The 141,530-nt window shown below is 50.8% G+C and overlaps 1 protein-coding gene, 1 long non-coding RNA gene and 1 other non-coding gene across 8 annotated transcripts; 1 reads left to right on the top strand and 2 right to left on the bottom strand.

The window, feature by feature from the left end:
• Positions 1-32,652: 32,652 nt before the first annotated feature.
• Positions 32,653-32,725, bottom strand: TRNAK-CUU. Its single transcript has one exon. It is a non-coding gene; the product is annotated as a tRNA-Lys (tRNA).
• A 12,490-nt stretch (positions 32,726-45,215) lies between these two features.
• Positions 45,216-140,039, top strand: ACTN1 (actinin alpha 1). 6 transcript variants are annotated; one of them, XM_015543300.2, is made up of 22 exons: positions 45,217-45,622; positions 94,622-94,736; positions 99,413-99,532; positions 106,593-106,679; positions 109,043-109,130; positions 109,645-109,723; positions 113,672-113,753; positions 115,619-115,704; positions 122,818-122,910; positions 124,230-124,460; positions 126,972-127,119; positions 130,365-130,515; positions 130,999-131,107; positions 131,588-131,728; positions 132,529-132,711; positions 133,014-133,148; positions 134,300-134,479; positions 135,224-135,370; positions 136,277-136,357; positions 136,797-136,862; positions 138,065-138,223; positions 139,627-140,039. In XM_015543300.2, exons 1-22 carry the CDS (start codon positions 45,518-45,520, stop codon positions 139,783-139,785), a joined length of 2,745 nt encoding a protein of 914 aa, XP_015398786.2. In that variant the 5' UTR covers positions 45,217-45,517; the 3' UTR covers positions 139,786-140,039. The 6 variants fall into 6 exon arrangements, with proteins under 6 accessions (XP_042845905.1, XP_015398786.2, XP_042845904.1 ...); XM_042989971.1 differs by lacking the exon at positions 136,277-136,357 and having other exon boundaries at positions 45,216-45,622; XM_042989970.1 differs by lacking the exon at positions 136,797-136,862 and having other exon boundaries at positions 45,223-45,622.
• Positions 118,800-122,811, bottom strand: LOC122239643. Its single transcript, XR_006218948.1, has 2 exons — positions 122,044-122,811; positions 118,800-118,986 (listed from the first exon to the last, which is right to left on the bottom strand). It is a non-coding gene; the product is annotated as an uncharacterized LOC122239643 (long non-coding RNA).
• Positions 140,040-141,530: the final 1,491 nt, after the last annotated feature.

The raw sequence follows: 141,530 nt of genomic DNA, 5'->3' as shown, positions 1-141,530 counted from the left end.
ATTTTTTTGTTTTGACTTGTGGGTTATTTAAAAGTGTTTTTAAAATTTCCAAATATTTGAAAAATTTCCCAGAAATCTTTCTCATTGGTTTTTAGTTGAAATCTCTTGTGGTCAGAGAATATATTCTGAATGACTTCAGTCACTTTACCTTTATTCAAATATGCTCTATTTTGTTGACTGTTTCATGTGCACTGTAAAGGAACTTATATAATGCTGCTCTCAAGTGGAGTGTATTATAAATATCAATTAGATCAAGTTATTCTATATTCTAATTTTTTTGTTTATTCTATTACTGATAAAAATATTGAAATTTTTAACTATAATTATGGATTTTCTGATTTCTCCTTTAATTTCTTTTATCTTTTGATATGTTTTAAAGCTCTAGTTTTAGGTATATATGTTTAGGATTGTTATATCTTCTTGATGAACTGATACTTTATCATTTTGAAATGTCCTGCTTTATCCCTGGTAATGTTATTCTAAAGTCTACTTTGTCTGATATTAAAATAATTGCTTCAGGGTGCCTGGCTGGCTCAGTCAGTCAGCGACTCTTGATCTTGAAGGTTCATGAGTTCAAGCCCCATGCTGGGCATAGAGCTTACTTTTTAAAAAATGCTGCAGTATTCATTCTTTTTGAAGTCTTACTTTAATTTAATGCTTTGTTGAGGTATAAATGACATATAGTAAATTGCAAATATTTAGAATATGCAATTTGGTTATAAGTTTTGACATATGTTTATACCCATAAAACCGTCTTCATAATCCAGCTGTATTTTGATTGGTGTTTGCATGGTATGTCTTTTCCCACTTTTCACTTTTTCTTAAAATTTTTTTTTAATGTTTATTTATTTTTGAGAAAGAGAGACAGAGCACAAGCAGGGAAGGGCTGAAAGGGAGGGAGACACAGAATCTGAAGCAGACTCCAGGCTCTGAGCTGTCAGCACAGAGCTCAACACGGGGCTTGAACCCACGAACCGTGAGATCATGACCTGAGCAAAGTTGGATGCTTAACCGACTGAGCCTCTCAAGTGCCCCCACTTTTTCATTTTTAATGTATGTATATCTTTATCTTTAAAGTAGATTTCTAGGGGTGCCTGGCTGGTTTAGCATCCAACTCTTGATCTTAGGGTTATATGTTCAAGCCCCACATTGGGTATAGAGATTACTAAAAAAAAAAAATAAGCTTAAAAAAAAATAAAGTTGAGGGCTACCGGGGTGGCTCAGTTGGTTAAGTGTCCAACTCTTGGTTTTAGCTCAGGTCATGATCTTGTGGTTTGTAAGTTCAAGCTTCATGTTAGGCTCTGCACTAGTGGTGTGGAGCCTGCTTGGGATTCTCTCTCCCTTTCTCTCTCTCTCTCTGCCTTTCCCCTGCTCTCTCTCTCTCTAAAAATAAATAAACTAAAAATATAAAAATAAAAATAAAAAAATAATAAAGTTGATTTCTTCCTCTTTTTCAGTAAAATGATAATCTCTGCATTTTAAGTGGAATATTTAGACTACTTACACTTAATGTAAATATCAATATGTTTAGGGTTAAGTGTACCATCTTATTACATGTTTTCTACTTTTCCTTTCTCTTTTTTTTTCTTTTAAAGATTTTATTTTTATGTAATCTCTACACTGAATATGGGGCTCAAACTTACAACTCTAAGATCAAGAGTTACATGCTCTACTGACTGAACCAGTCAGGCACCCTTGTTTTCTACCTTGTTTTGTTCATTTTCCTGCTTTATTTCTGACTAAATATTATTATGATTCAATGCTATCTCCTCTATTGCCTCATTAGCTATATGTTTTTGCTTCATTTTGGGAGTCCCCACAGCTCTTAGCTTATCCATATGGTAGAAGTACAAAAAAAATTCAGTAAGTTGAATTACAGTTTATAAGCGAATCTTTGCCAAGGTGTCGATGACTGAAGATAGGTTGATGATGAGCTATCCAGGTGACATATAGTTACCTCTTCCTGAAGGAATCAGTAGGGAAAAGTTTTGAATCTGACAAACCAAGTTCTTTGGGAATATTCAGCAAGTACATAGCCACTTAACCATGGGTTATGAGAGGTGACAGGATCTCCCTCTCCTGGTTGTTGTGAACAGTAAATGAGATGATTCATTGATTTAACATACATTATTGAGCACACACACACTATATAGCAGTCACTGTTTTAGATAATTAAGGTACATCAAAGACAAGAACAGATAAAAAGCTCCATTTTCATAGATCTTATGTGATAGTAAAGGAAGACTTAGAATGAATATACAACAGAAGTCAAACATATGGTATGTTTCATGATTCTCTGTGCTTCATTAAGAAAATAAAGCAAGTAAGGAGATTTAGAATGTTGGGAGGTTCAATTTTCAAACAGGGTAGTTCTAGAAAGCCTCACTGAAAAGATGATGCTTTAGTAAATATTAAGGAGATGAGAGAGTGAGTTACACAGATCTCTAAGAGGTGTCCAGCCAGAGGGACCAGCAAGTGTAAAGACCCTGAGGCAGGAGTACGGCCAGTGTTCAAAGAGTAAGGAGGCCCATGTGGCCGTTGTTGAGTGTTGGAGGGGTGGTAGGAGATGAAGTCAGAGGAGTCAAACTAATTGTTCGGGGTCTTACAGGCTATAAGAAGGGTTTTGGCCTTTGCTCTGAGTGAGATGGAACCACTAGAGCATTTTGTGCAGAGGGATGACATGATCTGACTGACATTTTAGCAACAACCCCTGTGTGTGCTGCTGCATGGAGAATGAAGGAAGGGGCAAGGCCTGTAATAGGAAGACCAGCTGGGAGCCTGTGGCAATAATCCCAGCCAGAGAAGCATATCAAGTGTGAGAGCCAAGTGAATGACCCAGCAGGTGCCTAATGCAGGGACTCAGTCAGGACTGGGGTAGTTTCCAGGAGCAGAAACCCATTCACTCTGTCACAAGTTAAAATAGTAGGGTCCAGCGGGGGGGGGGGGGGGGTTCTGGCTGGCTCAGTTGATGCAGCATACAGCTCTTGATCTCGGGGTTGTGAGTTTAGGCCCCACGCTGGGTGTAGACATTACTTAAGCAAATAAATCTTAGAAAAAAAAAAAAAGTCAGGTCCAGAGGGTGGTTAATTTAAGGACAGAAGGGAATCTGGATTCAGAGACCAACTAGTCAGTTGGTGAACTGCACCCTCGCCATAGATCTCAGTGGTCAGTTGTCTCTCACCCTCTCTTTCTGTGAGCTGGCTTTCTTTGTTTGGTCAGGACTGGGCTGAAGAGGAGCTGTCCTTTCCTGGTGTTCAAGGATGGTGTCCCCTCCCCTTTTAACTGGCCTGACTTCCCATCATTGATTAGACAACAGAAGCTCCTGACAGGCCCGAGTCTCAGCCTCTAACAAAGCCCTCTAACCAGTGCTAGTATTAATAATAATTAAAATGTTTTCCATTTATGTCTGTGTTTCATAGTTTTTAGATCTGGAAAAATAGCATATTCCAGGAGGGCAGAAAGCATTATGGTTAAGATGTGGTTCTGGAACCCAACATTTGGAGCTGGAATCCTGGTTCTACCACTTATTAACCCTGTAACCTTGGAAAAAATATTTGACCTCATTTAACAAAGCCAGTTAATGTGTTTGCCATGCACAGTATACAACTGAAAAGGCACAAAAGGATATACAGTAAAAATAATTTTTCTCCCACCCCCTGCGCCCCCTGTCTCATTAGTCACCAGTCTCCACGCTGGAGTTTACAGACCACAATGATCGATTTCTTACTTAAACTTTTGAAGCCTCCATTTCCTCTTCTGTAAAATGGGAACAGTGACACTGGCCCAGTCTCCCCCCCAAAAGCTTTTATAGAGATCAGATGAAATAATACGTGCAGAAGTGCTTCATCAGGAAGCTGCAGAGACTATACAAATGGAAGGACCCAATTCATGTCAGCCCGGTGCATGACTCTTGAACTCAGACTGGCTGGAACATGTCACACCTTTAAAGAGCCAGAGTCCATCAGGTTGTCCTCATTGATCCCAAGTCTGGGTTTTGTTGAGATGAAGCAAACTGATTCATGGAGTCTCTCATAATTTTTGAATTGTCAAAATCCCATTAATAGGTGTCACCTGTTCTGAGTGGCTTTCCCTGGTTCCTTGTGTGGACCCCTCACCCCAATTCAGATGTGCTTGCTGTCTCTTTGGGCCCAAGAATCTCCCTCCAGATCTTTCTCTGCTGTGGGAGCCTTTCCCTTTTTTTGCTGACATATCACGAAGCCTCCCTCTGTGGTGGGTGAGCAAAGCTTAAATTCTGGTGTCACTTTCCATGAGCTGTGTGTCCTCTAAATCTCAGTTCCCTCATCTGTAGATTTTGGTTAATAACTACCTCTAAGGCAGCAGTTAGATGTTTTGGTCTCAGGGCCCACAAAGAACTTTTATTTATTCAGGTTATAGCTGAGTGTTTATTTATCTGAAAATGTACTGTATTATTTATAGCTATATTTTTATTTATCTATCTATCTATCTATCTATCTATCTATCTATCTATATATATACATATATATACCATATTAAAATTAAAACTGAGAAGATAAAACATATTTATTAATTCCTTTAAAAATAACAATAGCCAACCTATTGCATGTTAATTGCTTATTTTTAATTTTAAAAGTTCTGTATACTTTCCAAAACAAAAATATTTATGAGAAGAATAATATTCTTTTACATTTTTGCAAATCTTTCTAATAGAAGATAGCTAGATTCTCATTATTTATTCTATATTCAATCTGCTGAGATATGTGCTTTTGGTTGAAGTATGTAAAGACAATCCAACCTCATGCAAATAAGCAGTTGGAAAAAGCAGGAGTATTTTAGTGGCCTTTTTAAGTTATTGTGGATATTCTTCTTTGACATTATACCAGAAATCAGTAAGCAAGAATTTCTTAACATCAACTGCAACGTGAAACCTGAAACTATTCAAAAATCTTTTCATATTCTGTCATATTGAAATCCATGGGTCTACCTTGTACTTTAAGTGGAACATTTACCCATGCATGATTTTGTAACTTTGTGCATTAGTCATTTAGAAAGTATAGTTTTATTGAATATGCAAATCTCCTAAAAGTTGACACATTTGTCATCAATACACAAAAAATCGTTTGGCTAGTATCACCACCAATTTCATCAGAGAAGTCTTTAAACATCAGGAAGCTGTCAAGTTCACAGTGGCAGATACAAGTTTTCCAAAATTCTTTCATACTGGTTTTTTCTTTGAAGTGGCAGGCTCATTTTGTTTATTTTTGAGAAAATGTCTGCCAAATATCCAAACATGAATACCGTGATTGTCTGTCAGGCTTTCTTTCAAGTAAAAATGATGTTCCATGAAAAAGGTGGCTAATTTAGCTTGTAACTCAAAAATACAAGTACTTTTCCTTGAGACAGCCATTGCACTTTGGAAGGCAATTGAAGTGCTTTCTGTGTACTTCCCATTTTGTCACACAGAATAGTCAAAAGACAGTACTTAGGGGAAGATTTAATAAGATAATAATTCTTGCTGCTTCATCAAGTGAAACTTCATCCTTCAGTGAAACTGGAATCTGCAAATGTATGGTGGTGAGGAAAACAATGAGCATTAGTATAGTTTGGTGCCGCTGTCTTGATTCATGCTAACACATCAACATCTTGGCCCACCCTTGCTTTTGTGCATTGATGCAAATGTCAACATAGTGAAGAGGGCAAATAACATCTTAGTATTATGAAAATAGTTCTAACCTTGAGGGATCCGCTGCAAGGGTCTTGGGGATCCCCAGGGGCCAGCAAACTACACTCTGCTGTACCACTGCTATAGGGTTGTTGTAAGGATTAGACAAAATAATATACGTCAAGCAGTTGGCATGGTGCCTGGCACATTCTAAGTGCTTAATAAATGCAAGCAATTCTATTTATTATTCAAAATGATTTCACATATTTTATCTCACAATGACCTCTCTGTCCCCCAACCCGTATCTAGCCCAGACTGCTTCATAGTATGAGTTCACGGGATTATACTTATCTATGAGCTTCCCAAGGGCATGTATCTGTAAGCCAGAGGTTTGCCTAGTGTCCAGCTTCTTTAAATGAATAAATTGGTTTGTTAAGGTCTATGTGCCAGTTTGCATTTTATAGATGAAAAGTGCTGAGTGTCTGAGATAGAGTGAGTTTTCAGCTAGTCACTGTACCGATAAGGTGAATGCTGAGGAGCAGGGGAGAGTGTCAGGCAGCAAACGCACTGGAATCCACTGGGAGTCAGCAGTGGAGAAAGGGCAAGGAAAACCCTGCCTAGCATAAAGATTATAAACAGACTGCCCAAAGGCCAAGTTTGCCCACTGATCCCTGCATGGTGCTTTACATCTTAAATAGATCTCCAGGAAAATGATGAAAGAGTATAAATGAGGAATTTGCAAAAGAGGAAGTCCAAAGGCTAAAAAGCATCTGAAGAGATGTTCAAACTCATGAGTAATCAGAGAAATGCAAATGAGAACAATGATATCTCCCTTCACACCTAATAAACTGGCAATACTAAAAAGCTAGGTGGTGCCCAGCTTTGGTGTGGATGTGGGTAAACATCCCAGGAATTCCCATGAACATCTGGTGAACAGGTCAGCTGCTATTCTGAAGCATATTCAGACAGTGCCTAGGCAAATGAGGCATAGCCTTTATAGGACATAGTTCTGGGCAAGTATCCTAAATAAATTCTCAAACTAGTGCATAAGTTTATATAAAGCTGCATGAAACTGCTGAGTGTAGTAGTGTTTAAGGGTGGTGGAGAACCAGAGGCATCTGAGGGTCCATCTCAATGGAGTGAATAGGTAAAATGTGGTGGATGTACACCATGAATTATTGTACCAGTTGGGTCCCCGAAGGAAACAGATGCAGGCTCAAAAGGAGTGAATGAGGATAGTTTAAAGAAAAGACTGTTTACAAGGTATGGGCATGGTTCAGAGAAACCAATAAGGAATGGTAAAGCACCAAGATCTAACAAGAGGGACAAGTGGAGAAAGCCACCTGAACCAACCAGACCTGTAGCTTTTTTGTCACCTGACAAAAGCTGTGACCTTAGGTAGAAGAACGCAGTTACTGACAAACTACTAGCAAGGTGGGAGCCAAGAGACTAATCCAACATCTCTCTTCCCACCCTCTGACCTCTTGATCGTGCCCCCTGTTGGCCAATCCAATGGGAAGTCAGAGGGCAAGGGAGCCCAAGGCGTGGAGCAGGAAGGAGGAAGGTGGAGAGTAACTCTGAAGAGGCAAACGCAGAATTTCGGTCAGAAATGTAATGCAGTGGTTGCAAATAATGAGCTACCTGTAGACAGAGCAACATGGCTGGATCTTAAAATATAGGACTGAGAGTAAAATTAAGAAGCAGAATGAAATCCACAACACGATGCCATTTAATGTCATTTTAAAAATGCATACAGTCTGGGGCACCTAGCTGGCTCAGTCCATAGAGCATGTGACTCAAGATTTCAGGGTTGTGAATTCGAGCCCCACGTTGGGCACAGAGATTACTTAAAAAATGCATCCATGTAATATATAGAATTATATATATTGTATGTTAATACAATTGTATATAATAGCATAGAATACCTGGGAATAATTTAAATGAAAGACGTGCATGACCCGTACACTAGAAATGACAGCACATTTGCTGAGAGAAATTAAAGAACAAAATAAATAGAGTGATATGCCCCGTTCATGGGTTGAAAGAATCAATATTGTAAAGACATCAGTGTTCCTCAAATTCAACGCCATAGATACAATGCAATCCTAAGCAAAGTCCCCTCAGGACAAGCTGATTCTAAAATTTTTCTAGAAATGCAACGGACCTATGATAGCCAAAATAATCTTGAAAAAGAAGAAAATAATTGTAGAACTCCACACTACCTGATGTGAAGACTTGGGATGAGAACGATGATGATCAAGACAGTGTGGTACTGGCAAAAGCAAAACAAATACGTCAGTGGAACGGAAGGGTCCAGAAACAGATCCATACAAAATACAGTTCATTGAGTTTGAAAAAGACATCAAGGCAATTCGGTGGGTGAAATGAAGTTATATCAGCAAACTGCTCTGGAACAACAAGTCATTCATATAGAGAAAAATGAACCTTGACCCCTATCTCATACCAAACACAAAAGTTAGTGCCATATGTATCACAGACCTAAACTTAAAAGCCAAAACTCTAAAGCTTCTGGATGAAAACATAGGAGACTGTCTTCACAAGCTTGGAGTAGGCAACTATTTTTTTTTTAGAATGGGCACAGAAAGCAGTAACCATAAAAGAGAAAAACTGATAAGTTTCCTTTTCCTTCTAGAAGAATCCCTGAGTCTCCCTCCATACCTGCCGTGCCTCTTCTGCCCCTTGAGGGGCTAACACTCCCCACATGCTCTGTGCAGCGCCCCCGGCCCTCCACGACCACTGCTACCATGTTTTTCTAACTTTGCCCCAGTTTACTCAACATTTTCCTTTAAAGCAACTCATTCCCTTTTACTGAAATCTTGCCCTACCTTCTTCAGCTTTGTCATAAAGTCATTGCTGTGAAATCCCTAGGTTGATAGTCTTGTCATTTTTTTCTATTACATATTAAAATAAATCTCTATTAAAATTTTTTGAAAATGTGTGAACAACCTCAAGTTATTTATTTCATGTGCTGCATTTTTTACATGTTCTTGGGAGTACGTGAGTGAGTATGTATGTGTGCATCCAAAGGTGTGTGTGGGGGGGGGTGTACGTGTGAGTGCGTGTGAACATGCAAGTGTGTGTCTGAGTGTGTTGATGGGTTCCCGAGTGTGCCTGAAGGTGTGGTGTCTGTGAGTGTTAGATGGGATGGGCTGGAGAAGGACTAGACAGTCTACGTGATGATGAGTCTTTGTGGGGGTGACCACCCCCCCCCCCCAGCAATGAGCCCCCTCACCAGGAACCATGCAGGGCAGAGAAAAGGCATGTGGCCAGTGCCCCTCCAGTCACTTCCCTGCTTATAATCCACAGGCCCTCTGAGGAGGAGGGAAGTCCCTCCTCGGCCAAGGGAGCACCTGGTTACACCCAGCATCCTGGTAACCATCACCAGGGACTGAGAGTACTTCTGGGAACAGCAGGAGCCAGCAGGCGGGGGCAGATCCTCTGTTGCTATATTTATAGGTCTGGATTTAGCACAGGACCTTGAGACAAGGGACTGAGTTCCCAAGTTTTTCAATGTGCTCAGCCCCCTGGCAACCTTGTGCAAGGGATTATTTTTTGGGAGTTCAGAGAGGTGAGGTAAATTGCCTACGATCGCACAGTGAGGATATTCAGAACCAGAGCAGGACCCAAGTCTTCTGGCTCGAAGGTCAAGGATTTTTCCACAACAGCACAGGCAGCGTGACATACCCAAAAGCCCCGTGCAGCCACTCCCCGGATGGGAGAACCCCGGGCCAGAATGCCAAATGTCACCTGATGTCACTCTGCCTGTGAAATCAGATAGGTCAGCCCCTGTGGTCTTAGCTAAATGGTCCCATTCAGGTACAGAAGTGTCACGAGTGAGGGGGGGATACTCCACATAGCAGCTGGCACACAAGGGCAGTGACCAAACAGAACTAACTTCAGCTTGAGGGGCTGAGGCAGGGTCGAGGGTGAAGGTCTCCAGGGAAGGGCAGTGGCAGCCGGAGCATTGGGGACACTGAAGGCGGGGGGAGACTCGAGGCTGTGACTAATAACCAACCAGAATGGAAGCGTGTCAGTGTTTAAATAATTCTGGCACATTCTGGCTGCATGTCAGCCTTGTGCAAAAGGATTTCTGTATTTTCACTGTTCTCGGAGGTAGAAGATGAGGATGTTCCTCTCTCTTTCCCTTCCTCCGTGCTCCAGTCCCCTGCATCGTGGACTGAGCCCTTTAGTGCTAGGCGCTGTGCTAGAAACTAAAGATATTAAAATTTGCATCTCTGCTTGCACCCCAGGAGCTCCACTTTTCTAAGAGACACTCTCTCAGAAATCCAGCCCCAATCCTAGACTGTAGAGGTGCCAGGTTGGTATTGGGTGTCATGTGTCACCACCACATGGGTTCCAGGACAGATGTGTTATATACACAGGGCAGTCTGGCTGGCTCTAGAACTCAGTCCCCCATGGTCTACTTTAGACCTCATAGCAGCAAACATACCCATGAACTCTTCGGGCTAAGGTGGAGAGGCTTCATATTAAAAGGAGTGGAATGGGGAGCCTGGGTGGCTCAGATGGTTAAGCAACCGACTCTAGATTTCAGCTCAGGTCATGATCTCACAGTTCATGAGATTGAGCCCCATGTTGGGCTCTGTGCTGACAGTGTCGAACCTGCTTGGATTCTCTCTCTCTCCCTCTCTCTGTCCCTCCCCCTGAGGGCAGGTGCACTCCCTCTCTCTCTCTCTCTCTCAAAATAAATAAACATTTTTTTAAAAGGGAGAGAGTGGAATAAATGCTGCAGCAAACAAGATCATGGCCAACTCAGGGTGGATGGCCCAGACTCCTGCATGGGCACCTGCCATACTCTCGCTTCGTGGTTCTCAGACTTGAGCGAACACAGAATCGCTCTAGGGGGTTAATAGTTAGGGATTTATGTTAATATGAAATGGAGAGAAATGACACATTTATCGATCCAGAGATCTTTACAGTGGAAATTCAGGTAGGAGTTATGTTGCAGTCCTGAGTCCAAAATCCACGGGGTAGCAGGTTGGGTTTCTGTGTTGTAGATTTGAGGCAGAATTCCTTCTTCTGAGACCTCAGCCTTTGCTCCTAAGGCCTTTGACTGACTGGATGAGACCCACCCACCTTGTGGAAGGTTGTCTGCTCTACTTAAAATCCGCTGATTGTAAATGTTAATCACATCTAAAATAAATACCTTCAGGAGCGCCTGTCAGCTCAGTCAGTTAAGCGTCTGACTTCGGCTCGGGTCATGATGTCATGGCTCGTGAGTTCGAGCACCGTGTGGGGCTCTGTGCTGACAGCTCAGAGCCTGGAGCCTGCTCTGGATTTTGTGTCTCCATCTCTCTCTGCCCCTCCCCCACTTGCACTCTGTCTCTCTCTCTCTCAAAAATAAATAACATTAAAAATAACTTAAAACATAAAATAAAATAAATAAATAAATACCTGCAGAGGCGGCTGCCTGGGTGGCTCAGTCGAGTAAGCGTCCGACTTTGGCTTAGATGATGATCTCACGATTCATGGGTTCGAGCCCCAAGTCAGGCTCTGTGCTGACAGCTCAGAGCCTGGAGCCTGCTTCGGATTCTGTGTCTCCGTCTCTCTCTCTGCCCCTCTCTCACTTGTGTGCTATCTCAAAAATAAATAAACAAAACAAAATTTTTTAATAATAAATTAAAAATTAAAAATGACCTTCACAGCAATATAACTGGGTACCACAGCCTAGCCAAGGTGACATGTAAAATTAATCATCACATTTTCCTTGACCTCTAGAGAAGATGAGCACCCCCTTTCTCCCCCACTCTGTACTTACATGTTATTCTCAAACTGTGTACTTCTCCTTCATAGAACTACAACACTTTTGGATACTACCTGCTTGGCTTTGCTGTTCTCCAGATTTTCCACCCTGTGCCTAAGGTATGAATATGTGTTGTTTATTTTCTCCGGACTCTTGGGTGGTTTTCAATCTGAAGATTGAGATTTTTCTTCAATTTTGATCAATTTCTAGCCATTTTCTCCATTCTTCTGTCTATGTTCACTAAGGTATGCTAGATCTTGTCATTTCTTTCTCTGTATCTCTTAGCCACGGTTGCTCCCATATTTTTCTTCTCTTCATTTTCTCGCTGTGTACCAGCAGAGTGATTTGTTTTCTAGAGGTACTTACTAACTTGCTAAATGTCCTATTCTGTTGTTCAAACTATCAGTTTTAATCAATAATTTATTAAAACTATTTTTTCATTTCTACAACTTCTATTTGGCTTGTCTCCCATCAAGTTTTTCATATTATTCTATTCTTTATTACTGTGTCTTCTCTTTCTTTCTTTTTTAAGATTTTATTTTTAAGCAATCTCTATACCCAACGTGGGGCTTGAACCCACAGCCCCAAGATCAAGAGTTGCACACTCCACCAACTGAGCTAGCCAGGCATCCTTTCTTTTAAAATGGCTGATGCCTGAGTGGCTCATTCAGTTAAGCATCCAACTTTGGCTCAGGTCATGATCTCCCAGTTCCTGAGTTCGAGCCCTGCGTTGGGCTCTGTGCTGACAGCTTGGAGCCTGGAGCCTGCTTCAGATTCTGTGTCTCCCTCTCTCTCTGCCCCTCCCCCACTCGTGCTCCGTCTCTGTCTCTCTGTCTCTCAAAAAATGAATAAACATTAATTTTTTTTTTAAATTCTTTATAATGGGGGCGCCTAGGTCGCTCAGTTGGTTAAGCATCCAGCTGTTGATTTTGGCTCACATCATGATCTCATGGTCTGTGAGTTTGAGCCCTGCATCTGGCTCTATGCTGACAGTACAGAACCTGCTTGGGATTCACTCTCTCTCCCTCTCTCTCTCTCTGCCCTTCCCGCTCTCTCTCTCTCTCTCCCAAAATAAATAAATTAAAAAAAAATTCTTTATAAGCACATAAAATGTTTATTTTATTTTCAGATTTTTCTATAATTTCTACTTCTGCGAGGGTGAATTCTTCTGTATTTTGTCTTGTTGTGTTTTTGTGTTTACTGATGATCTCATATGATAGTTTTTTTCCCTGTGTGGTTTGTAATTTTGATTGGGAACTCATCTTCATCAGGAGTTCTTTTCGCTCTGGGATGTTTGTGAGCCCTACGTTGCAAAATGTTCTTACGTAGGACTTCGGGGTTTGCTTCTGTCGGGGCCCTAAGTTCTGAACTAATTTTTATGTTAACTTTTTGGCACAAGAGTCCTGGGACCAGTGGCACAACAAGAGATAGGGATACAGCAGTCCACCTCTTTCTTCCATATGGTTCAGGCCTGGACCTTCCATTTTTCACGGAAACTTTTCTCCCATCCTGGCTCAGGATGGTGAGAAAGTTTTGCTGCGCCTTCTGCAGGCCTGGTTGGTAGAGTTTGCCCAGCCTTCTTTTTCCCTGACTAGGGCTCCTTTTAAGGCTTCAAGCCTTAAAAGGATAGGTTTGGAGGAATTCGTTCCAGCTCTCCTGCCTCAGACAGCCTGGGGCTACCTCCTGTCTTTGAAAGGGCCTTAGACTCCAGGCTCCAGGTCTTAGGGCCTTTGTCTAGTCAAAACTCCATGAATCATCGGCTGAGCTCCCCTTCTTTATCCTGGCTTTGAGTTCTTGCACTATCTCTGGAATCTGAGGATTTCTTTTCTTTCTTTTGAGCTCAACTGTGTATTTTCAAGCGTTTTCTTATGCCTTATGCAACATTTCTATATGGTAGCAAGAGAAAGGCTACCTGAAATAGCTCAATCTGACACGTTGCCAAAAGTATTCTGATACATCGATCTGTGTGTTAGTTATATAAGTAGTGTTCATCTCCCTCACTAGACTGTGAACGCCATGGGGCAGGGACTGCCATGGTGTTTGCTCCCCAAAAAGGCTGAGCATATGGTGAGAGCCCCATAAATATTTTTGAATGAATGAAGGAAGGAAGAAACTCCCTCTGGGGCCATTAGTATCTAATTCATGGGGTTGTTGGTAGAACTTAGCAAGAGAAGGTCAGATGTTTGATATGTAGTGGGAGCACAGAGATGTCATCTATTACACGAATCATGTCTATTAAGGCAAAGCCTCTACCATGATGGGTGCCCTGTAATTCAGCTCCCACCGCTCATCTCAGACATTAGATCTGGTCTACGATGGCAGTTCTGTGGGTGTGGCCTCCTCACTCTTCCTCAGAATTCAAAGATGAGCCCTTCCTGCCAGAACAGCATCTTGTTTTAACCTGAGCCCCAAGGCAGGACTATGAAATGGCTAGAGTTGTCCCACCACTACATCCTGATTGCTCCTGTCCTGTCCAAGGGTCCCTGACCATGCCATTACCAATGATCCCTCCTTTGGCCAGGATTTTTTTCTAGAAATCTTCATATTTGAGAAGTTTGTGGAGGAAATATGCATTTAATGGGTAATCATTGATCTATTTTTATATTTTCCTTATTTTTTTTAAGTTTATTTATTTATTTTGAAAGAGAGGACATGGGGCAGAGAGAGAGAGAGAGAGGGAGAGAGAGAGAATCCCAAGCAGGCTCCACACCATCAGTACAGAGCCCAACACAGGACTCCAACCCATGAACAGGTGATGTCCTGATCCAAAACCCAGAGTCAGAAGCTCAATGAACTGAGCCACTAGGTGCCCCTATTTATTGCATTTTAATTAATCAAGGGCATCTAACTGCCAGAACTTCCAATTGGTATGAGGTAAGATACTTTTAGCCCAAAGCAAGGAAACAACATTTCAGTCAGGCTCTGCAGCTTTTCCTGGGTGAATGACTGCATGGGGGACCCTCTCCCCATTCCTAACTCAGGTATTTGAAGACTCCAAATGATTAAGTCCTGTCCCATGGAGACCCACTAGTAACAGCAGTGCCTTGCAAATCAGACCCAAGGAAGACACAAAGAAGCTTCTAAGATGGGACCCAGGAGCAACCTTATAAGCATTACAATAATCCCAAGAAATTAGTTGGCAATGGTGTGAGGCAAGAGTGGAACAGACAAGGCTTACAAGTGGATTCATGCGGCCTCAGGAGAAAGAATTTAAAATTTTTGGCGGGGGGGGGCAGGCTGCGGTTGGTGTGAGAAGTGAAATGATTCATTTTCAGAAATACCAAATAAAAGCTGTGCTGTCTAGTTAACAATAGGTTTACAACCTATTGGAAATATGTGCAACCCTTCCCCCCCACACACCCAACAGTGGAATCCCAAATCCTTAGATACTTCACTTCCTGGTTCTTCTTCTCCTTTCCATTTCATGGGCTTAGTTTTTTGCAGGCTTATTTTTCTCACAGGCTTTGCAATGAGCATGCACCAAAGAACTCAAGTCTCTGCATCACCTCAAGGAATGGACATTTGTTCCAGTCAGACTACTTTTTGCCCCACGTGGGCATAGGCACTTCCGGGTAAGGCTGTGACCTCTGTAGTACTCAGCCAATGAGGAACCGGGGGAGGGGCTTGAATGCTAGGAGATAAATTGTCTGCTGTAACTGCCGGGAGTGTGCCTGTCCATCATACGCCCACTCGTGCAAGAACATTGATTAAAGCCTCACTTCACTGTGCTCAGGGTCTCCACGACCCTCCTTTGATTGGGTCGCTGGGCTTATTCCTCACAAGTGGATAATATCTTCTTGAGCATGTTAGAAGGTATACCCAACCATTGAGGGGAGCTTTGAGTTATGGACTATAAATAATAACACATATTAAATTCCTGGGACACATGCATGGTTCAGTTGGGTAAGCGTCAGACTCTTGATTTGGGCTCAGGTCATGATCTCACAGTTTGTGAATCTGAGCCCCACACTGGGCTCTGCGTTGACAGCACGGAGCCTGCTTGGGGATTTTCTGTCTCCCTCTCTCTTTGCCCCTTCCCTGCTTGCTCTCTAACTCTCTCTGAAAATAAATAAAAATAAACTTTAAAAAATACATGTTAAATTCCTATTATGTATCAGGCACCTTTTTAACTTCAGGCTATGCCTCAAAACCCAACCGTGAGGTTGATACGGCCTCCATTTTATCAATGAGGAAATTGAGTCAGAGGATTCTTAAGTAACTTGCCCAAGGTCATGTGGCTAGTAGGTCAAGAGCCACTTGTCTGACTCTCCAGCCAGTCTCTGGCCACCAGAGTACTGCCTCTCCCGTGCATGAGAAATGAGCATTAAGCACTAGACCTCAATGTTGGCTGCTGATTGGAATCTCCTGGAGAGCTTTAAAAAAATATTGATGCCTGGGTCTTACCACGAGAGATTTTTATTTTAATGGGGCATCAGGATTTTTAAAAGTTCCCCAGGTGATTCTAACATGCAGCCACAGCTGAGTGCCACTGGTCTTGTCGATACCAAGTCCACCAAGGTCATTGGCTCTAAATGTGACCTGGTCTGACCAGCCCCAGGATTAAGAAAAAGGCCAGAGAAGCCCATGGCAGTGGCCCAAGCTCAGAGTCCAAAATCTGTAACTGGGGCTGGCCCAGAGCCAAACCGGGAAATAGGCATCAACAATAATAATATGGTATCAATAATAGCGACAGTTGGAACAATAATTTATTGTGCTGTACAGGTGCTCTCCATGCTTTTTCTCATACCAGCATTCCTCACAGCAATGCTGTGAATGTCTTCATTTTATAACTGAGGACACTGAGGTTAAGTCCACCGTCACTCAGCTGGGATGGTTTGGTTCTTGACCCCTGGCTTCTCTATGCCACCTCTCCAATCCAAGGCCCGCTGGGCCCACTCAGAACTCTTGTGCCCCTGATAGGTGCCCGGTACCTGATTTGCTGGGTGTCTGCTCTGCACTGGAGAGGTGGGGGTGGGCAATAAGGGTGGGTAATGGGGAATCCTGTCCTCCACCCCTGGTGGGTCCCACAGTCCGGTAGGGGAGGTAAAACCAGAGTACCCAGGCTCTTAGAGCAAGCAGAGTGAGCCAGGGCCTTGGGTGGATGGGGTCATGTGGACACAGAGGACCTGAGGGGGTTGGGGCTCTTCTTGACCCCCCAGCTGATGCAGGGATCCTAACCTCCGGGTGGCAAGCATCTAAGTACCCCTCCAACCCTCAGGGGCAAATGTCAGAGGCTGTCTCTCTGGGCTGTCTTTGTGCCCGCACATAGCATCTGGACAGAGACAGAAGCTGGGTTCTGGGCCAGTCCTTCAACTCTGTGGCCCTTGCTTCCTCTCCCATAACATGCCCTCCCTGCAGGTTTGCAGGGGAGGAATGAGCCAGCTGGCAGATAGCCGGCACCAGAGCCAGCCTGGCACTGGTCACTGCCCCCTCCCCAGCAGCCATTTCCTCCCCTTACCCTGCACTTCATCGCCAGAGCCCAGCGTGGCTGTGGAGCCACTTCCTGAGCTCTGACTTTCCATGCTGAATGGAAACTCTGAGAGGGACCACATCTCTTAGCATTTCCCCAGCAACAGGCAGGGCCTGGCACCAGGCTTCTTCAGAAACGCTCGCCAGGCTGAATTGTTCACGGCTGGCGGTGCGGCTGAGTGACTCAGCCCATCCAGAGAGATGCCCACGTATCCAGGGCCTTCATTCCAGTCAACGCCTATTAGCCAGCCCGGAAAGTCAGCAGCCCTCGGCCCTGACTGCACAGGAGAGTCCGTGGTGGGTGGCAGGGGGCGGGGGACAGAGAGCATTCAAGTCCTGAGACCCAGGATGCCCCAAACGAGGCAGATCAGGGTCCCCGGGGTCAGAGGCCCAGGCAGCAGCCTCTCTTACAGTGTCACCTGAGGGTCTCTGTGTAAGGAGACCAGAGTGTTTGCTTAGACTACATCCTCCAAGCATAGGCTCCAAACCAGATGAATCTACACCTTTAATCCATTCCTGAGGGATTGCTTTTTCTAATGATTGTATTTGCACAGTAAGGTATGGAAACTTCTGGAAGACGTGTGAGGAATAAGCAGCCTGGGTCCCTGGGCCTACCTGGCCACCATGAAGAGGCCCAGGTGGTGAGGCCTGGGAGAGAGAGGAGGCACTTTTGCTGAGGGAGGGCTGGGGGGCGGGGCGGGGGACAGCAGGGGGGTGGGCTGGGAGACTTCTTGCTGCATTCCTCTCATTTCTTAAGAATTTCTTTCTTGGGGCACCTGGGTGGCTCAGTTGGTTGAGCGTCTGACTCTGGCTCAGGTCATGATCTCGCAGTTTGTGAGTTCGAGCCTTGTGTTGGGCTCTGTACTGACAGCTCAGAGCCTGAAGCCTGCTTCAGATTCTGTGTCTCCCTCTCTCTCTGCCCCTTCCCCTCTCATGCTCTGTCTCTGTCTCTCAAAAATGAATAAACATTAAAAAAAAAAAAAGAATTTCTTTCTTTCTTTCTTTCTTTCTTTCTTTCTTTCTTTCTTTCTTTCTTCCTTCTTTTTTGGAACTAAAAGAGGAAGTTGTTTACTGAGGGAAGGAGGGTGCAGGCAGTATAAAAATCAAAAGTTTGTTTGGCTTTCACTGACTTTTCTTCGTCTGCTTCTCAAATGGGGGTTGGATTTTATTGTACATTTTCCGAGGGCCCTGATCTGCTCACAGAATCCTTTATCCAGTGGGAAGCAGTGGGGCGGATTCCTTAGGCGACCCTCCGAGAGAGCTCTCACTGTGCACAGGGTTGCTCGGTGTTGCCTCCTGTTCCCCTTCTGCTTCGTGGGTACTACAAAGTAGTCATTCACTGCAGGAGATGGTGAGCCCAGTAGTTAGTGAACAGAAGTTCTGGAAGCCCGCTTTGCCATCTTGGCACGGGTCCACGTCCTTCACTATTTTGTCCACAGCCAGAGGGTCTTTTTCTTTCCTTTCCTTTTCTTTTTCTTTCTTTCTTTCTTTCTTTCTTTCTTTCTTTCTTTCTTTCTTTCTTTCTTTCTTCTTTTAATGTTTAGTTATTTATTTGAGAGAGAGAGAGAGAAAGCATACTTGTGTATGCATGCAAGCCAGGGAAGGGCAAAAAGAGAGAGGGAGGGAAAATCCCAAGCAGGTTCTGTGCTGACAGCACAGAGCCTGATTCGGGACTCGAACTCATGAGCTGTGAGATCATGACCTGAGCCAAAGTCGGATGCTTAACTGACTGAGCCACCCTAAGAATGAGTTTCTAAGGGTAGAATTTCAAGGATAGTAAATAGAGAGGCAAGAGGAGCTGTTATTTACCCATCCATCCATCCATCCATCCATCCATTTATCTGTTTATTTCCTCTGAAGCACTTCTGGGACAGGGGCACCTGGTGGCTCAGTGGGTTGAGCGTCCGACGTCAGCTCAGGTCATGATCTCGAGGTTTGTGAGTTCGAGCCCCACATCGGGCTCTGTGCTGACAGCTCAAAGCCTGGAGCCTGCTTCACATGCTATGTCTCTCTTTCTCTCTCTCTGCACCTTCCCCACTTGTGCTCTCTCTCTCTCTCAAAAATAAATGAAATAGGGGCGCCTGGGTGGCACAGTCGGTTAAGCGTCCGGCTTCAGCCAGGTCACGATCTCGCGGTCCGTGAGTTCGAGCCCCGCGTCAGGCTCTGGGCTGATGGCTCGGAGCCTGGAGCCTGTTTCCGATTCTGTGTCTCCTTCTCTCTCTGCCCCTCCCCCGTTCATGCTCTGTCTCTCTCTGTCCCAAAAATAAATAAAAAACGTTGAAAAAAAAAATTTTAAAAAAAAATAAATAAATGAAATATATATATATATAATTCCTGGGGCTAATCAGTTCACCCTAGGGCAGCCTCCAAGGTAGTCTTCTCTAACCTGTCCGCCTGGGCTGAAAGGACTCACACCATCCTCCAGGGAAGCTAGATGCAGGACAGAGAGGGTGTGGGGGTGGCTTTCAGTTCCAGAAGAGCTCCTGCTCCTAGTCCACAGCTCTGATCTAGGCCTGTGGAGACCCAGGACTGGCAATGAAAGAAACCAGGGTCCAAATGGCCCCCAGGGCTGGCTGAGCGACCCCTGGGAGGCAGACACAGGGGTGGCGGCCATGGCTCTGGGGACCACAGGACATGGGAACAGTCCCGGCATCTTTTCTAGAAGCAGCTCTGAGGCAGACATGTGGTCTCTTAGGTGGATTAGCCTGAGCCAAGTCACCTTCCTCACAGCATGTGTAAAGTGCCTGAGGCAACACAGGCCCATTCATTCATTCATTCATTCATTCATTCCACACTTGCTATGTGCCAGGCACGGAGCTTGGCTCTGCAAGTTAGCTGTGAAGGAAGCAAACAACGCCCTGCTCTCATGGAGTTTACATACCAGAAGGGGAACAGACAACAGAACAATAAACCAATATGGAACCTAGTCCAGTCGAATGGTGTCAGGAAGAAAGATGAATCGGGATAACGGGAGAGAGAGTGAGTGGAGTGGAAACGTGAGCTATTTCTACTTGTGGGCTGGGGAGGCCTCTGAAGAGAAGACCCTGACCTGAGCAGAGGCCTGAGGGAAGGGAGTGGGACAAGGAGATTTGGGGGAAGGAACAGAGGTCCGGCTGTGAGAAGGAACTTGAGGCATGATGAGGAGGTCAACGCGGCTGCAGCTTTGGAAAGGAGAGCGTGGTGGCACCTGGGGGTGCAGAGGTAGGCAGGGCCGCAGCTCTGGGCCCGTGGAACCCAGCTTTCTCTATGTGACCGACAGGAGGCCAGGGACTGGCTTCGGAGGCACCCAGAGCAAGGGATTCGAAAGCTGCTGACATACTATGGAAGTTGAGCTGACGGGATTTGATGATGGAATGGAGGCAGGTGTGAGGAATGAGGAGGCAAGGCGGATTCCTAGGTTTGCCTCATGAGCTTCCAGGTCAACGGTGCCGGTGAGGGGACGTTGAGAATTCCGCTCGGGACACGTGACGTTTGAGGTGCCCGTGGGCCACCCCCGTGGAGATATTAGTATGCAGCTGAAGCCGTGAGGCTCGTGTCTGGGGTTGGGCATGGCTTGCGGGTGGGGCTGACAGTTACAGGCGAGATGGGATCCCTGGAGAAACTTAGAAGGGAAGGGGAGGGAAGTGAGCACTGAACCCTGGGCCTCTACCAGGGAGAGGAGGTGGAACCAGCCAGGGAGACTGAAAGAGAGGAGGCAGAGAGGAAAGATGAGCTGTACTGACCAAAGGAAGGCACACCGGCAGGACAGGGGAGGCTTGACTGTGCCAAAAACCGCTGGCAGTCTGGACTGGCACATTGGAGGTCATGGGTGAGCTGGACAAGAGAGCTTCAGTGGGGCGGTGGGGACCGAGGCCTCAGAAGAGTGAGCACAGGTTGAATAGGATGGCAGGGGACCGAGATGCTAGGGCAGACGAATCTCCTCGAGGGACGTTGCTACACAAGGGAACAGGGAAATGGAACCGTAGACGAGCCGTTTGGACCTGCGAGCAGAAGACGGAGAAGCCGGGTGGTCACTGATGACCTTGCCGAGGGACTTCAGAGCCGCAGAGGTGGACAGGGGACCACGGTGTTAGTTGGGAGGCTGGCACGTCCTCCCTGAGACTGGAAGGAAAGAGGGAAGGAAGGATAAATACTCAGGCAACCCTGAAGGGGTCGGAGGGCCTCAGCTGGTGCTCTTCCTCTCTGGCCTGAAATTTCACCTTGACTGTTTCTGGAAGCCTGACTGTTAGCAACCAAAGAGAAAGATGCTACCTTAAGCGCCACCCACTTACTATCAGCCAAGAGCAGAGCCGAGATGGAGGCTGGTGGAGGAAGGCCCCAAAATGAAGGGTGAGCTCCAGTTAGAGCCCTTTTGGCCAAGACTGCTTATGCCTGGGTGGGTCTGGTCGGAAAAGCTGGCTTGGCAGGGGATGGGACATCAGCAGTCTACAGCCTTGCAGCCCAGGAGTTCGCTTGCTACTGGATGAGCACTCACTTAGGAGCCCATCAGCTCCGGCTGGGGGCCTGGTGACACAGAGGGGCTAACAGGCCTCTGGCAGGGTGAAGGCCCTCCTGCTGTCTCCCCCTTCCCAAAGGGCCGCCTCCTCCCACACCAGTGAAATGAGGATGACTTCGACATCTAGAAAAAGGATGTACCAGTTAGGATGCCTTAGGCCAATGGGACAGTGATGCCTGCTACTCAAAAGTATGGTCCCTGAACCAGCAACATCAACATCAACTAGGATCTTGCTAAGGCTATAGAAGCTAAGACCTACCAAATCAGTCTTAGTTTAGTGAAATTCCCGGATGATTCATAAGCACATTAAAGTCTGAGAAGCACTGGCTTATGCTACAGGTTCTCAAATTTGCTACACCTTGGAATCAGCAGATTTTTAAAAGTTCTGATGCCTGAGTACCACCTACCTTCCCCACTCCTCCGAGGGATGCTGACTTTACTGGTATGAGCTATGGCTTGGGTATCAGGAATTGTAAACCTTCCCAGGTGATCCTAACATGCTAACTTAGCCACAAACTTTGAGAACCCTAACTTAAACTGTAAAGATATTCATTTTGGGAGTTAGATTCCAGGGTAGGCTCAGCAACCCCCTGATGTAATTGAAGACAAATGATTATTAGAGTTTTTTGTTTTTTGTTTTTATCCTTAGGCTTGTCGCCTCATGGTTATAAGATGGCTGCCACAGCTCCTGGAATCATTCACCCACATGACAGCGTTCAGAGGTTGGGAATGAGGTGCAGGGCCAATGCACTAAGAGTTTGCTTTTTGACTTCTTTTGTCAAGCGGGGAAAAACCTTTCTTAGATCCTTGCAACAGATGTCCCCTTGGTTCTCACGGGGCAAAGATGGGTCACCCTTAGCTGCTGGGGAGACTCGGAAAGTGAGTTTTGGGGTTTTTCATTGTCCATGGGGGGAAGCAGAAAGTGGAGAAGAGGACTGAAAAGGATTACTGAGCAGGTAGTCAGCGGTGTCTGCCCTAAAAGACACATCTGAAGTACAAATGCACATGTGGAAACTTAACACATAAAATAACTAAGTAATTAGTTAACTAATTATTTAACACAAGCAAACAGGAAAGGTCCGGGTCTTCTATTAGCTTTCTGTTTTTAATGTACTTGACCAATTAGGTAATCATTCTTTCTGTTTAATTGATTTGCTTTAGGTTTGCCCGGATCAGAAATCAAAAAGGTTTTCTTTAAAACACAAGCTCCTTGGAAGGCAGAAATTCCCAACTGAATGTAAACTGTGCGTTGTTCCTCACTCGGTGTCACTACACTCGGTAAAAGTGTAGGTGGAGAAAACAAGTATTACGGTAGCAGACCACACCGATCAATGCTCCTCAAACTAACAAATGTGCTGTCCACAGCAGGTGCATAGAAAAACCCTTAGAATTTTATGTACACAGAAATTCCACTTCTGGGAATTAGTCCTAGGGAAATAATCATGTATGCATTTCAGAAATAGTCATTGATAAATTGCTTATAAAAGGAACAACTGGGGTGCCTGGGTGGCTCAGTTGATTAAGCATCTGGCTTCGGCTCAGGGCATGATCTCCTGGTTTGTGGGTTCAAGCCCCACATCAGGCTCTCTGCTGTCAGCGCGGAGCCCGCTTCGGGTCCTCTGTCTCCCTCTCTCTCTCTGCCTTTCCCGCACTCTCTGTCTCTCAAAAATAAGTAAACATTAAAAAAAAATCAGGAACTTACATTTTCAATGAGAGGGCATTGCTTATATGACACAGCCATACAATGTGATACTATACAGCCATTAAAAAAAAATGACAATGTTAGGTGGTATTTAATGGCATGGGAAAATGTTCACAATATGTTATTAAGTAAAAAAAAGCACTTTATAGAGCAGTGTATAGTATAATCACATTAAAAAATTTAAAGGGAGTGCCTGGCTGACTTAGAGTGTGTGACACTTGATCTCAGGCTCTTGAGTTCAAGCCCTACATTGGGCCAAGAGCTTACTTAACAAAACAAAATTAAAATAAAATAAATAAATAAAATTATTTTTTTTTAATTTAAAGTATATGTGTGCTAAGAAAATAACCACTGTAAGAAGACATTACATAAATATTGCCTTTCTGAGTGGTAGGATTATGTGAGGTTTTGATTTTTCTTTTGACTCCTCTGTAGTAAACATATTTTATTTTGCTATAAGGAGAAAAGTTAGAGTTCTTCAGCCCAAACAACTTAGCATGTGTTTGTGGAACTCTGATCCAGGCTTCCCTTTCTCCCATCTTCTCCCTAACCCCCACTCCCCATCCTCCTCCACCCCAAACCCCCCACCATCCCCCCCCCATCCCTAAGCAAGAAACCTCTCCCCCACTCCCCCAACTGGGAATTTTCATGGAAACTTCTGGAGACCCCGCCCACTTGGCCCAGTTTATGTTTTGGTGGAAACTCTTAATGTTTCCATTGTCTGCCTTGAGAGTGTTGAAATTATTCATCTTAATTAAGTGTTGCCTAGGTGTTATTTTGACAGACTCTCACCCATTGAATTTTCTTTACCTCTTCTTTGTTTTAGAAGCCAAGAAGGAAAATGCTTTAGTGGGAGGGTAACTCTCCTGTTTGCAGTCACTGCATCTGAAAGATTGCTGGAAGAAAGGACAGTCAGGTTGGCCCCAGGCTGGCCTGACTTCCCACTCAGCCGGTTTTTTGGAGTCTTGAAAGCCAGCAAGAACTCTTTCTTTGCAGAAGTACCTGCCAGGGTTCCAAGGTGAGTCAAATAACATCCCTTACCTAAGTAACTCAGGTGCTGTTTTCACGAGTAGATGTTTATCCTCTGAACTAAATGTGCATTCCTACGGCGTGCCACAAGGTTCCATGGGGAGAGGGAGCAGGTCTAGACAGGTGACCATGGGCAGCCTCTCAGAGGTGGTGGCATTTGAGCTGAGACTTAAGTGGACATCCAACCATAAGCAAATCTGGGGAAACAGAGTTCCAGAGGTAAACAACAAGGGCAAAGACTCGTTTGGGAATGAGCTTGGCCATTTCTAGGAAAAGACAGAAGCCTGTGGGGTCTTTTCCTGGGATAAATTCCCACACTAGGGTGACAGGACCAAAAGTTAGAGACATTGTTATGACTTTTGATTACCACCCCCCACATATATGACTGGCTTGTTTTCCAAAATGAACATATACAGGATCATGTGTCCAATTGTCAATGGCTGTTATTCCAGGGGCGTGGGATTCAGAGGTGGACACGATGAGGAAAGGGACTTTAAAGTTCCCATCGTCTGCATGATTTAACTTTTGGCTATATATATATTGGTATACATAATTTTATTTTAGATTTAAATTGGTTTTAATGTTTATTTTTGAGAGGGAGAGAGAGCGTGCAAGGGGGAGAGGGGCAGAAGAAGAGGGAGACACAGAATCTGAAGCAGGCTCCAGGGTGCGAGCTGTCAGCACAGAGTCCCACGCGTGAATTGAACTCACCAGCCACGAGACCATGACCTGAGCCGAAGTCAGACGCTCAACTGACTGAACCACCCAGGTTCCCCAGTATATATCATTTCTTTTTTAAGTTTATTCATTTGTTCTGAGAGAGAGAGAAAGTGCAAGTCGGGGAAGGGCAGAGAGAGAGAGGGAAAGAGAGAGAATCCCAAGCAGGCTCTGGGCTGACAGCACAGAGCTTGATGAGTGGCTGGAACCCAGGAACCATGAGAGATCATGACTTGAGCTGAAGTCAAACACTTAACCATCTGAGCCACCCAAGTGCCCTGGTGTATATTATTTTTAAAATTTAAAGTGACCTAATGTTTTAGAACACTAGTAATAAGAGGGTGGTAGATAACAGTGTTTTATTATTCTAAATATCATACATGCATTATATGAATTCCATTGTATCTCTGAAATATTTCATATCAAGCACTTGATTTTTGTAACATGTATTAATCGAGGGGTCCCTGGGTGGCTCAGTTGGTTAGGTGGCTGACTCTGATTTTGGGTCAGGTTAGGATCTCATTTGTGAGTTCGAGCCCCATGTTGGGCTCTCCTCTGACAATGCAGAGCCTGCTTGGGATTGTGTCTCCCTCTCTCTGCCCCTCCTCTGCTCTCTGTCTCTCCTTCCATGTAGATCCTGGGGCAGTAATTTGGGGTTGTTGAGAGATGTGGTACTGACGGCTTCTGGCATCCACCTTCCATTTGCCACAAGCTGTGGCAGCCACACTTTCTCCTCACCACTGCCACCAGCTGCCTCCATCTTGTGGTGGGGGGTGGGGGTGGGGAGGGTGCCTTCCTCATTTACCACGAATTGTCCCCCTTGGTGCCATGCGACAGGAAAGAAACATTTGGGAATATCGGCATCTGGTAGGGCCCCTCCCTTAGTCTACGCCTTGACTCTAATACAAAATAATAAAAGTAAATAAGTAACGTGAAAACAAACCTCTGGGCTGTAAGTGCCTTTTTTTTGGAAAGAGGCAAGTTTAGTGAGGTGGTGGTGGTACAAGGAGGAGGACGCGAATATGGGAGTTCAATGGGGAGAAACAACCCCCCCAGGGAAAGCACCTGGCCCTTGTTAAAGATGGCTGCCTCCACTCTGGAAAACAGTGTGGAGGTTCCTCAAAAAATTAAAAATAGACCTACCCTATGACCCAGCAGTAGCACTGCTAGGAATTTACCCAAGGGATACAGGAGTACTGATGCATAGGGGCACTTGTACCCCAATGTTTATAGCAGCACTCTCAACAATAGCCAAATTATGGAAAGAGCCTAAATGTCCATCAACTGATGAATGGATAAAGAAACTGTGGTTTATATACACAATGGAGTACTACGTGGCAATGAGAAAGAATGAAATATGGCCCTTCGTAGCAACATGGATGGAACTGGAGAGTGTGATGCTAAGTGAAATAAGCCATACAGAGAAAGACAGATACCATATGTTTTCACTCTTATGTGGATCCTGAGAAACTTAACAGAAACCCATGGGGGAGGGGAAGGGAAAAAAAAAAAAAAGGAGGTTAGAGTGGGAGAGAGCCAAAGCATAAGAGACTCTTAAAAACTGAGAACTAACCGAGGGTTGATGGGGGGGTGGGAGGGAGGGAAGAGTAGGTGATGGGCATTGAAGAGGGCATCTTTTGGGATGAGCACTGGGTGTTGTATGGAAACCAATTTGACAATAAATTTCATATATTAAAAAAAAGAAAAAAAGATGGCTGCCTCTGTCTGAGGCATGGCTCTACACAGCACTTTCTGCAGCCAGGCTGATGCTTTCCGCAGCCCCAGGAGAGCAATTTCTTGAATCCCACAGTGAGGGACCGGAGAGGTTAAAGCCTTCTTAGGAATTTAAATCAGTGCTATGGCAGGATCTTCCAGGACCAGTGACTCAGGACTGCTCACCTGGATACCTTCCCCACCGACACCCCCCCACCCCCAATCTAGCTACGGAGGAGAGGATGCGAGCCATTTGCAACTGCTTTTAGCAAAAACTTTAAAGACTCAAAAGAAATTCAAGTCCATTTGCAAAGTATAGGCCTGGCTGTGGTGGGGCCTGGTCCTACTTCAGCCACTCTCCTGGCCCACAGGAGCTGTGGCCAGACTAGTAATGAGCTATCCTAGAGAGTTCAGAAAAATGGATTCTGCTGCCTGCACTCCATCTTATGAGAAACAGATGACTCCTTGCTCTGAAATGGCGAACGCCTCCAGAAATCCATCCTTGTCCCTTCTTTGTTCCAAAGCAAACACTTGCCTTGGCTTCTGTTCTCACGCCCAGGCGCGCTCTACGGGAGCGGAGCTCCTGAGCCAAGGACCTGAGACTTGATTTTGAATGGAAGTCAACAAACGTATCCATGAGCTGTAACCACAGAGTAGTGGGATGGCTTTCATAATGAACATTCCAGACTTACACATCCAAGTAAGCGTTGTCCCCTTCAACACGGTCACCTGGGCGGGCTTCAGATCGACATCCAAGGTGATAATAATAGTAAGGTGTCAACATTTATGGAGCATTTACAAATGTTAGGCTCTGTGCTAAGAGCCTTATGGGTATTTCTCATTTGACCCTCACAGTCCCATTAACAGATGAGAAAACTGAGGTTTAGAGAGATGAAGTCATGTGACTACTAGGTGATAAAGCTGGGATTCAAACCCTGGCCCAAAGCTCCCCACTCCAGAGTTAGAATGATGTTCAGAAGTTGGAATAAATGCTGTCCTTTCAGGTCCTCACTGATGGTATGAGGAGTCGCTGTCATTCAGGTTCAGCCACAGGAATCAGAAACTTTCACATGCCTTCGTGATGCTCTTGAAATCTCCCCACAGCGAGGTGTGTGGACAACCATCCCAACTGTCCTTAGGAGGAAGGCAGGGACACTCAAAGAGAGGTTAAGGAACTTGTAGTAAGTGGCCCTGCAATAACTCTTCGGAATGAACTTGATTTCTTGAAACAGCCAAAAGCTATTTGGAGCAAAGTCTACTAATCTGGGCAATTCATCCAACTTGGCAAAATTAGGCATGTTCAGCATAAATTTGCACAAGACTGATCATCTTGTGGGGTTCATAGTCTGGTCATGAAGGCAATTTCAGAAGAGGTTAGAAATTTCTTTCTTGTCTGGACTAAAATTTGCCTCCTTGTAATTTGCTTCTGTGGCTCCAGTGTGAATGCTGGAACCACAAAGACTCAGCCTCATCACCACCATTCTCCACACCCCACTACATCCTAACATACTTGGTTATCTGGTTGTAACCCAGGCAGATTAGAAAAGATGGACACACACTTTAGAATCATCGGGGACATCTCTAACCTACAATGCCCAGAGAGTCTGGTTTTATCCATCAGTCCGATGGATAAAAGCATAGTTGGTTTTTTTTGAAGTTTCTCAAGTGACTTGTACACAGGGTTGAGAACCACTGTGAGAGGAGGAGGATTTAAACCCAGAGAAGCTCAGTAACTAGCCCAAGGTGTCACATGTCCCAGAGCTGGACTTCAAGCCACTGCCCAACTGCTTCTTCCTTCCTCTGGACACGGCCACTCTCCTTGACTCACAAGGGTTCCTTGAGCTTGGGGTCCCAGCAGGGACAACAAGGGAGCAGCAGTCTTTGCAGTATGCCCCGTTTGGAAGGTGTTACCTGTCGCCCCCAACAATGCTGAATTCGTTGTGTCAAAGGTATCTGTGTGGGATGTGCTGTCTGCAATGCTGGAAAGCTGGGTGTGGAAAATACTCAGGTACTCCCGGGTTCTGACTCTGCTTAGCCCCCATGTGAGGATATGGCCCTGGTGACACAGATTGATTCAGAACCAGGAGAGGCCCATATCTGTAAATATTCTCTCTTGATTGCCTTGGATTGTTAGGAGTGCATTCTTCTAGAACTGTGATGTAAGCTCTCTTGTAACAGGGTAAGAAATCCAACTTTCCAGTGAGATCTTACCTCCCAGGGGTTAAGGCAGGCATCCTCCTCACCTCTTCCAGAATTCTGCGGTGCCAAAGGAAGCTGGTGGAGCGATGCTGCCTCTGTTGCTACCTTTCTTCTTGTAAGATTTTGAATTCTTGTCTAATTTAATTTAACCTAGCCTTACAGGGATTGCATGTAGCCTCAGCGCCCATAGCCTTTAGCTGGGGACATGAGGAAGGGCTGGACTCCTGGCCCTGGCCCTGAGCCGGAGAGGAATAACAGCCTGAAAGGAACCAAAAGCAGGAATAAGCTGGGATTGCCTCGACCACAGCTCCTCAGGGAGAGTCTGCCCTCTAGGCAGGCCTTACCTACTTGATCCCTCTCTGTTGGCTTTCTGCTGCTAACAAAGACCTTTTTCTGGCTTCTACTCCCCTTCCATTTCTCTTCCATGGCTGTCCCCACACCCTTCCCTCAAGTCAAGGGCATACTTGGAAACAACAGGAGGGAATGTCAGGCCAAGAACAAGGCACAGTTGTAGTGATGAACTGAACCGAGGACCATCTATTTACGTGAATGCAAATGGTACTGCTTCCACAGTTGGTCTGCCATCAAAATAGCCTTGTGCGATATTTAATTTTATGGGTCTACTTGACTGAGCCACAGGTGCCCAGATATTTGGTCACATTTTATGCTGGGTGTTTCTATGAGACGTTTCTGGATGAGATTAACACTTAAATGAGTAGACTGAGTGAAGCAGATTGCTTTCCTTAATGTGGATGGGCCTCATCCAATCAGTTGAAGGTCTGAATAGAACAAAACGGCTGACCCTACCCTGAGTAAGGAAATATTCTTCCTGTCTGATGGCCTTTGAACTGGGATGTTGGCTTTTTCCCTGACTTTGACTTGAACTGAACTGAAACACTGGTTCTTCCTGGGTTTTGAGCCTGTTGGCCTTAGCACTGGAACTATAGTTATCAGCTCTCCTGATTCTCACATATTCAGATTTAGACTAGAACTAACCATCAGGCTCTCCTGAGTCTCCAGCTTACCAACTTGCCCTGAGGATCTTGGGACTTGCCTGCCTCTACAATCAGGTGAGACAGTTCCTTATAATAAATCTCTTTCTCTCTGTATACATCCTATTGGTTCTCTTTCTCTGGAGACCCTGGCCAATGTCCTTGCCTTCCGGATACTACTAATATCCCCATTTCACAGACGGAGAAAAGTTTCAGAGTCACGACCACCAGCACCCAGTCAGGTGCCCTGCCCTCTCTAGCAGCACGGTCTGGATCCCACTCACTCCAGCTCTGCCCGCCTCCTTCCCTCCTCTCTCTACGTCTGTGCAGGCTTCAGCTCACCCCGCCTCCGTGGAAGCCCCGCCTCCATTTCCCTGCTCCATTTGGGCCAGCAAGTATCTGGAACTGGATCCAGGATCTGCGTGGTATCTGCTTCTTTCACAGGCGAGTCGATATTCCTGGGGGAGTTAAAACACACTTGCTGGCCTTCGCTGTCACTTCCTTTTTAAACAGTTGGAAATATTTCAGAACCCACATGATCCCATTTGGTTGTCAAGCCACATCATTGTTTTGGAGAGAAGGCTGTATTTCCCGGAGACTGTGTCTTTCTAATCTCCATTTCTTTCCCCGCCTCTTTACACATTCCTTTCTCACTCCAGATAATCTCCTCGGGCCTGCAGGTTTATTTCCAAAACAACTGAGGGAAAGGTGTTTGACGGGGGCCCATCCATTTTGACCTGCTGTGTTTTCCCAAAGTCTAGGGGGTAGATTAACTTCTTCTTGGCTACAGGCTGGGTAATTTTGGTGCTACAGCAAATGCATTCTGACTTTTAGATGGTGGAAAGAAAGGAAGAACAAAGGAGAGGAAAGAAACCAATAGCAACACCCAACAGCCAAATTTATATGCACATTATGGTAATAATTCTGCAAGAACAGTTTGTACTTGCAGATAACTTAGCCTCTGGCCAACCAGGAACAGGGGGTTACCAACAACCACAGCAAAGCCGCATACCAACTACAAGATTGTATTTTTGGTTTTTTGGGTTTTTTCCCATCCCTATCCGAAAACACTTCAACACATCGATTTTTCTTCCTTCTGAGCAGACAGAGGAACAGGTCAGTGAAGGGGAATATGTCCAGGATGGTGCCCCGAGGTGGGCGACAAGAAGATCTTTGAGGCCTGGACTGTGTTCTCCACGAGGCTTCTCCTCAAGGCCGGAACCCGGGAGTAGGGGCATAAGCTGTACCGCAATGAAGTTAGGGAGTGTAGAGGAAGGCTTTCCAGAGGTGGGAGCATGAAAGAGAGATTGAAGAAAAGGCTTGTGGGAGGCATGCCAAGAGGGCCATGAAGTAATGTTCCCAGAGCCCTCCAGCCCTCTGGTTAAAGGACCATTAACCACGAATTATTATCCTGGCTATTATTTCTGTCTACAATAACAGCCACGACAATGGATGCTGCAAAGGTCAACCCTGGGGCTCCTGTTGCCTAATCCATTTAGTGAGGGTTGGAGGCGGAAACAAGCTGATGAAGTTTGTTGTGGATCCAGACACGTTTCAGCTGGCTGGGCGGGCGGCAGGGGGCCTGTGAGAAACTCCAGATGGAGTTAATCTCCTCTGTGCGCCAGGCAAGGATGGCAGCTAAAATTTAACCTGAGCACATTCAAGGTAAGGCACACGGAGTGAAAGCTCATCTCTGCTTCTTTGGTGAGGACTCGGGGTAGAGTCCTGGCAGGGAGTGGGGTGCTTGCCCGGTTCAGGGCAGACCCCCCCCCCCCCCCCCCCGTGGTCACTAGAACTAGGGCCACCCCCACCCCAGGGTTCCAGCCTCCTGAGGAGCTCCTGGATCCACAGGGGCCTGGGCTGCCCCTTTTATCTGGAGTCATCTCAAATGCTACCTGGCATTGCAGACCCGCCCAAGGTCACCCAGTTAGATGGAGGCTGAGCCAGGACCAGAAGCTGGGGCCCTTGGCTTCTGGTTGGAGTATTTCCACTCTACCTGCCTGCAGCTCCTTCCCCTGCTCCCAACCTGCAAGTAAACAGCAGCCTTGAAGCCAGCCGGACACGGACAAGGTGGGGGATGGGGAGGCTGGGGCCACCCAGTTCTCATTCACTCCAGTCAGGCCTTCCAACATGCATACTGAGCACCTACCTAGTACATCTCAAGTACTGTCGCATGTAGGGGATGAGGGCATGGAGTCCGGCCTCAGACCTTGGTCCTTTAATCCTTCTGAGCCTTGATTTCCTCATCTGGAAAATGGGCAGCATTAATCACGCAACATTAATACAGTGAGTGCTCCATGAAAGGTGGCTATACAAGATGAGGGCCAGGCCCCCAGGAAGTTCTTGATCTGTCAGGGGAGCCAGATTCATGGATGACTATACACAGTATACACGACCACAGTGTTTAGGAGCGAAAGAGGAAGGAATAACTAACTAACAGGGTGTGCCAACATGTGCTGTGTTGCTCACCGGCCCGATGCCTGCAGGGAAGCTCCTCACCCTTTTTAGAGGACCCCGGGTCTGTATACTGGGCCCTCATTTGTATATGGGGATAATATAAATAGCACATAAATTCAGGGTTATGGATTTGGACACAATAAATATGAAGGGCCTGAAGCTCAGTAGTATCATCAGTTTTGGGGTGAAGTCAGAGAAGTCTTCACAGAAGAGGTGACATATGAATCGGGTTTTGAGCAGAGCTTTACATGGAGAAGCTAGAACAGCATGGACAAGGGCACGGAGATGTGGAAATATGGCATATTCAGAGAAGAGCAAGCAGCTAGGAGGGTCTGAAGCAGGGAGGTTTTAGGAGGGTGGTAGGGAGGGTGCGGGGAGCAAGCTGTGGTGGCTATGTGCCCGATGTAAAGAAATTTGAACTTTATTTTTAAGATTTTTTTTTTTAAGTAATCTCTACACCCAACATGGGGCTCGAACCCACAACCCTGAGATTAAGAGTCTCATGCTCTACCGACTGAGCCAGTTGGACCCCCTCAAGAAATTTGAACTTTTGGACCACGACGGCCATTGGAGGTTTTTGAGCTTACCTTATATATAAATTGGCATTTATAAGATGTACGTTGTTAGCACGTTATAGGCAGCTGGGTTTTTGTTGCTGTTGTTGCTTTTGCCGAGAGCCATGTTGTAACAGCCATAATACAATTGTGATAAACTCCTGAATAACTGTCAGAACTCTAGTGGTTGCGAGTGACAGAACATCAAGGTTAAGCCAGGTGTGGTGGTTTTCAGATATGTCCACAAATTCTTTGATCTTCCTCCCTTCAAGAGGAGGGGCCTGCTTCCCTCCCCTTGAGCGTGGGCTTGAGGTAGTAACACTTCAGAGTTGCTTCAGGGACGAGCTTCTAAAGGGCACGCCTCACTTGCTCTCTTGGATGTCTCTCCCTCAGGGGACGTCAGCAGCCATGTTGTGAGGACACTCACCCAGCCTCTGCAGAACCCGCGTGACAGGGAACTGAGGGCTCCTGCCAACAGCCATGGGGTGAACCACTGTGAAAACACATCCTTCAGGCCCAGCCAGGCCTTCAGAGTCCTTGCTACCACCCCGCCTGAAAGCCTGCGAGAGACCCTGAACCAGGATCACGCAGCTTCGAGCACTCCCAAATCCCTGACCTAGAGAAACTGTGAGGTAATAGATGTTCTTTTCAGTGACCGCGTCTTGCAGCAATTTACTGTGCAGCAATAGATAACTAACACACCAGCTTATGCAGCAAAACAGGGAATTAATTGGTGCACATAAACTGGGAAGTTCAGAAGTAGATACAGCTTGATACAGGGGATCAAAATATGTCTCCAGGATTCATCCCTGTGATCTTCCTCTGCACTGGCTTTTTTCTCAGGTTCCAAGTGGGTGGCTCCGGAAAGCTCCAGGCTCCTATCATCTTTACTGCTTGGATCTCCAGGGGGAAAAGACTGTGGCTCTCTCCCAAGGGTGCCCGCAACGCCATTGTGTGTTATTTATTCTGATTGGGTCCCACGCCGAGGCCTAAACCAATTGTTTTGTTCTGATTGGTCGGGCCCATCATTTGCCCAGCCCTAGTGGTTAGGGGGTGGGGTCATTCTACCAGCAGGGGAGACCAGGGACAGGGGAGGTGCCTCCCCAGAGGAATATCACCGCAGAGTTGCCAGGAGGGGAAATGGTTGCTGGGCAGTGAAACAATGGTATCTACTATATATCCAGGTTTGCATTGCGCGCGCGCGCGCGCGCACACACACACACACACACACACACACACACACTCGTGCTCGCTGTGTGTTATTCCAAAATAGACACCTGACCTCCTGGCTGTTCCTCAAATGCTTTAGCTTCCTCCAACTCGCTTAGGTCTTAAATGTTACCTACTCTATGAAGCCCCCCCAGAACATGCCATTTTAAAAATGTAACCTCCCTCTACTTCTCCCCTGAGATATTGTGATTTATAAGAACAAATATATATTTGGTCTTTGTCCCCATTTCTGGCACAAAGCTCTTCATACCCTTGGAATTTCCTATGTGATAAGAGCAAGGAAGGTGTCTTGATATTCACAACGAACCCTTTTCAATAACACCAGAGTTTGTGTTAATGGGGTGCCTTTTATTTATTTATTTTTTATTTTTATTTTTTAACGTTTATTTATTTTTGAGACAGAGAGAGACAGAGCATGAACGGGGGAGGGTCAGAGAGAGAAGGAGACACAGAATCTGAAACAGGCTCCAGGCTCTGAGCTGTCAGCACAGAGCCCGACGCGGGGCTCGAACTCAAGGACCGTGAGATCATGACCTGAGCTGAAGTCGGCTGCTTAACCGACTGAGCCACCCAGGCGCCCCATGGGGTGCCTTTTAGAAAGCCCCTAGGAGTGGGGGCTGGTTGCCAAGAGAGCCAACCATGTGGTGGAAGGCTTAGAACCTTCAGTCCCACCTCCCTGACCTTCTGAGAGAGGAGAAGGGTTGGGGATTGGATCAATTGCCAGCAGGCAATGATTTAATCAGTCATGTAATGAATCCTCCATAAAAGACCCCAAAAAAGATGGTGTTTGGAAAGCTTCTGGGTTGGTGAACATGTGGAGAACCTAGGAGAGTGGCACCCTGTCCCCATACCTTGCCCTAGGCATCTCTTCGATCTGGCTCTTCCTGGATTATATCCTTTTATAATAAGCCAGTCATCTAATAAGTAAAACATTTCTCTGAACTTTGTGAGCCACTCTGGCAAATCAGTCAAACCCATGGAGGGAGCTGTGGGAACCTGGGATCTATAGCCAGTCAGCCTGAAGCAGAGGTGCGATTGGCACCTGAACTCTTGCAGGCCTGGGCACTTAACCGGGGGGACCTGATGCTGTCACCAGGTAGACAGTGTCAGAATGGAGTTGAATTGTTGGGCACCCAGTTGGTATCAGAGAATTGCTTGGTGATGTCAGAAAACCCATATATTGGATCCCCATACTCTGTTCCCATCCCTGCTTAATTTTTTCCTTAATATTATCCTATTATTTTCCTCATTTCTCCTATTATCAGTCTCTCCTATTGGAATGGCAGCTCCACAGGGAAGGAAAGCTCTGTGCCTAGAACATTGTCTGGCACATAGTATGTACTAGATAAATGATGATAGGATGAATGAATGAATGTTCACAGTCATCCTGTGAAGTAGGGAGAATCAAGGTGATTCTCCTTCTCTTGAAGGTAAGGACAGTGAGATTTTGTTTTAAAGATATTTTAATTTTTTTAAATGTTTACTTATTTTTGAGAGAGAGAGAGAGAGAGAGAGAGAGCACTAGAGCAGGGGAGGGGCAGAGAGAAGAGAGGGAGACACAGAATCTGAAGCAGGGTCCAGATTCCACATTGTCAGCCCAGAGCCCGATGTGGGGCTCAAACTCACGAACCTTGAGATCATGACTTGGGCAGAAGTTGGATGCCTAACTGACTGAGCCACCCAGGCACCCTGAAACTTTTTAAATAAAAAAAAATTTTTTTAAGTAAATTCTACCCCCAATGTGGGGCTCAAACTCATGACCCTGAGATCAAGAGTCACATGCTCGGGGTGGGGGAAAAAAAACAAAAACAAAAACAAGAAAACAAGAGTCACATGCCCTACTGACTGAGCCAGCCAGGTGCCCCAAAATTAAAAAAAAAATTAATTGAAGTATAGTTTACATATAATATTATGCTCATTTCAGGTATACAACATAGCATTTCAACAATTATATATATTACTATATACTTAACCATAAGTGTAGTTACTGTCACCACACAAAGTTATTATAGTATTATTGACTACATTCCCTATGCTGTACTTTTCGTCCCTGTGATTTGTTTATTTTATAACTAGAAGCGTGTACTTCTTAATTCCTATTTTGCCCACCCCCCACCCCAGGACATTGAAACTTGAGAGAAGGATCCTGTTGGCAAAAAGATTAAAAAGAACTTAAAAAAAAAAAAAAAAGGAAACACCTTTAATTGTGGAATGCTAATGAGAACACAGGAGAAGGGAACTTAACGCATAACGGTGTGTTCCCTCCAAGGGTTAAGTGATGCCCTGATGCAGCAGTTCAGAGACAGTAGAACAGTCACGGGAAGGCACGCGGGAAGACAGGCGTCCTGAAGGCAAACGGGCCACCTACTCTGTCACCGCCAGAACTTCAGTCATGCTGGGAGGAGCAGTTTCATTTGGGCAAATAGCAACAGTCAAATTTAAATTAAAGCGGCTAAGGTGAGTCTTACTGCTTTTATAGTTTCTTTTAGATGGGAATTTGTAAGCTTGTTTTTATTCTATGTTAATTGTAAACCTAAAACCTTAACGAGTGTGTACCTAGTTTTCTGTTTGTATATATTTAAGGAACATTAAAACAAAAAGTAAGTAACTTTGTGAGACTCTGTATCTTTTATAGAGGAACTTGCTTATTTTTTTGTCAATGTTTATTTATGTATTTTGAAAGAAAGAGAGAGAGGGAGAGTGAGCAGGAGAGGGGCAGAGGGAGAGGGAGAAGGAGAATCCCAAGCAGGCTCCACACTCAGTGCGCAGACCAACGCGGGGGCTCAGTCGATGGATCCCCCAACCGTGAGACCATGACCTGAGCCAAAATCAAGAGTCAGACGCTTAACCAATTGAGCCACCCAGGCGCCCCTAGAGGAATTTGTTTATATTCAAGATTGGACTCAAACCCACTTGTCATTGCAATATAGAGAAGGAGCCTGAGAAAGATGTTCTTAGGGTAGGGCTCAGGGCTTAACCACCATCTGGTGAATCCAGCCCTCTTACTTTGCAGGTGAATAAACCAAAGCCCGGGGGACACAGGTCTCCTGGCCCCGAGTCTTCTTCTGAGGTTACCTTGCTGCCAGAAGATTTTTCTCTCATTTCTAGGAAGCGCCCTGGGCAGCCCTCTGGGGCTTAGCTTCTGTGGGAGACCAGTGGGACCCAGTTGCTAAGAGAGGGAAGCTGAGGTTAATCAGACTTCCCTGCAATGCATTCCCCCGGCCTGGATTCTGCCTGCCAGCTCCTAAAACGGGGCAGGGGAGTGTGTTACTCAACAGGGATTTCCTAGCTGTGATTTGCTGGGAACTAGAGGTAGCTGGGGGAGCTCGCAGCCCTCCTTGGAGGACTCAGGTTTGGCAGCTAGCAGGCATGACTATCTCTTGCTCACAGAACCCATCTCAGGGTAACTATCGGAAGTGAAGACTTCTGAGGGTCCTGCCTGGATTTCCTCTGGAATTTGGGGTAAAGATATATGCCAACAGATGAAAAAGAGGGCACCAGAGAGGCCAGATGTTCCATCACTTGGCACCTAAGACCTGAGAACGAGGCAGAGCATGGAAACAAACTTCTGCGTGCTCTAGGCCTGTCCTTTACTAGAGATTCTGCTAGAGGGAAACTGTGTTCTCTCCTCCCCTGAGCCGCGTGTAGTGGGAGGGGCAGGAGCTGGCCTAGAGGCAAACAACCTTTCCCTGGTGGTGAGGAGGTAGGCCTGGTGAGGGCTGGGAGCTGCTGGCTGAGGCATGTGAGCTAGATGGCCACGTCCGTGTCTCCAGCACTGGCTCCTTGGGTGGTCAGAAGACTTAGGAAAGGCTTACATAGGCTATGGCAAAGGACTGGACTTCCAGGGCCTCCTACAGGTTGATGAGGGAAACTGAGGCACCGAGATGGAATTTGCCTAACGCATTCTTTCATTCAGCAGAGATTGAACTGGAGCACCTATGGTGTTCTAGGCCCTGTGTGGGGGAAGGAAGAGGGATGAAACCACAGAGTGACAATAGGAAATAACATGGGGACAAAGAAGCACAATAGAGAATGCTATAATATATGATATATATTAGAGAGACAACCACAAATGGTGTCTATGGGAATTCAGTGACAAAGGCGTGCATAAATTAGACTGCTGTTGGGACCGGCAATGCAACTGAGATCTCTGACCTATGGAGCCAGAAACCCAAGAAACCATGGTGAGTTCCCTCCCTCCTTTTAGCCTTCTGCAAATACTACTGTCCTTAGTTCTCTTAGGAAGAGCCAGTAAGGAACCCGTGACCATTAGGGTGTAAGGTTAGAGATTTGGGACACGCTGAAGGAAATCCCCAGAACTCTGGGCTGGGAGGTCCACAGAGCTTTTACTTTCCAGAATCTTGCAGATGCTGCTTTTTTTGTGTTTCCTCATGGGGACTTGCACGGCCAATGAATGACACATAGTAGGGTAAGAAAAAGAAACTGCTGAGCATCTAGGTGGCCTGGTGCATGTCAGGCACTGGGCTGGTACTCTACATTGTTTATGTCACCCCACGTGGCAGTCCAACTCGTTTCTATTCTCTCAGCCTGTCAGTAAGTATCTGATGGATTCTTGGATGATGAATTCTAGAGGCGGAAGCCCATTGTTTGGTCGCAGCTAGTCCAGAAGGTTTGGGAGGAATAGGGCTCTCCTGTGGGTCTCCTAGAATTCTGCCTGGCACAGAGTAGGTGCCCAATAAGTACTCCCAGAGCTCATAGACATGATTTCTTCTTTCCAAGGAAATTGGGTCATCTACTCCAGACCTAGGTCCTTTCTATAGCAAAGCACTTATGGCTTTCTGGGTGACTCATTACCGACTAGATTGGGGCAGAAACGGTTGTCTGCAGTGCTGGTGGTGGATTCGGCTAGTCTCAGAGCCTGTTGCTGCTGAGTCAGGAGATCTCCCATCCAGGGAAAGGCCTGACTGGTGCCTGAAGGGACATCAATGTTGTCTGCCCTGCCATGACTTGAGCAAACTTGTTGAGCCTCAGTTCGCGGCCACTGGCCATGGCAGTGAATGGCAAGAATGGCAAGAATTCTGCCCTCGATCTCCGTTCCTTTGTCATCGCACCTAGAGAAATGCAGAGAATGAATGGAAAAGGGGCAAAAGAGGCCGAGCCTCTGGAAAGAGAGGAGTCAGGACTGCTTCCCAGATAAAACCTCCAATTTTCCTTCATGATCTTACCTCACTCCATTTTGGCTGCCCACATGACCCCAGGGATTTTGTTTTGTTTTTAAAGAGCTGTTTGGAGGGCACCTGGGTGACTTAGTCGGTTAAGCGTCCAACTTTTGATTTTGGCTCAGGTCATGATCTCACGGTTGGTGAGTTTGAGCCCCGAGTCGGGCTCAGCTGACAGCACAGAGCCTGCTTGGGATTCTCTCTCTCCCTTTGCCCCTCCCCTGCTCCCTCTCTCTCTTTCTCTCTCTCTCTCCCATTCTCTCTCTCTCTCTCTCAAAAAAAAAAAATCTGTTTTTTTTCTTAAACTTTGAATTGAAAAGTCACATGAAATGGCCATGGCTTCCCACCAAAACAAGTCCAAAACAAAACAGCTCCCACTAGGGGCTGAATAGCCTCCGGAAACAATTATTCATGGAATATTTATTAAGCATCTACTGTCTATTCTAAGAGGGACATGACCACTCTTGCATCTTTATTCTCCAGCACGGTGCAGGGCATAGAGCAATTGCTTGCTAAATATTTGTTGAATGAATTAAATTTGGTGAAATCGATACAATACACATGCCATTGTCTCCTTATCTCAAGGAGCTAATACATTAAGAATCAACTGCTATTAATGACAGCAAGAATGGAAGTTTTTTTTTTGTTTGTTTTTTTAACGTTTTATTTATTTTTGAGACAGAGACAGAGCATGAACGGGGGAGGGGCAGAGAGAGAGGGAGACACAGAATTGGAAGCAGGCTCCAGGCTCTGAGCCATCAGCCCAGAGCCCGACGCGGGGCTCGAACTCACGGACCGTGAGATCGTGACCTGAGCCGAAGTCGGACGCCCAACCGACTGAGCCACCCAGGCGCCCCAAGAATGGAAGTTTTTTATTCAAAAGGTTGACAAGCCTATGGCAAGATTAAACCCATAAAAAGAGACCACTCTTCACCCACCATAATGGCTAAAATGAAAACAAAAATTGACAATAGCTTGTAGTCAGAGGATGTGGAATGACTGAATTCCTCGGACCTTGCTGCTGGAAATTCAACTGTTACCGTCAATTTGAAAAAGTGTTTTGGCAATAGCTACTAAAATGAAATATAGACCCACCCTATGACCCAATCCCTTCCTAGGTGTATACCCAAGAGAAATGAATGTGTATGGTCACCGAAAACACACATAGAAATGTTCATGGCACTTACGTATGGTAGCTCCAAACTATAAACGAGGCAAGTGCCCGTCAACAAGAGAGTGGCTATGTTACTTGGGATATACTTATACAGTGAAATACTACACAGCAAAACCAGAACAAAACAAAAACAAATGAGCTATGGATACAATACACAACACACACACAAATCTCATAGACATGAAATCGCGTGAAAAATCCAGAAACCGAAGCATACACGCTGTATGATTCCATGTATATGAAGTGCAAAAACGAGTGAGGACAATCACTGGCAGTAGGAAGTCAGAATAATGGCTTCCTACGTGGATCAGGGGTATAGATTGGGAAGGGGCACGAGAAAACCTGAGGTGCTGAGAATGTTGTATCTCGAGCTGGGTAGTAGTTTCATGGGTGTAGACCCAGGAGCCATTTCACTGAGCTGTATGCTGAAGATGAGCACCCTTGGGGAATGCATTTTACTGTACATTATACCCTGACTGAAGGAAAAGAATGGATGTTAGAAACACGCATATACCTTAGTATCTGTAAAAAAAATCAGCATGTTTAGTAATTCTGTTTTCTCTGTGGGAGATGGCGTTATATGGAACTAGTATCACAGTGTGATGGCCACCAGTGAGTCCTGGATGGAAAGATCGGTCAATTCCACACCTTCAGTCCATCCTGCGGGGCCTCTTCCCTATTGAGAAGACCAAGATCATCAGTTATTGCTTCAACCCACTCCCATACCCTCTTGAGATTCACTTCTGGACACCCTCGCCCATCCTCGTCCCCCATCCCCCTACTCAGAGCACCAGGGCCTTTTCCTCTTTTTTTTTTTTTTTTTTTTAAAGATTTTATTTAAAAAAATTGTAATGTGTATTCATTTTTGAGAGAGAGAGAGAGAGGGAGGGAGAGAGAGAGAGAGAATGAGCAGGGGAGGGGCAGAGAGAGAGGGAGACACAGAATCTGAAGCAGGCTCCAGGCTCCGAGCCATCAGCACAGAGCCCAACGCGGGGCTCAAACTCACAAACTGCGAGATCATGACCTGAGCTGAAGTCGGGCGCTTAACCAACTGAGCCACCCAGGTGCCCCAAGATTTTAGTTTTAAGTAATCTGTCCTCCCAATGTGGGGCTTGAGCTCATAACCCCAAGATCAAGAGTCATATGGTCTACTGACTGAGCCAGACAGGCACACCCCCTTTGCCCTTTTTATGGGCCCATCTTTTCAGCCTGCACCCTTGAACCCACACGGTCTTGTCTCCTCAAAACTGTGCCACCTCTCACCTTTCACTTGCTTGCCTTTTCAGTTCTTTCCTCTTAACGGAATCCTTCCTCAACTTTCTCCTATTCAAAGAAAAAAATTCCTCCTTTGGACCCCCGTCTGGGACTTCTATATTCACTGTTGTCCTTTATTCCTGGCTAGTGTCTCTTTAAAGTCACAGCTTTGGCCACATTATTGAAATTCCACAGGCAAAGGACACCAGTGAATTTTCAATGATCACATGCAAAGAATACTTCGTTAAGCCTTATTTTCCTGATATATCTGATGTTGCTGACTCCCCTCACTTTGAAACTTCACACCTTTGACTTTTATGACACAGAGTGGGCCAGGCTCTCTGTGTTCCTGCTGACCCCTTCCTCTGTCTCCATCAGGGGACCTTGTTCTTTATACTTCCTTCTAAGTGCTGCTTCTCCTGGTTCAGCTGTGGTCCCTTCCCAGTCCCGCTTAGGCATTCGTTATTCTTCATGGGTGGTCACATGGGGTCAATACCACCTGTACACAGATGACTCTCAGATCTGTTTCCTCTGAGGTCAGGGCCATGCGGTCACCTGCTTGCCAGACCACCAAATCTGAACATTCTCCGACCCCTTCAAGCTCCGTGCGTTCCATCCGGGATTCCATTCCCAAATCTGAAATTCTTTGTCAGTTGGTCGTACTGCCACCATTCACCAGATCATCCAAACTAGAAACCAATAATTAAGGCAGGGGTTCTCAACCCTAGCACTGTTGATATTTTGGGCTGGATCATTCTTTGTTGTGGGGAGACTGTCCTGTCCTGCTTGTTAACAGATGTTTAGCTTCTGTCCACTGCATGCCAGTAGGGACCCGCCAGGTGTGACAACTAGACAGTGTCTCCAGATATTGCCAAATATCCCCTGGGAAGGAGGGTGTCAAACTATCCTAGGGCTGAGAAACACTGGGGCCAAAGCATGGGTTTAGGTGTCACATGTATGTGTGTTATGTGTATATGGGGCTAGTTAGCTACCTCACTGAGCTTTGGTTGATTTTCTCTGTAAGGCAGAGACAGCCCTCATCTCATAGTAGAACTTACCTAAGATAATATAGATAAATTGCATGGTCTATTCCATATGGGACATTGGTCGAGAGCAGCAAAGACTCCTCTGTTCTCACACTGAAACTCTGAGGCTGCTCAGTTTTATTTTCTAGGTATTTCTTGTCTATCCACTCTTCTCCATTTGCAAGAGACTGAAGTTCATGTCCCGCCCAAATTCACATGTTGAAATCCTGCCCCCACCCCCCAGAGCGACCGTATTAGGAGGATGAGTGGGTGTCATGAGGGCAGAGCTCCTACCACCACATGAGGACACAGAAGATGGCTGTCTAGGAGCCGGGATGTGGGCTCTCACCACACCGAATCTGACCTTGGACTTCCCAGCCTCCAGAACCCTGAGAAATAAACGTTCCTGTCGAAGCCACCCAGTCTACGGGATTCTGTTACAGCGGCCCAAATGGACTAAGGGGCCATGCCTACCCGGATTATTGCAATTGCTTTGCACTTGGTTCTCAAAGCTTCTGTACAACCTCATTCCCCTCAGATCCACACTTCACACAGTGTACCAGGCCTACGTGGTCTGGCTGCTGCCCATCTCCACAGCCCCATCTCTTGCCCCTCCTGGCCTTGGATTTCTAGTCTAGCCGCAGTGAAATGTTAGGCATTCCTTTTATACCCTGCAGTTTCCTGCCCCCATGTACTAACTCACACCGCTCCTTCTGCCTGGAATAACCTCCCACACTCTTCATCTGGCTGACTCTTGTTTTCAAGGCTCACTTGAATTTCACCTACTCCAAAAAGTTCCACCTGGAGCCTCCCTTCCCCTGCTGGGCTCAGTGGTCAGAGCTGTCTCCTTGCAGTATATTTTTGTTTCTGTATCTGTCTCGGCTGGGCTGCATGGGGAAGGAATTGTGTCTTTTTCATCTGTATATACATAACATCTAGCACATCCCCTGACACACAGACGGTGCTCAGCAAATATTTATTGAGTGAATGGATGGCTACAGTACGATATTACCCTCTATGTTAGGTTTAGAGCCATAGTTCAGAAATGGTTATAAAATAGTCTATAAATCTACCCTCTCTGGCTCCGAGGCAATGCTTCCTCAGCCAGGGGCTGGTGGCAGGCACAGTGCTGGCCGCTGACCGGTAACACTTGCAGAAACGTGAGGTTGACTAATGGTACAGGGAGTGACAGCACAACAGACAGCGGCTTACAGCAGCATCAGCTAGCTGTTCTGAGAGTCGGAGGCACTTCACCTTTTCCCTCTGTGGCCTTTCACGTATCCTAATTCACGGCCCTACCTGGCAATGCACTCTTCTAAGTCCTTCACTCCCCTCTGGGGTGACACGCTGGAGTCCCTGAGTTGGCTCAGCTAATCCTCAGGGCACCAATATAAAAGCCCCACCATGCCCATGACCTGTCGGAGGTCGGCTTGCTCCTACTGTTCTTCGGTCTGGGATCCCTCAGAGGAACCCACCAGGAGGTCAGGGCTGCCTCTTCCCAGTATCTGTCACAGCCGGGGCAGTGTGTTTAGGCCCTCCTTACTAGGCCTGGGGAAGAAAGCCCAGGCAGGCACCAAGAAGTGAGAGGTGTTTAGCCAATCCCGCCCTCTTTCCTCCACCAATAACAATAAGGCTTTGTTTATCAGGCCTAAGGTTGCAGGTCAGTGTGTGGAGTCCTGAAAACCTGCTAAATCCCTTTTCGAACCCAACTCTTTGAGCCTCGGTCTCCCCATTTGTCAGGTGTGTGTGTTGGGGGCGGGGCGTGGAGTGGGTAAACCACTCAGGGCCCTCCGTCCCAGTTTTCAGGGTGCTGCCCAGGTGTATACGAGGGTAGATCCGGCCCGTCCGCCCGCGGGGACCGACAGCGGATCCCAGAAAGTTGGGGGACGTAGGCGCTGCCCGGGAAGCCCCTAGGCAGAGCGGTCCCCTGAGACCGAGGTCGGGCCAGAAAGGAGCCGGTGGCGAGGCGGGAAAGCTCTGAGGCTCCCGAGTGCCATTCAGTGGCAAGATACGGGCTCTCTCTCGTAGGGCAGGGGTCTGCCCGGTCGCGACGGGCGGGGCCGGGCGGAGGCGGGAGGGATGGTCAAGAAATTCCCGGGAAATTCCTTTCCATTCCAGCATTCCCTGCCCCCTTTCCTTGGGTGCTGACCTCTCCGGACCCCGGGAAGGAGAAATGAAACGCTTTCCGGGTTTCCTCGCGTCCCTTCTCCAGCCGCGGGCCGCCTGGGGTTTGGAGCGCGTCGGGGGAGCAGTAAGGCCGGCGCGCCGGAGTTCGCCGCCTTCCCGCGGGCGGGGAGCGTGTCCAGTCCCAGGCGGCGACTGGGGCTCCGGGGCGCGCTGCCGCTCGGTCCCACAGCTCGGGGAGGCGTCCCCCGGCTTCGGTCCCGTTCGGCTTAAGCCGGTGTCACATGAGCGGCGGGGGAGTGGGAACCCGGGGAGTGGGCGGGGGCGTGCGCGCCGGGAGGGGGCCGCCCAGTCCACCTATATGCGCCGCGGCCCGGCTGACGGATGCCAGGAATTCCCAATGAAAGGCGATGGGGGGAAGTTTGGGCAACTCGGCCTGGCCAATGGAGAACCTCGGGAGGGCTCTGCCCCTTCCCCCCGCCCCCGCCCGCCTCTGCTCCCGCAGCGCGAGTGTGTCCGCCTCGCTCACTGTGCGTGGAGATTAGGTCCCAGGCAGGCAGTCCGCGAGCTCCAGCAGCCGGCCGCCGCCACCGCCGCCAGCAGCAGCTACCGCGAGCAGCGCCGCGGCGGAACCGGGCGCAGGGGAGCGAGCCCGGCCCCGCCAGCCCAGCCCAGTCCGGCCCGACTCCCTCCCCACGCCGGGGCAGGAGCAGCAGCCGCCACCGCCGCCCCGAGAGAAGGTGGAGGAAGAAATCCAGCTTGTAGCACGCGCGCACCATCATGGACCATTATGATTCCCAGCAAACCAACGACTACATGCAGCCCGAAGAGGACTGGGATCGAGACCTGCTCCTGGACCCGGCCTGGGAGAAGCAGCAGAGAAAGGTCAGCAGCAGCCCCAGCACGCCGTAGCACCCCGGCCCGGCCCGCTCCGCTAGCCGCGCTCCCGGCTCGGAACGGATTCCAGGCTCGCACGAGCGGGGGCGGGGGATGCGCGGCCGCCGCGAGGTGGGGTGTTGGGTTACAGGCGCGGGCGGAAGCGGGAGAGCCCCTTTCCCGGAGCCCGCGAACGCCGGAGCCCGAGCGCGGGGAGGTGGGGCCGCCGGCGGGCAGGTCGCCTTGGGGTCCGCGATTCAGGCCACCCGGCTGCAGCCGCACCGTCCCCGCGTGGGCAGGGGGTGGAGGGCGGTGCTTGGGAGGCTGGGGCTGAGCCGTGGCGCGGTGGCTGCTTGCTCCGGATCGATTTTCCCTTCCCTTCCCCGCCCCCTGGCCGCCTCTCCATCTGGCGTGCGGTGGCAGCGCGCTTCCTGGGCCACCCTGGGCTCCGTACCTGCAGGAGGCGAGCTGCACGCGACTCTGCACCTCCCAACCCCAGCCCGCAGGCCGAGGGGAAAGCGGGCGCCGCAGGGGTTGGCAGCCGCCTCCGGGTCTGCCTGGAGGTGGACCTGCTGGAGTGGGTTGGGGCTGAGGAAACTGGGGGGGCATAAGCGGGTTCTCCAGCTGGCCCTGTGGGGGCGGGGTCAGGACGACCAACCGTTTTATTGCTTAACTCAGCTGCCGGCGGAGATGGGGGTTTTGCGTCTGCGTCCTGCCAGTCCGACCCCCGCTTATTCTCGGGAGAAGGCGAATTTGGGCAACTTGATCTGAGTTGAAGGGCTCCAGGGCAAGAGGTTGTTTACTGAGATTTGGGGTCAGTCAATGGGGAACCCCTGCTCAGCCACCTTCCCCAAGAGTCCCAGACGAGGTGTGCCGGGTGCGCACCCTCCACGGGGGCTGGGCTCAGAGCTGGCGATGGGACTAGGGCACAGTGGCCAGCGGCAGGAAGAGGTCAGAAACCACTCTTGTGGGGAGGGGGAGGAGGGTGCCCCAACCCTGCCTCTGCTTCCTGCCCGCGCTGTGAGCTCTTGCCCCAGGCGGCCACGTACCCTGAACACCCTCCTCTCCCCCCCTCCCCCGCTGTCCGCTCCCATCCGGTCCCTCCTCATTTCATACCCCCCCCCCCCCCCGGAGATCTGGGAATGGGGGGGACAGGATGGCGCGTCCCTTTGGATAGTGCGGTTAGGGCTGGGCTTGAGGGAGAACGCTCATGTCCAAAAATGGTAACATTCATTCCCTTTTTTAAACTTAAAAGGGGGGGAGTTTAGGGAGCCGACTGAAGTTTTTTTTTTTTCAGCCAAAGGCATCCTGTATTAGCTCACTCAGGAATCCTAAGCCCTGAATCGGCGCCCTTTTTACTCACTTCATCAGACAAGCAGAGGTAATTTAAAACACACGCACAAAGGGCTTCCTCAAAGCCCTGCGACCTGAGACCCAGGCCGAAGCTTCTGCTGGGCCCAACCCTATAGGGCAACGGCAGAAGGTCCCCGGCTTCCAGCTGACTTATTTACAGTATGGCAGTTGCTTAAACACCCCTCCCCCTCTTCCTGTTGTCCCCCCAGGGGGAGCTGCGGAGAGGCTGTGACAGCCCCCCACTCTGGGGGCTTATTTCCTGGGGCATTCGGGCTGTTGGTGGAGGCTGAGAAATGGAGTGGTAATTTGGAGATTATCAAGAGGCCAAGGCAGGGGGCCCTTTTTAAATTTCAGGGTGAGGCCTTCATGAGACTAGATTTTAAATTGGACAGGAGGGGGAGGGATTAGGGGGGTGGATGTCTTGGGATCTTCCATGGGAGTAGAAGAGACATTCCTGTTTACTGAGCACCTACTGTATGCCTAGATGGGGCAGGAGTGACAGGACTGCGGGATGAAGTTCCTGGGGGGCAGAAATTCCTGTCTCCTCAGCGTTGCCACTGGACCTGCTCACAGTATTCCGTGGTATCGAATGAATGAATACATTAGATATAGTTGGGGAGGAAAATTGTATTGTTTCTATTTGTCTGTGTGTATGTATACACATATAGACTCACAAACCCCTGATCAGGGTGGTGGGGGTGTGCACCAGGCCTCTGGGTAGCCAGGTGGGATCAGGGTCATCTGGGAAATGTGGTTATCTGGAGGGCAGACTCAACAGTTGTAAGAGCTGGCTCTGGCTGATGTGAGCCTGGCACACCTGAGGTTGAGGAAATGAGGGGCAGAGGGAGAAGCGACCAGCCCCGAGGCCCAAATGGTGCATGATAGGACTGGAATGCAGCCATGTCAGGGGCAGGATCTTCCCCTCACTTGTCCCTTGGTGGCGAGGAAGGCAGGAAAGCTGGGCTTGGCATCCAGAGCCTACAAGGATCTCTGGACCAAGGGGAGTCAACCCGTGCTTCAGTGGGTTGATGGGGTGGGGGCCGGGGGCTGGAGCTTGTGCCACGCCCCACTTTGAAAATCCAAGGTTTTTTTTTTTTTGGCCTGCCATTAATTCTGTTACCTTGCATGGGCCTCGGTGAACTTGTCTGAAAATTTCACCTCGTTTTCAGCGGGGTGGTAGGTATATAAGGAAGTGGTATTAGGTGTGGGGGATCGGATCTGAAGTAACTGGCTGCTTTTGACAGCCTCCCTGCTGATCGTGGGAGGTCAGAGTTGAGTGGGATCAGAGCAGACGGGTAGACAGAGGAGGCTGACCATTGCAGATGGAGGCAGCAGAGTGAGTGTATGTGGGTGGGTGGGTGGGAGGACCCAGTGCGGTAGGATAGGAAGGCCTCTGGGTGGGAGGCAGAAGGCCCTGTTTTTAGCCCTGGTGTGTTCACAACAAGAGAGACTTTGGTCCAGTCGTTTCACTTCTCTGAGCTTTTATTAGACTATTCAACACATAAATTTTGAGCAACTACTCTGTCAGGCCTAGTTCCAAGGGCTGAGGATAGAGCGCTGAATGGTACAGACAGGTGCTTCCGATCTGTTTCCTCCTCGGTAAACGGGCCACATTCCCGTCCTGCCCTGCCCTGCCCTGCCCTGCCGATCCCCAGGGCTCTTACGGGCATCAGATTAAGTGATGTGGTAGGAAGCACTTCCTTGGTGAATGGTTAGGCCTGATGCAGATGCAGGTAGAAGTCTGTGCAGGCAGGAGGCATGACTCAAAGACCTGCATTGGTTGGCCGTGGCTTGTCCCTTCTTCAAAGAATGCTTTCTTGCAGCGTTCCTTGGGCTTGACTCCCTGCCTCCAGACATAAAATGCAGTGGATTAGGGAGTTTGTTGGCTTTCACAATCTTCCTGACCTTTGAGGCTGAGCTCTAAAGCCACCTTTTAGAAGGTAGCAGGTCTGAACGCCCGTCTTTTCGAGATGACTGTAGCCCCCAGTTTTTTCCCTCACCCACAACCTCATGTGAGGCCTGCTGGATGCCAGGCAAGCTGGAAAGAGCATGGACTTTGAGTAGCATCCTGGCTCTACACTTTCAGGCTTGTGACCTTGGGCAAGTTACTGTAACCTCTCAGCCTCCGATTCCTTATTCATAAAAAGGAGCTAATACCCCCACCTGCTGGGTTGACGAAGATTTGTAAAATGGCAGCTTTTGGTTGTTAAATTTTATTTTCTCTCTTAAATCTTGGAGGCTCTGGTTTAATGTGGATTTCCACAGGTGCCTGTCCTGGTTTTTTTTTTGTTTTTTTTTTTTTAACATACGTAACTTAATCAATATTTGTTGAGCTAATGGTGTTGAAACAGAGAGGCATTCACCTGGCAGGTAAATGAAGGTGGTTGTAAATAGTTCCGGCTCTGGAGTCTGTACCCACATCATTCCAGGTCACAGGAATATGTACCACCTTGTTTTTTGTTTTTTTTTTTAAATGTTTTTTCAATGTTTATTATGTTTGAGAGCGAGAGAATAAGCAGGGGCAGAATGAGAGGGAGACACAGAATTGGAAGCAGGCTCCAGGCTCTGAGCTGTAAGCACAGAGCGCAACGCAGGGCTCGAACTCACAGACCGCGAAATCGTGACCTGAGCTGAAGTCGGCCGCCAAACCGACTGAGCCACCCAGGTGGCCCTGTACCACCTTGTTTGTACTCACTGCTGGTCTGCAGGACCATCACAGGAGCTAGCTGATGAAGGTGGAGGCCTGCAGAGAGGGGAGGCCTGTTTTGGAGGGGTTTACATGGGGAGGAACAGGACATCCACCTGCCTTGGAGGTTAGGACTGCAAAAACCAAACTGATGCCTGGTGGAAGTAAAATGTCCAGGAGGAGAGAATTGGCTCTTGTTCCCATCCTCTTACCCCTCACTCTTGTGCTCTCCTGCCTGCTTCACTCTGTGCCCGTGGCCATGGGCCCAGCGCTCAGCCTGTCCTGTTTTCTGCTGAATCCCTAGTGCCTCCTGCGGGGTTAGGCCTGTAGGGGGTCAAGAAATAACACTGAATAAATAATTGGCATCAACCTGGGGCTGTATCTAGACATGCTCTGGGCACACTGGGTTCAAATCTCAGCCCCTCCACTGACTACCTATGTGATCCTCGGGGGATCACTTACCTGCTCTGTGCCTGATGATGCCAATGGGGAAATGAGTCTAATAATTGCTCCTGCCTGATTTAGTTGAGTGGAGGTTTAAACCAAGTAATGTGTGTAGGGAATTTAATACAGCACCTGACAGTGCGTGCTCAATAAAAATGCATGTTAACTATTTTGAGGAGCCAGAGTTTCTGTGGCCTTTACCCTGTATTCTTTGAGATAAGGTGTAGTATATAAACCCATCTTAGAAGGAGCCCACTCCTAGTTGGCTAGGAGTGTATGGAGTTGTGTTCTCCTTGACCTCGGACCCTGACGTCATCTCTGGCTCATTCGGTGTCACTTGACCTTTCTGATTGCTCAGTCCCTTCACTATAGAATGGTGTAGAATCCCTTGCTTACCCTTTGCCTACATTTTGGGTATCCAGGAGAAACAAATGAATGTGACGTGCTCAAAAGCTTTGTAAGTTGGTCACAGTACAGGTAAAATGACCTCAAAGTATGAGTGTCTTCTAAAGGAGACAGCCTGAGGGCCCCTGGGTGGCTCAGTCGGTTAAGCGACTGACTCTTGATTTCAGCTCAGGTGATGATCTCACGTTTCATGAGTTTGAGCCCAGAGTTGGGCTCTGTGCTGTCAGCGTGGGGCCTGCTTGGGGTTCTCTCTCTCCCTCTCTCTGCCCCTCCCCGGCTCACGCTTGCTGTCTCTCTCAAAATAAATAGGTAAACTTAAAAAATACACTAAACTAAAGTAAAGGAAATACACTAAACTAAACTAAAATAAAGCCTAGAGTGTCTTCAGGCCCTACAGTCAAATAGCTGAGGGCATTCTTTAGGCCCTGCCCAAACCTCCCGGTAGCCTACCAGCCCTGCTTTGCCCCAGGGAGCTGTCTCTGGCTGCCACCCAGCCTACCCTGGGACAGATGTGAGAAGGCCTGGAGCTTCCTGAGAACCAGCTTGTCCAGTTTTGAGGAATGATGAGATCTCCAGGAGCTGTTGGTCACTGAAGATGGGCTTGTAGGAGTGACAGGCTAGCAGGCTCCTGCAAGGTCCCTGGTCACCAGCCTTTTCAAACGAAAAAGGAGCAAACTTGTTTCCTGAAGCTCATTTCTTGAGAAGGGGCTGCTAAGGCTGTGCTCTGTGGAGTGGGGGTGGGGTGGGAGGAGGCCTGGGCCCCCGGGCCCTTCCTTGTGGGGCGGTTTTAAGTGTGAAGAGGTCAAACCAAAGGGGTGTCTTGTAGTTTGTTGTTTGTGGTTGGGATTTGGGTCTCCCCTTTCCTTCTCCAGGAAGGCCTGGGGCTGGGCGCCTGGCCAGTGGCCACAAACCGTAAGCCTGGCTTGAGGACTTGTCACACAAGACCTGGTGTCTCTTGTGGGTCTGGAACCAGGGCGGGGCGGCCCAAGTCTGAGACTTGAGATCTGCTGCTGGGTGTCTCTAGAGAAGAGCCGATGTCTCTGCTCGTCTACCTTCTAGTCCCTTCTTTGTGTGAGAACATCAGTAATTTCTCTTGGTAGACTCAGTCAGTGAGCATTGGTTGAATCCCTGTTGGGTATCCGATGCTCCACCCACCTGGGGTCGTGGAAAACCCATGGTTTAGATGGAGAGGGAACTGGAAAGGTAGAAATCACACCGGGCAGTGCCACAAATGGCCAGAGATGTGGTGTTGGTCTCTGTGGGGCAGGATTCGAAGGTGCTGCTGGGAAGCCTCCCCTTTCCCTGACATCTGGGCTGTGTGCGCGTGCGTGTGCATGTGTGCATGCGTGCGTGCGTGCGTGCGTGCGTGCGTGTGTGCGTGTGTGTGTGTGTGTGTGTGTGTGTGTGTAAAGGAGGGTAGGGCAGTAGGAGAAAGGAGAAGGCTGGAAGGGCAGACCAGAGGGCAATGATGTGTAAGCTGCTGCAGGCTAGGGAACACCCCCTCCCATTGTTCTCATCCTTTGTCCTTCTTTCCCGGTCAGCTTTGTCCCTCCCAGAGCTGAACTCTCACCTTTCTGAGAGGCCAGTCTGTTTGTACAGCTCGAGAGCCCCACACCTGTGCAGGTGTTGTTGGGACTGTCCCAGCCAGTTAACCCCACCTGAGCTGCCCCAATGTGTAACCTACCAAAGCTTTTTCTAGGATGGGGTGTGCAGCCAAGGGGCTGTGGTCTCAGGGCACCTTCCCCACCAGCCCTACTTTTCTCCCCTTTGTGTTTGCTCCTTGGGCACACAGCTCTGCAAGGGCCCAGGGAGCTGGGCTCAGTTACTCACCAATGACTCTGGAGAGGTGAGGTGGGCACTTTATCCACATTTTACGGATGAGGGAGCTGGCTCAGAGCAGCTGCGTAACTTCCAAGATCACAGAGCCCGTGAGAGGTGGGCAGTGTGGCTCTGGCATTTCCCTCCTCACTGCTTTGCTGCTTATAAAAGAGAGAGATGCTTGCGTGTCTGGAACACTGACCGGAGAAGACATATACAAAAACAAAACCCAGTGATGAAAACATTCTGGAATTAGATAGTGGTGATGGTGGCACAGCCTTGTGAATACACTAAAAACTATATACTAAGTAAACTAAAACTTCCTCTAAATATGTATACACTAAAATATATGTAAATATAATCTAAATGTATCTAAATATACTAAAACCCACTCAAACGGATGACTTTTATGGTATAATTCAATCTTAATTTAAAAAGCCTCAGAAAATGCTAAGTAATACAGAGAAGAAAATGACAATTACCCATCCTCCCACCTCTGAAGCTAAGGGACCTCACGGGAGCTTCTGGTGCTCTCTGCCTCCTTGTCCCTCTTCCTCATTCGTGTCTGTCCACCTGTTCTCTCCTGCTGACCGTTTACTCTAAGGTCGGGGATCCAGGTTCATGGTGTGTGAGTGGGAGAGCCGCCGAAGAGGTAACTAATCAAGAGGGCAGCTTTCATAAAAAGCTTGATGTGACCCTGTGCTTGGAGACTGCTTAAGAATGGATCACAGATAAGCCCAGGCAAGTAGAAGGCTGGGGTGGGGAAGGAGGGGGTGGCTTTCCTCATTTCCCCCAGGTAGAGTCCCCACTGCACCTGCACCTATAGACCCTGTTGGTCTGGGAGTGCTTCTCACCTTCTGCCATTCCCAGGGTTAATGGGGTCCACGTGGGGCAGCTTTCCCCAGTCCTGAGAAGTGGGGGGGGGGGGGGCGCGGTCCTCCCCCAGGAGGCAGCTGCACTGTGCTCAGGGTTGCCTAGCAATAGTGGGAAGAGGTGACTTAGCCCACTACAGAGGCGGGAAGAGAATTAAAAGCAGCTGGGGATGGAAATCCGGAGTAGGTGCAGAGGATGCTGTTACCCTGGAAACTGCCTGCTTGGTCCTTGGCTGTAGCGGGCTACTTTTGGGCTGGTGTCTGCTCTTTATTGAGAGGTTTTGGGGTCCTGTCCAGGCCTGTCATCTCTCACATTGGGGGGGGGGGACCATAGAGAAGCCCTTGTTGCACATGGCTTGTATGGTAGATGTGTTCTGTCGATGGGCCCCATTTAACATTCACAACAGCCTTGTAAGGGATGTGGGATGCTCATACCTGATAGACGAAAATCCTGAGCTTGGAGACATAACATGCTCAATGACTGCAGAGCAAGAAGGGCCTGGGAATGAAGGTACCCTCGGTCCTTAAGGGGAGCCTTACGTTTTGGTTTAAAGCATTGCCTGGGGCGCCTGGGTGGCTCAGTCGGTTGAGCAGCCGACTTCAGCTCAGGTCATGATCTCGTGGTCTGTGAGTTCGAGCCCCGCGGCGGGCTCTGTGCTGACAGCTCAGAGCCTGGAGCCTGCTTCGGATTCTATGTCTCCCTCTCTCTCTACCCCTCCCCCACTCATGCTCTGTCTCTCTCTGTCTCAAAAATAATAAAAACATTAAAAAAAATTAAAGCATTTCCCAAACCCATGATAGGAGATAATGTAAACACTGTCCACCTCCCAGAAAGGAAAGAGAAGGTGAGAGAAGGACGACTAGAAAGGAGAGTTAACTGTTTTGTACCAACCAACCAGTATTTGGTAAGAATGTTCCCCAAATAATAATAGTTCATACTGTTTGAGGGTTGCATGGTTTGGATTACCTCCATTCGTCAACCCTTTGAGGAAGGTACTGTTACTTTCCTTTTTGCAGACAGGGAAACTGAGACTCAGTGAGGTCAAGTGTCTTGCCCAAGATCAAACAGCTAGTAAGCCAGGTTATGCATGAACCCAGGCACACTGACCTTGGAACTCGACCCTTCACTAGAAACGGACAAACCTTTTGCTATTCCGTAGTTTATGTTTTGAGGGACAAGGCTTATATAAATGAAATCGTAAGGAACGATTAAAGGTGCTATATAATCAAGTACTCATTACATGATTCATGATGTTTTAAAAATAAACTCCACCCCCAACGTGGGGCTCAAACTCACGACCCTAAGAACAAGAGTCATGCGCTGTACCCACTGAGCCAGGCAGGCGCCCCATGATTCATGATTTTTAATATTTATGCTTTCACACGTGGTTTTCTCTTCGTTAATCACGATGAGCAAACTTGTCAGGCCTTCTCCCCATTTTGTAGACAGGGCAAATAAGGCTCAGAAAGGTTCAGTGACTTTACCAGGGTCTCCCCTGCAACCTGAATGGAGGGGTAGAGCTGGTTTTGAATCCAGGTCTTTGACTGGAGGGTCTGTAGTCTAAGCCAGGTGAGCAGGACCTTTCTGAAGTTACTTTTCTCGGTTGAAAAGGTAGGGGAGCGTTCTAGTTGTATTTCTACCCATCTAAAGAATAACTGACGGGAGTACACTCAGGTCCCCTGAACCTGGAGGGCCCTAGGTGTCCCTGGTGGCCCCTGTAAGAGCTGACTCCAGCTTTTGGGGACTGGCTTCCCTGCTTTCAGATTCAACCATGTCCCTCCTCTGTTCCTTCAGCCTCACCTGTTCATCTTCCCTTTGTTTGGTCACCAGGGGAACAACAGGCTTTGAACCAGGTAGCTGAGGTGTTTGTTTTGCTTTTGAAAGCTTGTGCACATGGAACGTGAAGTTGGAGGTTCTTGTTTAAGCCTTGAGGCTGGTAAAAAGTTGGTGAGGGAGAGTTGGCGAGGCTTAGGTTGTTGGGAGTGAGCCGTTCTGGCTTTTCCGCGCTGTGGACCAGGCCACAGGACGGCACGGAGGGTAGGGCAGTGTCCTTCCTGGCCCCCGGTGTTGAACCTTTCGTCTCAGGGTCTAAATCAGAGGCCCCGGGGGGTTCAGCTGATGGTGGAAAATCGATCCTTGGGGGAAGGGAGCTTTTGACAAGCTGCCTCCTCTCTACCTTGTTTTTCCTGTTTCTTCATGGTTGATACTGTGGGGTTGTTCAGAGCCCAGTCACAGGCCTGTGATTTGAGGCCAGGCCGGGGCTTGCAGGGGAGCATTTTTATGGGCCCAAAGATTTATTTTTTAAAAGCCATCTGTAAAGCTGATTATAAACGGATGGGAACAGAATGGAGTGATGCTGAGCTCTATTTTCAGATCCTCTGTAGGTGAACCGACAGGAGGTGGGGGGGCACGTCAAGGTGGGTGGCCTGCTTCAGGCAGGTCTCCTCATGGAACTTGGCTTTGCATCTTGGAGGACAGGCCGCAAGCCTTGTGCTCGGGTGGGTGGGGGCTTGTTCCAGCCAGACTCTCTTTTCTCCTTATGTCCAGCGTGGGAATGGCCACACAGCCTGTGGCTTGGGAACGGACGGAAGTGGGGCTTTTACTTCTAAGTGCCAACACCAGGAAGTAGGGTCCCCGCCTGCCCCCCAGTGCAGCGTCTGCAGGGGGGTGCAACTTTATGGAGGTTCTGTGGTCCCGACAGCAGTGTCTGTCCGGCTGTGTGAGCACGGCTGTGCGTGTTGGTGTGAGTGCAGGCACACGTGTGTGCCTCTTTGGCTCTGAGAAGCCCCCCTGTTGATTTTGGCCACTGATTTGACTTTGGCAGAGGAGTGGCTCCCTTTCAAACGCCGCAGACATCCTCCAGATAATACCTAATGGCACTTTCCAGTAGAGCTCCCCATTTTTCGGAAAGGCCTTTCTTTCCAGGAACCCGAAGTGCTTTTCCAGGCTTGGCTCTGGGAACCAGGAGGAGGCGGCTCATGAATCCTGCATTCCCGGAGCAGGGGAAGCGGGGCCAGACCCCCGGTTTCCTGCCCTTTATCCTGGATCCTGGCTGGGACTGTCGGGAGGTAGCTTTGCCTGCATGAAGCCCGGAGGCCTCTTTTTAATTTAGATGTTTCCCCAAACTTTCGTCTCAGGTGAAAGCCACTTTGTTGTTGTGGTTGTTGTTTGTCTTAAGCTATAGTTAATTGAGAGGTTCATTCTATAATTAACTTTCAAAAAATTAAGGAGTGCCACTCTGGGGTTTCAGTTCAGTGGGCCTGTCTGGAGCTCCTCTACTAGGGGTGGTTGGCACAAGCATTAAGGCCACAGCGGGCGCAGAGGGGTCAGGCTCGGGACCGGCCCCTGATTACCTTTTCATGGAAGCCCCTGGCTCGGAAGGCCCCAGCTTAGGCCCAGGCCCAGGCCCAGGCCCAGGGAATGCGGAGCTGAGCACCCACCCCCAGCACGTGCCAGCCCAGTTCTGTGCCGTGGGCCACGCACACTCTAAGTGTTTCCCAGATATTAATTCATTTAGTCTTTGCAACACCTTATGCGATGGCTTAGCTGGAGGTAACGAAATTTAGAAAGGTTTGCAAAGGCTCAGTTGGTTACAGCTGTTTTTCTAGGTTTTCTGCTTTGGAGGCCAGTTCACAAAGGCCTTATAGGCAGAGGTAGGGTTCTGGTGTTCCTGTCCCCAATGCTGTTCCCTTCCTCACTGGAATTAACCGCTGTCCGCATTTGGTGTTTTCTTTCCTCAGCGTTGGTTTATACAGCTCCTGCCTGTGTAGTTGTCTGTATCTTTGTGCCTGTTGAAAACTACATAAATGGGGGCGCCTGGGTGGCTCAGTCGGTTGCGCGTCCGACTTCGGCTTAGGTCATGATCTCGCGGTCTGTGAGTTCGAGCCCCGCGTCGGGCTCTGTGCTGACAGCTTGGAGCCTGCTTCGGATTCTGTGTCTCCTTCTCTCTCTGCCCCTCCCCAGCTCATTCTCTCTCTCTCTCTCTCCCTCCCCCTCTCCCCCTCAAAAATAAATAAACATTAAAAATTAAAAAAAAAAACCAACTACATAAATGGTGTCATACCCAACGTAGCAGCGTGCTCACATGCTGTTCTTTCTGCTCACACCGTTCCTGTGGCCTGGAGCTGTGGAGGCTGGCCTGGCTCCGCCCTGTTTTGTGGATGAGACAACGGTTGAGGCCCAGAGGGGCTGGGGGACTTGAGGGACTTGTCCGAGTTGCACAGTGGCTTACAGATGGCAGGTGGGACCGGAGGCTGCAGGCGGCTCTCTGTGTTATACCTGCTGCCATGAGCCCCCTCGGGGTTCGGAGACTCCCTGGTATTTGAGGAGGGAGGGCAGAAGCAGCCAGCCTCAGTTTCTTCTTTTCTTTCTTCCCACATGTGTTTTTGGCACCTGGCTCCCATTTCCTGGTTGGGGGGGGCGGGGGGGACCTACACCCTTGCCCGCTGCCCTCTTCCTGGGGCTCCAACAGTCAGCTTCTTAGGGGCTCACTGCTTTGCCAGTTTTTCTCCTCCCAGGATAGCAGTTGTGCTTTTATTGCTTCTTGATGAAGCAAATCTGTAATGACAGAAAGCTACTGTGAATTTGGGAATGCTTCTAAATGAGTTTGCATTTTATGTCTCACAGTGGTATCTTGCAACATTTGGAAGTCAGTCGTTCTCTGCACATAGAGTTTTGGAAGAGGCAGAGGTGGGGAGCCACAGCTGAGCCCTTCTTGGCCGGGGCCGGGGGGCAGCCAGTGGGATTCCAGTTATGTCTCCCTGTCCATGCCTGGTTTCCTGGCTCTGGCCTTTTCTTCCTTCTCTGCTGGCTCTTGGCCACTCAGCCCTTGCCTCACTCACTTAGCGCCTGGGTAGAGGATGGGCAGGAGGGAGCTGGAAAGGACAGGCGAGTTGGCAGCCTCTTGGCAGTCCTCATCAGAGTCGCTTTGGGCATTGTTGTGAAACTCTTGGCCCTGAGGACATTTGGAGGGTTCTCAGGGGATATCACCGATCTATGAATGACTTGGGGCTCCTTGGATGATTGGAGGTGGGTCTGGGGGTCTCGTGGGAGCCCCCCTAGTAGGGGGCTTCTGGAAGGCTATGCCACCGGGATCCAGACACATTCAGGCCACCTCATCTCAGAGCCTTGAAGCCTAGAAGGGTGGTTCTCAAACTTGACCGTGCATCAGAATCACCCAGAAGACTGCTTAAAATACAGATGCTGGACCCCATCCTCAGGGTTTATATAGGTCTGGGATGGGGCCTGAGAATTTGTATTTTTAACAAGTGTGAGGGCACTGCAAAGCTACTCGCAAAGAAGATAGATACAGGCAAGGGAAAGCATTGGGGCTACTTTTGCAATCTGCCCTAGAGGTCTTTATGTAGATGGTGACTTTGCTGGTATTTAGTACCTCGTGCCTCCTCCCTCTTCCCCCCCTCCCAAATAAGGGGAAGTTGCGTTCTTTCTCTGTGGGGGGCGGGGGGGCCTGGACCTGGGGTGGGAGATGTGCTCCTGTACCCTGCGAGGGCGACTCCTCAGGAGCCTCCTGCTGGCACACAGTAGGTGCTCACCAAATATTAGATATGCTGAGCGGTGACCGTGGGTGCCTTAGAGGGGGTGGGGCAGCCACAGTCCAGCCGGAAATGTCTGGCGGATGCTGAGGTGTTGGGTGGCGATAGTCCAAGGCACCAAGGGCCGCTTTGGTGATGGGGCTGAATTGAGGTCCCAGAGGGAGCCCATGCTGGCTTCGCGGGCTCAGAAGTGTGCCCCGGAGTCCAGAGGAGGCCGGGGAAGCTGGTCTTATGCTTGAGCTGGGGTCCGAGCTCAGGATGACCTCAGCCCTGCCATGCTGCTCGACACCCCCTCCCAGGTGTCTGACCGAAGCAGGGTGGCCGGGAGCCAGCGCACCCACCCCCCTCCCCGGCTCCCTGGCAGGCAGTCCAGCTGTGTGTTTTCTTCTTTTGGCCAGCGGCCCACTTCAGATTCCTCTCCTGAGGTACTGGCCATGCTGACACGTCCTTCTGTTCCCTGCCCTTGTTGGATTTGGCTACGGCCCCTACTTCAGAAAATCTTAGGGAGTTTCTGGTCCTCTTATGTGGGCTTGGGGGCCTCAAAGGAAATAAAACCTTCCAGCCCCAGCACTGAGGGTTCTCTCTTCGGCGGTGGACGTCAGCAGCCTGCTGTCTTTAGCCACAGCAGCCGGGGGGGGGCATGGAACCAGACAGAACCTTCAGACCCCCCCAGCTCCCCAGCATGTGGGGCCCAGCAGGACCCTGGTCCACCTGCCTCCTGCTCCCTTCCTGTTGGGACCCTGGTGGGTGGCATTTAGGAAAGGACTAGATATGGAAAAACTGTCCTCTTTGAACTGTCAGTCCAGAGAGCTGCCTGGGAGGACCCTGTTCTGTCCCTTCGGAACAAGGACAGCAGTTGTGCCTCAGGTACCAGGGCCACAGGAGACCCGAGGTCTGTTTTTAGAGCTGCTTATGGCTGCTGTGTGATGCTGGATAAGCCACACCTGATCCTTACCTATAAAATGAGAGGACTGGGTTGAGGGGAGTGCGATGTTGGAAATGCCTTGCCTGGATTAGCACATGGAGATGATCTCTAAGGTCTGGGGCCAACGCCAGCTTTCTGTGTTTCTGTCCCCTTGATGGGGGTTGCTCAGTAGAGCCAAGGGCTTCTGGAGGTGATCTTGAGGTTGATTCCTGGGCTTCCCAGCCTGGCCCTGAAACTAACTATTCTGCTCATACACGGACTCTTATCTTTAGGAGTCTTCTGTGTCCTCAGCTGTCAGGAATTTGTTCCTACCCTCTAGGGAGGGCGTGGGTGGGGCCCGGTGAATGAGCTTCCCTTACGGGATCCGGTGGTGCTCTGTGTCTTGGGATCTGCATGCACTCACTTATTCTGGAAATGCCTGCTTAGGGTGTGGCCATGTGGGAAGCCAGGTGCCTGTGGAGGGTAGGCAGCCTTATTTGGGATTGGTGAAGGGTCTCTTAGCTCTGCCTTCTAGCCTGGGTGCTCCAGGTGTGGTCCTGGGGTGGGGAGAGTATCTGGGCCCACTGCAAGGTGGGCTGCTCATCATCGATCCGTCTTTGGTGTAGGCTTATCTGGGTCACAGGATCGGTGTGAGGTAGGAGAGACTGCAGGCTGAGCGGAGCCAGGGAGCAAGGATTTCAGCCTGGAATCTGCCCAAGGGACTGGTGTCAATAGGCAGCCTTGTCTTCTACTTTGTTTACTCCCAGGACCCAGCTCTAGCCCTTCTTTCTTCTGGAGCAGTTTGAAGAAATCAAGTCACAGAATGCCAGAGCCCGAAGGGAACTCTACCGTCACCTGGTCCTCCCCACTTAGATGAGGAGACTGAGGTCCACGATGGTGATCTGACTTGTGCAAGGATGCTCTGCCATGAGTTCATTCCTTGCGGGGCTGGTTTTGTAAGGACTGTTTATTCCAGGCACATATAAACCCTCTTCTGAGGTCATACTTGTGGGTGGGCTCCAAACACCTGCTGACAGACAGGCAGCGTGAGCCTCTGTGCTCTGAAGGCAGATGGATGGAGCCGCTGGGGTTCTGGCTAGTGTGTGGGTGGTCGAGTTCAGGTGAGTTTCACACATGATGGCAGCTGTCCTCTGCCAGGTTGGAGGTGGTGAATGACAGGTGGGTCCTTTGCATGGCTGCCCTTGTACCCAGATGTTCCCGGGACTGGCTCCTGAGATTACAGCTGAGGAGGGGAGCGAGAAACGAGCCAAAGGGACAGGTGCCGGTCCTCACATTAGCAGCTAACGCTTACTACATGCCCAGCCCTGTGCTAATTCCGTAACGTGCATTATATCAGTCATCCTAACCGCACTGTCAAGTGCGAGTACTATTTCATTTTCATCTCCACTTTGCAGAAGAGATGGAGCTTTGGTGAGATTAAACCGTTTGCCCCAAGCCACACAGCTCTTGAGTGGTGTTCCAGACTTTGAACTCAGGGCTGCCTGGCCAGAGCGCACGGTCCTCGCCAACTGCCCTGGCTGTCCCCTCCCTGCCAGGTTCCCTCTGCTCGGCAGCGAGCACCAGCTGTCTGCCCTGACTGCAGACCGGAAGCCCCTCACTAGAGATAGAACTGGGTCTCCACCCTCCTTGGGCCCCAAATACCTCTCTTCTGACACACACATTCCTGCACTTGCCTGTGGAACCCGGAAGTGGTCCGTTCATAAGAGCTGTGCCTGTGGCTGCTGTGCGATGCTGCACAAGCCACACCTGATCCTCACCTGTAAGATGAGGGGACTGCGTTCCAGGATGGTGGGCACGCTCTGTTGTAAACGCTGCGGGTTCTGGTCCCTGACACTGCAAGCCCCGGTGCCATGCCAAGCCGTGGAGGTGGGGCAGCTCAGGGCTAGATGGGGGCTGCTCCTTCGCCTCTTCCTTTCTTCCCCGTGTCTCTTCTCTTTCCTTCTTGCCTTGCGTGGCACCCCAGGCACTGGCCACCCCCAAGGAGGGTCTTGGGAATGAAGCTGTACTGGGGAGGGGCAGATTTCCTCGCCCTCCTGGGAGCACGGGGGTGCTGGTCATGCCTTTGCTGGCTGCCCCCGAGTATGGCACCTTCTTGGCCATGACAGGGTTGGGCCGGTTCTGTGGCTGTGGGGGTGTTCCAGGCTCCACCCTCTGACATAGTCACGGTGGTTGTAGGCCCTGTGCCAGCTGTTTGTTTGTTTCACATCACACTATTATTTCATCCTCAGAGCAAGGTAGGAGGCATTAGCTCTGTTTACAGGCGAGGGGCTCAAAACCCTGAGAAGTCAAATAACACGCTGAGGCTGGCATACTGCAGGCTGAGATCCGCACCCAGGTCTGTGGGGGCTCAAGTGCTCCTACCACCTAATGCCCAGGGTGAGCAGAAATTGACAGCTGGCTGAAAAAGACAAAAGCCCTGAACAGCAAGGACACAGTGCTCAGCCGGGCTACAGCACCCTGGGTGTGGGCAGGCTGGGGGTGATGAAGGGGCATTGCTGGCTTCCTCTGAGAGAAGAGGCCAGATGGAAAGCATTTGCAGGCTCGTGGGCACCATTCACCCATTAGGCTGTGGCTGCGGCATTGCTCGGAGAAGCTCAGGCAGACAAACATAATGGTGCAAAGACAATTGGAGCCAGTCTGTGCCTGTCTCTTGAATCTGGCCTTGCCTCTATGATTCCTTCTTTGCATTTCAAGCTCCACTGTCACCTCTGCCTGTTAATAGGCCGTGGGGGCCTGGTGAATAATACTAATACAGGAGTCATAACAAAGTAGCTCTTCTAATGCTGCGTGCCTGGCACCGTGCTTAGCTTTTTGCATCTAAGCACCAGGATGAGAATTTCCCATGCGCTGACCCATAAGATTCTCACAACAACCCCGTGAGGCGGGCAGTATGTCCCCATTTTACAGATGGGGAAACCGAGGCCCAGAGAGGTTTAGTAATTTACCCAGCGTCCTGCAGCTGGTAAGTGGCAGGGCTAGGATCTGAATCCTGGGATTTCCAGTCACTAGAACCATGATTCCCTCAAGTCAGGGATGTCTGTGTGGCCTTTATTTCTATCTCCGAAGCCGATCTCGCACCTGATACTGAGAGGGCTTTAGGAGAAGTTGTAATGACAGAATGAAGGGTGTTTGGATCCTGCCCTTTGAGGGGAAAGCTGTCTTTTGCAGGCTTCCTGGGGGCTTGTGAGATCTGCAGCAGCTCTGAGGCCCAACCTTGGTGCCCTGTGGCCACTTTCTGAATGGGGGGGTGCCCCAGTACAGGGGGAGACCCTGTAGGTGGAGGAGGCAGGGCTGGGGAGACAAGCCCAGGGGACACAGTTCCCAAAGCCCCTTATCGGTCTTCTTCCCTCCGGGGAGATCAGCATCGTCTTGTCACAAGTGTGGTTAGATGTTAATTTTCAGGGAAGGTTAAGATAGTAAGTAATATAGAATTAAAAAAAAAAATGTTTATTGATTTTCGAGAGAAAGAGAGCCAGTGCAAGCAAGTGGGGGAGGGGCAGAGAGAGAGAGAGGGAGACAGAGGATCCCAAGTGGGCTCCACGCTGAGCGCCGAGAGCCCAATGTGGGGCTGGAACTCACGAACCATGAGATCATGACCCGAGCCGAAGTCGGACGCTTAACCAATTGAGCCACCCAGGCGTCCCAGTAATTTAGAATTTAATAAAGTTTCAATTCATGGCAGGGACGGGGGAGGGTTGTTTCTTATTTCTCTCTTTAGCCATGATGTCTGAAATGTGGGAGGCACTTAGGGGATATTAGTTGTGTGAATAAGTTAAAAAAACAAACGAAACCTAATTATCATGGAGAATTCAAGTGCAGGAGTAGAGGATAGTATAACGAATCCCGATTTCCCCTTTCCCCAGCTTCAGTGCTTAGCCACAAAACCTCCCTGTCCTGTTTAGCCATCTGGGCTAGCATGCAGTGAGATTAGCTGGGGTGAGCTGTGTTCTCGCGAATGAAAAGGACAAGCGGAGGTGAAACGATACGCCAGGACCAACGCAACCTCGCCCGTGGGGCCACCACTGTGCCGAGCACGATGCAGACGTTCCAGAAGGTTTGAACGGACTACTTGGCAACTGGCCAAGTGGCATTCCATCAGCCCCAGGGTGGGGGGAAAAGTTTCTGAAGGATGAGTTCAGCCAGATATTTGAGGTGGGCAGACATAACCCGCACCAAAGGCACGGCTGCCGACGATGGTCTACCTGTCTACCCTCTCAATTCACATTTACTGTGGATCATTTTATTTTTTTAAATGACATTTGAAATATAAGAAAAAGTGTAGAGAACACCACAGCAAAGACCTATGTGCTCACCACCCAGGTTTAATAAATACGAAGCACTTGCTCTTTCCAGGTCAGGGCAAGGTGCTCTAGAGGCCAGTGGGTGACAGACCTATGAACCGCATTTCCTTGTCACAAAGATGTGACGTGCAGTATAGTGAAGCGAGCCCAAGGAAGGCCCCATCCCACCTTGGAGGAGATAGGGAAGGCTTCCTGGAGGAGGTGATAAAAGTGAGCTAAAAATCAAATCTGGAGTATGTCTGGGTGAGTCAGGCAAGGGGGGTGGTGGCAAAGGGCGGGGGAGGTGGGCCAGGCAGAATGTGACCAAAGGCATGAACAGTGAGTATGAAGCTCTGGGAAGGGCGGGGCAGGGGATGAGTGAGAAGGAGTGGGCTGGGAGCAGCTGGAGAGAAAGAGGCCTGGGGGTGGGTGACAGCGGACCCGGTGAATCATCGGACGAGCTCGGCCGTCATCGTCATCGGGGCAGCGGCGGGCTCTAGACTTGTCCTGAGTCCTGCTCAGTGCTCGGCTGTCTGAACTGGACCCTGGACACTGGACACTGCCCGGTGGGGTGGGTGGGAGCCGTGTCAGGAGTAGTGGAAGGAGCCTGGCTGTGTAGACAAGGCTGCAGACCACGTTGGGAGGCCCAAGGGGGCAAAATAGTACTTGTGGGGGTTGTGTGGGAGATGGGAGTCTAGCTCAGAGCTTCTAACCGTCAAACTTTCATTTCAAAGAAGGAATGAACTGTGGGGTCATGAGTTTCCTGGTCTCGGGTGTGTTGGGTGGACTTGTCGAAGCCGGTGGGGGCGGTGGAGGGGGGAGGGCTCTGCCGTGCCTGGCCCCCAGGGCCCCGGCTCGCTCTGTGCTCTCGGGATTCCAGCGGCGGAGGGTGGGCTAAGTGACCCTTGGCACAGGGCGCAGGCGCTCCAGGGAAGGCGGCTGTGGAGGAGGCGCTGGCCGGTTGCCATGGGAACCACCTCTGCTGTGGGCTTCTGGTTCGAGGATGCCCTGGAAGGGAATGAGCTCACTCCACCTGCAAGGTGGTGAGTCAGCCTCCGAAGACCTACTTGCTCTCCAGGGCTAGGCTCCCCTGCCCCACGTGGGCTGCTGTCACTGGAAAAGAGATGGGTGCAACAGAGACAGCGGCCAGCCCCTCTGGCAGCCCCGGGGATCCTGAGTCCAGTGGAGGGAGGAGGAAGCCTCTAGTCCAGTCGCCCAAACCTTGGTCCTCAGCAGAGGCTGAGCCATCCTGTCTGCCGGCCATTTGGCTCATGTGGCCCAGGTGCCATCTGCAACTGCGCCGGCCTTGGGCTCGCAGTCCCCTGGGCTGGACGCACCGAGGACGGGGTTTCAGGTGTGTCAAGGGTTCCGAAGGAGACGTGCAGGCTGTGTGTGAATGCCCATCAGTCAGGTGCGAGGGTCTGAGGATGGGGGATGGAGGAGGGATGGAGGGGACGGAGGAGGAAACCTTCCCGGAGGGAGCAGCGTTTGATCTGACACGGGAAGGCTGAGGGGTCGCTAGTTTGCCCATCGAGTCCTAGGCATGTAGAGGTCAGAGGTCGTGGCTTATGGCTCCTGCCCCTCCCCCCAACCATGTGTGCAGGTGTCTAGTTTGTTGTTCTTATGAGGGTGTGTTCGGAACATGCCCGCTGATGGGTAGTGAGGACAAGAATTTCAAACCGCTGTGATTTCAGGGCACCGGGCATCTTCTTCAAGACCCTAAGAAGTCCAGCCCACCACCTACTGGGTTCCAGTCTCTTAAGGAGCCACCTATTGGGGCGCCTGGGTGGCTCAGTCGGTTAAGCGTCCGACTTCAGTTCAGGTCACGATCTCACGGTTCGTGAGTTCGAGCCCCGCGTCAGGCTCTGGGCTGATGGCTCAGAGCCTGGAGCCTGCTTCTGATTCTGTGTCTCCCTCTCTCTCTGCCCCTCCCCCATTCATGCTCTGTCTCTCTCTGTCTCAAAAATAAATAAACAAAAAAAAAAAAAAAAAAAAAAGGAGCCACCTGTGGGCTTGTAGCCTGTCTCCACCCCCCAATGTGGCAGCCTTGGGGACGACATGGGAAAGGCCAGGGAACACTGGCTTTTGCTTGCCTACTTGATGCACCTACCTGGGCCTCTGTTGCCATTGGAGAAGAGAAAGCACTTCAGAGGGGGCAAAAAAGATGACATTTTAACCCTCTCACCTACACACCACGATTTATCGTTTCAGAAACCTATTTTCGTGTTTGTCCTCATACGTGCGTTACTTTCATAGTGGCAACCATAGCGCGTACGCAGTTCAGTTCCGTTTTTTTATTTCTCCACGTGGCTTTTTATTAAAGATTTGTTTTTTCATATATAGGAACACAGCCTTTGCGTTCCTCCCCTGATGAAAGTGAGATCCGGGGATAGAGTTTATTTCATGAATATTTTTTTATTTGTGTTTTTCTGCCTCTTTCCAAAAAGCATTTGAGGAGAGCACATCCAAAGGCTCATGTATAGCTAAGGTTTAAAGTCGGAAGATCTGAGCTTTGTCAGGGTGAGGATGAGGTAACTGTTAAAAGAGGTTAGTTTTTCTTAGTTTGCCCTGACCCTCATTCCAAGCTTCCTGGTAGCCACAGCAAAAGGGGAAATTGGAATTATCATAACATTTATTTCCTAATGAAAGGAAGCATATCAGTTCATGGGAAAGAGACACTTCTAGTAATGACTGACCACCAGGGACTTTTCCATTTTATTTTTTTTTTTAATTTTTTTTTTTTTAACGTTTTTTTTTATTTTATTTTTGAGACAGAGAGAGCATGAACGGGGCAGGGGCAGAGAGAGAGGGAGACACAGAATCGGAAGCAGGCTCCAGGCTCTGAGCCATCAGCCCAGAGCCCGACCAGGGCTCGAACTCACGGACCGCGAGATCGTGACCTGAGCTGAAGTCGGACGCTTAACCGACTGAGCCACCCAGGCGCCCCAATCCATTTTAGAGTCGTGTTGTGCTTAATGCTGTCGGTCGTAGTTTCACGGAACACACAGAGACCTTTTTTGCATATCTGTTCTTTCTTTCTTTTTTTTTTTTTTAAGGTTTTTATTTTTAGGGACACCTGGGTGGCTCAGTCAGTTAAGCATCCGACCTCGGCTCAGGTCATGATCTCACGGTTTGTGGGTTTGAGCCAGGTGTCGGGCTCTGTGCTGACAGCTCAGAAGGTGGAGCTTGCTTTGGATTCTGTGTCTCCACCCCCCCCACCCCTCCCCTGCTTGTGCTCTGTCTCTTTCTCTCTCTCCGTCAAAAATGAATAAACACTAAAAAATAAAAATTAAAAAAAAGATTTTTAGTTTTAAGTATCTTTACACCCAGCATGGGGCTCAAACTTACGACCCCGAGATCAAGAGTCGCATACTCCGCTGACTGAGCCAGCCAGGCGCCCCTGCATATTGGTTCTTAAATCAACCCTCAGTAGAGCCAAAGGCATGGTGTTAAATCACACTTGTGTGAAGGCATTTCTGTGAGAAGCTGAATAATGAAATCTCGTCCTACTGCTTCGAGAGGTCCAGCTGAGGTGAGGCCTCACCCCTTGCTTGTCACTGGAGACCCTCCCTCCCGGTTGTTTGCCCAGGGCTGGGCTCCTGGGCCCTGCGTCTCTTAGAGGTTTTCCGAGGCCTGCACAGAGAAGGGAACTGTTTGAGGTACCAGGCATGTGAGGACCAGAGCTGCTATTTTGTTAGGAAAATGAGAGGTCGGGGCTGGGCCTGGCATCTACCTTTTCAGAACGAAGGTGGTGGAGGCCAAGGCTGTCTTCTGGAAGCACATTTGGATTTGCTCCGAGTCTCAGCAAGGTGCTTCTGGCCTCAGGCTCTTGGCCACAGAGCAGGGATGAGGTCCCCCCGGGAAGGAAATGGCTTACCTGTCGGGGCTGGGCCTGGCATGTCACCTTTACTGGCTGCCTCTCTCCTCAGTGAGGTGTTACTCCTCTCCTCTTCATTCTCCCGGCATTGGACATCTCCATGGTTTCCAGCTTTTGGCTATCCTAGGTAATGCCTCTATAAGTAGTCCTTTCCTGTGGACGTTTTCTTGCCTTTCAGGTTCATATCTGGGATCTGAGTTAATTGGTCAAGAGAGATGACCATTTTACGTATTCATCAGTTGCCTTTCTAAGACGGACTGACTTAATATGCCACCGGCAATACACAAACCTGTTTCTTTAATTAAGAAGGAACGTAATGTTTATTGTGAAAAATACAGCACAGTACAAGGAAGAAGATAGAGATTGCCTGGAATTCTCCCACGCTGAGAGCATGGAGGTGTCGGTTTGGGGTGCTGCTGTAGTGACCTCCTGCCTCTTGTCAGACAGGAGTGGGAGCTGTGGCGTTCCCGTTAGTCCTACGTGCCCTCCTGCTTGGCAGGGAGGGCACCCGATTTTCCTCTGACCCAGAATATCTTAGCCACTGGCCTGCCTGGCTGTGGGCTTAACATTTCTAACCTGAAGTCCCTGTTAATATTTCAGCCTAGTGCTAGATATGTAGAAGGTGGTTCAGAAAACGGTCAGGACTTAAATATTTGGGAGGAAAATGTGAAATATGATCCTCTGCTGGCAACTTAGTAGATTCTTCAGTAGCTACCACCTGCCAGGCGCTACCTCAGGGGCAGGGCACAAGGCTCATGAGCCCCAGTGTCTGGGAAGGTTCGCCCTCCCCCCGGACCTGGCTGTTGACCACATTGTTGCAAGTTCCTGTCTGTCTGTGAGGCTTGTCAGAAGAGCCAGGGTTCTTGGTAAAGTTGAAGGGAAGTGGGAGAAGTCCTAGAACAGAACCTAAACCTGCCGGCTCTGCGCCCGGCTCTCACTTCCCCCCTTCACTTCTCTGAACCAAACATTCCATGGCCCAGGCGACCCTCTCCCATACTTCCATCTGTAGGAGGAAGCCTCAGGGTGGAAGAGACCACTTCCTGCTCTGGCTGGGCCCTTGATGAACTCTCGACTGGGGTTGCCGGCACTCCTCAACCCGGCAGGGTTACTTCTGTCCCCGGGCAGCTCCACCGTCCCCTGAGCAGTGACGTATCTGATGAAATGCCCCTGATGCTGGGCTGGGAAGAGGAAGCTGGACTGTTCATGAAATGGCTTGACCTGAAGTAGGGAACGAGGCCTCAGTCTCTGGGAACTCTTAAGAGCCAGCTGAAGATTTCTCAGGTGGCTTCAAATGCCAACATGGGTGAATGCATGAGGGCACCTGGTGCTGTGCCCACACTAGTGACACACTTGGATGTTTGTGTCATTTTCAATATGGAAGAGGTGATGCGCAGAAGCTTCCTTTCTCCTGCAGCTGTGGCTCTCCCCTTGTTTCATTTTAACCTAGTGCTAGACGTATGGAGTCAGGTGCGCTTTGGTTGGGGATCATACCTAGAGGTCCATAGATGGAGCTGCAATGGTGGCTTCTTCGAGCCACCCTAGCCCCCATACCCATGTGTGGGACTCTCAGGCTGTCTTGGAGGTGCACCTAGAGCATGCTTGATGTCCCTAATGCTGAGTGTCCTACGGCCGGCCCCTCCGACACAGTGGCAGACTGTTTTCCAATGTCCAGGGGCTGTGGATGATCAGAACTTTGGAGCCGTTTCTGGATTCACCAGAGGGATTCTCGGTGTTGGGGGCACCGAAGGGGGAAGCCACTGGAATGTCTCAGCTGCTGTTTGAGTTGGTTAGGTCAAGAGCTCCCTGTCAGGGCCTCATGGTACTCCAGCTTGTGGCCATGTGGACGGGCTGGGATTGATTTGTTCTGTCTGGTTTGTTAGACACTCTACCCTCTCTGTCTCTCCCTACCCAGAAACCACAATGAACTGTAAAGGCTGGTCCAATTAAGACTCATGGTCGTTGGGAGGGCAAGAGGGACTCCTGAGGAGACAACAACATGTACTTAACTTTGCTCTGTGAAGGAGAGGTTCCTTTGCTCTGAGGAGGGGAGGTGGGCAACAGCAAAGGACGTCCTGCCCACACTGTATTAATTGAGCACCCGCTTCAGGTGACCACATCTTCCAGTTCTGGTTCCAGTGGGCATGTCCACTCTCTACCACCCAAGTGGAAAATTTCACTCCGATGCCATATTTACTAAAGGGTGGTCGACGGCCCACTGAGGCTTCATGTATGAACTGTAGCCTCCTGAGCCTTGCCCAGACCTGCCGAACCAAATGCTCTGGGCTCAGAGCCCAGGAATCTGCATTTCTAGCAAGCCCCCTACTTAATTTTTAGAGAACATCTAGGAAGGCTTACGTGGGAGTATCGTTGCTCTAGTCTGAGTGGTAGGAGTATCCCCAAAATGTGAACCAAGTGTCTCTTCTGGACCCTGAACCCATATTATTACTTAGAGGGAGAGTAAATAAGGAAAGGAAAGAAAATCTGTTCTTGCTTCCCTGACCGTAAATTGTTTTTGGCTTTGGAGCAAGAGGGCCAATAAGGCTGCTTTAAAGCAATATTGCGGTGCTAATGGTGGAGGCCATGCTTTTCTCACCCTGGGCATTCTGAGGGGCCACTTCTATCAGACAGGTGGCCCTCCCTGCTCACCCAGCACAAACATCTGTGTCCTTTAGTGACTGTCCAGCTCTGTTTGGTTTCCTGTGGAGAGAGGGCTTTTCAGCGCCCCATATGCTGCCTCGCCCTGTCCCACCTTAGTGACCTCTGACCCTGTAGTCTCAGTTGAGCCAAATTCTGACTGTGCACTGTTGTGTGGGTTCTAGCTTTCATCCAGACAGCGTGACAACAGGGGTTTGGGTTGGCTCTAGACTGTGGACGCCTCCTCATTGCCATGCTCCTGGGTCTTTTCAGCCTGGGGGTCTGCCAGCTGCAGTGTGTTTTGTTGGCATAGACTCCAACTGGCCCAGGGAGACAGGCCCAGGCAACAGGGAGCTGAGAAAGCACATGAGACTCAGTTTGACAGGGCAGTTCCACATCCCTGGGTGTCATTTTGGGGGCTGTAGGTCAAGAACCACCCCCTCTGCCTCTCTGACTATCCGCAGTTTCTCAGGGGGGATGTGGTACCGTGGGAGGAGGGGCACAGTGTAGAAGGGAACCACGACTCTCAGAAGTTGAGGGGGAGATTGAGTTTGGTAGAGCAGGCCTCAGGGGCCACAGCATGCCTCTGACATCAGAAAGGACTAGGGTTACAAGGGTTGGTATAGAGAAGGTGGGCCTGAGAGCTAAGGTATAAGAAAAAGGACCCTCAGAGCACTTATTCTGGAGTCCTAGAGGTGATGAACTCTTCCAGGCAATACGTGTAACTGAGACACAGTTTTGCAAAGAGAAAAAAATCCAATCAAGGCAAGGTTTTAGATGAACAGGTGGATGGACTCCTTTCTGAAGGCTCTAGGGATTGTTGCAACTTGTGGGTTAGCATCGTGGCTCATTTATGTAGCAAAAGCTGTGAAAATGTTCATATCCTTTGGCCTGGTAATTCCACCCCCCCCCCCGCCCCCTCCCCCGCTCCACTGGCCTCCAGGATTTTGTCTGAAGAAAACTGTCCAACTGAGACAGAAATGCTTAAGAATATGCTCTGTGCCATCTGGGGAAAAAAAAAAGCTTCCGTGTCTAAGCAACATTAGGGGAGGAGTTTAACAAACCTTCCTGATACATGGTAGTGGTGGGACATTTTTTTTCAGCCTTTAGAATGACATTTATACAGATTATACAGGAATAGAATATCCAATAGACTGTTGAATGTTAGAGTAACACTATATGCTATATGCATTATAATCAGTTGCAACCATAAAAACCAGTGTAAACAGGTAATACGCAGAAACGAAAAAGACTATGTTGAGGTTGTAGGATGAACTACTTTTTAAGAAAAAATAGTATTCAATTTAATAGCAAGTCAGGGAATTTCTCTCTGAAGCACCATCTCTCCAAATATATATATATATATACAATTTATTTATTTATTTGTTTATTTATTTATTGCTGTAACCTGTCCTTTGCTTGAGTAATGGCAGCTGCATGAGATTTAACCATCTGTTCTGAGCACGCTCAGTGTGTGTTGTGTGCTGCTAGGCGCTGTGGAGTGCAGAGAAGGTGTAAGATGTGGTCCCCTGAGCTTAAGGGCAGGGGATGGATGTGTCCCCTTGCTGTGGAGACAGGATGTGCCTCTGTAGGGCCAACTGATTAGTGCTGGGTGCTGAGGCCTGACCCTAGCATAGGGGGCATGGGCAGGTGGGGGGGCGGTTAGGTGGATGGGTGGATGGGATGGTCTGGGACTTCGGCTGGGGTTGGAAGGATCTGTAGGACCCAGGTGAGCTTTTAGGACAGGGGAGCGACCAGCCTGGCAGCCCAGCAGAGTCCAGGTCTCTTGAGGTGGGCTCTGTCTGGACCGTCACAGCCTTGCATGAGATCAGAGATAAATCAGATACCTGTTATTCATCCCATTTCTAGAGACTGCAAACTCGAGTCCTGGAAATGGACTCTTCCAGGAATCTCCAGAGTCCCCTAGGGACAGGAGTGATGCTCCCTGTGAGCTGACTGCCCCTGCATGTGCAAACCCTCTCTGTGCCGTCCCCAGGGGCAAATCCCCAGGCGCGGGAACCACTCCTGGAAGGTACCTTTGGTACCTTCTGGGCCAGTGATAGAGGATCAGCATTTCTTCTCCAGTGACCTTTCCTTTTAAATCTGTCCCTGGCATGCATGGGTGCCAGGCACTCCTGGGGGGCCGCCCCATCCACACTTGCCATTTGGGTACTTTGACATTTTGTTTAAGCGGGGATGTGATTGAGAATGTGTGAGGGTGAGAACCGGAGGTGCTGGCTCTTTAAGGCTCGGCCTTCAAGTGAATTTTGGCAGAGGAGACACTGAATGTTTAATTTTAGGGCCAGGAGGGGGTGGGGGAAAGTCCCTACCACATCTGGTTTATGTTAAGCCCTTCCCTTCAGAAAAGGGCTGTGTTTATGGTTCAAATCCGGCAGAGATGGGGCGGGAGGGGCGCCACTTTCCCCTACTAGGCAGTGCGGCACCGAGAATGCAAGAAGCTTCCTTCTGGTCTTCTGACCCCGTCCCGAGCTAAACAGTTCCAACTCTGAGAAAGCCGAGACACCCATTTGATCCTAAAGTTACAGCAGACGTTTGCCTTCAGACGGCCTCTGGCAGCTGGGCTTTGCAGGGCTGAGCCTCTGTCCCTGGTGCCGCATGACTCTCCGGAGCTGGCCGACCATCAGCTCCGCTTGTCTGGAGTCCACAGGGCCCAGATGGTCGGGGTCAGTGGTGCTGCTGGGATCCCGGGATCCCAGAGACGCCCAGGCTGTCTGAGCTGGAAGGTCGTGCAGAGACCAGTCCCAGGCCTCTCTTGACAGATCAGGAAACTGAGTCCCAGCGGGCTGAAGAAGCTAGTCCAAGGTCACACAGCAAATTGGCGGCCGGTGCGGGATTCAAACCACGCTTTCCCTGGCTCTCAGTTTGGTTTGGTGCACTTCTCAGGGCCCCGTATGGCTTCCCCTTCTGCCTACTGTTCGGATGACTGTTCCAGGCTCTGCTTCCTCAGAGGGCTGGCCTTGGGGACAGGGGGTGGGGTGGACACAGTCACGAGGCTGTGAGTGCCTCGAAGGCTGGGCTGCTCGCCACTGTTTCCCACTGCTGGCTCGGCCCCTGGCCCAGGGTGAGAGCTTAGAAAATATGAAATGAATGGCTGGGCGGTGTGGTCTGAGGGTGGGGGTGCTGGTGCTCCAGTTAGAAGCGCTGCGTCCAGGAGGGAGACCAGGCATGGGTCCCTGGAGGAGGCTCTCCTTGCTCCAAGGCCATGTCTTGTCTTCCCCAGCCCTTTCCTGGTTCGGGGACATCACCAAGCTCAGATGGAAGCCTTCAGTTTCAGAGCTGAAAGGCAGGAGCCACTGAAAAGAAGCATTCCATCCGTTTCAAGTTACAGATGAGGAAACTGAGGCAAGGCCACATGGCCAGTCAGTGGAAACATCAGGACTGGAGCCTGAGTCTGCATCTCTCCTGGTGTCTTCATGGCAGGATTGAGGGTAGAAATTGGAAAGGCCCCTCTTGTCCTTTGTGCCTCCCCCATCCTGTAAGGCACAGGATGGACATTTTCCTCCATCAGGTGGACGTTTTCTCCGTCTCCCTCTTCGCTGCAGCTTCCTGTCCCCCTGCGGTGGAGGATGGGAGGTGATTTCACCAGAGTCCCGTGGAGGAGAAGGCCGGGCATGTAGGGACTGGGCTCAGTCATTCCCTTGTGCCTTCCTCGAAGGGGAAATAGGGCAGGGTGGCTCATTTCCTTCCAAAGCCAGAGTCACCTTGGAGTCAGAGCCTAGGGAGGGGCACACCAGTTACCCATCGTCTCTGGCCCTGGGGGCATTTCCCTACTCCTGTTTTCGTGAAGTGGGGAGGGCTGGGGAGGCCCCGTGCGTCATTGCTGGCCCCCACCCCAAGTCTGCCTTCACTGCTTTCAAGGGGGGTGATGCTCATCCCTGTCCCGCCCTGCAGGCTGTCGCTGGTGGCAGAGAGGAGTCAGGTGACGACATTGCCTGCAACATTGTGTAGAGTGGGCAGTTCTCAGACACCGAAATGGGTCACGATTTGAAACGGTTTTGTTGAGAAGTCTCCAGGGTCTCTTTTGGTTTTATTAGGAAAGTGTAACATGTTCACGGTAAAAACAAACAACCCAAAAAATGCTTCCCCACAGGTAATAGGGTTATTTTCCGATGCCCACATGCAAGTTTATGTTTAACCTGCATCTCTCTATGCATATATATATATATATATATATATAGAGAGAGAGAGAGAGAGAGAGAGAGAGAGAGAGAGGGAGGGAGAGAGAGAGGTGGTTTGTGGTAAAATATATATAACATGAAATTTATCATTTTTGCCATTTTTAAGTGTGCAGGTCAGTGACATTAAGCGCATTCCCACTGTTGTGCAGCCATCACCACCGTCCGTCTCCAGAACTCTTGACATCTGGCCAAACCGAAACTCTGTACTCATTAAACACTCACTCCCCATCCCTTCCTCCCCCAGCCCCGACAACCAGCATCTACCGTCTTTGAGAATTTGACGGCTTTAGGTACTTCATCAAAGGGGAGTCAGACAGTATTTGTCCTTTTGTGTCTGGCTCATTCTCTTAGCATAATGTCCTCAAGGTTCATCCATGTGATAGCATGTGTCAGAATTCCCTTCCTTTTTATGGCCGACTAATATTCCATTGTGTGTATACACCACATTTTGTTTATCCCCTCTTATTTATTTATTTATTTACAAGGTGTGAGTGGGGGAGGGGCAGGAAGCAAGGAAGACAGGGAATCCCAAGCAGGCTCCGTATGGTCAGCGCACAGAGCCAGATGTGGGGCTCAAACTCATGACACCATAAAATCATATAACCTGAGCCAAAAATCGAGTCGGACGCTTAACTGACTGAGCCATCCAGGCGCCCAGCTGTTTGCTTATTTTTGAGAGAGAGCAAGCGAGCAAGGGAGGGGCAGAGAGAAGGGGGACAGAAGATCTGAAGTGGGCTCTGCCCGACGGCAGCGAACCTGCCAGACCCTTGGGGTGCCCGAGCCCCTCACTTCTGTGCCAGGCATTCTGGCTCAGAACTCTTCCCCCAGTTAAGTTGCTGTGTGATTGTGCCTTAGGTGGGTCCCCCTACCTTCCTAGTTTGCAGACTCCAGGATCCCCGTCTCCCTCCTATTTGGGGACAGGAAATAGCAGCCTCCACGTCCAGGCAGTGGAGCGCCCCTTTCTCCTGCAGGATAGAGTGGTGGGGACCAGCCACGCATGGGTCACGTCCAGGCTCAGAGGAGGGGAGGGGGGAAGTCCTGCCTGCAGCTGTCTCCTTTCTAACCCCTCCTCCCCTGCCCCCCTTCTCCGCAGAAGAGTCCATCTTGTGGGGGCCACAGGGTGTTGAGCAGAGTCAGCTTCGGTGTTGGCACTTCTGGGGCGAAGAGAAGCCCTCTGCCATCTTACTCTTGTGACCTTGAGCAGGTCCTTACTCTGAGCCTTGGTTTCTTTTTCAATCTATCCTGTAGGGTCGTTGCCAGGACTAAATGGGATGAGGGATGTAAACCATCCAGGTTAGTGTCCTGTGCCTGGTGGGCTCCCCAAGTGTGGGCAGGGTGGTGATTTTATGTATGCACAAAGCCAAGATAGGCTTTCCGCAAACTCCTCTTGTCCTTCTCTACACAGGAGGGGAGGTGATAGAGACTTCCTCCATGTTTCTCCAGCCCAGAGTTGCCCAAACTTGCTCGATTATAGGATTCGCTTGGAGTGCTTGTTACTTGTTAAAATTCTGATTCATGGGTCCCACCCAGAACTCCTGAACCAGAGTGCCCGTTGTTGGGGTGGAATCTGCATTTTCAGCATGTTTTATAATTAGGTCAATTTGGGAAACTCACATTCGCTGCTCTCAGAGTCCTCTCCCAGTGGTGGTATCATCTGATTTAACAAGAGCCCATTAGGGCAGCTGGGAGGCAGGTATGGCCCCACATAAAGTGGGAGACTTTGAAGTGAGAGTGTGAGGCTTAAGGGGCAGACCCGAGGCCCTGCGCTCCCTTGTGGTGGAACAGAATTAGAACTCAGATCTTCTAGTGCCTGTGTCCATTGTGTCTGCAAACATTCTACTAAGGCATGGAAAAGGTGGGGGATGAAGAGAGGTGGGGTGACAGGAAGGAGGTGAGTAACATGCCCCAGTGGTGGCAGAGGGGGAACAGGGGCATCCTTCTGCCCCTCGAGGGAGGCCTGCAGAGACCAGCCATGGTGCACAGGTGGTGGGGTGGGGGGGCACCCACCAGGACACTTCCCCAGATGTGCCTTCTGAAAGCCAGGGCCCACGTGAGCAGGGTGAGCTGTGGGCTTTGTCCCAGAGCCACTGGGATCCACAGATAGAAGGAGGGTGGGGAGGCGGCACGGGCCAGGTGGACTGGGCTCAAACACCTTCTCAGGGACATTGGGGGAATCCTGGAACTCCTGAGGGTAGGTAGTGACCACTTCTCCTGCCCTTCTCCCATTACGGTTCTGTCCAGAAAGACTTCTAGAAGCACAGGCAGGGCCGGCCCCCCGGCTCAGATGGTGGAAGCAAAGTGTGCAGGAAGTGAGGAGTGGTATTGCCGGGGTCAGCCAGCCACTCGAGGTGCAAGGGCTATACTGCCTCTCCTGCTTCCTTATTCCCCAGGCTGGCTTGGTCCGTTAAAGGAAGACCAGTTTAGGTCCTTGGCGTTCCCCCCAGTTTCCAGTTTCCCCTTTAGAGGCTCTTAATGATTTCAGCCTGATTTTCTCTGGGTTTTGATGGAGAGGCTTCCAGGGGAGAGGGAGGCCCTGTACTTGTTCTCTTCAGGCTGTTCTAAGGCCAAGGTTGTCCGTCCTGACCACACAGTAAGATCACCTCTAGCTGGGAGCTTTAGGCACTGCCTGTGCTGGGCCCACTCCAGGAGGGTGATCTGCCTGGGTTGGGGTGAGGTGGGCTGGGGGTGGGGGGCAGTGAGAGGGGAGGAGCCTCACTCTGGGCTTGTGCATGTGGCCTGCTGCTGGGCCTGGGCTGGCAGGGGAGTCGAGGGAGCGGAGGTCCAGGCAGACTGAGCTTGTGGTTAGAAGCAGGGGCTCTGCAGCCTGAATTCTGGCTCCTCTGTGTACTGTTCGATGTGACCTTGAGTGACTTTGTGAGCTTTCTCATTTGTAAAATGGGATTAATGATGCTACCTACCTCATAGGGAGGTTGGGAGGATTGAATTGTGCTGCTACTGACAGAGCCCTCGACAGTGGGCTTGGGAGGGCGTTCTGCTCTCTCAGATCCTTCCATTCTGACCTTCAACTTAGACTGTCCGGCTGAGGGCTGTGGACCCTCTTTTGTAGCCGTGGTGAGCGGCTTGCAGTGTCTGGGTGGGCAGGGGAGTGTGGTGGAGAGCTGGGCTTTAGTGGATGACATCTTCGCCCATCCATCCATCCATCCTTCCATCCATCCATGCATCTTTTGGCTCAGGTGCCAAATCTGGGGGTGAGGTCCCTAACCCCCAAGTGTACTTGTCCGCCTGCTTCTCTGTCTTCACCCTCCCCACGCCCCACCCCAAGTCACCTTTATCTCTTGCCTGGACATTCGTATGGTCTCCTGATTGGTGTCTGCTGACATTCTTGTCCGCCTCTGATCTGTTGTTCACGCCAAAACTAGGAGTCTCTTTCCAAGGTGCGGGCGTAGTATTTGTAAACCAACACCTGATTCCTGGACCCGCCTCATTCTCACCCCCGACCCTTGGCTGAAATCAAACAGGGCTCTCCAGTGGCTTCCATTGTTCTCAGGAGAAACCGTCCTAACATCATGCACGAGCGTCAGGCCCCTGCGGCCTGCTGACCTCCAGCCTCTGGCCTCCCTCTCCCCTCCTCCTGCACCAGCCCCATGGCCATTTTCTAGTGGTTTGAGCCGGTGTCGTCCCTGAGGACTTTGCCCTTTGATTTCCTCTGCTTGGGCGGCATCACCCTCCTGACCATGCCCAACCCCACACATGTGCGTAGGGCCACCATATGTCTTGGTTTGCACCTGTTACCCTGATGTAATTATTAATAGCCCCTCCTTTTGTTTTTAAGTGCCCTGGTTTGGATGATAAATTATATGATCTCTCTTCACATTTACAGTCTTTTCATCTAATTAAAATTCCTCGGCTTTAAAAATTCACTGACTTCCTCAGGGCAGCAGTTGGGTGTGGGTACACACACCTGCTCACACACACATACGCACGACGGGGTTAGGGCCCTGTTTTAGCCTTACACCTTCTGAAACTTTTCCCGTATGCCTTTAAACTCAGTTTGCAAATATACAGTCATTGATACGAGGTTTTTTTTTTTTTTTTTTTAATGTTTATTTTTGAGAGAGAGTGCACGAGCTGGGGAGGGGCAGAGAAAGAGGGAGTTAGAATCTGAAGCAGGTTCCAGGCTCTGAGCTGTCAGCACAGAGCCCGACCCAGGGCTTGAACTTGTGAACTGTGAGATCATGACCTGAGCCAAAGTCAGATGCTTAACCAACTGAGCCACCCAGGCGCCCCCATTGATACAACTTTTTGATTAACATTTGGCATCCCCGGCAGACTAAAGGCTCCTTGAATTAGGAGCTCATCGTGTGACCCCCATGCGAATCTGGCTCCTGGCTCACAGGCCGGGGGATCCTGGAGCCTGCGCGAGTCAGGAGCACCCACAGTGGACCGCTGTAGGGGAGGCTGCTGACATCAGGCCAGTCCAAGCCCCAACAAGCCAGTTGCCCACACTCTGGCATACACACCCCCGCCTTGGCTGTCATTTTAATTATATTCCTGGTCTCTCTCAATGGGCTTTGTGTTCAGAAAGCCAAAAGAGACAGGAGTTCAAACCTCTTTCCCCCTCCTTAAAACTGAGACTTAAAAGAAAAACTTGCCTAGCCCATTCTGCATCCCTTGGGAGCCACCAGGTCCAGGACCTTCTCTCGTGGCTGGATGAGCACTGGGGGTGGGGGGGTGGTGATTCTTAGCCTGGTGTCCTGGGCTGCCCTTTAGCTACCTCCCTGATCCAGGCCCAGGGACTGCCTGAGGACAGCCGCACAGGTACCCGCGTGGCTCTGAGCAGACCCGGGACTGGTGCAGGATGGTGGGCAAAGCTGGGTGGTGGGGGCAGGTGGTGCTGTCAGATCCCTCATTACTTGCCACTCTGAAGGTAGAAGGCTTGCCTGGAAGCCTCAGCACCAGCATAGTGGACAGGGCTCAGGCTTGGGTGTCCTATAGACCCCTGTTCAAATGTCAGTTCTGCCTCTGCCTAGCTGTGTGACAGGGAAGGTTGTGTAACCCCTTTGACCGTCAGTCTCCTCCTCTAGCATAGGATTGTTGAGCAGATTTGCTGAGGTGGTAAATGCCTCTCTGAGTGATAATAATAGCCAACATCTTTGATCTCCTTCCCTCTCTCCTCCCCTCTGGACCAGAGGTCCACTTTGCTTCAGTGCCCCCATCGTGAGGGCTGGACACTGTTTTTCTCTGGACCGAGGTTTGGGGACGGCTGTGGTGCTCACTGGCTGTCCCTGCTCCCTGCAGCTTTTTTCTCCCACTGCACAGTTTCTGAGGGTAAGTCCTGTGCTGGGGGACAGAGGGGTGTAGATCTCACAGCTTCAAGGAAGGCTCTGAATACATTCACTCAGAAGCCCCCCATGTCCTGCGCTGTCCCAGCAGAGTTGGAGGGTCCTGGTCAGATCTACCTGCAGCGGCCCTTTCTCACCCTTCTGGAAATGTGGACTTCTCTGCAGACACATTCCTGTTCCCCAGCCTCCTGCTTCCTGCTTCCTGCTTCCTGCTGCTGAACCCCTGGCTGCCCTGTCCCTCGAGCCGGGCTGGCCACGCTGACTTGTTGGCTGGCTACCTGGCCAACAGGCCTGCTGTGCTGGCTGCCGGTTCCCACACTTCTGACAGGTCTAGTGGACAGGCTGCAGGGACAGTGACGGCAGTAGGCCACATCGGTCTGGGCCTGGGTGGGGTTTTCCTTGGCTCACGTGTTGTCTTTGGCCCCTTAATAAAGGGGTTTTGGGATTTCTGTGTTGCTTTATGATGTGCTGATCTGTGTTTGGGTTTGGGGAGAAGAAACTATTTTCTTGGACTTCAAGTAAAGAGAACGGACTTAATTAGGCCCTCGGCTCGTGGCCCACTGTCATTGCAGGTCTGTGCAAGGTCACATGAGTCACATTTTTACCCCACGGTCTTCCTACAGTGAACACGGAAATCGTCCCCGAGCCCTCCCCTGCCAGCACAGCTAATGGAATGATGAACATTCTCCTACATACCCAGCGTTCCCCACGGGAGGATTTCTTGGAGGGGGATGGATTTCCTGGCAGGAATTGTGGGTAGTGGGGTAGGTGCACATCCTATTTCACAATATAGTGCTGGACTGAGCTCTAGAATGGCTGCAGTGTGCCCTCCAGCAGGGCGTGAGGGCTCCTGGGTCCCTCCACCCCAGTGACATCCTAACTGCTTACCAGTCTGTTCCATGTAGAGAGATAAATTATTGTTTTATATGCAACTCAGGAGGAACTCAAAGCGCCACGCCTCTTGTTCCCTTCCTCCATTCAGTGCTTCAGGAACCAGAAACTTCCTCTTAGGCAGAGGGTAATTGCTGTCATAGATGAGAATTATGGAGGTTTCTGTCACAGGGAGTGGCAGGGTATAGACACGGTCTGTTGATGCCTCTTAGGAAGTCTGTGCTCCACCCCACCTGCCAGGCCACCAGTCACTGGGGTGATTCCTTGTGGCTTGTCACACTTCCATACTTGTGGGGCTCTGAGCTTGTGCCCCAAACCCTGCTTTCTTCTCGGGGTGTGTCTGCCTTCCTGAGGGCTCTGGATTCCCCCGGAGCTTTGAGCTTTCCCTTGGGAGGCCATGTTTCTACCTGTGTTTGGCGTGAGGTCCTGTGGCTGCTGGGTGGCAGGTTCTGAGGAGGGAGGTGGTAACACTGTGGCATTGGCTTAAGTCTGGGGTCCTATTGGTCATGTGCCCTTGACTGGGTCAAGGAGTCTGGGGCCGGGAGGAGCTGGGGCACAGTGCCTGCTAGATCCTGCTGGCCCAGACTCAGGAACACTCCAGGCACCGAGGTGACCTTTTGGCCAGCTGATCATTTCGAATACAGTTTGCTTCCTTCCTCTTGCAGGACCATTTCTGCTGAGCGTGCTTTCACAGATCGAGGCTCTGAGATATGAAGTCAAGGGGTCACCCCTCAGCTACGCAGAGGAGTCCAGTTAGGGTCCACTCAGTCAGACCACAGATCCCCATATTTTCTGAATGCCAGGCTGGGCCAAATCCTTTGTCATCCGGGAAGTTTTCTGTGGAACCGAGTGGCCCATAGCTGTCAACATCTGAGCCAGAAAAACCAAATGACCTCACTTTTGGGTGGCTTTTCCTTCTTTGGGAAAGGAATGCGTGGGCTACTTCTGTGAGCTATGGCCTGCCGAGGCCTGTGCGTTATCAGACCTGCAAGGGCTCCAGACGTTGGACTCCAGACATGGGGGAGGTGTTACAGGCGGGACCAAGCCCAGGGGCAGCGGTGGGGGCAGGTTAGGTTGTTCTCACGGTGGCCTCCAGAGCACGGTGTCGCCCTGCTGTGGACTGGTGTGAAGTGTGGCCCGAAGGAGGAGATGCCCCGGGCTGTGACCTGCCCTTCAGAGTAGTTCCTCCTTGGGGAGGCTTGGTCAAGGCCAGTGGTACCTCAGGCTCACAGTTCAGGCCTGGCTCAAGTGCTCCATGTGGCCAAAGATGAGAGCAGCCCCTCTCACCTTGGAATCTTCATCCTCGCTTGCTTTTGGGCCACTGTCAGTAGCTGGGTAGTCCCATCAGTGACCTCAGTGCCTGGAGAGGGGGATGGTCCAGGGCCTGCCTTTTTGGCTGGTTTCTTGCCAGTGGGACTAATGGGTAAAGAACAACAACAACATCTTGGTAAAAGGCTTAGTGGGGTCTGGATATTTTATTTTATTTTATTTTATTTTATTTTATTTTATTTTATTTTATTTTTTATTATTTTATTTTATTTTATTTATAATAACTTTTTTGAGATATAATTTACATACGGTTCACCCATTTGGAGGGTATGGTTGAATGGTTGTTAGCATATTCATAGCTGTGCAACCAGCACCACTGTTCGTTTGAGAACATTTTCATCACCTCAAAAAGAGACCCCGTGCCCCTTAGCTGCACCCCCTTTCTCCCCTGCTTCCAGCCCTAAGCAACCAGTACTCTGCTTTCTGTGGATTTCAACATTTAGTGAGCACTTCATGTGTGTCCAGCACTGGGCTAAGACCATTGTAGTAGCTCACACAACACTCCCTCACAACAACCAAGTAGGAGAGACACTCAGATGTGTCTTTGTCTTACTGATGTGGAAACAGATCAGTGAATCCGGTTTACAAAGGCCATAGTTGACAGAGCCTGCTGATGGCTAGATTGTCGTCATTTGGTCTCTGGAAGAAGCCAGGCCAGGCTGTGGAGGTGGTAGATTGGCGGGGGCAGCCGACTCTTACTGGCTACAAGCTAAGAGGACAGTCCTTGCTGCTTCACTGAGATCATGTGCCACCTGACTTTTTTTTTTTTTTTTGAAATGTTTATTCATTTTTGAGAGAGAGAGAGAGAGACAGAACACAAGTGGGGGAGGGGCAGAGAGAGACGGAGACACAGAATTTGAAGCAGGCTTCAGGCTCTGGGCTGTCAGCACAGAGCCCAATGCGGGGCTCAAACCCACGAACCGCAAGATCATGACCTGAGCTGAAGTCGGACACTTAACCTACCGAGCCACCCAGGTGCCCCACCACCTGACTTTTAAAACGGCTCCAGATTATCTCAGGAGCCTGCAGGTTCCATCCACACTGGCGGAAAGGTGCTGAGCTATCCAGGCCACGATCTACTTTCTGGGGTCCTTGTCAGGAAGGGGGTGCCTGGGCTCTCTAACCGGAGCGTGTTCGTTAGGTCAAACCACTTTGCAGGATGAGCCATGTGGCCCCCTTACTCCGTGGTGACCCTTTTGTCTCCGGACATGGGCTACAGGTGGACATAAACCAGGAAACAGGTTCCTGCTCCCCTCTCTAGTCTCCCCACTCCGGCTGGGAGGCTGGTCTCGAGGTTTCCCCATCAGTGGTGAAATAACAGGACCTCTTTCCTTCGGCCTGTGGAGCTCTGTGAATGATTAACCTTGATTGAACAGAAAGGGATGGGAAGTGAGAGCCGTGTGACCGCAGACATTTCTGGGCTCTGGCTCTGTTCTGTTTTGCTTCCATTGCCCTCATTTTGACAACAATCTGCAAAGTAGGGATATTATGTGTCCCCATTTGTCAGGTGAAGCGACTGAGGCCTCGACAGGTTAATTAAAGTCACGTTGCCAGCGAGTGACAGAGGCCAGCTGGGTGAAGATTTTTTTTTTTAATTGTATTTAAATCCAAGTTAGTTAACGTATAGGGTAATAATGGTTTCCGGAGTAGCATTTAGTGATTCATCACTTGGATTTAACACCCAGTGCCCTAATCCTAACAAGTGCCCTCGTTAATGCCCATCCCCCATCTAGCCCATTCCCCATCCCCCACGCCCCAGCAACCCTCAGTTTGTTCTCTGTATTTAAGAGTTTCTTATGGTTTGCCTCTAGATTAAAAAAATTTTTAAGTGCCTGCTGTGAACACAGCACCAGGATGTCTTTAATTGAGCTTGTGAGATATAATTTGGTCCTTTCTGATGCTGGGCTGTGTAGGTCTTGTTATTCCCATTTTACAGGTGGGCATCTTGAGCCTGAGACTGAGAATCCTGTCCAAAGAAAGCTAGTGAGAGGTGAACCAGCTCCGCCCAGTTCGAAAGTCTAGCTAGCTCCCTTGGATGTCCCCGCCGCCCTGAGTTTCCAGGACCCCAACACTTAGATGACCTGGGGCGGGGGGTGGGGGGGCCAAGCTGTTAGAGGTACCCTTTCCAAACAGAGGAAACTGCCTGGTGGTTCTCAACTTCGTCAGCAACCACTCCCAGGTGGGGAGAAAGTAAATAGATCTGGGTGGAGGTGTTCTTGAAGACTCTGCTTTTCATCTTTGAGCGAGCCAGCTGACAGCTTGCTTTGAAAGGCTGGCAGCGTGCCCTTGATCAGTTAACCAGATACTCCTGTTTATGTTACCAGAACAGCGGGCATCTGAGATCACTTCCGGGCAGCTCTTCGCCTAGAAACACCAACCAGTGCCCACGCCCTGGCGGCACTGGCAGCGTGTGGGTACCAGAGGGTCTCTAGGGTGGCCCGAGGGAGAGAAGGTACCCTGGCTGTGCCGGCAGCTGCTGCAGAGAACTGAGCCCTGTGCACGTGTGCTGGCCTGGCCCTTTCAGGGGGGCCCTGGCCTGACGCTCTCCCACTGCAGCCAGCGGCGGCAGAGGAGGGGTGGACCCAGGCTGGCATCTGAGCACCCGCAGGGCAGGGGGGTGGGGGGTCTCGGGGTTGAAGACCTGACGTTTTACTTAGAGCCTAGATCAGGTTCCTGGTTGTTCTACTGCAGGGAGGGGGATTGAGAAGGAGAAGCCATATTTCATCTTTAAGACGCTTAGATCCTAGATGGGGGGTTTTCTGGGGCCACTTGGCCAGGGGCGTTTTGCCCTTCATCTTCCTCCGCAGTTAACGGGTACTGACTATCAGGGGGGTGGATGGTTTATCCTCGTCTTCGCCCCTAACGATGACTTTCTTGGTAATAGTTGACCCTGATGAAGCACTTGAAAGTTTTTCACATCCATGGGATACTTTTTTCCTTTTTTTTATCTTTTTTATTGTTCTTTTTTATTTTGGAAATTTCTGTGTTTCCCCCCCCCCACCCCCCGATAATACATGAGCACTGATCCCTCTCCCCCACAAAAAAAAAATTCCCAGAGAAATGGGAAGTTCCCTATATCCTACCCCAGAGGTCTGACTTAGATAAGTGTACATGTTTTCAGGCAGACTTTAAAAAAAAAATTTTTTTTTTAATTTTTTTAGCATTTATTTATTTTTGAGAGACAGAGAGAGATAGAGCATGAGCAGGGGAGGGGCAGAGAGAGAGGGAGACACAGAATCCGAAGCAGGCTCCAGGCTCCGAGCTGTCAGCACAGAGCCGGACGTGGGGCCTGAACCCACGAACTGTTAAGATCATGACCTGGATTGAAGTCGGATGCTCAACCGGCTGAGCCACCCAGCTCCACCTCCCCTAGGCACACTTTTCTAATATTTGCGGAGCTCTTTTTTTTTTTTTTTTTTTTTTAAACTAGGTAATGACTGTGTATGGTATAAAATTCAAAAGAAACAAAAGGGTATTCTGTGAAAAGCAAATGTCCTTCCCTCCTCAGCCGGGAGGCCCCAGATCCCTTCCCTGGAGGGAGCCACTGTTGCAGGTCCTTGTGTGTCCTTCCAGGGATACTCTGGCGTAAAGCCTTCGTGGATGATCCTGTAAACTACTGACAGTGTCCACTTGTGAGGGTAGGAGCTCGCGGTCTTGAGACTGAAACACTGATCATACTTTGAGTCCTTTGAGATGAGACTATCCCTATGGAATTTATTGGCCTCTTTTGATAAGCAGTGGAGCCCGCCCATCAGAATCAGCCCTACACAGGAACAAAAGATTGTCCCTGGTGCTCTATTTGGCTGTGCTGTCTTTTATTGTTTAATTGAAGTCTAGTTGACACACAGCATTCCATTAGTTTCAGGTGCACAATAGCGATTCTTGATAATTCTATACATTATGCTGTCTATACATCACAGTGTAGCTCCCATTTGTGCTGCTTTTATTTTTTTTATGTTTATTTTTAAATTTTTAAAAAAATTTTTTTAACGTTTATTTTTGAGACAGAGAGAGACAGAGCATGAACGGGGGAGGGTCAGAGAGAGAGGGAGACACAGAATCTGAAACAGGCTCCAGACTCTGAGCTGTCAGCACAGAGCCCGACGCGGGGCTCGAACTCACGGACCGTGAGATCATGACCTGAGCTGAAGTCGGACGCTTAACCAATTGAGCCACCCAGGTGCCCTTATTTTTATTTTTAATTTTTAAAAATGTCTCTCTCTCTCTCTATATATATAGAGAGAACGAGAGACAGAGCACAAGCTGGGGAGGGACAGAGAGAGAGAGACAGAGACAGAATCTGAAACAGGCTCCAGGCTCTGAGCTGTCAGCACAGAGCCTGACGCAGGGCTCGAACTCACAAGCCATGAGATCATGACCCGAGCTGAAGTCGGACGCTTAACTGACCGAGCCATCCAGGTGCCCCTGTGCTTCTGTCTTTTAATCAGGCATGTTATGCTGGGGAAAGTTGCTGGATTCCAGCCTGCAAGGTGTGAGGGACTTATTTGGGGTCCCGTAGCTGGGAGGGGTGGAGGTGACTTATCCGGGATCGCACGCACACCTGGCTGACCAGGTTTCCTGACCCCTGTCCTCTGAACAATAGCTCCCCCAGAATGATCCCAGGAGAGCAGGAGGATGTGCCTGGGAGAGGCGTGGTCAGCACGTGAGCCTGGGCCCCGCCGGCTCAGTGAGGCGGCGCTGCTCTCCCCCCACCGCCGCCAAGCCGGCCTTATTTGGCTGCAGGTGGGTTATCTTGTTTACTCTGTTGCGCCACCAGTAGAAAAGGCACCTTTGTCAACGGAGGCTTCTCTGGTGAGGTCAGCCAAGAGCGGACGGCCTGGATTGTGCGCAGAGGTGAGTAAACATCAGAAAGGAAAGTGCTAGCAGGGGGAAGCAGATCGTTAACAACCAGCGACGTTTGCGGACGCCTGGACAAGGGAAGCAGACAAAGTCACGGACATTAGTTACTGGAGTGCCAGCACTGTGCACGTTCGGATGTGTTTTGTTTCAGGTGCTTTTCCTGCTTGTGTGATCACTCACGTAGTTTCAAACCCGCAGCACACACAGTTCTGTATCCCGCTTTTTGTTAATTATATCTAAGGTTTTTTTTTTTTTTTTTCCCATAATAGTCTATGATTTCAGAACCCCTCATTTTGGCTGTATAGTGTTCCACTGAGTGGATGAATCATAATTTACTGATACTTTATTAATATAATTTGGGGCCATTTCTAATCTCTTCCTCTCCAGTAATGCTGGCAAAAACATTTTCACACGCGTGGTCTTTTCTGTCTTCAGTGTCATTTGCCCAGAATAGTGCCCCACCCTAGGCATGAGCCCATTGTAGTTCTTTCCCCGGGGGTTGTACCCAGTCGGCCCACTGTGACGTGTTGAGGCCTCGTCACTGTACACACCCTGCGGTGGGAATTAGCAGAAACTGATTTTTGCAAATGTAGTAAATGAACATTGGTTCCTTTGTTTCAGTTCACAAAGTGTGGCGGTGTGCGTGGCACATCTAATTGTCATCCGTGGTGACAGGGATCAGTCCTTGATCAGGCCCAAATGAGTGGAGCCCCTGCTACCTCTGACAGGAAGTCCCGTCAGCCCCTACTGCCAGATCCCTAGATGGCTGGTGTCAGCTGTGGTGTGAGAAGGGGACTGTGCTAAGCACTGCTGTGTTCTTGTGGTCAACACACTGGATGTTCCTGCGTGTGCTGCTTCTTTTGTTAGGAGACTTACAGAGATTTCATGTTTTCCCACTGTGGAGCCAGAGACCCTGAGTCTTTTCTTTTTCTTTTTTTTATCAAAAAAATTTTTTTTAATGTTTATTTTTGAGAAAGACAGAGCACCAGCAGGGGAGGAGCAGAGAGAGAGGGAGACAGAGAATCCGAAGCAGACTCAAGGCTCTGAGCTGTCAGTACAGAGCCCGATGAGGGGCTCAAACCCACGGACCGCAAGATCATGACCTGAGCTGACGTCGGACGTTTCACTGACTGAGCCACCCAGGTGCCCCTCCTGCCTTTTAAAAAAACATTTTATTTTTAAGTAATCTCTACATCCAACATGGGTCTTGAACTCACAACCCCAAGGTCAAGAGTTGCATGCTCTATCGACTAAGCCAGCCAGATGCCGTGGGACCCTATGAGTCTGAATTCAGAGTTATCCTGGTGACAGCTTTTTGGGGGCTTGTGGGATGTCTTATTTTTAAATGGTATGAGCATTTAAAAACTAGGGGATTCATATAAAAGGGCCGGATTTCTAGCTCCCCTTCATTGGAGAGCTGGCAACCGAGGGCCTATGTTCCCATGTGAAATGGGGCAGAGGCTGCTCCTGTCCCCTCGTCACCCCCACTCTCATACTGAAGCTGGGTTCCAGTTGTCACCTGCCGTCTTGTACCCTGGCAACCTCTTCTCTGTGCCCATGTTGCTGTCCCCAAGAGGGCCAATGTTTTAAGAAAGACACGTGAGCGTACGTGGCGGTGAGGACTATCCAGTCCGACTTTTCTTACCTTTGCCCCTTTTGCTCATGCATTCAACCTCCTTGAGCCTTAGTTTCCTCATCTGTAAAATGGCAAAGAATAATAGCACCTGCTTCGCAGTGTTGCCGTGAAGATACAGGATTTAAAGGGGGGTACAATACCCAGAAGTAAGTGCTTAGGCGACGTTAGCTGCTAATCTTATTATTTAGGGCATATGTTTGTCTTCTGTAGGTTCTCAGCTAGGGGTGAGTTTTGGTTGTCACAACTTGAGATGGGGAGTTGTTGCTGGAGTCTCACAGGAGGGGCTAGGGATGTTGCTGAACATCCTGTGATGCATAGAACAGGTCCCCCACCCCTAACAAAGAAGTCACCAGCCCCAAATGTCAATAGTACGGAGGCTGAGAAGCCCTGTTTAGACATTTAAGTGTGACTCTTGGTAACTGAGCTCCTTAAACATATCTCTAAGGGAACAAGGACTGCCTTGGTCTCTCAAAGAATCAGAGTTATAAGGGACCTTACTTAGTACGGCCCCCAGGGGTGCTTGGATCCTTTCCTAGCACCCTCACCAAGCACATACCTTTGGCAGATAGCACACTGTACATCCAACATTAGGTCTGTTTATTACATTGAACTCCAGCCTTCCCGGAAGCTTCCTGTCCTCCACCTAGTGACCATTCATTGAACCTGATGTGTGCGTGGTTGTACTTAGCAGTTGCCACGTGTTGCTGTATTGATCCTCACCATCCTTCAAGGTGGGTTCTCTTCTTATACCCATTTTACAGATGTGGAGATTGAGGGTGGGAGAAGTGACGTCCCTTGTTCAGGATCACTCAGGGGCAGAGCTGGGACTAGATGCAGGTCAGGCTTGCTCTTTGCTTCTGCCTTGTCCCGCCTGGGGCTGCACCCAGCAAGCTGATTTGCTCATCCACAGGAAGATCTTCCAGCTATTTGGGGTGGCCTCTGAGCCCTCTCTTCTGTCCTCCTGGTCAAAGAGCCCCAGTTCCCAGAGTTCCCTGCAAAGACGTGTTTCTGATCCGCTCACCATCCAGAACGCTTTCCCATGTCTTGGTGGTCACCTGCCTGTGTTGTGGCTCTGCTTCCCTCACCCCTCTCCACCACGCTGCCCCCGGCCCCCGGAGAGGCTGCCCACCCCACGCCAGCTCTGTTGACGTTTCATCAGCTCAGACTCTGTGCCAGTGCTGACCGGAGTCATCCAGATCCTGTCTGGTTGGTATTTTCACTTCATAGTGACCCATTTTCAATGATACTCCACAAGATTCAGCCCACCTGTACCTGAATCTGAAATCTACGATGTCCTGGTGGAACAGAAAGTGTGTGGGGTTGGGAGTCAGGAGGCTGGCTGGTTTGTGAACACACCCAACTTTGTGGCCTGGGAAAAGCCACTTGCCTTCTCTGGTCGTGTGTCCTCCATTGTGAAGCGAGGCTTTGACTTGGGTGATGTTAGCGTCTTTCCCAGCTCTAACATTCTTTGGTGAAATATGTTGGGCAGCAGGAGCTTGCAATAACTCTAATTAGTGTGGTAGCAGTAATGATAGGTAATTATTAAGCAGTCACTCTCTTCCAGGCTCTTTTCAATGTTTTGAACAGATCGTCTTACTGGCCCCTCCAACCCCATGCTCTTATTACCCCCATCATATTACCCCGCATTCTACAGATGAGTGCCTTGAGGCAGAGCCCTGTTGTGTCACTGGCCCAAGGTGCCCACCTGACCAGAAGTGGTTGCATTGTCTTCTTTAGAATGAACCCTTCCAGGCTCTTAGATGCTCACTCTGTAGAGTGACCTTCCTGTGCTTCAGCATCTCGTGTTTTGCACTCTCTTCTTCCACCAAGATCAAGGCTGTGAACGCCGCTGGACTTTAAAGGTTCAGCCTCCGAGTCATGCCTATGGGGTAATCCAGATGGGATACGGGTAGATAATTCAAGGTCAGTGAGAGGTTGAACGGGGTCCAGGTTCTCCGCTAGCCCCCCTCTCTCTGTCCAGCGCCCTCAGAACTTGCCGCAGGGCTGGAGGAGGGTGAAATGGGAAAGGAAACCTGCGAGCACTTCCAGCATGGCGCCCCAAGCATGTTTCCCGAGCCCATTTCTGCAACTGCGTGCATCCACAGAAAGCCCACTGGTTCCCTCTATCTCTTTAGTCTGTGAGCCAAAGAGGGACCCAGTGATGATGCAGTTGGAGCAAGGGGAAGGTCCAATGGGGCCTGGCCTGGTGGGGACTAAGGCAATAAATGGCCCTCTGCCCTTCATTTGAATGAGACTGGACCATAGCCCTGCTGGGATAGCACTGCTCCCCGTGCTTGGGGTCAAGGGGCCCTGGGTCTCTAGCCATGGACGTCCATTGTGGCTGCTGGTTTTTCCTCCTTGCTGGACCCCTGGGGCACTGCTAAGGGGCAAGTGTCCTCCTCGGTCATAATGTTGGAGCTTGAGCGTCAAGACCAAGGTCTGTTCGTGCGTCTTCACCAGCAATTGAGACACCTCCACCCTTTGTGTTTCTTGTGGAAATTACTTGAGCTCTGGGCTTTGAAACCACAGTTTAATAAATCCTTTACTAAGGAGCTCCTGAAGCGCTGCCCTGGCCAGGGAAGCGTGAATCTTCAGTGTCTCAGACACAACAGGTGGGGCCATACGCTGGAGGAAAGAATATCACTGCGTGGTGTGCCTGGATGCCCACGTTGCTGGTGCTGTACTTCCCCCACCTTGCTCCCCCGCGCTCCCCCCCACACACTCTTTGCCCTATTAGTCTCTCCTCTGTTGAGGAGTCACAAGGCTGCTGTCAAAGTCACATGCTTTCTGCACCCCACACAATGGTAGTCCTTTCCCGTAACACATCCGCGTTCTCAGACACACTAAGTGTCTTCTTGGGAACCCAGGGCCGCACTTTTGGGGTGGGCCCCAGGCAGAGTTTGGTGGGAAGGCTGCAGGCTGGGACACAGAGTGGTGGGTCCACCGGGAGGTTCAGGGGAGCTACCCTTTCTCCTCCTTTACCATTGATTATGCACTTTTCTAAGTGACAGGCACTTTCTAAGTGTTTTCTAGTGAATCCTCCTGACTTAAAGCATGCCGTCACTTTCTCTCTTTTACTGTTCAGGAAACTAGAGTTTAGGGAGGGTAGTCTGAAGGTCACGCAGCTTGAAGAGAGTAGATCTAAGCACTGAATCCAGATCTGGTATATCTCGAAGGCATGTTCTCGGTCACCAAGTTACCTCCGCCATTTCCTATGTAAGCCTGAGTTGCGTGATGGGTGCTGCTTGTTGGTGGAACTGTCTTATTTGGGAGGTGCTCAGACGCCCCTTCAAGGCATCATCAGTGGGGCCCGGGATGCAAGACTGAGGGTTTTAGCGAAGCGCAGTCCCGGAGGCCTCAGAAGCAGGGTTTTGTGTGGGAGACGTGAGCAAACACAGGTGCATTTCTGTCTCCCAGGGCTCTGAGCCTGGCTTCCCCAGGAAATGGGGCTGGCTGCTTTCAACAGCATTTTCCTCTTGCAAAAGCAGTGTCTTTTTTCAAAACCAGCCTCTTCCTCTCATCCCCAACCCCTCTCCACAATTGGGTGATAAACAGTGAGATTTCACAGGCCCCAGCTGTGCTGGTGATTCCCACCAGGACTCTGGCCACATTAGGACTGAAACTGTCCCCTGCTTGGGGGGGGGGGGGTGGGAGGGGTGTGGATCCACTTACCCTCTGGTCTGTAGAAAACTCCAGGCACTGGCAGAGTGCGGGCCTGGAAGGGAGATGAGAGCAAGGCGCTGTGGAAATCCAAGATGGTGGTAAATGAAGAAAGACTCCCACCCCACCCCCACCCCCCCGCTAACTACACAGTGTGGTGACATCCGGGCAGTAGTATATGGACAGGTGCAGCTGGGGGAGAATATGGAACCACAAAATAAATTATCTTCAAGATAAAAAATTTCTCTAACACTCTAATTTTACAACAACCAAAATAGTCTTAACAAAATGAAGATAAAGGCTAAGTGCCCTCTCATTTCCTGCCAGGTTGTAGCACCAACACAAAGGAAGGGCACCCAGTAAATATTCCTTCTTGCCCTTTCCTCTGAGCTGTCGTCTCACACTTCCGGAGGGTCCCTGAGGGCACTGTGTGGCCCCCTGCTCTGATACCATCCGGCATCACCCACAGGCGCAGTGGGATCATCTAGGCCCCCTCACTTCACATCAGCTTCTCACTGGCTCCTTCCACAGTTGCCCAATTTTCCACTAGAATGTCCGTTGCACAGGGCAGGGGTTTTTGCTCTTTTGGTCACTGCTGTGTCCCTGACTCTGTGCCTGGGACTCTGGGGAGAGCATTGAGTCCACACCTTCAGGAGCTCCCATTCTGGCAGGTGGCCAGGCAAGGAACATGCAGTGGGATATGGGCAATGATGGAGTGGGTGTAGGGTGCTTTGGGCTCTGTGCCCCAACCCAGATGTGGCAGTTGGCTGTCAGGAAGGCTTCCCGGAGGAGGTGATATCTTAGCCTGATCTTGGGAGATGAGCATGAGCTAGCCAAGCGCGACCTAGAGGATATTCCAGGCTGAGGATTCGTCTAGGCCCCCTGCCCACCCTTAGCCTATGTGCCAACCTTCGCAAAGCTTTTGGAGAGCACATACGCGCCTCTTCTCTCTCACGGGAGCAGACTGGCCTACAGAGTGGAGGTGTGTTTGCAGAGACAGAGAAGTAGCCCATGTTGGTAAATTCCTAGTGAGGCATGGTTTAAAGGTAAGGTCAGAACTGGGGGTGTCATAATACTGCCTCTTCTCCCCACCTACGTGAACGGTTATCCCTTCTTCCTGCTCACAGGCTCTGTAATTCTTCCCTATAAACCTAAGCAACCATTTCTTTTCCCCTGATGGTCACCGGTGTGGCGATCTTCCCTTCTGCCAGTTCATTGCCACTTAACTGTTCCTCCGGGGCAAGAGGAAGTGGTGGGGGAGGGGGGGTCATGAGTCTGGTGACCTTGCTGAGGAGGGTAGTTCTGGGGCGGCTGCTGCTGCTGAGTAACACACTGCTCACTGTTGCAACTTCGCAGGGCAGGTGGGAAGAATGCTGACTGGCCCTGCTGTGGGGGGCTGGACGTTGGCTCTTGAGCCCCCATGTAGTTGAGTGCCGTTTGGTTGATGCATGGAAGTATGGAGTTGCCAAGAAGTGGATTGGATCTGAAGCAAGAGAGTTCGTCTCTCTGTTTCCTGTGGAATGTGGCAGCTGGGGAGAGACCCCTGCCCAGATTTTAGGTGGGCGTGGGAAATTGAAGCACGCGCTTTTTTTTTTTTTCTCTGCTTGTTGAGTCACCCTGTTCCTTGTTTGAGCCACAAGGTGGTGCTGTTGGCACAGGACTGCTTGGTTGCTACAGAAGAGGCTTCAGTGTTGCTGCTCTGTCCCCACCGGCTAGAAAATTACAATATAGACGGTCTTTCATTTTCTCTCCTTAGATAACCTTCCTGGAATTCTTCCTCATGCTCTTGCAGCTTGAGGTGGCTCTACATCCCTACCCCAAACATACACACACGCGGGCATCAGGATGCTCACCGTTTTCTCCTTTATCCTGATCCCGGGCCTCTGAACTCTGATCCCGACAAGACTTACTAAGTCTTTCCCTTGTCCCTGCCAAGTGGACAAGGATTTAACGAACTGTTTTGCCCTAATTAATTAGTGAGGCTTAATGTGTTACCTCTGGGGTAATCTGCCTTGTAACTGTGAAGATCGAAACTAAGCCTTATACCCCAAGAGGTAAGTTGCTGGCCCTTCTGCTGTGGACGGGGTGGTGTTTTTGGAAGAAGGTTGGTTGGGGAGGCGTTAAAGGACGTGTTGCTTTGTCCATCCCACTGGTGCCAACACAGCAGCTGGAAAGGGCATGAGGCAGGTGGGTCCTGGGGACCCCCGGAGGCCCCTGTGAGGGCTTCAGAGACCATGGGGCCTGTGGGGAGCCTGACGGCCTGCTCGTCTTTCCTTTGCCCAGACGTTCACGGCATGGTGCAACTCCCACCTTCGCAAGGCGGGGACGCAGATCGAGAACATCGAGGAGGACTTCCGGGACGGACTAAAGCTCATGCTGCTGCTGGAGGTCATCTCAGGTGAGGTGGGCCGCCCTGGCCGAGACGGGGTGCTGCCTGCTGGGCTCGGCCGCTTTGGGAGCATTGTCTGCCACCTGCTTCTGCTCTGCCTTTGGTCGTGGTGAGCTGTGGGTCTCTTGCAAGAACTCAGGGGCGACCTGTGTGAATTAAGACGAGGAGACCGGGTTTGCTTCCGGCTCTGCTGCGGCCAGCCGTCCATGTGTCCTTGGACATGTCACTGCCTTTCTGCCTTAGCACCCTCATTTGCAAAACGAAGGCGTATGGAGGGTGGTCTCGGAGGTCCCTTCCCCTCCAGAGTGCTTGGACTTTGGGGTCATTATGTAACCATCTCCAAACCTCAGCTCCACTAGAACTCATCTGCCTATATCCAGATGATCCCACTCGCTTATCTGGCCCCCCGTGTAGAATTTGGATGTCCAGAAATCTGGAGGGGCAGCTCCCTTTGAATGCACATTTCCACTTTCTTATGAATACCTTTCCTCCACCCATGCCTTAGGGGTCGGTGGTTCCAACATTCTCACCTTGGTTCATACACTGGGTAATCATAGCTACTCTCTTCACTTTACCTTCTACCTTGACCCTAGTGAGTCCCAGACCTGGTCTCAGTCCAGCCTTTTCTCTCAAACCCCATCTCCACCCACATGCCCCCCAGGATCTCCTCAGTGTGTCCCAAACTGCGCTGACCAGCCCTGGCCCCGGCAGACCTCTTTCCTCTCATCATCTCCATCTTGTTCTTCTTCTTTTTTTTTTTTTTTTAATGTTTATTTATTTCTGAGACAGAGAGAGACAGAGCATGAGAGGGGGAGGGGCAGAGAGAGAGGGAGACCCAGAATCGGAAGCAGGCTCCAGGTTCCAAGCTGTCAGCACAGAGCCTGACGCGGGGCTCGAACTCACAAACTGTGAGATCATGACCGAGCCGAAGTCGGTCACTCAACCGACTGAGCCACCCAGGCGCCCCTCCATCTTGTCCTTCTGAACCTAATGTAGGAATCAAAGACCGCTCTTCCTCTGTCTCCAACTGGGCATTCGAGTTCTGTCCGTTCTGTTATCCTTTCTTTTTTTTTTTTTTAATGTTTATTCATTTTTGAGAGAGAAAGAGCGGGGCAGGGGCAGAGAGTGAGGAGAACAGAGGATCCAAAGCGGGCTCCGTGCTGACAGGAGCAAGCCCAGTGTGGGGCTCGAACTCACGAATCGTGAGATCATGACCTGAGCTGAAGTCGGACGGTCAGCTGAGCCACCCAGGCGCCCCTTGCTGTTATCCTTTTAACCTCTGCTACCGTGGTATCAGTGTGGCCCTGGGTCAGCTCTCACCTAGGTGGTCCACAGAGGCCTGCAACCCCCACCTGGCTCCTTCCCCGCCGCTGCAGTCCATCACCCACAGTGCAGCCAGAGGGACCATCTGACGGCCCAAATATGGTCTCCCTGTTCCCTGCTCAGAGCCCTTCAGTGCCTCCCCAGGGCTCGAAGCCTGTGGCCCGCATTCCTTAGCATAGCTTGAAGGATCCTTTGTGAGCTGGCACCTGTTTTGTTTTCAACTAACTTCCCAAAAAGGTATCAGACCTCAGACCCTCTGCCACCCCAAGAGACATGCAGTCCTCACCAATGACATGCTTTCTGGAAACCCTCTGGGCTTTTGCATAAGCTCCAACTGACTTTTCCCCCCCAATACTTCTAAATAACCCCTTGCAGGTGAAATCTGTGCATTGGGGGGTGGGGTGGGGAATTGTGTGTGTATGTGTGTGTGTGTGTGTGTGTGTGTGTGTGTGTGGTAAAATCTGCATAACATAAAATTTAGCATTTTGAACATTTTTAAAGTATTTATTTTGAGAGAGACAGAGACAGCATGAATGGGGGAGGGGTAGAGAGAACGGGAGAGAGAGAGGGGGAGAGAGAGAGAATCCCAAGCAGGCTCTGCACCATCAGCATGCAGCCTGACGCGGGTCTCAAACTCACGAAACTGTGAGATCATGACCTGAGCTGAAAGCTTAACCAACTGAGCCACCCATGCCCCCAACATTTTGAACATTTTTAATTGTACCCAGAAGTAGTCAGTACGTTCCCAGTGTTGTGCTGCCATCACCACCATCCATCTCTAGACTTTTCCATCATCCCATGCAGAGACTCCAAGCCAATTAAACACTAACTCCCCCATCCCTTCTCCCTCGAGCCCCTGGAAGCCACCATTCTTTTAGTCTCGGTGTGTTTGCCTGTTCTCAGCACCTCATAACAGTGGAATCATACAGGACATGTGTCCTTTTGCGGCTGTCTTATTTCATCGTAACGTCTTCTGCGCTCATCCGTGTTGTACCATGTGTCGGAATCTCCTTCCTTTGGCAGGCTAATATCCCACTGTATGTACGTGCCACGTTTTGCTTATCCACTCATCTGATGGGACATTTGGGCGGACGGCTTCCACCTTGTGGCTATCGTGAAAGATGCTGCTGTGAACATGAGTGGATGATGTCTGTTCAAGTCCCTGCTTTCAATTTTTTGGGGGTATAAACCTAGAAGTAGAAATGCTGGATCATATGGTAATTCTATGTTTAACTTTTTGTAGGAACTGCCATACTGTTTTCCTTTAACTGCCTTTTAGAGCATCCTTCCCTGCCTCCTCTTCCAGCATTTCTTCGTTTAAACAAACCTGGTGTTGTTCTTTTTCATTCTTCAAAACTCGGCTCGGGGTTTCCCTCCAGGAAGGCTTTCACCACGTGAGTGGCTGCCCTCCTCTGGGCTCCTGTCACACCCCATTAATTCCTCTATTGTGTTAGTTTCCCCGTGGCATGATCATTTTTGGCTCACTTGGGTTTTTTCCCCCCTTTCTACCCTGAGCTGTTTGGGGACAGGGGTGGTCTCATCTCTGTGTCTCAAGCGCTTCAGATTGTACTCGGCATGTAAGTGATGCTTGGCAAATAGTAGAGTGACCGGATGCCCTGAACTGGGCTTTTCTGCATAGCCGCCAGTGTGTCCCCACTGAACGGGACCGGTGTGCGTCCGTGAAGCGGGCTTGTCTCTTCCCATGGAGTGGGAGGAATGGAGTCACTGAGACGTTGCCTTTTCTTCCTTGAGTGTCTTGAGGTGCATAGAGTGACGGAAGGAAGGGGCTGCTGCCTGCAGAGGTTCTCTGAGAAGCGTCCCTGGGCCACCCACACCAGAGTCCACAGGACTGCTTGTCAGCCTGCAGATTCCCGGAACATGCCCCAAACTTCCTAAATCAGAAACGTAGGAGGCAGGTGAAGGCTGGGTGTCTGAAGTTCGAGAACTGCTGGCCTGACCGCCTCCGCCGTCCTGTTCCAGCCGGTGTGCACAGCCGTCAGCTGGCTGGAGAGCCTGGGCTTGGTGGGACCTAACGGCTGGGTCTTTAGCAGGAGGGCCTTCGGGGCGGGGGGCGGGATGGGGTACCGCTTCCATCCATCCTGTGGGAAGATATGGCGTGTCATCCTCCCGGGAGGACGGCGGGGTACCTTGCTGGAGAGGCTGAGCAGCGGCCGCGAGTGGAAAGTCCTGATTTAATCACAAAAGCCAAGCTGTGCTTCCCTGGGAACTGCCTCATCCCATCTGTAGCAGGAAGTCTGTTCCCTAGAAGCTGGGGGGCCGGGAGGCCCCCTGCAGAAGCGCTGCTCTGACCTTGTGGCCGCCCAGCCCCTTGAGCTCTCTCAGCCAGGCGGCTCACGTGCTTGGTGTGGCACAGAGGGGTGTGCAGCTGGCTGTGCTGGAGACCGTGGCAGGTGCAGGCATACTGAGTCTGGGGCTCTAGGATTGTACTTCTCAGCCCTTTGGTGCCCCTGGCCTCTTAGAGACTTTACTGCTCTGTGCCCTTCCCCCAGTATGGGCGCGCATGTTAGGCATATGAATTTTTCAAATAGTTTCGAGAAGGCCCCAAGTGCCTCTGTTCTGAGCCGAAAGTGCTCTTAGTGGGCTGTTGGGGGCACCATCCTCTCCCCACAGCTTCTGAGCCTGACACCTGAGTTGGAGGAGGGGGTGGAGTGAGGGTGGGGGGGTTGACTTGGAGCCAAGCCAACGATGTCCCTGCGGGAGGCAGTGGTTTCAAGTGAGAGAGGGAGGCTGTGGGCAGCTCCATTCAAATGCCAGGAACTTTTCCAGAATATTCGAGAGTGCCGACACACCTTCCCAGGCCAAACGTTCCAGACTAGAAGGGATTCAGGGCCTTTGTATGTGCTGTTCCTTTTCTGCCTTGAACATCACTCCCTGCCGTCCTGGCCTGGCTGCCCTCCCAGCCTGGCTGCCCTCCCACTCACAGGCCTTCCCTGACTTCCCTAAGCCCTTTGTCCTCCTCCTGTGCTCCTCTGCATCCTTTTGTTAAGTATTTATCCTTCTTGGTGTTTGCTCATTTGCATATACTTGTGTGTTTCTCTGTTGAATCTCCTCCTGGTCCGTAAGTGCACAAAGGCAGGAAACGGTTTCATTCACCCCTCTATTCCTAGCACCCAGCCAAGTCCCTGATTGGGTGGGGGGGGGGGCTTACTACAGATCTGCTGGGTGGAGGCAAGCAGTTCAGGTCTGAGAAGTGGCAGAAAAGAGGCAGGGTCGGCTCTCTCTGTTGTTTCCTGCCAGCGTGGCCCTCGCTCGCAGCCAGGCGAGGGGGTCGTGAGAGCAGCAGCCTGGTCCCCGGAAACAGCATCTCACCCTTCCTGCCCTCCCTCTTGGTCTGTATTCAGGGGAGCGCTTGGCCAAGCCGGAGAGAGGCAAAATGAGAGTGCACAAGATCTCCAATGTCAACAAGGCCCTGGATTTCATCGCCAGCAAGGGAGTCAAGCTTGTGTCCATTGGAGCCGAAGGTGAGTGAGGCCTGCTGGTGGGCTGGCTCCTCTGAGAAGCCTGAGTTTCTGCTCTCTGCTCTCCTGGCCTTTTCTGCCCTGACTCCCGGGGTCCCGCATCGCTGGGGGCATTTGGAAGTGAGGCTGCCAGCACCTCCATCTGGTCGACCTATGGATTCTGCATGTAACAAGTACGCTTTCCATCCAGTCTCTGTGCCCCCCACCCCTGGGTCTGCCTCCTGGAAAGCCAAGGGCCAGCTCCCTGGTCCTCACCCCAGTGCCAGCCCCTCCTCCACACTCCCAGCCTAATCCTGGTGCCATGGGGTCCCGTGTGAGCGGAATGCTACTTCCCTCACCCGAAGGCCTGCCTGCACTTTGCTGCCCGGGGTGGGGAATCCTATTGCCTGGAGAGTGTCAGACACGGACTGGGTTGGACAGCGAGGGCTGCTCCGAGGCCCCACAGAGTCCCGGGAAGACTGATGTCCAGAAGCCTTCCGGGACATTCAGGGACATTCCGAATAGCATTCCTCTGCCTATTAGCTTCTTGACTCTTTTTTTCTTCACTTGAGAAAAACAAAAAAAAAAAACTTTAAAGCTCAGTATAAATTGTTATTAGCTTGTTCTTAATGGTTTAGAAGAGGCAGTGCAGTTTCTTGTGTGCACTGGAGCGGCTCTGAAGGATTTGGGGAGGGTGGAGGTGATTAGAATAGGACACCCTAACCAGGTCGTGTCAGGACTGTGTCCCAAGGACTCAGCCGGGACTCAGCGGGCACCTGCCGTGCAGCACCAGAAATCTAGAGATGGAAAGAGTCTCCGTCCATTCATTCACGATTGAAGGTGTGTGCACGGCTGCGATCGCTGAGCACATATGCTGGGGAGGGGGTGTGCCAAAGCCCCGTGTACCAGTGATCTCATTTAACCCTCACAGCGGCCCTCTCTGGTGGCCCCAGTTATCCTCACTTGATGAGAAGGAAATGGATGCCCTGACGAGATGAAATAACTTGCTTAAGGTCCCAAGGGCAGTAAATGGCAAAACCAGAACTCAGACCCGGTCCGCATGACCCCAGAGAGATGCCCCTGGAGAGCGGCCTTTTCTTAAAGAGGGTGGGGGACTTGCTCCAGTAAATCACAGGAGTAGATCTCTCTTCTGGTTGATGAATTTAAAGCCCCTGGCGCCCTTCTTTTCTAGAAATTGAGGGATTGAATATTGCTATATCAAACACAAATGTTAGCACGGTGTTGGCAAAGTGTAGTCCATGATGTCAAATGCGGCTGACACGGGTTTTTGTAAATACTGGAACGCAGCCACACCTGTCTGTTTGCATATTATCTGTGTCTGCTTTCCCCCTACAATTGGCAGAATAGTTGCGACAGAGACCATATGGCCTGCAAAGCTGAAACTATTTCCTGTCAGGCCTTTTACAGAAAAATGTTGCCATCCCCTGCCTTACTGGGGACTCAAGCTAATGCTTGAGCGGTCATGGGTAGGGCCTCGTGTGGCCCGGCACACCTTCAGCTGTGGAGCAAAGACTGCATCCTCCACATCCGTGTGGCGCCGGCTCCTCACAGCGTGATGCACATAGTAGGTACTCAGTAAATGTTCGAAGGACTTGCACACGGCAGGGTACTTGGTTTTCTGAGTGGGGACGTATTCTCTGCTTTTTAACAAGAAGAAAAGAAAAGAGTAGGTTGGTCTGTTAGGGAGGAATAAAGACGTGGCAGAAAAAGTTTCAACCAAGCAGGGCTGGGAAACCAAAGAAAATGGCACTCAGCTGGTCTGGAACAAGCACACATGTCCCCTGGGGCCGGGAAGTGAAGGATGGAGAAGGTGGGTCAGGGATGACCGTAGGGATGGGTGGGGATTGTGGAGAACTGGGAGAGCATGTCCTTCTAAGCGGGGCACCTGCCATGCATCTCTAATTGTTTGTTGCTCTCCGGGAATGTGGGTTCCAGCATCACCACATCTTTCAGTGTTTTAAAAGAAGCCAGTAATCCAGATTTTTAGAAAGAAAAATTTAACAGCTATCTAACAACAACAAAAAAAATGTTTGGTTTTTTTTTTTTAAACTCTGAAGTCCAAAGGGGAGGAGGGAAAGGGCAGATGGGAGGGAATAGCGCTTGGTTCTGGCTCTTTGCCTGTTTGGACAGGATGCTTTGCATGGGATATCCCCTTTGACCTGAGGGCAGGCCTGTAGGGTGGGTATCACTGGCCACATTTTACAGTCAAGGCAACAGAAGCTTACAAACGTTGCTAGGGTTTTGAACCCAGGGGTTCGAGCTCCAGAGCTGAGGTCTGAACTTCTTCCTGTCACTCCGGACACCCTTGGAGTCCCAAGCGGGGGCCGAGGATAGGACTGTCCCATCGGCGACCAAATGGCGGGTCAGGTTGGCTGTGCTCCCCCCAGCAGGGGGTGGAGAGCAAAGACAGACACTGGCTCAAACTCCACCCAGCACCTCTGGCCTTCCCAGAAGTCTGTTAACCAAGCTGGCCACAGTTACCAATTTTTTTCACATGGGCTCACTCCTCTAAAGATTTTTATTATTATTTTTTAAAGTTTATTTATTTGAGAGAGAGCACACCCGAGCAGGGGAAGGCAGAGAGAGGGAGAGAGAGAATTTCAAGTAGGCTCCATGCCATCAGCCATCTGGAACAAGATGCTGGGCTCGAACCTGTGAACCATGAGATCATGACCCAGGCTGGAAGTTGGACACTTAACTGACTGAGCCACCCAGGTGCCCCTCCTCTAAAGATTTTTAAAGGGTCCTTTAAAATGAGATCATCCTTACCTTCTCTCTGCCTGCAGGAGTCAGGGCTTTAGGCTGAGCCTTCCGCTTTGAAATCCTCTCTCCCGTTTCATGGTGAGCACTGAGATCATGCTGTGATGGCTGCCCTGCTGTGCCAGGACACTGGACGAGGCCACACGTGGGCTTTGTTTATTTTAATGAAATGAAGTTTACCGCTGTAGACTATATAACAAAACGCGGTGGAGGGGATCACCCGGAATGAGCTCTCCTGGGGACTGGGCTGGGGTGGGGGGAGGTGTTGCTGGTTGCCCTGAGGAGCCATTCTGGGCCGAGGGGAGCAGGCCTGGCATGGGCAAGACCTTTAAAGAACTATCATGTGGTGCAAGGACTAGACTCTGGCCGAGCCCTAAAGGGCAGAACCAGGCCCGGGAGCCCCCCTGGGCAGGCTGATTCTGCATAATGGGCAGAACCCACGGGAATGGAATGGGTGCTCTCCGGTGGTGGGGGCATATGGCCCCTGTCCCTGAAGGTGTTCAGATGGAGGCCGAAGGCAGGGAACTTCCGTACATCCCGGAGGGATTAGGATAGGTCCTCACGGTTTCCTTTACCAGACTTGGTTTAGTGTCCAGACTTCATAGAGTTGAGGCTTGTCCTAGGTGAGTGGTTGGGATTTAAGCAGGTGAGAGGACCCGGAAGGATTTATGTTAAGATCTTTGGGCAGGGAAAGCTTGATGGCTTTGGGGGCCAAGAGCCTGGCGGTGCTCTTGATGATCTCTCACGTGTCCTCACGGTGGAGGGGGTAGTGGGTGCAGTAACTAAAGCATCAGTCTGGGAGGTGGTGACATCCAGGTCTAGTTTCTGTCAGGTGGAACGCCTCCATTCTGCCCTCTGAATCGTGTGCAGGCGACCGCATCCCTGGAGTGGGGGCAAGGGGTAAATGCAGGATGCGAGCAGCTCCTTGGCTGGCCGTAGACTAGAAATTCAGAAACATGCCGCTTCTTCCCACACCCGTGGCACACATTGTAGTCTGTCATTGTGGTTTTGTCCACAGGGCCCAGTGGTGGCCTTGGGACCCTCCTTTTGGACCCAGCATGCGTGGTAGCCCCCTGCTGGTGAGATGGGGTGTCCCTGCTCCAAACATACAGACGCCTGGGAAAAGGGTTTGTTCTGGCGGTCCTCTGGGGAGGGCTGTTCTCTGGGGGTGGGACAGGGAGCCAGTGGGCCCTGAGGCTGGGGTGGTGCATGGGGTGGTAACACCCCCCCCCCCTTTTTGCCTGTACTTGGCTCTCCTCTTTCCCGGAGGATCTGGTATGAGAATTCAGGGAGCAAAACTCCCTGGGGGTTTCTAGGGGAAGGAGGGAGAGAGGAGTAAGCAGGCAAAACCCAAGAAATAAGGCACTCTGTCTCCCTGAGCTTGTCTCCCTTAGTGCTGGGAGGGCGCTGAGCTCCAGGCCAGCAGGAGGCACGGGTGTTTGGCCTTCACGATTGGGGCAGAGGCGGGAACCCATGTAGCAGCCTCTCTTCCGATGGGAAGGTCACGTGGCCCTGTTACCACCAGAGCCTCTTCTAGGCTTTAAAAAAATGCCCCCTGTATTTGAAACACCGTCCCTGAAATTTCATACTTGCTTTTTCCACTTTCCATATTACAAAGATTTCTTCAAGTCATTAAAAAGTCATGAATGTAATATTTAGTGGCTGTGTTAATTGTTGAGCCCAGCTGTGCTCTGTCCCAGACCTGGGTCCTGCCCTGGAAGAGCTTGAGTGCGGTTATGTTCTCCCAGCCCCAGGCCTGGGTGACCGCCACCCATTCACCCACATGTGTGTAGTGACTTCCAGTATTCATTCATTCATTCACTCATTCATTCATTCAGCAAATGTTGATGGAGGGCTTTCTCTGTGCCAGGCACCATGCTGGGCTCTAAGCAGCGATGCAAAACAGAAAGATTATTCCTCCCTTGGAGCTTATGTTCTGGAAGGGGAATAGAGAAAATACACACATACATGCGTCAGAAGGAGGAAAACCAAGCAGGGAGTAAGGTGGGAGGTTTCTAGGAGAAGATGCAGTGGAGATGGGAGGGAGGTGAGGGACAAGTCACATGGGGGCCATGTGACTGGAGGAGATGGGGGGACCGTGAGGGCCTCCCTGGCCACTGGCTTTGACTCCGAGTAAGGTGGGAAGCTATGGAGGTTCTGAGCATGGGGGTGCCAGGGGCTGGGGATTTACTCAGTCACACCTCGAACTTGGTATATTCTTGAAGTTTCCAACTTGGGGCCATGATAAATGACCCTATGACAAACTCCTTTATGCAGTAACCTTACTCTGCATTTCAGATCATTGGCTAGGGACAGATTCCTAAAGGTGGATTTCACCGTGAAAAAGTCGAACAACTTCAAGGTGCTTGATCCTGTTGCCAAATTATTTCCCAGAAAGTGTTTTTTCAACCAGTTTATACTTCTAGCCACAGTGTGGTAGCTTTGTTACCATCATGGTGTGTGTTCCTTGTTTTTTAACTTTGCTAATTTAGTAGCTGGGAAAATGTTATCTTCTTTTTTTTTTTTTTTAATTTTTTTTTCAACGTTTTTTATTTATTTTTGGGACAGAGAGAGACAGAGCATGAACGGGGGAGGGGCAGAGAGAGAGGGAGACACAGAATCGGAAACAGGCTCCAGGCTCCGAGCCATCAGCCCAGAGCCTGACGCGGGGCTCGAACTCACGGACCGCGAGATCGTGACCTGGCTGAAGTCGGACGCTTAACCGACTGCGCCACCCAGGCGCCCCAAACGTTATCTTCTTTAATTACAGGGAGAAGGAACATGGTTATAAATTGGTTATATTTCATATTTTGTGAAGTATTTATTCATGTTTTTTGCCTATTGTGAATTTAGATTTTTTCCTTATCAATTTATATAAACTCTTTTATTTTTTAAATTAAAAAAATTTTTAAATTTATTTGTAATGTTTTATTTATTTTTGAGATAGCGCAAGCAGGGGATGGGCAGAGAGAGAGGGAGACAGAGGCTCCAAAGTGGGCTCCGTGCTGTCAGCACAGAGCCCGATGTGGGGCTCGAACTCACAAACCGGGAGATCATGACCTGAGCCAAAGTCGGACGTTCAACCGACTGAGCCACCCAGGTGCTCTCCCTGTATAAACTCTTTAAAGTTTACAGATACGAAACCATTGGAAGTCACTAGTGAAAAGGCATTTTTAAAAAACCAAATCTTTATGAACTGACTCCTGACTGATTAACTGCCTCTACTTCCCCCCCTCCCCCCCCCCCCCCAGCATGCTCTGCAAAGAGCTGGCTGGTTCTCTTACCTGTTAAAGAAGATGGTGGTATGCTACTCAGTTGTCTGTCTCTAACCCAGGTTCTCCGACTCGGGTCTGTGTCCCGTGGGTATCTGGGGCTCTGGGAAGGGCATTTAAAGCCGTCGTTAGCAGGAAGGGTTACATCCTGTCCCCTGTCCGATGTGGACACTGTTCCTTCTAGACCCCACCCCCCATGCAGGCTCCATAGAGTTACCCCCCACCTCCCGCCCCCTGCCAGGGAGCAGCAACACTGCTCTGTACCTTCTTGGTCACATGGCAGCATGCAGTTTTGCCCTCACTTTGGAGGGGATAAGATGTTAGAATCTTAGAATGTCATCTCCTTAATGGAATCTACTCTTGTTTAAGGGGTTTGTGGGAAGCAGACCCTAGTGGACATGGGCTCAGGATATCGGGAGTTCCTGGAACGTACTCCTTCTCATGGTTCTGGTAGGTTTGTCCTACAGTTAGCTTTTCAGGTTGGAAAAAAAAAAAAAAAAAAAAGATATTCTTTGGATGCCTCTTAGCTGAGAGTACCTTGCCATGGGGCCGGGTTACTGTCTCCTGGTCTGGAAGCAGGTGAGGGTTAGGGATCTATGTTTGTTGGGTTGATTACCTTCTGATGTGGACACTGGCTTTTTGGGTGTGGGTGGCTATTTTGAGAGCTGTGATCGCCCAGACTTCCCTGACTCACAGAATTGCCAGAACATTTGCGATGATTTAGAAACATCTCCCTTTTCTCTGTCAGGCTGGTGAAGACACCGTGTCCCTTCTCTCTTGCCTTCCCAAATGTACCCCATTGGAATTGATCACACCTGCCTTGTGCTCAGGGTCACCTCCAAATAGATTTCTCTCCTGTCACCTGTGGTACCTGGTTGTACTTTAAAAAGCCATACCCACTTTTCCCTAGAAGTGGAGCTGTGTGGTCCTTGATTTACTACATGGTACACCCATGGATGTGGGCACTCCGGGAATTTTAACTCTGTCCCTGCCAAGAGCCATCCTAACATGTCCTGATGCCATTTCTGTAGAAATCGTGGATGGGAACGTGAAAATGACCCTGGGCATGATCTGGACCATCATCCTCCGCTTCGCCATCCAGGACATCTCTGTGGAAGGTGGGTCTTCTGCTCTGTTCCATTAGTCCCTGAGCCCCCTCCACTCCCCTGCCCTTGCCATCACATCTTCTTTCCTGGACTCAGCCTGGAGAACTCCCTGACCCCTGGCAATGGGGACTTAATCATGGGCCACATCTTGGGCTTCTGACCCTTTGCTGTTATCTGCCCTCCCTCCTAGTCTATAGAGAAATAAGAACTGATTGGGGTTCTGGTTTCCACTGGTATGTTGGCCCCTGGGGAATCCCCCTGACGCTAAGCCTGCCTGAGGTTGCTCTGGGGAACTGGAAACCCCACCTGGTTTGTGGGCTGTTAAATCCAAAAAGGTAGGGAGATAGCAGCGTGGAGGGAGTGTCTTGGGATTCTGAGTTGACCCCAGGGCCTCCACTTTGCTCCCACAGCACCCTCTGGTGGCCACTTCGCAGATCTTTAAGAGGCCACCATAGTTTGGGGCTGGGAACTCTGAACTTTTGGTTTTCCACACTCCAGCAGTTTCTGAACTTTATATCTGATATGCGTGTATTCATTTTGTAATAAGTTATATTTGTGTATTGGAATTCATATTATGAAACCTATACCAAAACAAATTTCAAAAAGATGACACGGAGATAATATTTTTTAAATATTTTTTATTCATGGGGCGCCTGGCTGGCTCAGTCATTGGAACATGTGACTCTTATCCTGGGGTTGTGAGTTTGAGCCCCACATTGGGTGTAGAGATCACTAAAAAAAATACACTTTAAAATTTATAATTTAAATTCATTTTATCAGCCAGGAATCTTTTTTTTTTTTAATCTTTATTTATTTTTGAGAGAGAGATCACAAGCAGGGGAAGAGTAGAGACGGAAGGAGAGAGAGAGAGAGAGAGAGAGAGAGAGAGAGAGAGAGAATCCCAAGAAGGCTCCACACTCACAGCACAGAGCCCATTGTGGGGCTCAAACCCACGAACTGTGAGATCATGACCTGAGCCAAGACCACAAGTTGGATGCTTAACCAACTGAGCCACCCAGGTGCCTCTATGGCCCAGGGATCTTATAAAGATTTTTATTCAAAGTAATTTTTTTAATGAGAATAATGTGGATTAAATTGTTTGCTTATAGAAATCTTGGTTTGACACATGATGATACAGCCATGTGAAGGTCTAAGTTTGATTTATAGACACTTGGTATTTAGGGCTGAAGTGGCTAAAAATGTGTCCACAATAGTCACTTCGAACATGGTTCTTTTTAGTAATGATGGATATAAATCCATTTTCAAGTTGCCTTCTTGATAAGTTTGACTTTTTTTAAGTATTTATTTATTTTTGAGAGAGAGACATAGCACGAGTAGGGGAGGGGCAGAGAGAGAGGAAGACACAGCATCTGAAGCAGGCTCCAGGCTCTGAGCTGTCAACAAAGACCCTGGCACGGGGCTCAAACTCATAAACCACGAGACCATGCATGACCTGAGCGGAAGTCAGATGCTTTACTGACTGAGCCATCCAGGCGCCCTGATTAGTTTAATTCTTTGGGGCTGACCTTGTCGGCTCTGGTTAAATTGTCGTTGTTTTAATCTTGTAATATAGCCGATGAAAAGCTGGAGCTGAGTAGAAGCATTAGCTTTGCTGATTTTTTAATTGTTTGCTTGTGCTTGAAATATTATCTTTGCAGGAGTCATTTAATGTCATTTTAAAGTCCATTTTGTGAATTGAAAGGAAAGGAGATCATCCATGAACCCTCTTTGCTGGGTGCTGTATCTGCAATTCACAGATGTGAACACGTGGGGGCAGTGTCGTTTGCAGCCCTTCTGTGTTGGGAGCTCCTGCGGTCCCCTCAGATACCTGCCTGCTTTATCTTACAGGCACCTGTCTGCTTCACACGTGCAGCAGTGGTGTCAATCCGTGCATTAAATACAAGGCAACTTTATGTTTTAGATGATCCTAATGCTTTTGCCCCATATAGCTGTGTGTACTCTGCATGGCCTATGTACTATGTACCCCTGTCTGGAGATTCTGGGACTTCAGATTTCATAGACCAATCAAACATAGACCTGATACAGCTTGCTGATTGATTTTGTAATGCTCCCATGTCTTTGAATAACAGGGAATGATGGGGGAGACCTGAAAGTTTGAAAGGTCATTGTCTCAGTGTTTGAATGTGGAACGTGGCCAGCCCTGAAAAGCTGCCTAGTTTGCTTCTTTGTTTCTCAAATAGCTACTCAGACTTTGTCAAGGAAATAGACTTGATGGCCTGGAAGCAGCAGGGTTGCCATCTAGGGGGTCTTTGTACGGACCCTGGGGTCATGGTGGGGCCTCCCCATGAACCAACACCCCTCCCTCCACCAAGCCAGCCCGCTGACCTCTCTGTCCTTCATCTCCCTCCTCACAGAGACTTCCGCGAAGGAGGGGCTGCTCTTGTGGTGTCAGAGAAAGACCGCCCCTTACAAAAACGTCAACATCCAGAACTTCCACATAAGGTGAGTGGCCAGGGGCGGAGGGGCTCTTGCAGAGCATCAGCTGCTCCCCCAGGCCCCTTTGGCTGGGTTAGCCTCAGCTCCAGAACAGAGCAGGGGTCCTTGGGGAAGAATCTGCTATCTCAGGGTGTGCCGCAAACCCTTTGATGTGGCTGCTTGTACACACTTTGGGTCGACGCCCCAGCTGCTGGAGAGCTCCCCAAGGAGCGTGTCCTGTAGGTTCCAGCCTAGGGCACTGGAACAGAGCAGGAGGGACAAAGACCTTGGCGGAGAGGATAGTTGGATATGACAGGTGTGGGAACGTCCCGCGCCCCACAGAATCTTGACCCCAGAGCCTGGGATTGTGGCCAGAAGGAGTGTGCCTTCCCATCCTGTCTTCTCACTCCTGCTCCGAAGCACTGTGGGTTCACCTCTGGTAAAAGGGAGGGGACCCCCCACGTCCTTGTTTAGAGATTTACCCTTAGAGCCCGGCCCTACTCACCAGCTTGCCCCCCACCCTTCTGTCTCCCTTGGGCAGCTGGAAGGACGGCCTCGGCTTCTGTGCCTTGATCCACCGACACCGGCCTGAGCTGATTGACTATGGGAAGTTGCGGAAGGTATGTGTGCTTCCCTGACTTCTCGGTGCCAGAGCCCTCTTGCTGGGTCCCTGCCAGGGGGTGGGGGTGAAGTGCAGGACTGGGCCCTTATTCTGAGGGTCCATGGCCATGGTAAGGGGGGCGGTTGGTCTCCTTAGACTAGTCCAGGAGATAGCCTACAAGAGAAAGAGAAAAACACCTTCCCTGTGAGGGCCGCCGGGGTACCCTCTGTGCACAGCACGCATGTACTTGCTGACCCGAACAGCTCACAGAATGTCCGAACCCCTGCAGCCTTTTGCTGGGGTATTGGAACACTAATCGGCATCTCCCCCTTCTATTTTCTGGGTTTTGCAAAGTGGATATAATATTTTAAATTTAAGCTGTTTGCATATTCTTAGAGGCCTTTACCCCCGTCCGTGTCCAAGAGTTGCTGTTGGACGGTCCCCGCAGGTTCCTGTCACTGTTGACGTTTGGCTGGATGATTTTCTTTTTTTCTTTTTTTTAAACTCTATTTATTTTGAGAGAAAGAGAGAGAGCACGAGCAGGGGAAGGGCAGAGAAAGAGAGAGAGAGAGAGAATTCCTCTGCACTGACAGTGCAGAGCCTGACTCGGGACTTGAACCCAGGAACCATGAGATCATGACCTGAGCCGAAACCAAGAGTTGGACGCTCAACTGACTGAGCCACCCAGGTGCCCCATGGGTGGGGGATTTTCTTTAGCTGCTTCTTGATTTCACTTAGGGTTTTGACATGAAGCTGGTGGATTTTCCTGAGCACACGTATGTGTTGTGGAGCAGACCAGGGCGTGGGAGCTGTGTTTCTAACCTCGAGGTGGTTCTCGTGTCTGGGCTGGCCAAGACCTTGGAGAGGCCTGTCTGGGACCCCTCTGACCTCACTCACCAGCTTCCCTCTCAGCCCATCCCAGCACCAAGAGGCCACCCCTGGAGCCCTCCCCACACCCCCAGTTGATGATCTAGACCTTGGGTTGGAATGTCACCTGTCCATGTGTGTGAATCTCTTGACAAAGGCAGCTGCTAGGAATGGCTCTTCTTGTATTTCTCCACTTGACCTTGACACTTGGAGAGCACAGTGTTCCGTGAAGACCCCCATCTGGCCTGTGCCCCCAGAAGCAAGGCTGGATGTTGCCGGTACGGGAGCTGCTCTGGGAACTCCATGACGGTGTCAAGCCCTCCGTTTCCAGGGTGTCGGGGAGGAAAGGAGCAGACTCCCACCCCCTCCAGTTTCTCTAAGTCGGGCCAAAGCCTGAGGCTGGGGTCTTGGCCCACCCGCTGAAGGAGAGAAAGCCTCCCCACTCCTGCACGTGGCTTTGGACAGCTACCCTCTTAATGGGTAGGAGGGTCCCTGCACTCTAAGTCAGCTGCCTTGCAAGGAAGAAAATCAGGTTGAGAACCCCCTAACTTACCTGAACGCTGTGTGGCCACATCAAACAGAGCTGAGGCGAGAAACCCTAGAAGTAGTGATTTTTTGCTTTAAGTGGCACCCTCACGTACTGGGGCGCCTGGGTGGCTCAGTCGGTTAAGCGTCCAACTTTGGCTCAGGTCATCATCTCACAGTTGGTGAGCTCAAGCTCCACACTGGGCTCTGTGCCTCTCTCTCTCTCTCTCTCTCTCTCTCTCTCTCTGCCCCACCCCGACTCGTGCTCTATCTCTGTCTCTCAGTGAATGAATGTTAAAAAAAATATTTTTAAGAGGCATCATCGGGGCGCCTGGGTGGCTCAGTCGGTGAAGCGTCCGACTTCGGCTCAGGTCACGATCTCGCGGTCCGTGAGTTCGAGCCCCGCGTCGGGCTCTGTGCTGACTGCTCAGAACCCGGAGCCTGTTTCAGATTCTGTGTCTCCCTCTCTCTCTGACCCTCCCCCATTCATGCTCTGTCTCTCTCTGTCTCAAAAATAAATAAACGTTAAAAAAAAAAAAATGTAAAAAAAAGAGGCATCATCACATACCTCCTTACTGTTTGCCTGATGTGCTTTGGTGACAAGCGTGCATGGGGTGCTTTGGTGACAAGCGTGGGGTGACAGCCACTTAATCCAGAGCTGTTGGCCACCCCATACAAAGTGAGGTCCTGCTGGCTGTGACTCTATAGTCCCTTCCCCCATTCCACAGACTCCAGGAGCCTCAGCCATTCCAGAGGTGAGGGTCTAGGGGCCTTGGTCTGATACCTAACCAGCCACCCACCCCCGTGTGTCTTTTCTTTTCTCCCTGTTTCACTGTGTCTCCCCTCTCCTTAATTCAGCAGCATCAGTAAAATCCAGCCCAAATCCTAGCACAGACCTGCTCCCACTGAAGTGTGGATGCTTTCCAGAAAACACAGGTTGCCAGAGCCAGCTGGCATTGGGACACAGGGGAGAGCCATGGGCTCTTGACTGGGAAGCTCTTCCTGCTGTGGCCTTAGGTGGGCACGGGGGCCTGGCGGTCCCTGGGAATCGAGTGGGGCAGGCGGGTGTGCAGGACTGCTTGAGGCCCTGGACGGAAGTGACTTTCACTGCTTGTCAGTGGTTTTTAAATCATTCTGGAAGCTGTCAGAAGCTTTCCCAGAAGAACTCCACCTTCTCTATTTTAAGCAGTTTCTTCCTGAAAGTATCCGGAGGGAATGTATTGATTTCTTTGTAACTTTGTGATTCTCATCGTAGCAAATGGGGAAACGGGGTCCCGGGCTGACAAAACCAGGGGGCACCGAGACGTGGAGGGGGGAGGGTCAGCAAGGAGCTCCCTTCACTGGGTTGTGTGTTTTCCCACGTCAAAAAAAATTCTTTTAACTGTGGTAAAATGTATATAACATAAAACGTAACATACGTAAAAACGCAGAACACGTATAATCTAAAAGCTTTAACTGCGTCGAGGCGTATGGGGTAGTGACAGTGCATTCACCTACTGTGCCGCCATCACTCTCCGCCTCCAGGGCTCTCTCCATCTTGCACAACTCCAACTGGGAACCCGCTAAACCATCACTCTCCCCTCCCCCTCCCCCAGCCTCTACCTTCTGACTCTATGAATCTGACTCTAGATGCCTCGCGTAAGTGGCATCGTACGATATTTGTGTCTGGCTCATTTCACTTAGCGCGATGTGTTCAAGGTTCATCCTGCTTGTGCCGTGTGTCAGAATTTCCTTCCTTCCTTTTTCAGGCGGAGTAAGAGTCCGTTGTATGGATCGCACAGTTGGTTTATCTCTTCATGTGCCAGTGGGCTTTTGTGTTATTTCCACCGTTTAGCTCTTGTGAATAATGCTGCTGTGAATCCGGGGGTACGCACATCTGCTTGAGTCCCCGCTTTCAATTCTTGGGGAGATATACCCAGAAGTGGGCCTGCTGGGTTACAAGGAACCCTGTGCTTCACTTCTGGAGGACACTGTGTTCCACAGGGGCCGCACCATTATATATTCCCACCAGCAGTGCCCACGGGTTCTGATTTCTCCACGTCCTTGCCAGTCCCCAGTTGAGTTTTCTGGATGTGGCGGCAGAAGCCAGAATAGTCAAAGGTTGTGGCTGTGCGAAGGTGCCCTCAGATTTTGTGGAATGTGAGCACCAGAGGGGCTTGAGGGAGCCTAGTCCAGCTCTTGAAAAACAGCTGGGGAAGCTGAGGTCGGGACGTACCAGTCCCGCCGGCTGGTGGCAGAACTGAAGCCAGGAGCCAAGAAGGACGATGCCCAGGCCAGTGCTCTGCTCGCAGCGTGTAGTTCCTAGCAGTTCTTTCTTGGGCTGTAGGCCAGTATTCTCCATCCCGTTTCTGACAAACTGAGGCTTGAGGGGGAAAGATGGCATTTTAACCGCCCACACAACAAGCCCCGGAGGTGAAGCGAGCCTTGTACACACAGAGCTACACCTTGAGGACCACACCTTGGGGGAGAGAGGACTGCAGAAGTCTCCTCTGCCCCCCAGTCTTTGGTCACCTGCATGGGGGTAACCAGTGACTTCTTGGGCCTCTCACATGCCTTCATCCTCTTCTCCCTCTAGGACGACCCACTCACAAATCTGAACACAGCCTTTGATGTGGCAGAGAAGTACCTGGACATCCCCAAGATGCTGGATGCTGAAGGTAAAGGCGTCTCTCTCTGTGCCTCTGGCCCTTTTCTCACCCGGGAAGGGTGGGGCCCGGTAGCCCGAGGTGGGAAGAGAAGAGGTCTGGTCTCTGGGACCTCATCTGGGGAGCCTGGGGGTCACCTGCCGCCGGGGATTCCTCGTTTCCCTGGGGTTTGGAGGGGAGGCTAGCTGGCGCTGAGAAGGGCTTTGAGGCCGTTTCTGCATCAGCTGCCTAAAGATGGTTCTCATCTCTGTCTTGGACTTGAGGTAGAGGGTGCTGGGGTGGGGCACCGCGTTCCTCTGTTGTTGTAGCCAAGGGAAAAAATCTTTCCCCTTACCCTCTTAGGCTGTCCAGCTGGGATCCTGCACACTAGACTGGCAAAAGACGGGTTAACAGGGGAAAAGCAAACAGAGATCTCTTAACAAGTGCATCGTATACACATGTATACACATGAGAGCTCTGGGTGATGAGTCCTTCATGGGGTGGTTAGGAGTTTGGGGTCTATATCCATACCCAACTTGTAGGGGAAATGGAGGGGACAACTGGCATTTATAGAAAAACAAGTGACTTTTTAGAAAGATAAATGGGCCCTTAGGAGAATGGGAGGGAGGGTTTGTGACAATGATAGTTTGTGACAATGTGTGTCTGGGACCGTTTTCAAATATATGCAAAAGCAGGGGGATAGTGTAGGAACTTCCATTTACCCAGCATATAGATAAAACAATTAGATTTTGTCACTTTTTTTCCCTTTTGTTTTCTTCATTGGAAGATTACCAAATAAATCCCAGACATCACAGCATTTCACCACCACATACCTTAAAAATATTCTTACGTAACCATAAAACAAATGTCATGCCTAGGAAGGCGACTGTAAATCCTTGATATATATTGACTGCCTAATTCAAAATCAAATTTCCCCGACTGTTTCTTTTTAGAGTTTTATTATTTTATTATTTATTTTTTTTTAATTTTTGAGAGAGAGAGACACAGCACAAGCAGGGCAGCGAGAGAGGGAGACACAGAATCTGAAGCAGGCTCCAGGCTCTGAGCTGTCAGCACAGAGCCCGATGTGGGGCTTGAACTCCTGAACAGTGAGATCATGACCTGAGCTAAAGTCAGATGCTTAAGATACTGAGCCACCCGAGCACCCCTTAGTTTTTTTTTAAGCAGCATTTTAAATAAAACATACTTTAGAATTCATTTTAAATAAAACATACTTTAGAATTCCCTTAAAAATCATATTTATGTAGGGCACCTGGGTGGCTCAGTTGGTTAAGTGTCCAACTCCTTTTTTTAATTTCAAGTTTTTATTTATTTTGAGAGAGAGAGAGTGCAAGAGGGACAGAGAGAGAGGGAGAGAGAGAGAATTCGAAGCAGGCTCCACACTGTCAGCACGGAGCCAGATGCAGGGCTCAAACTCATGGACCGTGAGATCATGACCTGAGCCGAAGTCGGACGCTTCACCGACTGAGCCACCCAGGCGCCCCTAGAGTTGGTTTGTTTTAACCAGGATCCAGATAAGGTCTGCACATGGCGTTTAGTTCTATTTCTTATGTCTTTTCCAATCTGTAGTACTTCCCTCCTTCCTTCATCCCTTTTTTATTCCTGCCATGGAACTTGTTGCACAGACGGGGCCAGCTGCTCATGGAATGTTCCTCATTCTGGGTTTGTTGTTTGCTTCCTTGGGTCACTGTTTCTCTCCTCCCTCTACCTCTCATGTTCCTGTAAGCGGAAGGAAGCTGAGTCCAGAAGCTGGTGAGATTCAGGCTCAGCCTGTGGGCCAGAAGACTTGGTGGTTCTGCAAGCTTCTTTCCACATCACATCAGGAAGTGCATCATGTGTTCGCCAGCTGGCTTTTAACTCCAGATTTTTCTTGACAGACATCGTCGGAACCGCCCGACCGGATGAGAAAGCCATCATGACTTACGTGTCCAGCTTCTACCATGCCTTCTCTGGAGCCCAGAAGGTACCCGCCCCCCCCCCCTTCCCCTCCTTCCTTGCGCAGCACACCTCGGGCCGGGACCCAAACCATGCGCCCCCGCCCCCCCCCCCCCCGCCTCTCCCTGGCAGCAGGGTCTGGATGGCGCGTCTCTCTGGTAGAGTTAGCTCCCAGTGCCAACGCGGCGTGCTGCTCTCGCTCGGCTCCTCTCCCGCCCTGCCCCTCTGTTCCTCTTCTCCTCTTCCCCTGCAGTCTCTGAGAGGACTGGGCTCGAGCTCGCCTTCTGGGGCCCAGAGGGCTGGCTTGAGCAGGAAGAGCTGCATGTGTGGAATCAGCCTGGGGGTTCTGGACTCCTGGAAGCTGCAGTAGGCAGCAGTCCCTCCGCGCCCACCTTTGTTGAAGCCACAGGCTTTTTAACACAGCAGCCGGGCTTCCATTAGGGAGGCGTCTCCTGTCCTCACTGACCTGTTTTGCAAAGGTGTCGTGAAGCCCCCACCTTTCTCCCACTCATGGGCATGATGTAGCAAATCTGTCCCCAGCTTTGTTTTCGGGCCCTGATGCCTTCTGTATCCTGCCGGGGACCCACATGTGGGGTCACTCTGCATGCTGTATTTACAGACATAGGCACAGCCCCTTGGAGGGGGATGGGAGGAGGTGGGCCGCTGTGAGCCCCTTCAAATGTCCCGGCCCAGTTTTGCTCAGGGAGGCCTGAGTTTAAAGTCCAGTTGTGCGGGTTGCACACTGCACAAGGGTACCACAACTAAAGAGCGCTGAATATTTTTGTTACCAGGCTTAGCTCAGGCAGCAGAAGCCTCTCTCCCAGACCCCACTCACAGGCAGGACCCTGGAAACACAACATGCAGGTTGACAGGACCACAGGCTGGGCCTTCACGGTGTCGAGCCGTGGACCTGTCACATCAGGTTGGATGTGCTCAGGCCAATTTCCCACCCTCCGCATGGAGTCTGAGTGACCTGTCTCCAAATGCATGATGGGGGCGCTCCCCCCTCCCACCTCTGCCCAGCCTTCCCCTCTGCTCTCTCTCTCCCTTTCCTGTCTCAGCCTGTGCCCCCCACCTCCTCACCCTTCTCTCCTCCCACCATCTCATTTCGTCTCTCTCTGCCCGTTCCCTCATCTGCTGTCTGTGCGTCTGTCTTGCATTCTCCCTGTCCGCCACGGCTGTTTGGGTTTATTCTGTGCCGCTGCTCCCTTTCTCCTCTCAACCTCTTCTCCTTCTCTGTGCAGATGTGTAGGCACGCTAAGGATGGGAAGGCCATGTGACCTAATGTTTCATGTCACTGCCACGCCTTCTTGGGTGCGCAGAAGGTGAGCTCTCCCTCGGCCTCGACCGCTCTCCCTGCCGCCCTCCGCCCACCTCTTCCTTCCTCCCTGGATGCTCCGGCAGCAGTCCGTGGGGCTGCAGCCCCTCCTCCTCTTGTAGGAGGGCAGGGTGCTCTCTGAACCTTGGCCGGTTGAAGACGCCAGAGAGCCGCAGCCTCTGGATGGCCCCTTGTGTCTCTGACCATGCACACTGGGCTTAGTGGAGGTCACAGATGGGAAAGAAGCTCGTGGTCTCAGCTCCTTCCCTGGACCCTGAGTCAAGAGCCCTTATCCCAAGCGATATGGCTCTGGGCTATGCTTCCTAACTATTCCCTTAAACATTCAGGACCCCTTCATTTTCTCTCCTTCCCGCTCAGTCACAACCATCCTTTCAAATTACCCAGCAGACAGGGCAGGGAGAAGCCTTCCTGCCTTCTCCCTGGTGTCCAGGCCAGAGGCTCAGAGCCCTTCCCAACCAGGCCTGCCATGGACGTGGTGCAGGTTGCGCACTCCACAAGCCTGCCATGTGTGCACCATAGACCATGGAGATTTGGATATTTGTTACAGAAGGAATCCTGCAGATGGCAGTAAAAATATTCTCTAACAGATCAGTATGACAGTTTTCCAATAGGAATGCCTTGGGAAGAGGTGCCTTTAAAAAGTTACACAGAGGCACGTGGGCTTGTAGCAACCCCGTCCCCTGGCTGGACGGGCACCAGAACCCTCCTCACCTTCCTTGCAGGCCTCACTGGCACTGAGACAGGAGAGCTGCCCCTCGTGGAGGCTTCCGTGACTCACAGGTGTCCTGGCCCTCCCAGGATCCCCAGCCCCCTCCAACCCCCTCTCTGGCCTGCCTCTTGCTTCCTCCTGTTTCCCTCTGTCCCACCTCTGGCCCCTCTGAGCCCCCACCTGTCAGCCAGGTTGTGAGCAGCATCTGTCCCCTTCCTTGGTGGGCCCCCCCAGCCCTGATAACCACAGAGGGCCTGCTTGCCCGCCTCTGTAGCTAGGCTGCTCTCTGCTCTGGGGTTTTCCAGCTCCTCCTGTCTGTCCCCTGCCCCTCCAGGGGTCCTCTCCTGGGCTTCACGCCTGCCGACACTGGCCTTCCCTGTGTCCTGGCTGATGATAATGCTCGGACGGGAGTGTGTGCGTGCGTGTGCGAGAGTGTGTGCACGTACGTGTGCGTATGTGCGTGTGCATTAGCAGCCTGCTTTTCTCCCTCCCAGATCTCATACCACCTCTCCCCACGCCCCTCTTCCCTCCCTCTCATCCTTGTTGCAACCATTTCACACTCCTTTTGTCCACATTCGAGGACAAGGTCACCAGTGTCGGGCTGGGGGCGGGGGGGCGGTGGCGATCATCTCATGTCCTGGGTCGGCGGCCTCTCCTAGAGTTGCCCGTAACCACTTCTAAGGATTCAGGCAACTGCTTAGAGCCAAGCAGACCAGGGGGAGGGGAAGCTCCCTCCTCTCCTTGGAAGAAGGACGATTCATTCCGACTCACACACTCTTCGTGTCTTGGCTGTCTCCGTGTCTGATGCCAGTGGGGGGCCATATTCTGAAACCCATGCTCAGTACATACATGCATGCACCATACGATGGTACACACATGCATGCACACGTGTGCACGCGTGTGCACGCGTGTGCGCGCGCATGTGGCCGTCCACACACCCAGACAGGGGCGCGTCGTTGGTTTTCCTCGTCAGGTGAGGACCGACTTCTGTTTGACATGTTGGTTTGGGTTCTGACTCTTTCTCAGTTTTCCTTTGCCCTCCTCGTCCCCCGTGTCGATTTAGAATCAACAGAAAGCAGCAGATTTTTGTTTATGTAGTTTGTGCCTTAAAGTTCACGGTCTATTGGGAATGTTGGAGAAACAGCCATTTAAAGCACAGGCTAGATCTGCTGCAGGTGTTTCTGGATGCTTTCAGGAGTAGATGGTGACGTTTGCATCTCTTCGTTTGGCCCCTTGCTTGCTTTTGTCACATCGTGAATCTCCTAAGGGAAGGAAACAGCCATTTGTGCCCTTGAAGGATTATGGTCCATCTGGGGAAACCCTGAAACCTGGAAGCCAACAATGGCTGCCGTCTAGTCAGTGCCTGCTGTGCTGTGGGCCTGAGCAGGGGACGGGCAGTGGGGGAGGGCCACGGGGCTGCACACACGGAGGCTTTCTTGAACAGGAGGCACCTGGTCTTGGGGGTCTTAAGGGTGGAGTAGGGGTCCTCAAGTGAAAGTGCGGCAAAGATCAGGAAGGCGGTCACAGCTTGTGTGACAGCTTTGAGATGTCACAGGTCAGCCTGTGAGGGGACAGCGAGTTAGCCCTGGTCCTCTGCCTGGGGTGAGGAGCACAGGGGGAACCAGAGACAGGGAGCAGGCTGCGTGCCTTTGCCTGTGGGCCTGGCTGGCAGGGGTACTGAGGCTGGGTGCTGACTTAGGCACAGGGAGAGGCTAGGCTGTGGGAGGAAGGAAATGGGCAATTCTAGATAGATTTGGGAAATTCTCGACTAAAAAGGTCACAGATGACATTTTTGTGGCATTCATGTGAATCTGTGGCTTGTGGGTGGCAGAGCCATTGTGCGTCATTTGGCCACATTTGGGTGTTAGATGTTACCTTAATTAACTACCTTGTACCAGCGAGTTCGATGCTGCGTGTTAGCACAGCAGTGTGGCTCTGGGATAGCAGAGTTTCAGTTGGGATAGCTAAGTTATTAGTACTCCAGGAATAAGAGTCCATAACTTAAAAAAAAAGTTACTAATATAAAGCCAAACAGATTGTTCTGTGTTAAGCTGTATAATAATATAACTTAAAGTAAGTCATGAAAATATAAACCAAGGGAAGGCAAATGCAGATTTCTAGAAGTCTCCCTTTTTTGTGTGTGTGTTTAGAAGTAATCCTTTTGCCTAGTGTTACAGAATATTTTCTCAGCCCATTTACGATATTTACGCTTCCACCCCTTGTGCAAATTCTGCCAACATCAGAAAGGCCGGGGCACTCTGGTTTTGCTTCTTGGGTTCTGGAACAGCCCATCTCCTCTTGCGGGAACTGCCCGAGGCCAGGATTCTCCTACGGTTGTTTTTCTGATGGCGTTTCAATTTCTGTTTCTCTCAGAGAATGAATCTTTCCTCCCCTAGAACAAATCTCTCCTTTGGGCAGTCTCTTTAGGAGCTGGTGGTGCTAAGTACCTCTCTCCTAAATCCCTCATGGTGATGGCGTTCTTGTGGCCACGGAAGAAACAGTTTCTAGAAAACTACAAAGTGGGATGCTAGGATAAGCCTGGGTCCCACGCTCAAGAGTCTCGCTTGCCTTCCACCCCAGGGATTATGTCCTTCAGGCCTTACCACATTGGTCTTTCCTGCGTGGTCTCTGTGACCTCCTGGGCTGGTGGTGTTGGATGACTGAACCCTTCTTTGTAAAGGGACCTTGTAAAGGGTGAGACTGCCAGCCTGGGGGAGGGAGTTAAGCAGTGAGTGAAAGAGATGGGTCAAGGTCTTGAGGTTTCTACCTTTTTTTTTTTTTTCTTTTTTCCCCTAACGTCAAATCTGGGTTCCAGGAGTCTGCTTCCTTCCTAAAGGTAACCGTGGAAGCTGGGCTGTCCCTCGAGGGCAGAGGCAATCCAGATGGAGTTTGCAGACAGCTCTCCTAAAGAAAGCTCTCTTGTTCCATGATGCCCGTGCTTTCTTTCCAAAGACAGTTTTCCTGGTTATAATGAGTGGTTTTCTCAGTCTCTGCTGGTGAAGCCACCTAGGAGTGGGGCAGGCTGAGCCGCAAGCTTGGGAAAGAGGTGGGTCTTTGCAAAAAGTCCCCAGGTGGCCCACTTGGGAACGTCCCCCAGACGGCATCCAAAAGGAGCCTCTGTTGATCCTAGAACAGTCTGTCAACAGGCTCTGCGGATGGGCGAGGCTCCTGAGGCTCAATGGATTATCTCCTAAAATCCCATGAACGCAGGCCTCACTCAGTCTGCCAGTTTGACCGACTGACACACAAGTCAAAGCTTATGACCACTGAGCCCAGGATTTCAAGATGTGTCGGGGGTAACGAGGCCAAGGAGGGCTTTATCCATGAGACATCACGGTGGCAGCCGCTTCTTGCCTATGATGCGTGGCCACCTCTGATTCTTACCCACTTGGTCAGCATGCTGGGCATAGCTTATGTCAGCACAGAGACCACTGGCCCCTGTGTCCCCTTCCCCGGCCTTCACGGGAAGTGGCCCTGGTCGCTTCAGGCAGATTGCTACCCCCAGCCCTCTTCATGGGGCACATTGGCATGTTTCCCATGACCTTGCTCTTTCCAAGGGCCCCACGTCTTCTGGCACAGTCTCCAGGAAAGAATTTCTCTCCTTGTCACCTTTTGGTATTCCCTGTGGTTACTTGTTGGTTCTTAAGAGGAAGGACAATCAATCAAGAGCTCCATGGAAGAAATGGTCATGGCATCTCCAGGGCAGAGTTAGGTCAGAGGGCAGGGGGGTGAAGGTCTAAGGATGTGACTCCTTGCCTCAGTTTCTTGAGACCCAAGACTCAAAGTGCCCATCTTGGAGGCCCTCTAGCCATTCCCAGTTGCCTGGTGGAGGCCTACCTGCTCTAACACCTTGCCTGGGGCGAGGGGTGTGATCTCCTGACTTTGAGTTTGAAAAGACCTTTATGCTGACCTCATTCTGCACCCCCCCCCCCATTCCCAGCAGCCACTCCCAATCACAGGATTTGGTGGCTGTGTGTCCTATTTGAAAAGTTTTGCAAAGAAAAAACATTTACATTTTAATTACCCCTTCTCAGTTCAAAGCACCCTCATTCTCAGGAAGTTCTTCTTCATGCCTAGCCTCAGTTTATCTTGCTGCAGTCAAAACCCATTTTGCCTTGTTTATCAACCAGTTGTGAGGTCCCATCTTTCTATCCCCTAAACCCTTGTCATCTGTAGGCTCACCCTTCTCTAATAGGCATTATCTGCTCCTACTCCCAGGCTGTCTTTTCTATCCCAGGACCCCAAAAAGGCTTTGAGTTCCCCTCCCCTTGGAGTTGGGTTATGATGTACACAACAAAACAGATGAATTTAAAGGTTACCTGAGCTCCAGGTGATTTAGGACCACCTGGCCCTTGCTGGTGTTAAGTCCACGGTGCCTTCCATGGCCCAAGAAGATGGTGTTCCTGGAGTTTCCGGGCCTTTGCATCTGATTTCCTTTCAGTCCTCTTGTTGCCAAAACCTGTGTCCTGTGTCTGTTTGCCCGGCACTCACTCAGCATGAGGCCTCTGCTTTCCCAGAGGTGCCAGTGCCCAGCTTTCTGGACATTCTGTGCATGCTGGCTTGATCCTGACGTCTTGCCCTTCATGCAGTAGGGGTCCCTGAGTCTTCTCTAATGTTCTTTGGGCTTTGAGCCAGGAGCAGATTCTGTAGGCCCCTTTGTTTCTCAGTCAGCACCTTATTCTGGACTCCCAGGTTTGAATTCCTGCATCTCCTAAGATCCTGGCAAATCCAACCTGAGAGCCTGAGCCTTGGGGACCCCAGGGCCTCCACTTGGGATTGTAGGCTTGGCATGAATTTTTCTGCCCTCTTTACCTGAGCTGACCGTTTTGACTGTATCAGTCATCACATTAGTTACTTCCCAACGTGCATGGTTGGCCTCAAACTCTGGTCCTTCTCCAAGGGCCCCGGTTCAGCCACCAATATCTCTCTTCGGGCTCACTTGACCTGTGGGACCCGGCATGGGCTGGCAGAGGATGAGGAGGAGGATGTGGACTGAAAGCCTCAGGGGCTGACTTCCTGCCGGTAGAGCTGCAGGGCGGGAGCTCCTGCTGCCCAGGGCTGACTGTGACACCCACGCCCTTTCTTGTTGCCAGGCGGAGACAGCAGCCAATCGCATCTGCAAGGTGTTGGCCGTCAACCAGGAGAACGAGCAGCTTATGGAAGACTATGAGAAGCTGGCCAGCGATGTGGGTACCTCTTGAGTTCCCCCAGCTGGCTCCGGCAGGGCTCTGCTACCCCACCCCGGGAGAAGAGGGAGCCCCCAGAGCCTGTACCTCCAGACCCATCCCTGGGGTACCGTCCCAGGCTGGGTGTAGTCCTTGGTCCCAGCACAGCTGACCCAGGGCAGAGGTGGGGCTCATCTCTAGGCTCCAGAAAGCCGAGTCGTAGGCTGTGTTTCTTGCCAACAAACAGTGAGCCCAGGAAACTTTTCACCTCTCTGGGTCTTGGGTTTTTTCCCCTTGCCGAGTGAGAGCTAAGCCAAGGGATCTCAAGGGCCTTTCTAGCCTGGTATACTGTTGTTCTGTGAGTCGCTTGGCCTAGAAAAACAGTATGCCTGGTTCTGAGAGGATGTGATCTGGAGATGGGATCAGTGCTGCCTCAGGCTCGCTAAGCAGCTGGGCCCACCCAGGGGACAGGAGGAGACAGGGCTGGGTTTGCTGTTCTGCCGTTGACTATATTTGGGGTAGGGCTCCACTTGCTTAAAAGAATTCAGCCCTCTGAACAGCTCAGCCCAGCCTCTTGGTGCATCTGCCATCCAGCCTAGTAAGAACGCAGGTGCCAGGTGTAAGCCCAGCTCTGCCATTCCAGCTTGGTCACCTTGGCAAGTCACATAACCTCACGGTGCCTCGGTTTACCTCTCTGTAACCTGGGGCAGGAGTCACAGCACAGAACCCCATGGGATCCCAATCCTCATTCCGATGAGTCCGTCTGGGGGACACGCTGGCACCTTGCAGGTGCTCGTTCTGTTTCCTGTCACCCATTCCACTCCTCCTCCACTTTCTCCACCGTCATCACCTCATCCAGGCTGTTCCCTGCCTGTGCCCCAGAAGCCAGCCTCTTCCTTTTTGAGTCAGAGGCCCACATTCTAGAATTCTAGATCCCGGGTGACAAGGGCCTCAGGAAGCGGCTGTTATGGTTGTTACCTCCCCGGGACAGAGGACACCGAGGCCCAGCCAGCTGGTGGGGCTGGACCCAGAGCTCGGGTCTCCTCCTGGTCTGGCTGACTTCCTACCAGGTCCACGGTTCTTCCTTGGGCAGAGCTTGAGTTAACCCCTTCCCCTGGCAGAGAAGAGGCTGGTGGCCAGGCTGCATGAAGCCTGTGGCTCTCCCGGAGCCTGGCCTCTACTGCCGGGGCGTGGTAGCTGGGACGGGACATGCTGTCAGGAGAGACATCCCCCGGCTCCCCCTGTCAGGGAAGGGGCCCAAAGGCCGTAGGAGGGAAGGGAGGCAGCCCCTGGCCCCCCTCCCAGCATCCTCACGCCCTCCGCGTGCCCCTCCCCACCAGCTGCTGGAGTGGATCCGCCGCACCATCCCGTGGCTGGAGAACCGGGCGCCGGAGAACACCATGCATGCCATGCAGCAGAAGCTGGAGGACTTCCGGGACTACCGGCGTCTGCACAAGCCACCCAAGGTGCAGGAGAAGTGCCAGCTGGAGATCAACTTCAACACACTGCAGACCAAGCTGCGCCTCAGCAACCGGCCCGCCTTCATGCCCTCCGAGGGCAGGATGGTCTCGGTGAGTGCCGGGGAGCCGGAGCTGCTCCCGGCCGAATGCGGCACCATGGGCGGGACAGGGCGGGACAGGGCGGGACGGGCTTCCTTCCACCTGCATACGCTGTTCCAGAAATCGTTTCTCCCTTCCAGATTGCCACCCAGACTCAAGCCCCCTGTCTCCTGACCATCCCAGGTCAGACCTGTCCTGCCAGACCCCTGAATATCCACCCGGGCCTCCTAGCACCCCCTCCCCCCACCTTAGAAAACCATCTCTGCAAACTAAGTGCCTCTGGACATATTGAACCAAAGAGGGCATAATTCAGTAGCAATTAGGGTGATTTTTACTTTTTTAAACATTTTATTACTTTATTTATTTATTTTGAGAGAGAGAGGGAGGATGTGAGCATGAGCAGGGGAGGGGCAGAGAGAGAGAGAGACAAGGGGAGAAAGAATCATAAGCAGGCTCCACTCTTAGTGCCAAGCCGACCCGGGGCTCGAGCCCACGACCTTGGGATCGTGACCTGAGCCCAAACCAAGAGTCAGATTCTCAACCAACTGAGCCACCCAGGTGCCCCTCTGTAAAATCTTTTTTAAGCACTTAAAAAAAAATGTGTTACCTTAAGTAATGAGTTGGTGGTTTTTTTTTTTTTTTGGTAGGATATTTCAAAGATACAAATCTGCTAAATACAGAAAATAGAAATTACTCATAATCTTAACTATCCAATATCAGCTTAAAAATGTTTTTTGAAATAAAGTGTTTTTTGGAAAAGATTCTTTTAGTCTATGTAAATAGGATTTTTAAAAAAATGTGTTTATTTTGAGAGAGAAAGAGTACAAGTGGAGGGAGGGGCAGAGAAAGAGAGGAGGGAGAATCCCAAGCAGGCTCTGAGTCATCAGCACAGAGCCGACGTGGGGCTTAATCCCACAAATCCCTTGAGATCATGACCTGAGCCGAAGTCAGAAGACACTTGGGGCGCCTGGGTGGCTCAGTCAGTTAAGTGTCCAGTTCTGGATTTCGGCTCAGGTCATGATCTCATGGTTTGTGAGCCCTGCATCTGGCTCCACGCTGACAGTGTGGAGTCTGCTTGGGATTCTCTCTCTGCCCCTCTCTCTCTGTCCTTCTTGCACTGTCTCTGTCTCAAAAAGAAATAAAATAAACTTGGAAAAAAAAAAGGAGTTGGACATTTAACGAACTGAGCCACCCAGGCGCCCTACGTAAATATGATTTTTAAGGGAATTCTAAAGCATGTTTTACTTAATAAGCTGCTTTAAAAAAAAAACAAACAAAACAAAACTAAGGGGTGCCTGGGTGGCTCAGTAGCTTAAGCATCCAACTTTAGCTCAGGTCATGATCTCACTGTTCACGAGTTCAAGCCCCATGTCGGGCTCTGTGCTGACAGCTCAGAGCCTAGAGCCTGCTTCAGATTTTGTGTGTGTGTCTCTTTCTCTGCCCCTCCCCGCTTGTGTTCTCTCTCTCTCTCCCTCTCTCTCACAAAAGTAAATAAAACATTAAAAAATATTTTAAAAACCCAACTAAAATTATATTGTGAATGGCTTTCCAAGTTGTTAAATTATCTTCATTTATGTTACTTATGTTATTTCCCCTTCCTTCTTGCCCTCTCTCAGACTCAGGGAGAAATGTTATGAGACAGACAAACATGCAAAAGAAAATTTAAAAACCCACCAAGATAGAGCTTTTGGCCTTCAAAATGAGAAATCATGAGAAGGCACGGACATAAAAGGGAAGGGCAGGGAACGGCCAAGCCAGCAAACAGTATTGGAAGCCGGCAGGATCCCAGGGAATCTGGAGGAAAGAAATAGGCCCTTTCCATTGTGTATGCACTTTGGAAAATTGCAGTCTTTTTATAGATTCCAGGCTGCATCTGCAGCTTTTAGGTGGCCAGAGCCTCAGCTGACCAGAGGGTGTTCTGTGCGAGTTAGAAGTGCCCCCTCTGGGTAGATGCGGCCTGTGCCCTGGGCCCCAGGTGGCGTGCAGGCTGGGTTCAGCCCACATGTGCCCAGTGGGCACCCTTGTGCTAATTGTAGAGACGACCCGGTGGGTGGCTCCCTGCCTGAAGGGCTGTGGGTTGTACTCAGCAGCTGTCACTGTCCTCAGGTGCATGGCCAGCTCACCCAGGCCCTGCAGGCTCCAGGCTACTGCCCAGAGCCCATGAACAGATCCAGAAATGTGGGGAGGCTGGGAGGTTCCCATGCCTGCTTGCTTCATTCAGTTATTGTTCTTTTCCACTGACTGGCCCTCCAGCCGCTTTGATTGGCCAGAATCCTGGGTCACAGAGGGCCTTGGACTCTTCACAGGGCTGCACACGCACAGCCCAATAGCTGGGTGGCCCACATGGACTTGGGCCTCACTCCCTGCCCAGGAGGCCTGGTGTCCAGAAGCCCAGGTTAACACCAGTAGAGGGCTGGGTGGGTACAACTGAGATGGGAAAGGGGCTTCTTCCAGAAGGCTCGGGGCAGCTGTGCGGGTCTTGGGGGCCAGATGGGGCTGACCCCATGCCTCTCATCCCTACAGGACATCAACAATGCCTGGGGCTGCCTAGAGCAGGCAGAGAAGGGCTATGAGGAGTGGCTGCTGAACGAGATCCGGAGGCTGGAGCGGCTCGACCACCTGGCAGAGAAATTCCGGCAGAAAGCCTCCATCCACGAGGCCTGGACGGACGGTAAGGCCAGCCTGACCTCCTGCCTCCTGGAGGGTTCTGACCCTCGTGCTCCGCTGACTGAACTGCCAGGCCACGACTCCTTTCTCTCCTGCTTTTTGGTTTGTTTTGCTTTGTGTCTTACTGGTTGCTCGATGTTAGACAAGTTCATCAGCCCTTTGGTTGCCTCAGTTTCCTCGTCTGTAAAGTGGGGATAATCAGATTATCAACTTCATAGGTTTATGAGAATTTGATGGATTACTACATCTGAAGCATCGAGAAGAGTTCCTGGCATAGTACGATGCTGTGTATGTGTAATTTGTTGATGGTTCTAGTCGCCGTGATGATTTCTTCTTCCCTGAGTCCGTTAGGTTGGGGTTCGAATCCCGACTCTTCCACCTAGAAGCAGAGTACATTTGGACCAGCAACTTCTGTAACATGCAGATGATCGTGTGTCCTCTCCTGTGTTAGCTTCCTAGGGCCACCAGAACAAATGACCACACACTGGCTGGCTTAACAGAAGCGTGTTCTTTCACAGGTCAGGAGGGATTCTAAGGGGAAGCGTCGGCAGAATTGATGCCTTCTGGAGGCTCTGAGCCAGAGGCCATCCATGCTGCTTCCTGGCGTCTGGGGTTGCTGGCCATCCTTGGTGTCACTGACTTAGTTCAGTCCCTGCCTCCGTCCCCACATGGCTGCTTCTACGTCTCAGTGACGGAATTTCTCTTTCCTTTGCTAGTAAAGACACCAGTCATTGGATTTAGTCGCCTCCCTAATCTCGTATGACCTCATCTTAACTAATTGCATCTACAAAGACCCTGTTTTCTTTTTCCTTTTTTTTTTTTTAATGCTTATTTGTTTATTTTTGAGGGGGGTGGGAAGGGACAGAGAGAGGAAGAGAGAGAATCCCAGGCAGACTCTGCACTCTCAGCACAGAGCCTGATGTGGGGCTCAAACTCACAAACAGTGAGGTCATGACCTGAGCCGAAATCCAGAGTCAGACGCTTAACCCGACTGAGCCACCCAGGTGCCCTGAGACTTTATTTTCAAATAAGGCCAGATTCTGAGGTTCTGGGTTGACATGAGTTTTGGGGGACCCTGTTCAACTCAGCATACCACCTCGTAGGATCGTTGTAGGCATCAGTATCACAAGTACCTTTTATGCTTAGATTAGTGCATGGCACGTAGAATGTACTCAGTAAATGGTAGCCCTGGATATTCTTCCTCCACTGCCTTCTGGCCCCCAATTATAGTGACCTAGAGCCTTTTCCCTGTTAGCACAAGTGTGTTTCCATTACTCCAACTCAGAGGCATTTGGGGCCATGTCTGCTGTCTGCTTGTTGACGGCCGAAGTTAACTCCAAAGAGAGAGACTCACACCTGGAATCGTCTTTTCCTCAGAACCTGGGCCAGGGCTGGAGAAGAATCCACACCGCCCGCCTCCTAGGGTTCTGCAGCCACTTCGGCTGGAGCCCCTGTGGCAGACCCTATTGGCTGGTGGGGCACAATGTCCCCAGACTCCCCCATTGGGCTCCATTGGGCTCCTCTGATCTCAGGCTGGAGACGATTAGGGACAGCCGTACGCTGTGGCCACTCAGGGGCCGCCCGGCTTGGTAGGAGACGGGAGTGTGCTTGACTCAGCCTGAGGAGGTTGGGTTTCGCTCCGTGTTGTAAGAACGCTAGGATGTGAGGTCGCTGCCCCCCCGCCCCCCCACACATGCGCGAAGTTCTTTATGTAGGTACGGATGGTGCAGAGTACTAGAAACTGTACCAGTTCACCCATGCGCTTCTATCGTGTCCTCTCCAGGGCCAAGGAACCACTCACAGAAAGGTACAGAGCAGGGACCCCATCAGCTGGCCAGCCGCCGGCAAGGACATGAGAAGTGCCGGCCCGCTGGCGGCGGACGCGGGCGCAGCCCCTGGGCAAAGCAGTCCGGTGACACACATCCCCACCTAACGGTGTTCTTGCCTGCTGACCTAGGAATTCTTGAGACTGTCTAAAGAATTAACCCTAAATGTGGGGAAATCACACGTCTGCAGATGGTTGCCATGAGACCCTCTATAATAGCACAAGGCAAGGGGCCTGAATGCCACACGGTAGGGCGGCAGGTGGTTACACCACTGGTGGTTCGGCCACGTGATGGAACGCTGGCCACCGGAGGGGGCACGTGGGAAAGCTGGAGCCAAGGCAGAGACTCTGATGGTGTGCTGCTGAATGTTTGAAAAGCAGGAAACAGAATTTACATATACCCTATGGTCTTACCACAGCCTCCGTATAAGGAAAGACTGAAAAGGAGTAGATAGGTAGGCTCATCTGTAATTTTTTCCCCTAAACTTGTCATATTATTATTTGGACTTAAAGAAAAAGAAAGCGGAGGGGTGCCTGGCTAGCTCAGTCAGGGGAGCGTGCGACTCTTGATCTCACGATCTTAAATTCGAGCCCCACATTGGGTGCAGAGATGACTTAAAAAGAAAATCTTAAAAAAAAAAACCAAAAAACAAAGGAAAGAGAAGTAGAGGGAAGGGAAGGAGGGCCACATGAGGCACAGTCTCCGGCCTCACGGCCCAGCTTTCGTTTGCTGAGCAGGGCAGAACATCCCTGGTGGACACAGACGTGGAAGGTGGGTGTGTGGGCAAGGCCAGGGCAGCCCCAGTCTGGTACCGGGTGTTTCACGAGACAGCTGGTGGACGTCATGTAGTGACAGCCCCAAGAGGTTCATTTCTCATCCCATTTCCTCCTGGAAAAGAGGGATCCAAGAAATGCAAGCCCTGCCCCACTCCTAAAGAGAGGGCAGTGTCCCTGACAGGGAATATTCTGGCCAGTGGTGGATTATTTGCAGAGGGCACTAGACATGCTGAGAAACTGAGACTGATTCAGGGGAGGGGTCCCTGCAGGGCTGCTGGGGGCTAGCAACAATAGCTGGAGAAACTCTAAAGATGGGGTGCCCCCGAGGTGCCTGGCTCGTTTGTTCCTGGTTATACCATAGGGCATAGCCCTGCACAGCCTGTGTATGTAACTGCTCCTCATGGCCATGGAACATGTACCATGTTCCATGGAAGGTAGTAACTTCCCTTACCTGGCCCCGTAGGGGATGTTCAGTTGCACATCTGCTTTCTCGAACTGCAGATCATCAATAGCTATCTGGTGGACATCTTCTGGGGATATACTCCCGGAAATGGGGCTCCTGGGGTCCCAAGGGGTGGATGGTTGGGGCCAAGAAGATGGGGGGCCCCGGCTTCCGCTTAGCCTTGTGTCCCTCTCTTTGAACCCAGGCAAAGAGGCTATGCTACGGCAGAAGGATTACGAGACCGCCACTCTCTCGGAGATCAAGGCCCTGCTCAAGAAGCATGAGGCCTTTGAGAGTGACCTCGCCGCCCACCAGGACCGCGTGGAGCAAATTGCCGCCATCGCACAGGAACTCAAGTATGTGAGGCCCAGTGAGGGCTGGGGCTGCTGGGGGAAGTGGGGCGTGGCCGTGAAAAGTGAGGCGGCTGGGTACAGCCGGTGCCCCGGTGGGAAGGGTGTCAATACAGAGGACTCTGAGTATCCCCCAGGTGGAGAAGGAGCCTGTGACCCTTCCCGTGGAGGGCCTCCGGTCCTTCCCTGTAAGTAGTGCAGGACCAGAGGATGACCATGTACACTCTGAGCTCTCACTGGGCCTCAGTGGCTCCCTGCCATTGGACATTGGGGTCAAGACTGCATTGCCTCCAGCTCAGGCGCAGGGGGGGGCGCCTTAGAACGGGCCTTCATTCATCTCCCAATGGTCCTCTGAAAGCCGTGGAGTTGGGGGTGGGAGGGCACGTGGAAGGTCTTGGTGAAGGGAGCGCACCCCCAGCCCCAGGGAGAAGAGAGCAGGCCGTGGAGGTAACCTGGGTCACCTGACTCTTCCTGTCTCTTCCCTTCCAGTGAGCTGGACTATTACGACTCACCCAGTGTCAACGCCCGGTGCCAAAAGATCTGTGACCAGTGGGACAATCTGGGAGCCCTGACCCAGAAGCGGAGGGAAGCTCTGGAGGTGAGGGGCCCTGAGGGAGATGGCAGCTCTGTGTGCCTCTTTGCTTTGGGCCAGAAGGTTCCACTGCGTTGCCTGGACCTGCCGTGGCCTGTTGAAGGTTCACCCTGGCGCTGGATTGGGCTTTGCCTTAATGGAGACGCCTCCTTTGTGGCCCTGACCATACCTCCCCCTCATCGTTCAGTGCACCTCACAGCCCAACCCCAGCCCTTGGAGAATTTTCCTATCTACAAACCAGACCGGGGGCCAGGCCGGGTGATTCCAATGTGGGATGGTCCGTAGACCCCACATTAAGAAGCAGTGTCCCAGAGAAAGTCTGTTCTTTCGGTCTGACTTAGTCTGGTGCTTCCAGACTTGGACCCCTTGTGGCTGGCCAGGAGGACCTTGGGGGTTCAGGGGTGGGGGGAGCAGGGAGTGGTGATTCTGGATCTGACTCTGCTGCAACCCTTCTATCCACCCCCTCCCCTCAACTGCCATTCCTAGCGGACAGAGAAACTGCTGGAGACCATTGACCAGCTGTACCTGGAGTATGCCAAGCGGGCTGCACCCTTCAACAACTGGATGGAGGGGGCCATGGAGGATCTGCAGGACACCTTCATCGTGCACACCATCGAGGAGATCCAGGTGCGCTGCGGACCCCTCACCCCTGGAAGCTGCACCCCCACCAGACACCCGTGGAAACCTCACTCTGCAAACCTTACTCCTGCATGACTGCTCTCTAGGGAGAGGATGGGGGAATGGAGATAGCGAGCAAGGAGTTGATAGGTTTGGAAGAATTGCATTTTATTTATTTTGACTAGGTAATTTATGCAGATTGTGTAAAACCAAAAAGATAAAAAGAATATTACGATAAATTGTCCCTTCTACCTTTGTCCCCCAGCCCCGCAGTCTCTGCACATGCAGGCAAATAGATTTATTTATTAACACGTTCTTCCCCATACCCCTTTTTAACACAAAAAGTAGCTTTGGTTGGGTACTGTATTCTGAACCCTTTATCTTTAAATATTTTGGAGCTCATTGCATTGTAATAAACCACTTCCCCATTCTTTTATACAGCTGTGGAGTATTAGGTTTAAAAGATTTTGCAGAGGGAGAGCCTGGGTTGGGGGAGGTCACCCAGGGAGCAGACTTGTCCCCGACCTGACTGCGGGGTGGTGCGCACTCTAGGGTGGTCGCCCCTGACTTTACCAGCCACAGGCATGAAGCGGTTGCTTTAATGGCTCTGCCTTCACCTCCCCGTGGCCAGCCCTGCTCTCCTGGTTCTCAGCCATGAGCATCCTCGGTTGATACTCCAGGTCTCCCCGCTGGTGTGGGGCCATGCCTTCAGTGGCCTTCCCACCCACCTCTACCCTGGGACCTGTAGGGCTCCCGTAGTTCATCTTGCCCACACGAGGCACCAGTCACTGTGTTTCTCTTGCATCCAGGGACTGACCACAGCCCACGAGCAGTTCAAGGCCACCCTCCCTGATGCCGACAAGGAACGCCTGGCCATCCTGGGTATCCACAACGAGGTGTCCAAGATTGTCCAGACCTACCACGTCAACATGGCGGGCACCAACCCCTACACAACCATCACTCCTCAGGAGATCAATAGCAAGTGGGACCACGTGAGTCCAAGGGCTGGTGGGACATTGTGGCCGAGCCATTGCAAGTTTTATGAGGGCAGGGATTTTACCTTTTTTGTTGTTGATTTTCATTGATTTTATTGATTTATTTATTTCATCATTACATGGCAAGCGTTCATCTGCCAAGTTAATGAATGACTGAATTTCTGGAACAGGTCAACATGTTCACTCTTGTTCTATTTACTGACTGGCCCCTTCCCTTCATGGCTCCTCCATTCCCTGATCTGAAGAATGGGGCAGGTGGCTGGTCCATTCCCAAGGTTCTGTGATTGTTCCCACCCCAGGTGCGGCAGTTGGTGCCACGGAGGGACCAGGCCCTGACGGAGGAGCATGCCCGCCAGCAGCACAACGAGAGACTACGCAAGCAGTTCGCGGCCCAGGCCAATGTCATCGGGCCCTGGATTCAGACCAAGATGGAGGTGAGTCCCATCATGGGAGGCAGGGATAGGGGTTTCTACCCCTTCCCAGCACCGTCCCAGCCAGTCAGGCTTGCCCTGTCTCCTCCTTGGTGAGACTCGTGGAGGAATGCAGTCCTAAATAGGTTCAAGATTGGTCTGCTGCCCTACAGAGGGTGTGGAGCCTGTCAGGGAAGGCCGGTGGGTTGATCCCAATGTCTGGTTCGGGAGCGAAGACCTGCACAGGGATGCCACTGAAGAGCCACCTGAGAAAGTCCCACGGAGGGATGAGTGCCTGGGGAACTGACTAGCTTACTTCGGCTTATTTGGCTAACCAGGCCTCCCTTCCTCCTGAGCAAAGAGGAGGATCTTTCCAGAGAGAGAACCGAGACTCGGGTAGGCATAGAACTTTTTATTGAATCGTTGGGCCAGATATTGGGGTTCTGTAGATCAGGGAAGGGGGCACTGCTAGGGTTAGAGCATGGTGTCCCTCTGAGCTCCTTGAGGGCAAAGACCATCTCGAGGTCATGTTTGTGTCTCTCCTGTACCCCAGCCCTATCTGCTTAGCACATTGTGCATAGTAGGTGCTCAGGAAATATTTGCTGGGTCGAATTGAGTGCACAGAAAGGGCTTTTACAAATGTTTGTTTACATGGATGAAGGACAGACAGGAAGGGGGATTAGGCCTGGCCCATGGGGCAGGTGGGATTGAGGCAGGCCAAGGCAGGCATAGCCACTGAGGAGGTAAGTCCGGTGCTCTGAGGCTGTGAAGAATCTGGCTCCCTGGGCACAGAGAGAGTCCCTGAGATGGGTGACAGTTGGGAACAAGGCTTGGGCGGGGAGTTTGAATGGCAAGCAGAGGAATGAGCATTTAGGTTAGCAACTGACCTTGCAGCCCCTTTCTGAGGTTGAGAGCTACTTGAGAGACAGGAAGTATTTCATCTGATGATGACAGTGTTTGTCATACCCCTTTATGATGCTATTTCCATGCCAAAGTGCATCCCTGCTGAATGTGTCTTGCTCTCGGCTTACTAATTACCACTGACGGGTTCCCTGGTGCTGGAGTAGGAACCGAGGAATCATCTGAGGGGCTGACTGATGACCTAGGCACCCCAGTCCTTACCCTAGGGGCGCAGAGTGGGGTAGTCTGACCAGGGCTTCCTTCTGGGTGAGCAGGAGATTGGGCGGATCTCCATTGAGATGCACGGGACCCTGGAGGACCAGCTCAGCCACCTGCGGCAGTATGAGAAGAGCATTGTCAACTACAAGCCCAAGATCGACCAACTGGAGGGTGACCACCAGCTCATCCAGGAGGCTCTCATCTTCGACAACAAGCACACTAACTACACCATGGAGGTGGGTGGCGCCGGCTCTGCTCCTCCAGGAAGGGAGCCCCGGATCCCATTCTGCTCCCTGCCCCCTGGGCTGGGGCAGGGGACAGTTATTCATCTTCCAAGGAAGCTAGCTGGTCATACTAGGAGGACAGACTCTTTGGAGTGAGGGGATACACACTGCTTCTCACTCCTAGAGCTCGGGGCCTTCAGTCCTCAGGGCCTTCTGAATTTCCAGGAAGTTTGTTGAGTATGCAGACTTTCAGGCTCCATCTCCAGAATTTGATTCACGAGGTCTGGGGTGGGGCTGAGGAATCAAAATTTTTAACAAGCACCCTGGTGATTCAGGTGCGGGTGGTCTCCAAACACTGGCTTAGGCACCTGCTTTCCAGGCGATGAATTGTTCGGGCCATGAAGGCACGTATGTGAGGTCACAGAGCAGGATATATGGGGAATTACCCAGGCTTCGTTCTTTAATCCTTCCCTCTACCAAACCTGCCCTCCTTCCTGACCTGACCCACGCTGTCAGTTCTGGTCTCTGCTGTCCCAGGCAGAGGCCACCGCCCTGCCTGAACTTCCCTGCTCATCATCTGGGTTCTCTGTCCTAGAGAGTGTGTTGTCCTTGTCCTGGTGATGCTGTAAATCTGGACAGAAGGCTGGATTTGATTGCTTGGGCCATTTTGACAGTTGGGGGAAGGGAGTAGCCAGGAGAGGCCTGGGTCCGGGCCTGGGGGGGCCCTTTGATGACAGGCCCCTCATGCACCCCTAGCACATCCGTGTGGGCTGGGAGCAGCTCCTCACCACCATCGCCAGGACCATCAATGAGGTGGAGAATCAGATCCTGACCCGAGATGCCAAAGGCATCAGCCAGGAGCAGATGAACGAGTTCCGAGCTTCCTTCAACCACTTTGACCGGGTGAGAGCCCCTGCACTTAGAGCAGCCCCCAACCCTTGCCCCAGGGCCCTGGAGGGCACTGCCCAGGGGATGGGCAGCCATGCTGGGCCAGTTCCTGGGCAGGAAGTGCTGTCAACCTGTCCTGGTGTCCTGTGAATTTCCCTGCTTTTCTGAAGCAAGAGCTCATGTAGTGGGTAGAGACAGGCTGTTTGGCCCATGACGCTTGCTCTTCTGCCACGAGGGGTCAGCCCTTGGGAGCAAGGCTACCATGGCCTTAAGGGCAGGCCTGATGTCCCCTGGCTGTGGGGACTATCACTTGCCTCTGCCTCAGGACAGAGGAGCAGAGGCTTCCTCCCCACCGCACCCCCCACCCCCACCCCACAGCCTTCGGGAGACGCTATGGGGGTGTCAGTGATGTTAAGTCATGGGTTCTCATCCTAGCTCAGGGACAGGCTGGGCTCTGTGTGGGCTGCCCCTCCCAGTGCCCTGGGGCTCCGGGGCGGCCAGAGGGGTGGAAGCATGGGGCCAGGTGCTGCCCACCACCTCTGCCTGCTTCACTGTCCTCCAGCCTCTTGGGTGAGGTGGGTGAGGCCCTCTTAGAAAGCCGGGTCTGGGCATTGGGGCTGGTGTGGGCTGGGCACCCCCACGGCTCACCGTGCTCCCCTCTGGCCTGCTTCCCGGAGCAGGGCTGTGTGCGCCAGGGAGAGGGCACCCTCTGGACCTGGTCCGTGTGTCTAACCGTGTGCACTTTTATTTCCCCTCCTCCCCTGCCCCTTCCACCCTCCACCCTCTCCGTCCGCATGCCTTTGTCCCTGTGTCTCCCCACACACACCACCCTCCACCCGGGGCATGGCCCACCCCCCTCCCCTCACGGCCTCCACCTCCCTGGCACCGCATGGCTCGCTGCCTGGCGCACGGCGGCCCCAGGATCACTCCGGCACGCTGGGTCCCGAGGAGTTCAAAGCCTGCCTCATCAGCTTGGGTTATGATATTGGCAACGACCCCCAGGTACTCGCCTCCTGCATGGAGCACGCTCAGGGGTGGCATCCGGGGCGAGAAATAACGCGTTTCTCCTTTTTCTTTTCTCTCTCTGTCTGGATCTCCCTGTCTTCCCTTTCCTGTGGGCCTCGGGGCTCGTCTTCTCCTGCTGTCCCTGCCTGGCCTGCGTCGGGCTCCTACCTCTGACCTCTGCCCTTGGTTGTCTTTCGTGGGAACCTGCTCGGGGCCCACCTTCCTCTCTCCTCGTTGCCCTCCATCCTGTGGACCAACTTTTATACCTCCCTATTCTTTCTCCTCCCTGTGGATGTGTCTCTTCCTGTGTTCCTTTTCCCCTCCAAACCTCCCAACCGTACACCTTGACCTCCCCTCTGGCCATCTGTTCCCTGTCTTCCTGGCCCCGGGCCGGCTCTTCCTCCTCCTGCCTCTGACCCTCGCTACTGCCCCACAGAAGAAGACAGGCATGATGGACACGGATGATTTCCGCGCCTGCCTTATCTCCATGGGTTACAACATGGTAATGTAAACCCCACCCTCTGTTCTGGCGAGGGCCAGCCAGCTGGCCAGAGAAGCCAAGTCCTGGCCAGGGCAGGCTGGAGGCCCCAGGCTAGGGGCTGCTCTCCCCGGAGGGCCCTCAAGATTCTGGTCGGTGGGGAAGATGGCGCCCTGAAGTCTGGGCCTGGCCTCGTGGCCTGTGCGTGTCCCAGAGGCCTGGCCTTCTCCCCTCCGTCTCAGTGCTGGCATTGTCTTTTGGTACTTACTGTGGAGATGGGCTTTTTCACTCCCATGGCAGATGGCGGGGCTGACCCCAAGGCCAGCAGGAAGGACTGGTAGTTCGGCCTTTCTGGCCCCGAGTTGGCTCTACTTCGTCTTTTCGTGAAGCAAGAGATTTCTGTCTCTGCCCTGGTGGGGGCTCCAGCCACGCCTGCCGCCCCTTGGCCTTCACAACTTTCTCAGTGGTCTGCTCCCACTCAGGCCTTCTGAGCAGAGCAGGGGCCTACCTGGGCGGCCGGGCAGCTCCTGAGCCATGATGCAGAGCACAGAGCTTGTGGGCTGCCCGGGGCAGAGCAAGGGTGCAGGCTGTCTATGTGGGGAGCCCAGGAGTAAATCCCAGCTCCACTATCTCCAGCTTGGGGACCAGGGGAACCCTGCAGGCCTGTCGTAAGGGTTAAATGAAGGAACTTCCCTGAATGCTGGGCACGTGTCTGGCACACAGAGTACGGGGTGGTGGGGAGAGCACAGGCTGTGGAAGCAGACCATCCAAGTTCAAGTTCCAACTCTACTACTTACTGGCCGTGTGACCTTGAGCAAGTCACCAAGCCCGTCCGGGCCTCAGGTTTCTCATGTGGAAGCCTGATGGAAATAATAAATGCCCGTGTCCTATGGTCGTGGTGAGGGTTAAGTGAGATGAAATGTGTGTGGTGGTTAGAGTAGCGCCTGGCGTGCAGTGGTTGTGATTACAGCTGTGACCGGCATTATCAGCATTTGCTCCCCTGGGAACCTGCAGGGGGCTGGAAGCCTGAACCGGGTCTCCACTCCTAGATGTTGTGTCCCTGTCATGCCCTCAGGACAGCCCAGGTTAGGTCAGAGGGCCGCTGTGCCCCGCCTCTGACAGCCTCAGGCTACTCTGAGCCCCCTGGGGCTTCAGGACCATAGGAGAGATTCCCAGCGGGCTGTGGCAGAGAGGCTGACAGGCCTGGGGTTGGCTCTTCTCTCCAGGGAGAGGCAGAATTTGCCCGCATCATGAGCATTGTGGACCCCAACCGCCTGGGGGTAGTGACGTTCCAGGCCTTCATCGACTTTATGTCTCGGGAGACGGCCGACACGGACACAGCAGACCAAGTCATGGCCTCCTTCAAGATCCTGGCTGGGGACAAGGTGGGTCTACTATGGCGCGGGCATCGTGCAGGGGCCACTCTGATCTGGAGGGGAGGCCACTTGCACCTCATAGCCTCTTCCTCCCGCTGGGGCCTCCCAGTGCTGTCCACTTCTACCCATGTCTGTAATGCCTGGGCATCTGCTAAGGTGTTAGGACACATATTAGCTTAAAGGGGTCTCCTGCCAGGGCGTGGGACTCCTTCACACTTGGGATGGAGTGATGAGTGACAGAGGTGGGTAGAGTGGGGGTCGGGGGGGGGGGTGGTATGTGACTGAGTGATGTAAGGGTGATGTCACCCTTACGTCACTCTGGGCATAGGTGTGGAAGGTTGGAGGGGAGCAGGAGGGAAGCATGTCTCGCATTTGTCTACCCCAAGCAGCAATCCGTTTTGGTTTCCAAATTTCCCAAGTTCCCTGCCTGGCAGTGGAAAAGTGGGAGCACCAGGGGAAACTAGCAAAGCAGGGATTCTAGGGGCCAGATTTCCTTTAATCCTTAATGCCATCCTTTCCTTTCAGACGGGAAAGATTCAGTTATAAAAAACGAAAGCCAATAGGGATTTATGATTTTGGAAATGCCTCAATCCATAAGGGAAAAAAGACTGAACCTATAGAGGTTCCTAAAGGTCTGATTTAAGTTCAGGGACACCTTATCAGAGTCATACCTAGAGCTGGAATGACCCTCAGAAACCACCTTGTTGAAGTGACTCTGGGGCCTGGTCTCCTGACTTCTGGAGTGATCTGATCAACCCCACCCTCCTTGAAACTGGTTCCTAGGGGACTCTGACAAAAAGTAGGGCATGGGGCTAGGGGCCCACCTTGTGGGTCAGATCCTGTGAGTGAGCCCTTCTGGAGCCTGAAGCTCCCAAGAGAAGCAGCTTCCAAGGAGGCCTGTCATGGGCAAGCAGATAACCTGGATCCGGAGCCAGGCCGGGCGGGGGTGGGGGCAGGGGCAGGCCCAAGACCTGCCAACGCAGTGGAGGAGATAGCAGCCGGGTGTCAAACTTGGATGCTCACTGTTTGCTGAAATGACACGACCTCCACAGAGCCCAGCTTGAGTGTGTGTGGGGTCCCCTGTCTTCCACCAGAGTACCTGCTGGTGTTGATCCTGCCCATGGTTCCTGCAGACTAGAGTGGTACATGAAATTACAGGTGTAGTTCCCGCTTTGAATTAGCTTGGAAGCGGGCCAAAGTCGGTGTTGCAATGGCAAACAGGAGATTTTAAATGCCTGTGTATTTCGTGGTGTATGTGTATGCCTGTGTATGCATAATAAACACACGTGTATACTTGGTGTACACGTGGATATGTGTGCACACACATGCCTGCGTCTCCAGAAGCGGGAGGGCGGGGCACTTCCTGCCGCCCTGAGTGAGGGTCCCGGCCGCCCCGCCCGCTCTCTCTGCAGAACTACATCACGGTGGACGAGCTGCGCCGAGAGCTGCCGCCGGATCAGGCGGAGTACTGCATCGCCCGGATGGCCCCCTACACCGGCCCCGACGCCGTGCCCGGTGCTCTGGACTACATGTCCTTCTCCACGGCGCTGTACGGCGAGAGCGACCTCTAACCCGCCGGCCCCGGCCAGCGCCCTCGCCCTGCCCGCTGTGCGCCCCCGCCCTGCGCCCCCGCTGCACCCCCCCGCCCGCCACCCCAGCCCGGGTTTGGTCTCCTCGCGCAGCCTCGAACCCTCGAACCGGGCGAGCCGGGACCCACGTGGCGTCGAGCCGCCCTGCCCGCAAAGTGACAGTTTACAAAATTATTTTCTGCAAAAAAAAGAAAAAAAAAAGTTACATTAAAAAAAGTAAAAACAAAAAACACAAAAAAAACACCAAAAAACCACATATTTTATTATAGAAAAAGTATTTTTTTCTCCACCAGACTTCAATGGAAAAGAGGAAAAATTAACTGTTTGCACCGAAATGTTTTGTTTTGTTGTGACATAGGAAAATAACCAAGCACAATGTTATATTCCATACTTTTTATCGATTTTTTTTTCCTCTCTGTATCATCTGCTGTATTCATTTCGCCAATCTCATGTCCACCTTGATGTGGGAGTGGGGGTGGGGGGTGGGGGTGGGGGGATCTTGTCAAAAGGCACATTGGTGCATGTGTGTTTGCTAGCTCACTTGTCCATGAAAATATTTTATGATATTAAAGAAAATCTTTTGAAATGGCTGTTTTCTAAGGAAGAGAATTTATGTGGCTTGTCTCCTCGTTTTTAAGTCCAGAAGTGTGGTTAGGTTCTTTATCAGCACACACTATTTTCCCTTTAATTTTAATATTGCCTATTAAAAATGGTCAGAACAAGATCAGAGAGTGTGGACAACTTTGGTATTGCTTGTCACACACCATATTAAAGCGACAGCGTTCCCATGACCGCTTTTTGCTTGCTCCTTGCTTACTGTTTTCTAGAAGTGTGTGTGTGGGGTCAAGGATGATGGGGGCCACCTGTACCCAACCTTAATATGTTTATGACCTTGCCATAGTCAATCCAAGAGTTGGATACTTTACTGAAAGAGCCACCCAGGCGACCCCCTTTATTTTAAAAAAGAAAAGGTGGTTTCCTCAGAAGGCTCCTGTGAGTTGAGAATAAGGTCACAGATGTGACCCATTAAAGGAAGGGGCCGTTTAATGATAAGTCCTACCTTTGTTTTCTGTGGCATGAAACAGCTCTGTGACATCTCTGTGCCCCCCTTCCTTGTATCTTTGCTACAAGGGAACGCACTGAGGTCTCAATAACCCTTCCCACCCCTTGCTATTCAAAATGTTCCACAGACAACAGCTGTCCAGCATCACCTGGGAGCTTGCTGGAAATACAGAGTCCCAGGCCCCACCCCAGACTTTCAGACTCAGAATCTGCATTTTTTTTAATGTTTATTTATTTTTGAAAGAGTACAAACAGGGGAGGGGCAGAGAGAGAGGGAGACACAGAATCCGAAGCAGGCTCCCGGCTCTGAGCTGTCAGCACAGATCCCAATGTGGGGCTCGAACCCACAAACTGTGAGATCATGACCTGAGCCAAAGTCGGACGCTTAACTGACTGAGCCATGCAGGCACCCCATAGTCTGCATTTTAACAAGATCCCCAGAGGATCTGTGTGCACTGCTCTGGCTTCTGTAGTTTTTTCTCCTTACCTGTCTCTCCTCCCTGAGGCTTTTACTTCAAGTACAGGGAGTAAAGACAATTAGTGATCATACCAGTAATAACAGTGCAGTAGACTGCCATTTCCCAAATGGGTAAACTGCACTACAGTTCCCTTATCTGTTAAGTGGGAATAATAGTGCTTTTGGAAAGCCATCGCGGTAACACATA

This window comes from Panthera tigris, chromosome B3 (genome assembly GCF_018350195.1).
Source record: "Panthera tigris isolate Pti1 chromosome B3, P.tigris_Pti1_mat1.1, whole genome shotgun sequence".
Taxonomy (NCBI): Eukaryota; Metazoa; Chordata; class Mammalia; order Carnivora; family Felidae; genus Panthera; species Panthera tigris.
The sequence above is the reverse complement of the archived record's forward strand: the minus strand, read 5'-3'. Positions and strand labels throughout refer to the sequence as shown.

Coding starts and splice junctions, on each gene's coding strand:
- ACTN1 (XM_042989968.1), top strand. CDS start 86,818: ATGTGCCTGGGAGAGGCGTGGTCAGCACGTGAGCCTGGGCCCCGCCGG. Junction 99,533..106,592: donor TGTGTCCATTGGAGCCGAAG/GTGAGTGAGGCC, acceptor CCATTTCTGTAG/AAATCGTGGATGGGAACGTG. Junction 138,224..139,626: donor AGATCCTGGCTGGGGACAAG/GTGGGTCTACTA, acceptor CTCTCTCTGCAG/AACTACATCACGGTGGACGA.